Source organism: Apodemus sylvaticus, chromosome 3, assembly GCF_947179515.1.
Source record: "Apodemus sylvaticus chromosome 3, mApoSyl1.1, whole genome shotgun sequence".
NCBI classification, from domain to species: domain Eukaryota; kingdom Metazoa; phylum Chordata; class Mammalia; order Rodentia; family Muridae; genus Apodemus; species Apodemus sylvaticus.
This window is the reverse complement of record NC_067474.1, coordinates 148,698,177-148,835,567: the sequence shown is the minus strand read 5'-3', so window position 1 is coordinate 148,835,567 and position 137,391 is coordinate 148,698,177. Positions and strand designations below refer to the sequence as shown.

The window sequence follows — 137,391 nt, the reverse complement described above, 5'->3', positions numbered from 1 at the left end:
TAACATTTTTCTGTAAATTAAACTTCTGTATAAGTCATAATACATTTTGTTGACTTTAAAAGAAAAGAATCTGGGTCTGTGCTGGAGAGGTGAGGTATCCCAGCTGTTAGAAGCATTGCTGCTCTTCCAGAGGACCTGAGTTCAATTCCCGGCACCCATATGGCAACTCTTGATTGTAACTGCAGTTCTAGTTTCAGACACAAAAACTTGCAGGCAAAACACCAATGCACATGAAATTTTTAAATATCTGGAGCCTTTTGTAGTGGTGTACTCCTTTAATCTCAGCATTCAGGAGGCAGAGGCAGGAGGATCTCTTAAATTCAAGACTAACCTGGTCTACAGCGAGTTCCTGCACAGTCAGGGCTACACAGAGAAGAAACCCTGTCTTGAAAAAACTAAGACGCTGGGCAGTGGTGGTACACGCCTGTAATCCCAGCACTCTGAGAGGCAGAGGCAGGCAGATTTCTGAGTTCGAGGCCAGCCTGGTCTACAGAGTGAGTTCCAGGACAGCCAGAGCTACACAGAGAAACCCTATCTTGAAAACAACAACAACAACAACAAAAAAAGACTTGAGCGGTGATGAACTGGTTTTACATGGACTGTACAGTGAGTTCTAATAAGGAAACGAGGTACTCAATGAAGACAATACTGGGAATAGCTTCATGAGCAGAACTCTCCATGTTCTTCATGTGTTAGCAGATGAAAACTAAACCTGTGTGACACAGGAGAAGCAGTATTTGGCATCTAGAATGCAGACTCCCACTGCAAACCAGTGACAACCACTGGAGTATTTGCCTCTGTTTAGCCTGACATTTGGAACATGTATGACTGACCCCTGCAACTCTTGAGCTTTTATTCTTCCCAATTGAAACCTGACAAAGAGTTTTGTAGAGCAAATCTTTGGCTATACAGCTAGTTGAAGTTTAGAGGCCAACCCAGGCTCTACATGAGACCCTATCTCAAAAATGGAGCACATGTCTGTAACAGCACTTAGGCAACAGCAGAGGGGCCAAACCTGAGCCGGGTCTCTACTGTACTTCCAGGGTTGGTTATATTTGTGGACTCAACAGTAGCTAATAGTTACCTGCACAAGGCCACACCAACAAGACCAGTCAGCACTAACTGGACTCAGTAAAGGAAATGAGGTGGTCAGATTACTCAACACTGACCTCATCTTGAAGGCTCTAATCTCAATCATCACTACCTGACCCTGTGCCAGCTCTTGGGCCAAGTGCATTGTTAAGACTCCTATGCTTGCTTTTATTCTTATTTTAGGCAGGGTCTTTAAAGCTTCCAGACCTATTTCTGAACACAGAAATGACTAGAATTTGAGTTTCTGCTTAGCATCATTTCTATAATGTCTTCATAAATTAAACAGTGAATCATTAGCATAAACTAGAAGAGCAAATTTCAACAAAGCAAAAACCAAAATGTCTTTTTGGTGCCATCCTGACAGGGACAGGTCTTTTCCAGTCTTTCCTAGTCCCAGCTGTTCTCAGATTTGTCCGCTAGGTGGCGCCTAGTCCCTGCTTGGTCACAGAGTGAGCTGTCAGACTACGGAGTTCTAAAACTCCTGTGCTTGCTCCCTTACCTTTCCTTTTATTGTTATTTTAGGCAGGGTCTCATAGAGCCCAGGCTGACCATGAGCTTGCTGCATGGCCAAGGATGACCTTGAACTCAGTTCCTGTGTGTGTGTGTGTGTGTGTGTGTGTGTGTTCCCCATCCCACCCCACCCCGCTCAGAAAAATCTCCTTCCTTTGCCTACATTCTCACCTTGTCTTTGCCCTGGAAGCGGAAGGTCCCCCTCCCCTGCTCAGAAGTTCTCCCTGGGTTTCCAGATGAACTGGCTATTGGACATCACCCAGCTCTACCGAGTTCTCTGCAGTTCATAGCTTCATGCTGAGGAAACTCACTTCTTGAGTTCACTGAGTGGATTTAGGTTGTCGGTCAGATCCAGAGCCCACCCCTCCCTCTAAGCCTTGGTTCCAACCCACCTTAGGCGGCAGGAAGTATCCTGTCTCTGCGTGTAATGCCATCTCTACCACATGCCACGGCTGTCACATGCTAGTCAGCATCCACCTCACCTCCCTCAGAGCCATGACTCCACTGAAGGAAAGACAGAGACGAGAGAGATTGCGGCAGGGACAGGGGGTCAGAGACAGAGATAGAGAAGGGGAGAGAGAGAGAGAGAGAGAGAGAGATGCATTGGAGAAATCAATAGAACACACCCGTGCTGTGCCATGAGGACTTTTCAGGAGGGAACATGGGCCTCCGTGGCCTCCCCACGGCTTTAGCGGACGTGACCTGGAGGACTTATGAAACCGTAGATGTTTGAGAAGAGCCTTGAAGATGACAGGGCAGGTGTTCTGGAACACACTGAAAGGAGCGTGAGGCACAGGGCAACTCAAGGACACTGAGACATGTTTTCATTGTATACAGGCTCTCTTACAGTCTTGTTTGCAAGATTCCTGGAGTAATTCGAGTTTGCATCTAGGAAGGAACAGAAGGCCACTCACACTTGGGCTGTAAGCCGGGATCCTTTTTGAATGTGTCTGGGTTTTCTCCTGCATGTATGTCTGTGCATCATGTGCACGCTTAAAAGAGCATTGGTTCTTCCGGAACTGGAGTCACAGGCAGTTGTGAGCTGCCCCGTCGGTCCTGGTCATCAAACCCAGTTCCTCGCAAGTGTTCTTAGTCACTGAGCCATCTCTGCAGCCCCATCTTTTCATATTTAGAGTTTTAAATATCTCTACATAAAAGGAATATCATGGGCCAAATGGTGGTAGCCAGGGCTATGAAAAGTAACCTTGTCTTCAAACAAACAAGCAAATGAACATCACGTATATGCAGGTGGCCTTCATAATAAATCATAATTGTTAATGGGATCCTTGGCTTCAGTGACAGCCTGGGGGACATCTTTCCTGTGGCCCCTTAATTTTCATTGCATGGCTATCCAGCCTCAAAATGACATGACCTGACACAATTCGGGAGGTTGGAGACTGGAAGTGATCTCTGTCAGTGCTAGTGGCCTGAGGTCTTTGATGTCTTCTCATAATAAAGGTGTTTAGGGTTAGGCTCGAGGCCTGACTGACACCGGGGACTCAGACGACCCCACTCACGCTGCAGCTGTCAGGAGGCCTCAGTTCCTCACAAGCAGGTCATCATTCCTTGATACCAGCTTCACTGTAGGCGGCCCCTGGGCCCTGTGGGCGGGCCCTGGGCCCTGTGGGCGGGCCCTGGGCCCTGTGGGCGGGGCCTGTGGGCGGGCCCTGGGGCCTGTGGGCGGAGAGAGGCCGCTGAGCGCCAGGGAGCCAGCTCTGCTCCACTGCTCTCTGCTCTGGAAGGGATGGGATGTCTGCAGACTCTTCAAGTTCCAGCCGCCCTGACTTCCCTGCGCTGATGGCTGTGGTTGGAAGTCACCAGGCCACATACCCCTGTGTCTTGATTACTTTTCCATTGCTGTGATAAAACATCATGACCAAGGCAACTTATAAAGAGAAGTGGCTATGTGGGCTTCCAGATTTGGAGAGTTTAGAGTCCGTGATGACAAAGCAAAGATAGGGGGAGGGGGAGGGAGGGAACGACGGAGAGAAAGTACGGGGTAGAGCAAGATACTGGGAAGAGCATAAGTCTTTTGAAACCTCAAAGCCCTCCTCCCGGTGACACATGCTCTACCAAGGTCACACCTCCTAATCCTTCCCAATCTGTTCTACAAGTTAAGCATCAAAAATGCAAACATTAGCGGGGTCAGTAGTGGCGCACGCCTTTAATCCCAGCACTTGGGAGGCAGAGGAAGGCGGATTTCTGAGTTTGAGGACAGCCAGGGCTACACAGAGAAACCCTGTCTCCGTCTCCGGAAGAAAAAAAAAAAAAGAAAGAAACAGAGAGAGAAAGTCGGGGGGGGGGGTCATATTCATTCAAACCACTACAACCTATACCTGTAAAGTGCTCATAGAGAGAGACCCTTTGCAAACCCTATCCTACAACTAGGCAAAGTCCACTGATCCACAGCCACTACTATCTATGACTCTGTGAAATCCACACTGTTCTGTGGACTCAGGACTCAAAACATTGGGCCTTCCCAGGGGACTTCTTCAGGGCATGAATCTCCATCCTGGATGTAGGCTTTGAACGTTCAACCGGTCCAGTTTTCTGGGCCAGTCCCTTTTGGGTAGAAAGTGGAGGAGCTCCGTGTCCGAGTGAGGAGCTTCGGATCTGCTTCCATCCGCTCTCGCTCGCTGGTGAGCGTGTGAAGCCCCGGTTCCTCTCTGGGCCTCTGTGTGTCCCTTAGGGATGGACGGGCTGTGCTGGTCCGTCTGATAATGCTCAGGCCTCACTCCTGTCAAGAGGAGATGTGACATTTTAGGAACCGCCTCCACTGTAGCAAACTGGCTCGTGTCGGTCTCCTGGAAGCCAGTCAGGACGCGGGGCCAGGTGCTGTGGGAAACAGGCTAGGTAAGATCTGGGCCGCAGGTCAAACAGGGACCCGCTGTCGAGACCTGTGACTGGCTCTTTCGCTGTGACAAAATGGGTGGCAGAAGGGACTCAAAGGGAGAGACATTGACATGGGCTTATTGAAAGGAAACAGTCTGTCAAGGTGGCGAGGACATGCCCAGCCAGAGGCGGCAAGGGGTCCTGGTGCAGCTGCTGTGTTGCTTTCCCTGGGACAAGGCAGGCCACCAAGGAGGTATTAAATAAAGTGTTGCAGCTAGATGAGGTAGCGCACGCCTTTAATCGCAGCACTCAGGAGGCAGAGGCAGGTGGGTCTCTGTGAGTTCAAGGCCAGCCTGGATTACAGAGTGAGTTCCAGAACAGCCAGGGCTACACAGAGAAACCCCTGTCTTGAAAAACAAAAGTAATATGCACACCAGAATGAAAAAAGAAAGTCTCACCCAGAGTCCAGCTTGGTGGGCCAACGGGCTGTTCAGACTTCCTGACAGGAGCACAGTGCAGGGGAACTCACAGGGGTGGATGACTCAGAAAGCCGCGTCACCCAAAAGTCCCACATCTCTTGAGGGATGGTCTCATGAGCATCATCACATCATGTTGTTCCGCTTTCAGTTTCCTTTCCTTCTCAAGAGAGGCAGAGGGGAGCTAATGAGTCCTCAGGTTGGGGGGCTGGTGACCTCTCTACCCTTCACTGGCTCTGATGAAGAGCAGCAGGCCACACACCTGGCAGTCTCTGACTGTGTCTGCTGATTTCGTTGCTATGACTACGGGGTAAGGGGTCTGCCAGTCACCACAGAAACCTTCGCTCCACCAGAGGAAGGTTTTGACATACCTGGATGAAAAGCTACTGAGGGCAGTGGCTTGTTTCTATCTTGGTGGACCGGGAAGCCTCACCAGACTAGAAACGTGGCTGTGGCCTTCAGAGTCTGCCCCTAGTGACCTGTGTGTATAATGCCCCAGAAGGTTTCACAACCTCCCACAAGCTGGAGACCTAGGGTTCAAACGCCTGAGTCCCTGGGGGATATTGCACATTCAAGTCGTCACAGTGACTAAACAGGATCGTTCATTTAGCTCAGTGTCTTCTGCTCACTGTGCACCAAGTGTGTGACAGATGACCAGGTCTTCTCATTCACACGTCAACCCTGGAGAGCGGTTGCTATAATTATCTGCCCTTACAAGATAAGGCTACTGAAGTCCCGGGGGGAAGGGACAACTCCAGCAAAAGCAAGCAGGAGGTGGGGGGTGGGGGAGGGGAGGCCCAGCTTTCATACCTCAAAGCCAGTCTGTGTTTCCTTGTTTCCCGTCACCTAACACTCCCTCTTGAGGCATTATTGGAAGCTGAAGGGCTTGGCAAGGATGGAGAGAGAGGCTAAAGGTATGGGTTTGGGAACCAACACCGCTAGTTCCCAGGTCAGAGTAAACCTTCTCTGGGCCTCAGTTTCCTTATCTGTAGAATGAAGTGATGCCTTGCATATAGCTGAAAACAAGGGACGGTTTCAGTGGGTCTCAGGATGGCCTTGCTGTCTATGACACCTAAGACGTGGGCTTCTTAAATGCCAATGAGAGAGGCGAGCTAGGAAGTGGCCAAGTGTCTCAGAGCCGTTGATCCACCCCAGTGGAGGCACCAGAATAGTTAAGGCAGGGAAAGAGGACAAAAACAAAACCAGGAATCTTTATCTAGAACTTTCCTTCCAGGGCCTTCCAGGGAAACAGAAACTTCTGGACTGTCATTGCTGAGTTCCAAACATTCCAGAGGGCTCAGCAGGAAATCTGTCATCATCTGGCCCCAGCCTTGGCATCAGCCAGACAGAAGGCTGGGGGGGGGGGGGGGAAGAGGGAAAAGCTCCGCCCACCCCACTGGTCCCGCCTTGCCCTGAATCGGCCCTCCCCACAGCTGCCCTGGAGCAGATGGCTGCCCAGCGTCCTTCTCTGGGCAACAGCTTCATCCCCGACTACAGAAAACTGTAGGACGCGCCAGCACACTGTGTTCCTGATGCAGAGCCTTACCCAGGGTCACAAACCTTCCTGAGTTCCTGGGTGGTCGGGAAGTGTGTACCCCACACCCCTCTGTGTGGAAGGCAAGGCTCAGTCCCAGGGTGTCATGCTCCGGGAGTGGCTGTATGTCCCCAGTCTGGACTCTAGGACTGTGACAGACATTACCCACCTTGGGCTCCCTCCAGGTTCTCCTGAGGGCTTAGCACTGACCACCATGGGTGTGCTCCTGGACAGTTCCCAGTGCCAGTCACTCATAGAAGGACACACACACACATACACACACACACACTTCTGCTCTGCTCTGCTCCACTCAGTCCCTAGGTCCCTCTGTCAGAGGCTCCTACAGGATTTCTAAGACCGATCCAATCTGTGAGGATCAGGTTGATGGGCTCAGGGAGAGGGCCGAGGGCACAGGGCGTTTGTCCAGCCTCATCCCCCCACTGAGGGCCGCTGCTCTTCACCTTTCTTTCGGGGAATTTACGTGCAGGTTAAGGTGGTGTTTATTACGTACGGGTGTTTTGCCTGCATGTCTGAATGTGAATCACAAGTACGGGTGTTTTGCCTGCATGTCTGAATGTGAATCACAAGCACACACAGTGCCCTCGAAGGTCAGAAGACAGTACCACCCCCCCTGGACCTGGAGTTACAGACAGTTGTGAGCTATCACTTGGGTGCTGAGACCCCCCATCCCAGGTCCTCAGCAAGAGCAGCCAGTGTGCATAACCAGTGAGCCATCTCTCCAGCCCTGAAGGGCTTTTTCTTAATTGTCTTATTTAAAAATATATGTGGAATGTGTGTGTGTGTGTGTCTGCGTGCGTGTGTGCCCACTCAAGTGTAGGTATCTGCATGTCTGCATGTGAGTCCACAGGCCAAAGAAGATGAGATCCCCTGTCTTGTCTTCGAGGGGATGTGCTGGATCCCCTGAAACAGCCGATGCGTTGGAAACTGAACTCTGCCCCTCTGGGACAGCATCACAGGTGCTTACCTACTGAGCCATCTCTCCAGCCCGGTTTGAGCTTTGATGCCTATGCCAGTGAACCAAGACACTTCCGCCTTCTCCCTGAGGAGCTCCCTTAAAACAACAAAAGGTGGTATCTGAAATTACAGGATTTTTGGTTGTTTTTAGGTAGGCTTTCCTGCAACCGAGGCTGGCCTTGAACTCTTGCTCCTGGTGCCTCCAGCTTCCAAGTATGAAATTATACTCAGCTTTTTTTGTTGTTGTTGTTTAAGTGTGACAAGATTTGAACCCAGAGCCTTGTGCATGCTAGGCAAACATTCTACCACTTAGCTCCACTCCTGGCCCAAGGTCTTGATGCTCAGGCTCAAGGCCTACCTGGTGTTGAGCTTAGAAGCACACACCGCCCAGTGTCTGGTGTCACAGCCTCTCTCCTGAGTGCTGGCAGCTGCGGTGAGCCTAGCTGTCTGAGGACAGAGTTGCATCTCCCAGCTGACCGCCAGCCTGTCTACACTGGCTTGTCTACTTGGCTTGGCTTCCCAGGGGCTGAGACTCCGGGCTGCACACCTCAGAACCCCGTAGATGCACTCCATGGCTTCCGGCTCATGTTTTCTCTGGGTTCTCCTCCTTGGAGACAGCAGCTGAGCTGGGCAGGCGCCACAGTGTGAAGGAGGCGGGGCGAAGGGAAATGAGTCAGTCAGACACTGGACACCTGAGAAGGGGGTGGGGGGGAGGCCGGCTGCCTGTCTCCATCTTTATTTACTTCTTCTCCTTCATTATTTGTTTCTTTGGTTTTTTTGTTGTTGCTGTTGTTGTTGTTATTTTTGTTTTAAACAGGTCTCTCTACATAGCTCGGGCTGTCCTGGAACTCACTCTGTAGACCAGGCTGGCCTCTCCTCAAACTCACGGAAATCCTCCTGCCTCTGCCTCCTGAGTGCTGTGTATGTGGCCCAGCGGGCCCCAGATTCTCGATCCAGGCCTTCCAGACTCAAGCTGGCTCGCTCCCCATGAGTTCTGCATGTCCTGTGTTCCCTCTTCCTTCCATCCCCACGAAGGCTGCAGTGGCTTTAGGGGCCAGAGGCCAACAAAGACCCTACCTCACCCCACACAAAGGCACACAGGGTCCCTTATCCTCCTGAGGATCCTCCCCATCACCTGAGGGGGGTGCTGCTGGAAGGAGGGGGAGAGAGGTAAGAACCCCCTCCAGAAGCTTCCATCAGGTTCTCCCTTACTTCTGGAATTTCCAGAACTAACCAGAAGTGCTTAAATCCGTTTTGGTCAGGAAATGCTTTAGTGGAACAGGTCATTCAGACAATACCTCCTGAGGCGAGGTGCTCAGAGGCCTGGGGGGAGGGGTGCAGAGGGCAAAAGGCCCTCAGCCTCTGCGTCTGCAAGGAAGAGGTCAGCGGAAAGAAGGGCTTTGCTTGAGGTCTTCCATCCACAGAGAGGCGGAGCTGGGCGCCAAGGTTTGCTGGGTCTGCTGACTTTTGGATATCTTTATTACCTTCTCCCCACGGAAGGTGAGGGGGCATGCTTACCGCACAAGCCATTTCTCATCCTGTCAGCTGAGGGGTGGGCCTCTCACCCTTGTTTCAGTAAGAAACTTGCCTGACATCAGACAGATGGAGAATGCTGGTATCTCAACTTCGCTTGGTATTCCAGGATCCCAGCATGCTTAGGGGCCAAGCTGGAGGCCCACACGGTGAGTCAGAGGTCAGATGAGACAGCCCTGGGCCAAGTAGAGACCATGAGCAATAACCAGGGAAGGACAGGGGCCCACTGAGGGCCTGAGACCAGGCCAGCTGACAGGCCAGGCCAGCCTGCAACCTGAGCCCGTCACCACCCCACCGCCCAGCCTCGCAGGTTCCAGGTCTCCTTCCCAGCTCCCTTCCAGGATTCTGAGGTAGAGATGCAGGTTTATCAGACAAGGAGTGCTCACAGCTTAACATGCCACAGACACTTCACAATGTCTTGTTTTGGAGACAGGGAAACTGAGGCCAGTTGTGCATAAAGGATTCTGTTCTTACTGCCCTCTCTGTTCTACTCACGACCTCAGTCCATGGCCCAGGGTGAGGCTCAGTGCCCAGCTGGCCCTCAATAAACACCTTCAGAATGGCGGGGTGACGGGAGAGGAGCCATGTTCCTGAGTATATAACACACAGGGTAAAACAGGCGAAGAAACAGGACCAATGGCTCCGCTCTCACACGGTTCAGTCGCTCATAGGCGAACAAACAGGACTCCATCTCAACGCCTACCCATGCGTGCACTTGCAAAGAACAAACCTACTGGGCAGCGCAGATGCAGAATGAGAAGCCATCAGGGTCCTTGTGCAGCCCAGAGGGAACCCACAGCACTAGACGTAATGCCCACTGTGCTGCCGAGCCCGGAGAGGCGGAGACAGGAGAGTCGGCTCAGCTATGCAGTGATTAGAGGTTTGCCTGGGATACATGAATACATGAGATCATAACTCAAAAAGAGGAAGAAATAGGAGAAAATGAGGGAGGGGGCTGGAGAGACGGCTCAGTGATTACGAGTGCTGGCTGCTCTTCCGAAGGTCCTGAGTTCAATTCCCAGCAACCACATGGTGGCTCACAACCATCTGTAATGGGTTCTGGTGTCCTCTTCGAGTGTTGCCAAAAGAGAAGTGAGAGACAGAGAGAGACAGACAGAGAGACAGAGAGAGAGAGAGACTGACAAAGACAGAGAGAGGGAGAGAGAGAGACTGACAGAGACAGAGAGGGAGAGAACGAAAGAGAAGAAAAGAAAGGAGGGAAATAAATTAGAATGTAGGACATGAGAGAGTAGTCCAGTGGGTAGCGCTTCCGATGCAAGAAGCCTTGGACTCCCTCCTAGCACTACACAAAAGCAGCTGTGGTGTCTCATTGTACAACCCCAGTATGTGGTTAGGAGGAGGATCCTTTTCCATGACACAGCAAGTTCAAAGCCAGCTTAGGCTACATGAGACTGATCCTTACTTAAGTAGCAAGAAGAAAACTAGACTATTAAAAAAAAAAAAAGACACCAGAATGCCAGGCATCGCGGCACACACTTTTGATTAGAGCTCTTGGGGGACAGAGTCAGGTGGATGTCTGTGGATGCCAGCACAGCTTGGTCTCCACAGTGAGTTCCAGGACTGTGAGCCTGTCTCAAACTTCCACGGGACCCCGCCTGAAAGGAGCTGGCCACGCCTGGATGTTAAGAATGACCAGGGTGAGTTCATGTACTTATAGAGGTACATGGACCTGTACGTGCCAAGGAGGTGCCAAGAACCTCGAGTGCATCCAGAGGGATGTAGCTGAGGCCGAGAGGCCACACACGGGTTTAATGGCCTTACTTACGATATCTGTAGGGCCACTCTGTCAGACAAGTCTAACGATCCTATTCTCAGACTGACTAAAGCCAACGCTGTTGCCTCAAAGAGCTTCTGGACAGAGGAAATTGGGTAATATTTGACATAAATAACGAGAAACAGAAACATTCCCAGGTCTCTCTGGGCTGGAAAGTCCACGTTTGTTTTCCTTCCTCCCTGCTGAGAGGTATCTGAGCTCCTGGTAGCTTCAGCCCTGTTTTCTGGGCCCTCCACTCCACAACAGTGAATGCGGTGACCTAGGTGGTGCTGGGAAATACCAAGGTCAGGGGCCACTGCTTGCCCACAAAGGCCGTGTGAACTGAGAGAGGTATGGGGCGTGGAGGTGGGAGCCGGAACTAGAACTCCTCCAGCCCTTCCCAACCCCCATCTGCACAGCCGAGAAGTCTTGCACCCACGCACGCGCACAGCACAACACCATCCTTTGTCCCTGGCTTCTCATTGTTCTGCGGCCCTTACGTCATCCTTTCTCCAAAACTAGCTCACGTTGGTGGCATGTGGCCATTATGCAAGTTTTAAGCAACAGAACCCACCGGATCCCTTGGCTCCTTCGCTGCGATCCTTGGGATGCTCTGATCCCCAACTCCTGCCCCACCCCTAAGCAGAATTGCTGGAACCACATTTGGCTTTGGGTTTTGCAGAGGATTTCTTTGCTTCCTCTGACTTTTCTCTTGGCGCGGGACCAGTTCCGGTCGCTCTTGAACCCACCCTAAAGCATTGTTCATCGTTCATTGAGATGTAATTCTCCTTCCTCCCCGTGGCCCCGCCTTCTTCCTCCGGATAGCTCATTTTGGATGCTTTGCCTTCGAATTTTGGATGCTTTGCCTTCGAAGTGATAGGCATCCAATTAGCTCTTCAGGCAAATCTCTTGCCCTCTCTGAGCTTTGGTTTCCCCGTGTGTATATTTGAGCTGCTGAGAGCCACTCAACCGGGTGAAGAAAGAAGTGTGTCTGTCAGCTTCCGTCCGGGAGCCCGAGCTAAGATGGCGTGAGTTCTGCTTGGCCTTAGTGCTCGTGGCTGGTAAGAAGCCCAGAGGCAGAGGCAGAGGTCAGCCAGGAGAGGGAGGAGGCTGGCGTCCAGGCCTCACCTAGGCATCAGGCTTGCTGAGTGACCCGGAGTAAGTCTCCATGCCTTCCCAAGACTCAGTTTCTCCATTTGCCAACTGAGAATTGCTCTAGAGGAGCACGCCCCAAGCTGAGAGGCCTGGGAGGAGACACTACATTAAGTGGAACCTTTTTGTCAAAAGTTCACACTGATTGAGCTCTCAGATTTCTGAGTCAGGACTGGCATGAACCTTTAATCCCTGTACTCAGGAGGCAGAGGTAGGAGGGTCTCGACCTCAGTCTGCCAGTCTGAGTTAAAGTCCTAGACAGGGAGGATGTGGTTGCTCTGTTGATGGAGTGATTGCCTGGCATGCTTGACGCCCTGAGTTCAGTCCAGCATGGCATCACTGGGCATGACAGTGCATGCTGTGATCCCGGTATCCAGGGAGTGGGGACAGGAGCATGAAGTCCTACGTGTCACAAGCCCCTGGCTGCCACCTGTATAGCGTGGCTAGCTCGAGAAATGGCCTACCCTTCCCAGGAACAAGGACAGCGAAGTATTGTGCAGGGGTGGGGGCAGGGTGGGGGGACATCCTCAAGGGCTCCCCCAATCCTGAGCTTGGGAACATCCCAACAGTCAATTCTGCTCCTCCTGGGGAAGGAACTGCATGTGTTCTGCCAAAGATTTCTGGCTTGAAGAACGTTACCGTTGTAGGAAGGGATCCGCCCCGATCCCGTGTTGCTGTCTTGCGCTGGGAAGAAAAGGCAGAGAACGCCACTGTTCAGGGAAGTGAGGTAAATGGGTTGCCGGAAGGATGGAGGCAGGAGGCAACAGGAGCCCAGACAGGGCGTGGGGATGTCACTGTCCCCACTGGCATAGATGAAGATGGTCTATCTCTGTCAAATAGGGACCAATTCACCTCCATGCCAGCCTTACAGGGTCTTTCTGAGGCTCAAACAGATCAAGGCAGAGAAAGAAAGCTGGAGGCTTGGCATGGTGGTACATGCCTGTGAACCCAGCGCTTGGGAGGCAGGGGCAGGGGCAGGGCCAGAGGCAGGTGAATGTGAGTTCTAGGCCACCTAGGGCTTAATAGTAAGACTGTCTCAATATAAAATACAAAATGTCTGGGGAGATGGTCCAGTTGGTAAAGTGCCACCTGAGCCCGAAGGGTCTCGGTTCCATCTTAGGAACACATGGAAGAAAGCCCAGCACGGTGGCTGCCGTGTGTTCATAGTTGCCCATGGACGCCATCGGGCATAGGAACTATAGTTACAGACAGTTGTGAGCCTCCTGACATGGGCACTGGGAACTGAACCCAGGTCCTCTGACAGAGCAGTAATTTCCCTTCGCTGCTACTCCATCTCTCCAGCCCTGACAAGGTTTTTAAACATGTATCTACTCAGCTGTGCGTGACCACGTATGTGTGTGCATGCATGTGTGCATAGATCTATGTACACAGGCACACATGTGGAGGTTTTAGGACAATGCTCAGGAGTGGTCTCTCTCCTTCCACCGTGTGGGTTCCACAGACAGAACACAGGTTGTTAAGTTTGGTGGCAAGCGTCCTCACCTGTTGTCCCTTCTCAGCAGCCCTTGGGACAGTTGATTATCACGTGTTTCAGGCTGGCCCTGAACTCATTACATAGCAAAGGATAACCTTGAACTTCTAGTCTTCCAGCGTTCCTCTCCTGAGCTCTGAATTATAGGTATGTGCCCCAGACCCTATTAACTCACGCTCCCCTCTTTCAGTCGCCGCTATAATAGACTCTGATGTGACCACCCTCATTTTAGAGATAAAGAAACTGACACTTCTAGAAAGAGGTGAGGCCAGACCTCAAATTTAGACAACCTGGTTTGTGGTTGGTTTATTTTTCAGATTTGGGGGGAGGGGTCTCACTATGTAGTTCAGGCTGGCCTTATCCTCCTGTGACCCCTGCTGCCTCGGCCTCCCGAGTGCTACGACTATAGATGTTTGCCTTCAATGGCTGTCTCTGCTCCTCCGGTTGCTCCTGGGGTCCTGCGGGCCGGCTGAGCAGCTGACTGACATCCTCTGGTGGAGATGCTGGGGGTTCTTGTGGTTATGGGCAAACCATGACCAGACCCGGTGTGAGCTACGGCCTCCTCTCTCACATCTCTGAAAACTATTGCTGGTTGTCACCTTGGAACTCAGGTGGAAAAATTAGCCTACATACCAAACAGGGCCTCTTCAGTGGCCCGGACAAAACATGGTGGCTGCCTTCCAAGAACAAACTTCCCAGGAATTGGAAATAGTTGTAATTTCCCAAGATTGAAGTCATTTTGTTCATACTCTGTTGTTCAAGTAGTCAGTGACCCCATGTTCCAGGGAAGGGCATACACAACCCTCTGTCTAGTAAGTCCAAGGAAGATGGGGCGTTTGTTTTGGAACCATCTCTGTCTTCAGTTTCTCTGAATCCTTTTAGGAGGGGGCCCCTTTTCCTAGACAACTTCTTCTTCCTTCTAGATTCCCCCCACCCCCAGACAGGGTTTCTCTGTATAGCCCTGGCTGTCCTGGAACTCACTCTGTAGACCAGGCTGGCCTCCAACTCAGAAATCCGCCTGCCTCTGCCTCCCAAATGCTGGGGTTACAGGCGTGCGCCACCACCGCCCCGCCGTCCTCCTTCTGTATACTCAGACATTTTGTATTTCGTATTGAGACAGGGTCTCACTGTGAAGCCCTAGGTGGCCTAGAACTCACAGACATTCACCTGCCCCTGCCCCTGCCTCTGCCTCCCAAGCGCTGGGTTCACAGGCATGTACCACCATGCCAGGCCTCCAGCTTTCTTTCTCTGCCTTGGTCTGTTCAAACCTTAGAAAGACCCTGTAAGGCTGGCATGGCGGTGAATTGGTCCCTCTTTGACAGAGATAGAAACTGAGGCCCAGTGACAATATTAGTTTACCCTCTGTCCAAGGTCTCAGTGCCTGTCACAAAGCAACAAAGGCACCAGGATCTAGAGGCCCATAGCCCACTCCCTATGTGGGTTCTAGAAGCACTGTGTGGGGGCACTGGCCTGGGCTGCCTTTTGCCCCACAGGGCATTCTGGAAGGAGGGGTGTTTTTCTACTTGGTGACAGACAGCATCCAGAGTCAGTCATCTTCAGGAATGCCCGACATTCCTTCATCAGTGATTCATCCTTCAGTTGGGCAAGTGCTCTGAGAGCGTCCTTTCCTTTCCTCAGGGAATTTTACTAAGGCCTTTGAAGGTCAAGGAAGGGCTGAGCATGGGGGCTGCACTTGTGATTCCAGCATTCCGGAGGCTGAACTGAATCACAAGTTCAAGGCCAGCCTGGGACACATCAGGGACGCACCTGGGACACACTTGACCTTGTCTCACAAACAAACTAAAGAACTGAGATGGCTCCCAGTGTGAGGCCGGGCAAGGAAGCATGCTGACCTGGGCTCCACGCAGAGACCCTATGGTGGAAAGAGACTCTTGAATTCCCGTGTGCTTGTGTGTGCACACATGTGAGTTTGTTCATGCGTGTGTGCATGCTTGTGTGTGTATGTATGTGTGTGTATGTATGTTGTATGTATGTGTGTATGTATGTGTGTATATGTGTGTATATGTGTATGTATGTGTGTATGTATGTATGTGTGTGTGATTGTGTGTGTATGTGTGTATGTATGTGTGTGTGTGTGCGCGTGCATGTGCGCGCAAACACACGTGCGCAAGCAAAAGAGAGAGAGAGAGTGGGGGCAGCTGGAAGGGGTTAATTTACTTTCTTCCAAAGATGGAGGAACTACAGTAGTCCAGGAGATGTAACAATGCCCAGGGACATACTGCCATCCCGAGCCCAGGATGAGTGAGCGGAGTATCAGACCACCAAGTTCCTGTGAGTCTCACAGCCACAAGAAACCTCCCTCTTGCAGCCGCTCTACTCCACAGCCCTCCCTGACTGGGAGGTTAGATTGTTTGAGCCGCCCGCCCACTGCCCTGCCCACTCCTTCCTTCTATCATTTATTCCTTGCGGGACTGTGAGTTTGGAACACAGAGCCAAGCACTCCACCACTGAGCCACCCAGCCCTCCACTTCCTTTTCTTCTGGTTTGAGGAGATGGTCTGTCATCAAGGGAACCACGTGGCCCTCACTCTGCCTGCTGTCAGGTCCCGGAGCCATGTTTATAGGTTATCCAAGGCCTAACAGAGCTCCTCTCTAGTCCATGGGCCATCCTGAATCCTTCCCGTCCGGTCCTTCCTTGTCTTAGTAAGCCAAATAGGTCTCTCCTATTAAAGGACTCTAAAGTAAGGCTGGTGACACACATCTGTAAGCTCAGCCCTCAGGAGGTGGAGGCGGGAGCATCAGGCATTCAAGGCCAACTTCAGCTACATAGTGAGTTCAAGGTCAGCCTGGCTTACCTGAAGACCCTGCCTCAAAAAACAAGACTAAGGGCTGTAATGTACGTCTTTAATCTCAGCACTCAAGAGGCACGGATCGCCAGGCAGTGGTGGTGCCCACCTTTAATCCCAGCACTTGGGAGGCAGAGGCAGGTGGATTTCTGAGTTCGAGGCTAGCCTGGTCTACAGAGTGAGTTCCAGGACAGCCAGGGCTACACAGAGAAACCCTGTCTCAAAACAAACAAACAAATAAACAAACAAAAAACCAAGCAAAAAAACAAAAAAGAGGTAGAGACTGGCAGAGGCTAGCCCACTCTACATAGTGAGACCCTGTCTCCAACAAAGCAGAACAGGGATCCTAAATGAAATACTTTTGCCAAATGTAGGGGCTCACAGCTGTAGTCCCAGCACTTGGGAGACAGAGGCAGGCAAATCTCTGAGTTCGAAGTCAGCCTGGTCTACAGAGCAAGTTTCAGGACGGCCAACGATACACAGAGAACCCTATCTTAAAACACCAGAAAAAGAAACACCCACTCTCCCGTGGCCAGTGAAGACTGAAATGGCTTGGAGTGACAGGGCTTGTACCTTGGCAGTTCTCAGCTCCTGTCCTGCCAGTGAGCCTGTTACCCCCCCCCCCCCCCCCCCCCCCCGCCAGTTACAGCGGACAGGTGGGTTCTGAGGCAGGAAAAGAATGTGGTGCTCCAGGTGGTAGTGGCGCACGCCTGTGATCCCAGCACTCTGGGAGGCAGAGGCAGGCAGATTTCTGAGTTCGAGGCTGACCTGGTCTACAGAGTGAGCTCCAGGACAGCCAGGGCTATACAGAGAAACCCTGTCTCGAAAAAAAACAAACCCAAGAAAACAAACAAAAACAAAAAGAAAAAGAAAAAAGAAAGAAAAGAAAAGAATGTGGTGTGGGAACTGATCGGATCTAGAATCAGATCTGAGTTTGAATCCCTGATCTATCAACCTCATTGTGAGAGTCTAGCTCTCAACTAAGCCAGACTTCAGGGAGACTGTCGAATAGCTCACTGGGAGGATTTTCCACGTAAGGGCTCCCCCTTGACTCAGTTCCTTTGTGCAATGAACTACCTGAGTAGCCACAGCCTGAGGGATAAGGCTAACACTTGCCTTCTATGGATGTTTTGAGGGTCAAATGAGATACGGAGTTCTTGGCGCAGTACCCAGACGTTTAGTAAGTCTTCAGTAAACAGAACCTAAGGTGTTATGCCACGTCGTGGCAGGCTCTGTCTGGAAGACCCTGGCAGTCTATCGGGAAACAACAAACCCTTGGCTTCTCTTCTCGACACCCACCTCTAGAACTCAGAAACCTTCCTGGCATGCCCCGGGGCTCTGTTGCTCCTACGAGGCCGCTTATACCAAGCTGTGCAGGAGGAACGTGGTTCTGGCTGGTTTTGGCTTCTCTCCCATCACGGCATTGAGTTTAGTGAGAGCCTGAGCTATCCCAGAGCCCACCCAGCTTCAGGTCTTCTCCAAATCTCCAAAGGTTCCCGGGATGAGCCCGGCCCCCACTCCTCTCCTCTTTCCGACTGGAGAAGTAGAAGCCATAGGGTGCAGCCTGTGCAGCAGTGCAGTCTCTGCAGGCTGGAGCCTTGTACAGCCGCTCAAGGCCCTCCAGCGTCCTCTCAGGCGAGCCTGGCCCTCCTGGCCTAAGGCCGCTGCAGGATCTGTGAGGGAGCCACGTGTGCTGGCCCGGAGCCACTGCGGCTCTTGGGCGACTCTCACAATGGCTCCATTCAGAGTGGAGCCAGCTCATCGGGCAGGGATTCGGGCTCAGACACCACGGATGGGGCTGGCAAGGATGAGGGGAGTGGTGGTGGCAGCCCTCAGCACAGCCTGATGTGGGGGTGGCCCCCCCCACAGCTGGGGCCACAGAGCTTGGGCTCCCTGGCGCCCAGCAAGGCTAAGTGTGGGAGCAGACAGAGGGAAGGATTACTCATGGGCTCGCCCATGCTCGCTCTGGCATCCGTAGGCCGCTAGCCAGGAATGACGTGGGCTTGGTTCTCAAGCAACCCAGCTGTCACAGCTGGAGCCTCTGCTGGTCTTCTCCTGGGGTCCTGAACAGGAACCTGCGGCTCCCTGCAACTGTCTCTGTCCCCTCTTCTCCTCACGCTACTCCGCAGTAGATGAAAGCCCTCACTGACTCTCCACTGACTTCACCTCAGAGTCCAGACCTCCCTCTCCTCCGTTGGCTTTCCAGCCTGAGCTTCAAACTGCCATTGGCCAGGTGAGAAGGAAAGCAACCTCATGATAGAGACAGACACTGTCCAGACCCAGTTTCCTCCCCATTCCTAGATCCTCGATTTGATGACTGTTTCTGGCAGTCACATGATCTGAATCAATCCAAGGCTGTTCCATTCCCCTGCTTGGGTATAAAACTCTGGAGAGGGTTTGGGAAGATGGTCCCATAGATAAAAAAGAGTTTCCTTCCAATCCCAGAGCCATGTGTGGCAGGTAGTACACATTTGTGATCCATGGGCTGGGAGAGGTGCACACTGGAGGGTTCCTGGTGTGCCGGCCAGATGATCCAGACCAATCAGAAACCTTATTTCAATAGACAAGTCAGCCTTGATGGGGATGGGCGTGAGGATGGGATGGGATGGGGATGGGATGGGGGATGGGATGGGGATGGGGGATGGGATGGGAGATGGGATGGGAGATGGGGATGGGAATGGGATGGGGGATGGGATGGGGATGGGATTGGGATGGGGGATGGGATGGGGGATGGAATGGAGATGGGATGGGGGATGGGATGGGAGGTGGGGATGGGATGGGGGATGGGGATGGGATGGGGATGGGAGGTGGGGATGGGGGTCACAATGGGGATAGAGGATGGGATAGGGTCACAGGCTTTTAAACCCAGCACTCCAGTCCCTGGCAGTGAGCTTGTTGTCATCACCAGTGGGTTGGAAGATGACTGAGTGGATTGCCAGAGAGAATGGGAGGAGTCAGGACGGTGGGAGGGGCCCAGAGTAGCCCAGGGCTGTATCTGTGTGGTTCTGGTTGTTTGGCACGGGGTCCCTGCTCAGGATATGCAGTGTGCCAGGCTGAGCTTCAGACTTACACAATCTCTTCACGGAGCCTCTCACATCTGGAGTCCAGGCATGGACCTTCCAGTGCCTCCTGGGCAGTCTGGGGAGCAACAGGTTTTGCTTTCTTTATATATGAGGCTTTGAGGTAGAAAGCTTAAAAAGAAAATTCTTGCCTGTTTGCCAGGCATGGTGTCAAAACTCTTGTAATCTCAGGCTTGAGATACTGAGACAGGAGGATTGAGAGTTTGCAGCCAGCCTAGTCTACAAGAAGTTCTGTTGGGGTTTTGTGTAAGCTCCACCCCACACCTACCTGGCAATAGCCAGGTATGCCCCGCCCCAGAGATCTGGCCCACTATAAGAGGGGCTACTTGCTCCTCCTCTCCCTCTTTGCTCACCGCTCTCCCACATACTCTCACCTCTCTGCCCCTGGGGCTCTTCCCCCCCCCCCCTCCACGTGGTCATGGCCGGCCTCCTCTCTCTCTCTCTCTCCTCTCTCTCTCTCTCTCTTTCTCTCTCTCTCTCTACCTCTCTCTCTCTCTACCACTAACTCCCATCCCCTATTCTGAATAAACTCTATTCTATACCATGTCTGTGTGTGTGTGGTCCCTTAGGGGCAGAGGTGCCCAGGCAAGGGCCCGCCTGGACACCTTCCCCCACGCCGCCTAGCCACACTCACCTAACTCACCTATATATTCACCTAACAACCTATACTCCCCCTACTTCATCATCCTGCTGAATCCTTCATCATCCAAGTTCTAGGCCAGCCAGGGCCACTTGTCTGAAAAACAGAAGGATGTGCCTAGGGACTTTTCCCCACCCAGGTCATCCACCCCCAAAGATCGCCCTCTGATTCTATCCCCTCTTTAGGAGTTGGGGTGCACTGTGTACCCAGACTGGTACTGGTTGTCTATCCTCAGAAACAAACTCCCTATCCCCAGGGGAAGACTGGGGGCTGTAGGGTTCAGGGGGCTGAGCCAAGAGTCCGCTATCAGGAGGTGTGGCCTTGATGGAGTAGGCGTGGCCTTTGGGAGGAAGTGTGTCACTATGGGGGTGGGCTTTGAGACCTTCTGCTAGCTGTTAGGAAGACAGTAGTCTTCTGACTGACTGCATCAAGATGCAGAACTCTCAGCTGCTTCTCCAGCGCCGTGTCTGCCCACACCGCTGCCATGCTTCCCACCATGATAACAGACTGAACCTCTGAACTCGTAAGCCAGCCCCAAATAAATGTTGTCCTTTATAAGAGCTACCTTGATCATGGTGTCTGTTCACAGCAATGAAACCCCAACTAAGACAGCCTACTGACACTTGTGTCTCTAGCAGGTCCAGTGGTCATTATAGTCTTATGAGAAAGGAGGTTAGGAAGAGGCCTGAAGGCCTGGTGCAGAGGTTGGTTCCTCTGGGATTTGGGGTGGCCCAGAGGAAGGATAAGGGTGACTGGATATTCTCTGGAGTCTATCTGAGCCCCCAAGCTACAGGTTTACAAAAACACTACATCTGAGTCACAGCGTGCTGTCAGGAAGGACAGGGTCTCTGTGAGACCAAAGACGTCAGTTGCCAGCCATCTTGCCTGAGGGGATACCTGGAGGGAAGGCCCTGCCCCATCTGATGACAGTGGTCCTTTGAAAGCAGGAAAGACAGACAAGCTCCTAGGGAAGGGCAAGGCTTCTAGAAAATTAGCCCGACAAGTAGCCAGGCAACAGATGAAGCCACCAGCAGCCACTGCCCGTCACCACATCTCCCAGGCTGGCACAGAGCCTTCAGCCATGGGTGCCACCCCAGCAGGAGTCACAGCCGGATGATATGCGCCACCAGGTCAGGTCATAGACTCCAGGTTCAGTCTCCTCATTGGAAAAGCAGTGTTTACAAAGTGAGTTCCAGGACAGCCAGGGCTACACAGAGAGACCCTATCTCGAAAAATACCAAAAACCAAAAGCAAAAAAAAAAAAAAAAAAAAAAGCGAAGCAAAGCAGTGTTAGTTGGTCTTGTGTTGTTTCTATGGCAGGGTCTTGTATAGATTGAGTTGCCTTGAACTCTCTGTGTAGTGGGGATGGCTTTGAACTTAGATCCTTGTGTTTCTACCTCCTCAGGCATCCAACACACCAACCCTGGCTTAGAGCATTCTGCTTTAAAGGTTTATTTTGTGTGTGTATATATATATATATATACACACATATATATATGTGTATATATGTGTACATACACACACACATATATATATATATATGAGTATTTTTTCTGCATGTGTTTATGTGCACCATGTGCATGGCTGGTGTACATGGGGGTCAGAAGAGAGCACCAGATGCCTTGGACCTGGAGTTATGGACAGTTAACATGTGGTTCCTGGGAATTGGACTTGGGTCCTCTGGAAGAGCAGCCAGTACTCTTTTTTTTTCTTTTTTAAGATTTATTTATTTATTATATGAGTACACTGTTGCTGTCTTGAGACACACCAGAAGAGGGCATCAGATCCCATTACAGATGGTTGTGAGCCACCATGTAGTTGCTGGGAATTGAACTCAGGACCTCTGGGAGAGCAGCAGTCAGTGCTCTTAGCCTCTGAGCTGTCTCCGTATTCCATTTTAATCTTTACAAGGGCCGGAGAACTAGGTACAGTTTTTGGATTTGAAAAGCACAGAGGGAGGCTTAACACACAGTTAATTCGGATCCACGCAGTGAGTAGCTGAGATGGGAACATGCAAGTCTCTCCCAAGAATGCAACAGAGAGGCTATCACAGGCCACATCTCTCAGAGCAGGCAAGCGTGCATGGGAAATGTGGGCCCATGCGGCCTTAGGACAGGCTCTGGCATGCAGCAAGTACTTCACAGGTTCAGGGTGAAGGGCTCAACAGTTGAACACTTGCTGTTTTTTTCCAGAGGACCCAGATTCAATTCCCAGAAGCCACACAGGGTCTCAGAACCATCTGAGGACCATGGGATCCATAAGTGGCCAGGTCCCACTGACCTGGGGCCAGAATGGCCGGTCCCAGCCCCCCAAGCCCCACCCCCCACTGCTCTAAGGGCCACAATGGCCATTTCCAGCCCCTCAAGATGCAGGCAGCCAAGCTTCACCCTACAGAGAAAAATAAATAAACAAATAGCCCAAGATTAGGCCACAGAATCCCACCAATCCCAGGCCATCCTGGGAAGCCCTCTCTCCCACTCCCTGAAATCCTATATCCTATATCCTATATAAAGCCTGCCTCCTCCTCAGTCCTTCTCTCCAGAGCAGCTGTGGGCACCCTCCTATGTCTTTCCTAATAAACCTCTCGTGTGAGGTTTGTTGTATGGTGTGACTTGGTGGTATTCCTTGGCTCCTGATGGCCAGGATACCTTTGTCCTCAGAGCTGCAACACTTCCATTGGGGAAACCTTTCCCCTCGGAGCTGTAATATTTACAGTTCCAATGCCTTCTCCTGGCCTCTGAGGGCCTCACACATGCACATGGTATACAGAAAGACATACAACGAAAGCAGTCATATACATTTGGTAAATGTGTCCTTCTGATGAGTGTGGGGCTAGGGTTTTCGTGGGTGGCCACGTTGACTGGCATGACTGAGGCACGTATTGTCTGACTTACTGCTTCGACAAACCAGAAGACAAGTAATCGTGCATGAGTTAATAAAAAGAAGGAACTGGGGGCTGGAGAGATGGCTCAGCGGTTAAGAGCACTGACTGCTCTTCCGAAGGTTCTGAGTTCAAATCCCAGCAACCACATGGTGGCTCACAACCATCTGCAATATGAGATCTGATGTCCTCTTCTGGTGTGTCTGAAGACAGCTATAGTGTACTTACATATAATAATAAATAAATCTTTAAAAAAAAAGAAGGAACTGGAAAAAATGAAAGAAATTAAAAGAAAGGCTGGAGAGATGGCTCAGTGGCTAAGAGTGTTTACTATTCCCAAAGAAGATCTGAGTTTGGTTCCTAGCACTCATTTCAGAGAGCTCACAGTTGCCTCTAACTCTGGCCGTGGAGGTCCTGATACAGTTAACATATCCTGCAAGTATAAAAATAGTCCTTTATGTTCAAATCACAATGACCCAGGTTTAAAGTTTGAACCCATATGACCTTGGGTAGGGCATCTTTCCTTCCCTTAGATATTTCCTGAAACTCTCAAACAGAACTTTAAGCTGTTTACAGTTAAAGATAGCCTACCTTCCTGTATCCCTGTGGGTTGGTTTCTACCTCATCAATCTTAATCTTGTCAGATGCAGCCTCGGGAACCACCCAGTGACCTCACCAAGGTTTCTTAGCAACCAAAACCCTACAACATCCTACATATGGCCATTGAAAAACACCAGGGGCTGAGAGCCCCATGAGGTGTCTGGACCCACGCTTGCTATGTCTTATCCTTCCTCCAAAGGCACAGCCTCATAGTCTCCGGTGCGTCTCCCATCCCTCGGACAGCTTTTCTCCCAACCCTCAGGCTTCAAATATCTCATCAGACCTCGGGTTTGCTTCATATTAGCTAGTCCTGGGATTCCTTTCAGCACCAGAGCCATCAATCCCGGTTGGCCTTCACTCAAGGTGCCTAAAAATCTATGGAACTCCTCCGACTGCTGCGGGAAACAGTCTCAGGAGATGCCGGTTGTGGGGACCGATAGATACAGTGTCTCAAGTGAGGCCTAAGGAACCTTATGTCCCCCTCTCTGCCTCTCCCCAGGTTGCTTTGATCCAAGAGTAGTGGAATATTGGTGACTGCCATCAACATCTTGGAGACACATTGCCCTGGAGCTTGCAAAACAGAGACCAAGCAGGGTTTGGTAGCTCAAACCTGCAATCTCAGCACTTGGGAAGGCTGAGAGGCAGGAGGATGACTGAGAGTCTGCAGCCGTTAGAGCAAATTTCAGGACAGCCTATAGTACAGAGTCTGCACCAAAACTAAATGAAACTAAAAAGTAACAGTCTGGCCGTGGTGGCCAGAGGCAGGAGGATCTCTGTGAGTTCCAGGTCTGGTCTACAGAGTCAATTCCAGGACAGACAGGACTACGCAGAGAAACCCTGTCTTGAAAAAATTAAGAAAACCTAAATTACAAAGTTAAAAAAAAAAAAAAAAAAAAAAAAAAAAAAAAAAGAGAGAGAGAGCCTCCACCAGCCACTCATGAGTGCGTGAGCTCGGTCATGTGATCTACTCCGGACCAATGACAGCACCTGAAGCCTCCAAAGTAGGGCGGGAGTGTGCCTTTCGGGGCGGTAGGGGGCTGGAGGGGGTTTGTTGGGAAGCCCCAAGGCGGGGGCTGTGGATGGAGCCTTGAGAGCTAGTGACCCTTGTGGGCTAGGGCGAGGGTGGGAGGAACCCCGAGTTACACAAACAGCTTCAGCACCAGGAGCTGCCCTGCACTCTGTGCTCTGGATCCCCGGAGGAAGTGGTTTATTTGGACTGAGGGTGGAGGTGTGTTTGCCAGAGATCCCTGGAGGCCTGAAGCCTGAAACCCGAGACCGACTTGGGAAGGCAGGGGGAGTACGGGAACAGGGTCAGAGGGGACAGCATGAGCAAAGCCTGTGGGCTTCAGACGCCAAGGCGGCGGGGAGTATAGAAGCCCACACCAGCCTCAGAGCCAGAGTTGAAGCTGGCGGCGTAGCCCAGCTAGGAGCGTGCTTGCCTAGAGGGCACAAGGCCCTGGGTTCAATCTCCGGCTCCTCCTAAGACAGGGGTGTGTGCAGGAGGATCTGAAGTTCAATGCCATCTTCAGCTTCAGGCGAATTTAAAGCTAGCCTGAGATATCCCCTCTGGGAGCCTGTCTTAAAACAAGACTCAAGAGAACACCAGCTTAGAGTGTTGAGGGGTGTAACCCAAAGGTCGAGGAACTGCACAGCTGCGCAAAAATTCCTGAGCTCTGTCCGTGGCGTCACCTCCATGCGAGAGGGGGCAGGGGTAACAACAGGGAACATTGCTGAGTCGTGCGACAGCTTTATCTACTTGGGAAAACTGTTATTCCCCCCAGAGACAGGAAGGTTAGGTGATTTTCTCAGAGTTACACAGTGGGTGGAGCTGAGCTTCAAATCCAGGCGTCCCCAGGGGACTCAGGTCCCCACCCTGGCGGTAGGAAGGAGAGAATACCTAGGTGCTCATACCAGGCGGGGACACATCTGGCAGACAAAGAAAGAAAGCCTCGGTTTGTCTCTGAGAGCTGAGCTGAGGTAAGAGGTATGTAGAGAGATCTGAGACGCTGGAGATGTGGCTCAGAGACGCCCATTGTTTCAGATACCAGACCAGCAGGAGGGGGCTGCAGAAGGTCCGTCTGCGCATGTCAGCTGTGACCGCTGTGGCAGCTTGGCCGTGCGAACAGATTTTACTTTCCCATGGACTTGCCCCTCAAGAAAAACAAAATCCTTTCTCAATAGCCACCGAGAGATGGCTCGGTGGGCAAAGTGCTTGCATCACATGCACAAGGACCTGAGTTCGAATCCCCTGGTGGTGGGCATCTGTAACCACACCGGAGACAGGTGAATCCCCAAAGCTCATTGGCTGGCTAACTTAGCCAATCAGTGAGCTCTAGGTGTGGTGAGCCCCTTTCAGCAGGTAAACCCACTCACTGCCAGCCTGGATGACCTGAGTTCCACCCCCTCAAACTCATGTGGCCGAAGGAAGAACACGCTCCTGTAGGCTGTCCTTTGGTCTCCACAGGGGTCTCCACATGCGTGCAGACACTGAAGTGGAAACTTAAGGGATTTTTGGAAAGTCAGCTGGATGATGTTTTGCTGGGGTCAACATGTGAAGGAATGTTTTGTTAAAGTGGACACAGCTGTGAAGGGCTAAGGCAGACGCATGAAGGAATATTTCGCTGAAGCAGACACAGGAGAGAGGACGTTCTGCTAAAGCAAGCATGGGAAAGGACACGTGATGAAGGATTCTTTGCTAAGGACACAAATGTATTGGTCCGCCTTACACTGTGTAGTTGAGCTGCATTTGTCGGGACTCCAGAGAGAGAAACACACCAAAAACCTTCTGGTGAGCCAGGCAGTAGTGGCGCATGCCTTTAATCCCAGCACTTGGGAGGCAGAGGCAGGTGGATTTCTGAGTTTGAGGCCAGCCTGGTCTACAGAGTGAGTTCCAGGACAGCCAGGGCTACACAGAGAAACCCTGTCTTGAAAAAAGAACAACAACAACAACAACAAAATTAAAACATTATATGTCACCATCATCCCACATTCTTTTATCTTCTCTCTCTCTCTCTCTCTTTTTTTTTTTTAAGATTTATTTATTATATGTAAGTACACTGTAGCTGTCTTCAGACGCACCAGAAGAGGGCATCTGATCTCATTACAGATGGTTGTGAGCCACCATGTGGTTGCTGGGATTCGAACTCAGGACCTTCAGAAGAGCAGTCGGTGCTCTTAACCGCTGAGCCATCGCTCCAGCCCCCCCCTCTCTCTCTTTTTTTAAAGGTTTATTTTATGTATATACTACACTGACCCTGTCTTCAGACACAGCAGAAGAGGGCATCGGATCCCATTACAGGTGGTTGTGAGCCTCCATGTGGGTGCTGGGATTTGAACTCAGGACCTCTGCAAGATCAGTCAATGCTCTAAACTCCAATCTCTTTTCTTTTTTGAGACAGGGTTTCTCTGTGCAACGCTGGCTGACCTGGAATTCTTTCTTTAGACCAGTCTGGCCTCGAACTCAGAGATCTGCCTGCCTCTGCCTCTGCCTCCCGAGAGTTGGGATTGAAGGTGTGAGCCACCACCACCAGGGTTGTGTCCTGGTGCACGGGTAAGAGGTCATTCATAGGAGCAAGGCGGCCTTATCAGCTGCACAACAGAAGAAAATGTCTCCCTTCCCTGGCAACCATGAACTGCTTGGAGATCCTGGGGAGGGGCGTGGCCTCCATTTGCTCCCAATATGGCGCGGGTAATCGGTTGCTTGCGAAATGGAGAGTGCAGCAGTTGTGTCAAGGCCAGAGACTGTTCCACAACACCGCCTTCCTCTCGCCCCTCTCCAGTGATCTTCCCCAGCCTTGCTTTTTGTTTGTTTTGAGGTGAATGTCATATGTCCTAGGCCAAGCATGGAAGACCTTGAATCTCCTAATCCTCCTTCCTCCCTCTCCAGGCCTTGAACTTGCACAGGAAGCTCCTGCTTCTATCTCAAATTTGCTGGGAGAGTAATTGCACTGCCACACCTGGTTTGTGTGGGGATGGAAGGAACCAGGGTTTCATGTGTGCTAGGCAAAAAAAAAAAAAAAAAAAAAAAAATCCCAACTGAGCTACATCCCCAGACCGTAATTTTAATGTCTCCTGTGTGTGTGTGTGTGTAAGAAAGAGAGAAAGAGAGGGGGGGCGGAGAGAGAGATCCTTCTTTTGGGACTCAGATATAAGATTTAGGAAATTTACCAATCAGTACTTTTATTTTTATTTTTAGAGTTAGGGTTATAGAGACAAAAAAACTCAAAATTCAAATAAGACAGAAATCCCCACATTTTAAAGGTCAGATCCTGACCCAGTGACTTGGAACAGTTTATATAAACATTCAGAGCTTAACTCCCTGTTACCCACAGTGCCTGGCCCTAAATGGCCCAGAAGGACAAGTCCTTTAAATTTCACTGTGTAACAGCACAGCCAGCCTGTCCCCTCAGATAGGGACCAGACACATGGCCTGTGAGATAAGACCAGTGCAACCCACGCCCCACTGCTGAAAGACTTCCACCCCTCAGCCTGGAGATGGGAACTCCGGCCCAGGGAGCTGAGCTGTAGCCATTTGCCACGCAGTGCAAGGCAGCCTCAAGCACACAGCAATCCTCCTGCCTCAGCCTCCCAAGTGCTGAGATCACAGGTGTGAACCACCACACCAGCTCTTTACTCTGATTTAGCATCCGTCCTCCCCACAACTTGTTGGTTGGGGTTGTGGTTTCTTTGTTGGTTTGTGTGTGACACAGACTGGTCATGTATCCCAGGCTGGCCTTGAACTTGTGGCTTCTTGAGGGCTGGGATCGCGGATGGATGCCACCATGTCCTGCAACTTTCTTTTAGTTTACATCAGTAACTGGTCATTTAGAAGAATTACACCAGTTATTTTACAGACCATTCCTTCAGTGGGGTGTGTCTCATTCTTCTCTGGGTCACCCTGGGATCTGACCTCCCTCTAGGCTGAATTGTTATAAAAGCAACCCCGTGTGACTCAGTCATTTCCAGAAGTGCCAGGTGTTTGTGTGCCTGATGTTTGGTTTCGTCACTTGCTATGAGGTCCAGCAGGGTTTTCCATTCCATAAAGGTACAATTTCCCCCTTCCTAAGTAGGGAAGGAACAGTCTGCCGGGACACTTCCAGGTCACAAATATTCCCTTATACATGATGGTTCCTACAGGGTGGCTTCTCATCCGCAAGCTCCTCTCCCCTTTGATTCTGTCGTCCTCACCCCCTGCGGGTCCTGAGATGACTTCTCTCAGCCTGGACTTTATGTCCTTTGCTGAGGGAAGCCATCACCGTTAGCAGCATACAGGGTTCTGTGGACACCCTTTTCTCCATTGCAGGGGTGGACCCTGCAGCCAGATGGGCATAGGCTGGCTCAGCGGAAGAAAGGGATCCTTCCAGAACCACGCCCCTCAAACACAGAGGCCAGAAGCAGATGGGAACGGCAGATAACCCCGGGGCTCACTTGTCAGGACCCTGGCGGTGTCTGGGAGGGATCACCTGAGACAAGGGGTTGTCCTTCTGCCATGGGCTCTTCCTGGTGTGCTGCGGATCAGGGTAGGGCAGAGGAGGCAGCGGTACAGGGCGTTCTGCGGGAAGACGGGTTGCAGGCAGGCCCCAAATAAGGGCAAGCAGTAGGAAGCTTGGCTCCAGGAGCAGACGCCTGCCTCTCACGCAGGAAGCAAACCGAAAGGCCCAGCCCAACTCCCAAGTGTCACAAAGGCTGCCAGCAAGGGAGGGAGCCTGGGGTTGTCAAGAGATTAGGATGCCGCTGGGAGGACACGGGGTGTGCGGGTGCTTCTGGTTCCTGCATTGTGGGGCTCTGCAGGCCGCTGGGCTCCCAGCGCACCTCAGAACTGGAGAGCACCTTTAATCATTAGGAAGCGAAGGGCTCTCTGGTCATCTGGGAAAGGACACCTTTGCCATAGAGTTACAAATGGCTTCATGCCCCCTTTGCTTGCAATGTGAGGAACTGATTGTTCAGGCTTCTGAAAGACCAAATAAATGAGCTGTGAATCGCCAAAGAACCCCCGGGCCACCAAAGAATGGAAAGAAAGGCCCTCAGTCAAACCAGACTCTGAGGAGGAAGGGCTGGCCGGCCTGCTCCGCTCTGGTGTTGCTTAGGAGCAAGTGAGGAGTTGGTCGCCCTGTGGTGCTCTGGGCAACGCTGGCTGTCCCTGCCTGCACCTTTCAGAATGGTCGCTTCATCTGAGCCAGGGCCACCAGCCTTGCGGTGAGAACCATTTCTCTGTGTCAAAAGTCAGGTCTGTTTTCTGAGCTCAAAGGACTCCTGGAAAAGCAGACATCCGGGAGAGACTCCTCTCCCGGTCATCCTGTGGCTGCCGGCCTGATAGTTGATGGTGATTGTGAGTGGGTGGGCAGGGCTCGGAAAATGCGCCTTCTGAAGTCTGAGCAGACTTGAGTTCGAATCCCACCCTCTCCACTTATTAGCTTTTTAACTCTGCTAAGTGATAGGGCCCCCCCACCCTGCATGAGCCTCCACTTCCCCCTATAATGGGATCACTGTGACTTTTAGACAGTCTTGTGTGATTTTTTTTTACTAGACAGATGAACACACATCTACCTACCAACCACAGACCAAAGAAACAATTCACACCCAAGTCCGGCTTGGTTTACCAGCAGATTCAATTAGGTACACTTATAAGGTGTACGGCAGCTTGTGAGCAACTCGTGAGCATCTACTCACGGAAGACAGGGTTTCTTACTGTCCCCAGTTAGCTGTCTACACATCCTCAGGGAGGGGCAGGGGCCTGTGAACTTCTTGCCCCAGTAAACTTTAGCTCCCAGGGATGGACAGCTCTTCCAGAGCTCCGCCCCCTCTCTCAGTCAGTCAGCTGCCCGTAAATCCTGGGCTCTGGGCTTGAAGAGCCTCTCCCCTAGCAAGTCCCACCCCCAACCACTCTCAGTCACCAACACCTATCTGGCCGGCAGCCACAGGGTGACCAGGAGAGGAGGCTCTCCCGGATGTCTGCTTTTCCAGGAGTCCTTTGAGCTCAGAATACAGCTGTGTGAGTGTGTTGCCCGCAGCTCCCTAGCAACAGCTAACCTTCTATATGTCTTCAGGGAGGGGCAGAACTTCGAGACACTCCCACTCTGGAAGTTTAACTGGCTCAGCCTTTAGAAGCATCCTGTGAGTAAGTCCCAGCTGCTGGGATCTCGAGGCCCTCGAGGGTCTCATCAGACCTCCAGGACAGAGTTCCACAGCCGATAGCACACTTCAATGCGTGCAAAAGGCACATATTAAGGGCTCTGTAATCCTCTAGTACAGGGTCTGATAATGGTGATAGTGATGATGGTGGTAGTGATGGTTGTGATGATGGTGGTGGTGATGGTATGGGGTGGTAGCGATGATGTGAACCTTGAGTAGGAGGTTGTAGCAGTGTGAGCTTGAGTAGAGACAGGGACCAACCAGTCAGCAGTAGGTGGCACAGGATGTTATCACCAGATAGACTGGGTCCTGGCACCACCTCTCCATTTCTAGCAACTTTCAATAGAATTTAAAAAGCTTTTATTACTGTGTGTGTGTGTGTGTTGCACATGCCCAGACACAGCACATGTATGAACATCAAAAAGTCAACTTTTGTTTTGAGACAGATTCTTCCTAGATAGCCCAAGCTAGCTACCTTGAACTCCTTGCAATTGCGAATCTCCAGCTTTTCTTTTTCTTAAAATATATTTCCATCATTTCTTTAAAGGATTTCATACAATGTGGGTTCTTTTCCTTTTTAAAAAAATTTCTTGTGTGCATTGGTGTTTTGCATGCATATATGTCTGTGTGGAGACGTCAGATCCCCTGGAACTGGAACACAGACACTTGTGAGGTGCACGTGTGCAGAGACTTGAACCCAGGTCCTCTAGAAGAACAACTAATGCTCTTAACCTCTGAGCCACCTCTCCATCTTGGAGTTTCCATCTTCTTCCATGTTTAGATTACAGGCTTACTGGCCAGGCCTGGTGGTGCACACCTTTAATCCCAAAGCTCTGGAGGCAGAGGCAGGTGGATTTCTGTGAGTTCCAGGCCAACCTGGGGTACAAAGTGAGTTCAGGACAGCCAGGACTACACAGAGAAACCTTCTCTCAAAGCAAAAACAAAACGATTACAGACTTATACCATCACACCCAGCTCAAACTTTTATAGCAGACTTACCATCAAGATGATTCATTAATCTATCAATCCCGGATGGATTAACCCGTTCCTCTGGCCAAGTCCTCTGGACTAATCATTTCTCTCACCAGGGATATGGCTCAGGTAGGGAGCTTGGTGATGTGACGAGCCTGGAATCTACGTGGCAGAAGGACAGCACTGATTCAAAAGTGGCCCTCTGGGGGCTGGAGAGAGGGCTCAGTGGTTAGGATCAGTGGCTGTTCTGACAGAGCAACAGGGTTCAATTCCCAGCACCCACACAGAGGCTCACAACTGTCTGTAACTGCAGTCCCAGGGGCTCTGACGCCTTCCTCTGGCCTCTGAGGGCACTGTTCACTCTCAGTGCTCAGACATGTACACTGGCAATACACCCCTACACAGAAGCTTTTTTTTTTTTTTTTTTTTTGGTTTTTCGAGACAGAGTTTCTCTGTGTAGCCCTGGCTCTCCTGGAACTCACTCTGTAGACCAGGCTGGCCTCGAACTCAGAAATCCACCTGCCTCTACCTCCCAAGTGCTGGGATTAAAGGCGTGTGCCACCACTGCCCGGCTATACATAAACTTTTTAAAAAGAAAATAAAAGATCTCTTTTGAGGCAGAGTCACCCTGGAACTCACTCTGTAAACCAGGCTGGCCTCTACTCACACAGATCCCCCTGCCTCTGCTTCTTCAAAGCCAGGCATGTACTGTTTCCTCCAGCTAAACGAGTGTTTCTAAGTTCCTCCCCTTTATTCTTCATAACTTCCTCATTTAGCTTGTGTCTCACACAGGAAGGCCACCACGCCTGTGGCTCTCACCTTCCACTGTGGATTCCGGTTGTCCGGGACTCAAGTCATCAAAAGCACCTTTGCTTGCTGAGCTGCCTGGCTGGGACTCTCTGTCACAGCTCCCACTGCTGAGGCTTGGACATTTTGATTTGGGTATTTGTCTGCTGAAGTCTTTTCAGGAGCCAAGATGCTGTCTGGTGTTTGGCACATAGTAGACTCTCAGTAAAAATCGGTGGCCTGAGTGAATACAGAGATCCGGTTAGACTGCACAGGACTCACTGCGTTTGCTCATGTGTCTGCAGAAGGCCTTCCTGACGTCAGAGAGAACCTTGATCTCCGGACAACGTAAAGCTGACCTTCTTTGGGTGGTAGCCATCCGGGATTCGGCTGCCATGTGGAGGAGGGTTAAGGGCTGGGGAGGAAGTTCTTCCTCTCTCCAGAGCTGCAGAGAGGACTAATGGCCTCCCTAGGAACCCAATCCAATTAAGGGCCTGGCTTCAAGTCAACTTGGGTTCCCTTTCTGGCTGGAGCAGCTTCCAAGTGACAAAAAACTGAAACCTGTAACTTCCCCAAGACAAGCCAGTCTCCTGGCTGGCAGAGCTGGGGGGTGGGGGAGAGTAGGGTTTCTGTTCCCAGGGGAACCACAGAATTTGGGGGAAAATGGGAGGAGAACAGAGCGGGGTGGCTACAAGCCATGAGAAGAAGCCGAAAGCGGGTCAGGGGTCAGGGTTCTGGCCTTTTTCTGTTCCCTTCTACCCGGTGACAGGGAAGAGAACAAAATGTGGTGAGGAGGAAGAGACTGCCTCAGGCCACAAGAGCCTCACTGCAGAACTGGAAAGACAAGCAGCGGCCAGGCCAGACTCAGTTGCTTTCTCAGAAGGTTGTTTTTTATTTGGTTTTCGTTGTTGCTTTGTTTTGCTTTTCTTTAAAGATTTATTTTATTTTAAGTTGGGTATGGAGGTGCATTCCTTTAATGTCAGCACTCCTGGAAGAGGCAGAGGCAGGCAGATCCCAGTGAGTCCAAAGCCAGCTCCGCGTAGCTTCAGCTACACAAAGAAAGAAGCCCTGTCTCAAAACAACAAAGAAAGGAAGAAATAAAATTTACTTTAAAAATCATGTGTTGATATGTGTCTTTGTGAGTGTATGAGAAGCAGGCTTGGGACCCCTGGAAGAATGATGTGTGTTTTTAAATATGGAACCCCAGTCCCCTCAACTGGTGTGTGTGTGTGTGTGTGTGTGTGTGTGTGTGTGTGTGTGTATAGTGTGTGTGTGTGTGTGTGTGTATAGTGTGTGTGTGTGTGAGAGTGTGTGTGCCTGTGTGTATGTGTGAGTGTGTGTGTTGTTGCTTGTTTTGGTTTGGGCAAGAGTAGGCATGGTACCCAGCGCCTAGCTCATGCCAATCAAATGCACTACTACTGAGCTGTAGCCCCAGTCCCTCCCTCTTCCCCCCCCCTCCTTCCCTTCCTTTATTCTTCCTTCTTTTCTCCCTTTCTCCCCCCCACTTCCTCCCCATACAGGGAGGGCCCCAGGTTGCCAGGCAACCCTGGAATTCTACATGTACAGAGGATGACCTGCAAGTTCTTGATCCTTCTGCGTCTACCTGCCTGGTGTCAAGATTACAAGTGTGTGTGAGCATGCTTCACTTTATCCAGTGCTGGGACTCGAACCCAGGGCTTGGGGCCTGCGAGAGACAAGCCCTCGGCCAAGGGAGCTGTGTTCTTACTTTTCTTCTTCCTCCTTCTTCTTTTCTCCTCCTCCTTTCCCCTCTTCTTCTTCCTCTTTTCTTCCTCTTCTTCCTCCTCTCAATTCTTCTTCCCCCTTCCCCTTCCTGTTCTCCCTCCTCCCCCATCCTCCTCTTCCTTTCTTTGTTCTTTTTTTTTGGTTTTTTTTTGGGGGGGGGGGTTGGATTCTTTTTTTTTTTTTTTTTTTTTGAGACAGGGTTTCTCTGTGTAGCCCTGGCTGTCCTGGAACTCACTCTGTAGACCGGGCTGGCCTCGAACTCAGAAATCCGCCAGCCTCTGCCTCCCAGAGTGCTGGGATTACAGGCGTGAGCCACCACAGCCCGGCTGTTCTTTTTTTTTTTTTTTTTTTTTTTTTTTTTTTTTGAGACAGGCTTTCTTTCACTGTCTCAGAACTCTCTCTGTAGACCAGGTTGGCCTCAAATTCAGAGATCCACCCGTCCATGCCTCCCAAGCACCCTTTCTTCATTTAAAAAATATTTTAAAATATATTTTAACATCAATCTTATTGTGTGTGTGCATGAGTGTTTTATCCGCATGGATGTATGTGGCCACATGCCTGCCTGGTGCCTATGGAGGTGGAGAGGGCGCGGGATTTCTTGGAACTGGAGCTCTATGCAGCTGTGAGCCACTGTGTGGGTGCTGTGCAGTGAATGAACGCAGGCCTTCTGCAAAAGCAGCAGATGCTCTTTCTGAGGCAGCGCTCCCGCCCGCCCCTTGTTAGCTTGTTGTTTTGAGGCAGGGACTTGCTATATGGTTCTGTCTGACTCAGAACTTCCTTTGCTTTTTATTTTGTCTGTTTGTTTATTGGAATAGGGCCTCACTATGGAGTCCTGGCTGTCCCGGAACTTGCTAGGTAAACCAGGTGGGCCTGGAACTCATGGAGATCTGCCTGTCCACAGTGCTGGGATTAAAGGAGGGCGCCATTTTGCTTCCACCCTGGGCACATTCTCCTGGGGATGGGCAAGCTAATGTGAAAACGGTTTGCTTAAGTTAGTAATGCTGGGGCGGGATTTGAAGGAAGGATCTTTTAACACAAAACCATGAAGGTACAAGGGGGTTGGTTGTATAGAAAAAGCACAGGACATTTTGGGGGTGTCTACATTGGCCACAACTGTACAGCTTAATTTTTATTTTTGTTTTTATTTTTATTTTTATTTTTTTAAATTTAGCTAAGCAGGACAACACACACCTTCAATCCCAGCATTAGTGAGGCAGAGGCAGATAGATCTCTGTGAGTTCCACGCCAGGCAGTGGTACACAGTGAGACCCTGTATAAAATGTTTAAAAAAATATTTCCTGCTATTTAGATAATGTGTACCAGTGAATGTGTGGGGTGCAGACATCTGTGGGGAGACCAGCGGAGAACAATTGGCAGCTTCCTCCATGCTTCCTGTCTTGTTGCCTGGAGACAGGGATTCCCAGGGGACCTGAAAGCACCTGTTCCTACTAGGCAGCCACAAGTGGGGATTTGCATGCCTCCAGCCCTAAAACTGCGGTTATGCACATATAGTCGCACTGTTGTTTTCTGGGTTTTTTTGTTTGTTTGTTTTTTTGTTTTTTGTTTCTGAGACAGGGTTTCTCTGTGTAGTCCAGGTTGGCCTGGTCTTAGAGTTCTTTCTGTCAGCCTCTGTCTCCAGAGTGCTGGAATTAAAGGTACATGCCACTGCTGCCTGGCTGTTTGTTTGTTTTAAAGAACTATTTATTTTGTGTATGTGAGTACACTGTCCCTGTCTTCAGAAATCCCAGAAGAGGGCATCAGATCCCATTACAGAAGGTTGTGAGCCACTATGTGGTTGCTGGGAATTGAACTCAGGACCTCTGGGAGAGCAGTCAGTGCTCCTAACTGCTGAGCCATCTCTCTAGCCCTGGCTGTTTGTTTTTGAGACAGGGTTTCTCTGTGTAGCCCTGGCTGTCCTGGAACTCACTCTGTAGACCAGGCTGGCCTCACACTCAGAAATCCACCTGCGTCTGTCTCCCGAGTCCTGGGATCAAGGTGTGTGCCATCTTGCTTGGCCTGGCTCACTTTCCCCTCAGGTGCTGGTGATTCCAACCCCTTTTTTTTTTTTTTTTTTGGACAGTTGGTTAGGTAACTCAGGCTGCCCAGGAATGCATGTTCGTCTGTCTGTCTGTCTGCCTGCCTACTACAGATCCCTGAGAGGACAAGCAGACACCACCATACCTGGTTTAAACCATCATCCTCCGTGTTTTGCTGAGACAGGCTCTTATGTATCCTGATTCTCTTGCCCTGACTCCCCAAACGCTGGGATTATGGACGTGAGCCTCCGTGACCAATTTCTGGCGTGCTGGGGATCCAACAGGGACTCACACACTCAACTCCAACACTCTACCAACTGAGTGCCACCCCAAGCCCTCCCTTGTCTTTTATTAATTTTAATTTTTCGCATTTTAAAACTCTAACTAACTAACTTATTCACTTTACATCCTGCTCGCTGCCTCCCTCCCCCCTCTCCTCCTTTACAGGTATGGGCTGTCTATCTTTGTGTAGGTATGCGCACATCCATGCAGGTGCCCTTGGAGGACAGAAACATTGATTGGATCCCGTGGAGCTGGAGTTAAGGTGGTTGTGAGTCACCTGATGTAAATGCTAGGAACCACACTCTCAAAGGACCTTTGGGAAAACAGTTCTAGCTCTTAGCCACTGAGCCACATCTCCAGCCTCATATGTCATCATTTGGTTTGTTTGTGTGAATGCTAATGAGAACTCTATGAGGTCAAAGTCAGAGAAGACAATGAGAGAGAAACACGGGTTTGATGCTAGGCTCTCCACTTGCTCTGTGACCCTAGGCAAGCTGCTTAACTTCTCTGTCTTAGGGTTTCTATTCCTGCACAAAACATCATGACCAAGAAGAAAATTGGGGAGGAAGGGGTTTATTCAGCTTACACTTTCCACAGTGTTGTTCGCCACCAAAGGAAGTCAGGGCTGGAACTCACGCAGGCCAGGAAGCAGGAGCTGATGCAGAGGCCATGGAGGAATGTTACTTACTGCCTTGCTCCCCCTGACTTGCATAGCCTGCTTTCTTATAGACCCCAAGACTACCAGGCCAGGGATGGCACCACCCACAAGGGGTCCTCCCACCTTGATCATTAATTGAGAAAATGCCTCACAGCTGGATCTCATGGAGGTATTTCTTCACCTGAAGCTCCTTCCTCTGTGATAACTCCAGCCTGTGTCAAGTTGACACACAGAACCAGCCAAAACACTGTCTGGGCCTTGGTGTTCTCTACTGTATACATCGTGCCTTCACGGCCTTTTCTCTAGTGAAGAGCCAGCCAAGGGACAGCCTGGTGGCCCGGAAGAGAAGCTTCTGAGCTTTTGATTTGAGCTGTGAAAAGGTGACCGGAAATGTGTCCCCACCACTCAGGCTTGTTAAGAGACTCGCTCCCTCCTCAGAGATCAGAAAGCTCAGTCATTCTATAAATACTGCATTTAGGTTAAACTTCAGCCAAACTTATGGCTTGGCCACAACCGGCAGGAAATTACCGGATCTAATTCCCATTGTACCGACACACTTGAATTCAAAGCCAAACTGAAAATTTCCATAGCAGAGTTGATCCACAGAGAACTTGACTGGCATCACCCAGGGTTAGCTGAGTAGTTATTATGTGATAGGAGCCTGGAGAGACACAGCCAAGCAAAACTCAGGAGATGGAGGTATATTTCATAATTCACCCCTCCACCCTCCACTTGATCTGTACACCAGGCTGGCCCAAAACTCAGAGATTTGCCATAGCAGTGGTAATCACTGTTTTATTGCTGTGAAGAGATAGCAGGACCAAGGCAACTCTTATAAAAGAACACCTTTAATTGGGTGGCAGGAGGTGTCTCAGCAGCCAAGAGCATGGCTGCTCTCACAGGAGGACTTGAGTTCAGGTCTTAGCGTTCATGTCAGGGCTGGAGAGGTGGCTCCGTGGTTAAGGGCACTGGCTGCTCTTCCAAAGCATCCTGGTCCAACTTCCAGCACTTCGTGGTAGCTCAGAACTGTAACCCCAGTCTCTGGGGCTCCAACACTCTCTCTTGGTCTTCCTTGGTATAAGGCTGGCATATGGTTCACAGATATTCACGCAGGCAAACATTGATAGACATGAGCATAAATAATTCTTTTAAAAATAAATAAAGCAAATCTTTTTTTTAAAAGATGAATAATCCTGGCCATTGTGTGAAAGTGGGTTGAAGGGAGGAAAGAGAGGAAAACTCAACCCTAGTGCGCATACACGTAACTACACGTACACCCTAGTATACACGTAACTAAAAAGAAAATAAACATCAAAAAGGAATATTTTGTATGAAGAGACTTTTGTGTGAATAATATCAGTGGATGGCATTTATCTATGATTCCGTGTTCTGTGAACTATCTTCATTAACCCTCTCAGTGGCTGTGAGTTGGTACATTCCAAGTCACATGGGCGAGGCACTTTGTCCCTGCTCTCTGTGCTGTGCAAGGATGCTCCTTGAGGTAGAGGGCAGAGATCTTCACACAGGAAGTCACAGATGTTTGGGAGTTTGCCTTGTGCCCCACTCACTCCTGGTACAGTCGTGCAGAGGAGCACTGGCTCCGAGACATCTTCATCCATCTTCAAAGCTTGTGACGTGGGGGTTTGCTGTTCCCTCAGCCTGTTTCCATACCTGCAAAATGAGGACTAGGAAAAGTGTGATTCCCTTCCCCCCACCCCCCAGAAAAGGCCCCATGAGGAAACAGGATTGACCGTGAAGTTCCCGGCTTGGTGTGTGCAGAGAGGCATGGAGCTGGGCGAGGCGCACAGTGTGCTGACACCCGGAGCTGACAGAGCTCCCATCACGTGCTGGATGGCCCTGTAAGCACTTCACCCGATTAGTCCATGGTTGAACCTGTTAAATGGGTTCCATTTAGACCTGCTCTACGGAGAAGCACAGACAGGGTCGGTTGGCCACCCTGAGCTGGTGACAGTCAGGACTGGATGGAACCAGGCAATGGGCCTTCTGGGAGCTGACTGGAACCCACTCCCACCACTCCCCACTTTGTGCATTGGAATCCTGACCCCTTGTGACATGGTGTTCATTTCTTTACTTAGAGCCACATACCTCATGTAACGGCAGGCAGGCAGGCACTCTTAACTCCTAAGCCATCTCGCCAGCGCCCCACACCTCCCTTTCCACTTTGCGGGTTCTGGGACTCAAACTCATGTTGTCCAGCCTTTACAGCTGAGCCACTCACAGCCCCTCCCCTTGCTTGTCAGATACAGGGTCTCACTGAATGTACAGCCTGGGCTGGCCCAGAACCTACTGCTTCTTTCCTGCCTCAGCTGCAAAGTGCTAGGATTCAGGCTTGAGGAGACCCAAGCCTTGCAGTGGTTGGCTCATGCTCGCTGTGCCCAGGTACATGACCCTGCAGTATGGCTGACACGATGGAGCTGTTTCCTGTAGGCTTGGTGTGGCCATGGCTGTCGTGGAGCAGAGCAGCTGTGCTGACCCACAGAAACCTTGGCCTGCTGTCATAGCAACGAAACAAACAAACCCATATATCAGATAGCTAAGCCTAAGGTATCAGGGCTGTTCACATTCCCTCTTGGGGATGGGGAGGGTCACCAGACCCTCTCCCGAGATTCCAGTCACCACTCCCTCTTGCCCGAGATGACTGAAGCTCATGGAGGCCACTGACTAGGGTGGGACTCCTCAGTGACAGCAGCTGCTGGTGAGTCACTCATCCTCCTGTGAGTGTCCCAGGCCACTGAGGAACTCACCAAGGTGGACTTGACAGACTCTCTCTTTGTTCTGTGTCTGCCCTCTCTATTTGATGTGTGACTAGGTGTTTAAGTCTCCTCAGGAAAGTCACCCGACCACAGGGCTCAGGCATTCTCCACCCTCTCTCTCACCAGGACTATTCATTCAGGCACGGAGTCATCACCCAAACCCTGAGAGGAGCATGTGATGCCAGGAGGTGACACAGGTACACAAATTGGTTTCCTTTCTGCCGATGCAACAAATAACAAGACGGAAAACAAGTTGGGGTGGAAAGGATTTCTTTAGCTCAAACCTTCGGGACCCAGTTCTTCACTGAGGGGAGTGAGGGAGGGACCTCAGGCAGGAGCTCGATGCTGAAGCCATGAAGGAAAGATGCTTACTGGCTCACTCACTGACACTAGACACTCACTCACAGGCTTAGCTGGCTTTCTTATACAGCCCAGGACCACCTGCGGAGTGATGATGCAGTCCGCAGTAGCGTGGTTCTCCTGCGTCAGTGGATAGTCCAAGAAGGCCCTTATAGACAACGCATAGAGGAGGTGCTCAATTCAATCGAGACTGTATTCTCAGATGATTATAGGCGGTGTCAGGTTAAAGCCACCACACACACACACACACACACACACACACACACACACACACACACACGAGGAAGGAAGGAAGCAGAGGCTGGATGAGAGCTGGCAGTGCCCAGCTTGCATCTTCTAAGGAGTTACTATTTTGAGCAAAGATCTGAAGGGCGTGACTGGGAATTCTGGTAGACAAAGGGTTCAGAGGGTGGTGAGAGCAAGTGCAAAGGCCCTGGGGCAGCCGTGTGCTTGATAGTCCAAGGACTAGCAGGGAGGCTGGGGTGGGGCACGCAAGGGAGAGCAGGTGGGGATGAGGTCAGAAGGGTGTGGATGGAGGAGAACACACTACCACCCATCTACAAGATTTCTCTGTGTTGTAAAAACAAACAGAAGCAAGGGGCATAAAAGTCTTGCCTTCTAAAGATGGAAGTAAGGTGCTGTGGGACCTCCCTGAATACACACTTTCTCTCCTCTTCCTCTTCCTCCTCTTCCTCCCACATCCGTCTATGCTCCCCTGCTCATGAGCATCAGAATGGAAGCTGAGACCCCCTAGGCCTGGCAGTGACCAGGTTCCTAGGCCCAGGCTCCAGGTCTGAGCCAGTGCCTGAGGGTGTCGATGGGCAGGGGCAGTCCTGGGGACCCCACTACCTCTGGACTTGGAAAATGTCACAGGCTTCCCTCCATTTAAGCAAAGAGACTCCTTCTGTGTTGCACTTTCCCTGTGTGGGTCACCTCTGTGCTGGGGGCTGGGGCTGGCATGGGCCTGGCACAGACACATGCGAGTGAGTAATTTGGGAACCCAAACTGACTTGGGTCCCAGTGGACTCATGTATGTCTTTGGGCCAGTGCAGAGTCTTTTTAGGCTCTGCTGGGTCATTTTAAGTGTGTTTTTGAATTTACCATTTGGGATCACGGTGGAAAGGGTAGACTCTGAGGGGACTTTAATCCGTTCACAGTTCTGTGAAAAATTAACATGGGGCCCGGTTCAGAGTCCAGCTGTCCCTTCTATTTGTTTCTGGTTCAAGTTTTGTTCTACAGGACAGCTTGCTAGCTTTTCTTACTTTACAACAAACTAGCTGGTCACTGAGTGGAACTCAGGCCTGGCCTTGCCTGTAGCAGTGGACAGGACGCCAGAGGCTTCGTGAGGTACCAGCCCTCCCTCATTATACAGGCAGTAACCAACACCACCCTCTAGTCTAGATACTGAAAGGAAGCCTTAGGTTTCTGTTTACTTTGAGGCAGGGTCTAATGTAGCCCAGGCTAGCTTCAAACTCATTATCTAGCTGAGGATGACCCTAAACTCCTAATCTTCCTCCTGCCTTTTTGGAGTGCAGGGCTGACAGGCGTGGGGCACCAAGCTCAGTTCTGCAGTGCTGAGAGCTGAATCCAGGGCTTTGAGCCTGCTAGAGAGACAGTCTGCCAACTGACCTAAACCCCTAGTCTACTAAATCCTTACTGTGCTGGTCGGTGGTAGCACATGCTTTCCAATTACAGCATTTGGGAGGCAGAGGCAGGTGAATCTTAGAGTTCGAGTCCAGCCTGGTCTACCAACCAAGTTCCAGTATAGCCAGGGGGTACATAGAGAAACCCTGTCTTAAAAAAAAATTATGATGATTATTGGTTGTAATGGTGGACACCTTTGACCCCAGTACTTGGGAGGTAGAGACAGAGACAGGCAGATCTGAGTTAGCCCATCCAGTCAACCTAGTGGGAACTTATCTTAACAAAACCAAAACCCAAACCCTGGTGTGTGTGTGTGTGTGTGTGTATATGTGTGTGTGTATGTGTGTGTGATGGCATTCTGTGGAAGTCAGAGGACAGCTTTCAGGAGTTGGTTTTCTTCTACCTTTAGATGGGTCCCCCAATATCACATCCAGGTTGGAAGTCTGCTGAATCATCTTGACTGCCATCATCAACATCATCATCATCATTATTATTATTTTATATTATTATTATTATTATTATTTTGGAATAGTCTTGCAATATATCCAGACTGTCCTCAAAATCTTAGCCCTCCTGCCTGAGCCTCCTGAGAGCCACGTACCTGGTACCTGTCACCAAGTCAGGCCGAGGTTTAGGGTGTTTAAGGCCACTGCCAAACTGTGAACTTAAAACAGCCTTACTCCAGAGCATTGCTGGATCTAATTGCTGGGCACAGCATCCTTCTCACAGAATCTAGCAACTTGGAGATCGGGTTGAGTGAGGATAAAGTTGCAGGTTGCATCGCAATTTTACACATCATTCCAATTTGTTGATGCACTCTGACCCACACTAGACTAACAGGGGATGCAAGATAACGGCGACCCAACCCCCAACCACCAATTTGGCCTTTCTAATCAACTCGCTCATCACGGTAACCTGGGAGGTACCACAGAATGAGCAGATTAAGGAACGCTAGAAGGCAAGTTTTCCAGCGGTGACTTTCACTCCGGGGGTTCCGCGGTAGACCACGTGTCTCAGGCCCCTGCCCTCAGGGTGTACTCTGGCCCCAGCGCGCTGCGGGCCGCACTCAGGTGACTCCAATACTCATTAAAGTTCCCCAGAAGAACGGAAGGCAGGATCGGTCCAGGTGGGGCAAAACAGCACCGATAACGTTTTAAGTGTCTGGCGCTGCCTCAAGTACTGGGGGTGTACTGGAGCGGGATGCTGTCCCACCGTTTTGGCCTTATTCAGAGCCTGGGACACAGGACGACTTTATAAGAACTTTTGAGTATCTTGTCTTCAAATAGAGAAGGATCGCGAAAGGAGATCCGCGGTGAGAAGAGAAAAAGTTCTTCTTAAGGACATGAAAAACTTTCGCAAAAGTTTTCCAGGAAAAGGCGGCCACGCCTAACAGACGGAGCCGAGGAGGCCTCCGCCCCTGGAACGGGAGGGGACGATGAGTCCCTGCGGCTGCAGCGGGGGAGAGGGCGCGAGGCGAGCCGCCGCATGAGGTCACCTGGCACCCAACCAGCAGCAGCTGCGCCGCGGAGGGAGGCGGTGTCAGGCTCCGGCTCCGGGGACCTCTCCCTCCCGCCCCCTGAGGGGCGTGGCTCTGGGGGAACCGACCCGCCAATCCGCGCTGCCCAGCCTAGGCCGCGCCCCGCAGCCTCCTCCCGGCTCCCTGCGGTCGGTCCGCGGAAGCTTAATTGCTTCCCCGCCTTCCTCGCCTGAGGCCACGCCCTCCAGCTCCGGCCCGTCCATCCTTTTCCCGCAGGATCCTAAGGCGCCGGGCCGGTGCTCCGCCCACGCCACGCCTACCGGGCTCCGCCCAGCGGTTTGAAGCGCCTGGGACCACAACCCCCTCGGAGTCGCGCGCGAGGCGTGAGGCGGTGCTGAGGATCTGGGGCCACGGGCAGCTAGACGCCGCGACTGTCCAGCGAGCGAGCGAGCAGCGGGAACCCGCAGCCACCGCAACCCCGGAGCCACAGCCGCATCCGCCGTCCGCGGAGCTCAGCCCAACCGGCCATGGCGCTTTCGATGCCCCTGAACGGGTTGAAGGAGGAGGACAAAGAGCCCCTCATCGAGCTCTTCGTCAAGGTGAGCGCTCACCGTCCCGAGCGACGCGGGCTGGTGTCCCCGCACCCCGAAGCGCCCCCACGCGGCATCTCCGCGGCCCGAGGCGGCGCCGTTCCTCCTGCGCCCATTCCCATTGTCTGGGCTCCGCGCCTTCCCGCCTCGCAGCGGGACCTTGGCGGACCCTACGGGCGCGGCGACAGAAAGGCGACTCCGCAGGGCGGGACGCGCCTCAACCGCGCCGCGTGGGTACTGTCACCCTGCTCGCCCTGTCCCACCCCACCCCGCCGTGAGCCACAGCCTCGGGCCGCCAGGCTGATAGCTCACTCAACTTAGTAGAACGCTAGCGCCTGGCCAGTGTGAAACTGAAACTTTAATTTCGATACAATGTTAAATAAAATAAAGGAGCGGAGGGACTCGGGAGCCTGAAACCCCAGCAATTGGGAAAAGTGGTCTGGGGAAGATCGGGCGTTCAAAGCCAGCCTTGGCTACTTAGTAAACCCTGGGCAAGCCTAGGATAAGAAGGGACCCTCAACCCAGCCCTCTTCCCCCATGGGGGAGGGGAGACTTTTTTAATGCGGGCGTGGTGACTAGGCTATGACCCAGCTGTAGAGGCTTAAGGAGTGCCTTCAGTTCGAGGCCAGCCTGGGTTACAAATGTGAGCCTCCTGACACACGCCCAAAAACAGGCAACTAACTGCTAAGAAGAAGAAGAAAAAAAAAAAGGAAAAGAAAAGAAAAAGCGAAGAGAAGGGTGGACGCCCCAAGGCTTCCGGAAAAGACGGAGATTCCCGACTTGGGCTTTCCTGTCCGGTGGTTTACCACCATCTGGCTTTCTTGTTTCTCCGGCGCGCCTGTTTTCACATGATGCAACCTTTTGGCCGCTCTCTTGGTGTTGCCACCTCGGCAAGCGCGTTTGGTTTGAAAGAAAACCCGAATTCTCCACTCCCTCGGGTTTTTTCTCTTGCCCTCAGTTTGTAAATCCTGGAGCTGCCTTCTTCGCCTAGGAACTCTCTCTGAATGCTCTCCCTGCCTCTCCCTTTTGGGGCGTAGTGGAGGAGAGAAGTTAACAAACATCTGGGTCCCCTGCTTTACTGAGCCTCCGTCGTCCTGACGTTCTGTTAGCCACTAAATAGCCAGTGAACTGGCTATTATGAACTGGCAACACTAGAAATTCAACAGGCATCCAGTACTAAGTCTGTTCTTTCTTAGTTTTGATTTGAAAGGGCGGAAATTAGGAAATTATCGAAGGATGTGTTCCAGAGGTGGAAGGCAGGAATCTGCAGGGTGATAACAGTGTTTGCCTCAGTGTTTTCTTTTAGTTGCTGGTTTTAAAACTTTTTTTTTTTTTAAAGAGCATAGGTTCTCAACTGGGGGTCGAGACCCCGTTGAAAGGTCTAACGACCTTTTTACAGCGGTCACCTAAGACCTTGGAAAACACCGATAATTTCATTACAATTCATAGCAGTATCAAAGTTACAGTTATGAAGTAACACCAAAAATTTTACAGTTGGGGGTCAGCCCAACATGAAGAACTGTATTAAACAGTTGCAGCGTTAGGAAGAAAAAGGCTTAGGGCTCTCAAAATGACAAAATGTGTGTGACTGGAGGTGGCAGACAATACTTTTGAGGCACGTAGGAAGGAACCTGAAGAAATGGGGAGAGGGTCGTAGAAAACAGCATAGAGAAGGGAACGTGCTAGGCCAGAGATGGAGACGAGACATAATGGTTACCTCTTGTCTGCCCTCTTTTTCTGAGACAGGGTCTTACTCTGTATCCTTATGCTGTCTTGGAACTCATAATGTAGTCCAGGCGGCCTCACGCTGGGATTATAGGTGTGAAATATCATGTTTTGATAAACGAAACAAAGCAAAACAAAGCCAAACTACACCTCTGAAAGTATATATGCTAATCTGAAGAACAGTGCTTAATGGTAAAACCTTACAAGCGTTATACAGCTCGGAATTATAAACTGAAGATGGCCTTTAACCCCAGCATTTGGAAGGCAGAGTCGGGCAGACCTCTGAGCTGGAGGCCAGCCTTGTCTACACTGAGTCACAGGCTAGCCAGGGCTGCATAGGAAACCCAGTCTCAAAATCAACAGCAAACAACAATTTGGAATCACACAGATACTACACTTTATAGCTTCTGCTGCTCAGTGTAGTTTGGGAGGTCTTGGCCAATAAAATATGGCAAGAAAAATGTTTAAAAACTAGGGAAGGGATTGGAGATGGAGCTCAGTGGTAGTACACTTGCCTAGCATGGGCAAGGCCCTGTGTGTTTCAGCAACACACACACACACACACACACACACACACACACACACACGACATGACAGATGCCTAATTCCCTGCTCACTGTTGATTTAATATTTCCATAAGGAGATGGGTGGGGCGTGTTTTCCTAAAGCTGAGTCACTTACATACCCCTTCCTAGTGGTCCATATTTGTAGTGAGAACCACTGAATTTACAGGCCTTGGAGGGCGGAGATCAGCCATTGGCTGGGCTATCCTGGGCAAATTTGTTTCCTCTCAAGCTTTTTTTTTTTTTGTCTGTGAAGTGATCTTTACTTTTCTGTGCTTTAGTATAGGCCAATTTTACACTGATACAGATCCAGTTGGTTGGTTGAAAGGAGAAAGAAAAGGAAAAGGTGGTAAAGGCTGTTAATTTCTTTTCAAACTCTGCATGTGGGAAATGCACATGAGGTAAACACTCTTATAAGTAGAGTTATTTTTGAAAGCAGTGAGGGGCGGAAACTGGTTGTCTGGGGTGGCGTGCCAAACAGTGCTAGTTATTCACCAAGTATCCTGAGTTTGTAGCTGAACCCCCCAGCCCTCCCCCTACCCCCCCAGCCACCCCACCCCCCCTCGGTTTTTTTTTTTTTTTTTTTTTTGGACATCGGATCTCAGTCTGGTGTGAATTCGCTCTGGAGTTCGCACCAGCCTCAAAAACATGGCAGCCCTGCCTCAGCCACCTAAGTGGTCCATTTATAGGTGTGAGTCATTCCACTGTGTGGCTGAAAACTTCCTGTGTTTAAAAAAAAAAAAAGGGCTCATTGTGTGTCTGTGTATGGGACAGCACACCTTTGGGGGTCATCGAGGAACTTAGGAGAGCTGGCTGATTCTCTCCTACCGCACGGGTTTTGGAGTGTGAACTCAGGGGCCAGGCTTGCAAGGTTTGTGACTGAGCTGCCTGCCTGGTCTGTGTCTCGATGTTAGTGCTGGGGAGAAGATTGCTTCTTTTCCCTTCCAGGGCACTGAAAAAAATATATGTTTAAAAGCTCTTTTAATCTTCATGTATGTATGTATGTACACATCTGCGTGTGGGTATATGCACACGTGTGTAGGTGCCGCTGTGTTCAGAAGAGGATGTCGGGAGTTGCCGTGTTGTGTGCTGCCCAACATGGATGCTGGGAATTGAACTCTGGTCCTCCACAGGTCCTGCTGCATAGCAGCTGCCAGCAGTGAGCACTCAAGCCCTGGCCATCTCTGGAGCATTGCTGCTGTCGCTGTTAGTGTGTATCTGTCTGTCTGTCCTTTGAATTGGGAACAATCCCTCCCCCCTTTTTGTCTTTGTTTTTTTTTTTTTTTTCCTTGTTTATGGACAGGTTTTCCCTTTGTATATAAGCTAGATACAATTGCACTCCCTACATAGCCCAGGCTGTCCTCTACCTTAGGCCCCTGAGTGCTGACTTTACAGGCATGTTCTCTTCAACAACTGATTTCTTAGGAGGCCCCGATGTTCTGAGTCATGAACCTTGATCCTTTGTCCTACTTTCTGTAGCCCACAGATGCCACAGATGCCAATCCCTTGTGATAAATAGCTTCTTTGGGGGGGAGTAAGAATTTTTTTTTTTTAATTTTATATATGTGAGTACACTGTAGCTGTCTTCAGACACACCAGAAGAGACCATCAGATCCAGTGGTTGTGAGCCACCATGTGGGTGCTGGGATTTGAACTCAGAACCTCTGGAAGCGCAGTTGGTGCTCTTACCCGCTGAGCCATCTCTCCAGCCCTACTCTACTCGACTCTTTTTCCTTCATAGTTTAGTACTTCTGATCTTTTCTCGTGTATCTGCCACATTTTCTACCAGTGTATCTTCTTGGTGATATCTGTAGTTCCAAGATTCTGTTTGTGTAAAGGTAAATAAATATTAACTCAGGAACCACAAATGAAAGGAGCAGAGAGGTGATTACTGACCCGTGTACCTGGTCCCTCTTTTTATTTATATCGTCATTTGAGACAGGGCCTTACTCTGTAGCCCAGGCTACCCTTAAATTTGCGGCAGTCTTGTCAGTCTCTGGAGTGCAGGGATTACACACAGATGGAGAGTAATCAGGAGTTTGGAGTTTTGTTTGCATGAGCCCGGTTTGTATCCACGCCACTGTCTCTCCACTCTGACAAGCTGCATCTGTGTGATGTGATGGATTTCTTATCCAAGTCGGAGGTAATCTCTCTGCAGGACTTAGTTTTATGGGCCATAATTTAAACTTTATGCACTACCATTTTGAATTGGGTTATCACTGTCTGCAGTAGTCCCAAGCTTACGGGATTGGGAGGGTTTTGATAGGGACTTTAAACTGCAGAGTGAATTCAAGGCCAGTCTGGACCGTGTGGTGATAGCCTGTCTCAGAGAGAACTGGGCTGTAACTGGGTAGTAGAGGTCTTAGCCTGTTAGGCCCTAAGATTGATCCCCAGTACTGCAAAACAAATGGCAAGAGGGGATACTCGCTTATGGAGTCAAATGTGGTTCCTGGTAAGTTAGGAGCTAGACATGAAGATTAAAGTAGGCTGGAACTTGACCCTGAGAAAGTCAGCATGGCAACCAGGTGGTTAGAGGGAGCTGAGAAGGGATGTGAGTTCAGACATCACTGTGAAGTCCCCCCGGAGCTGCTGGGCCTCTGAAGAGAGGGGCCAGATAGTCCGGTCCTGACGAGCTGAGGCTGAGCCTTGGAAGCTCTGGCCTGGCTTTAGTGGGTGTCTGTATTTCACAGGCTTTGTCCCTGGGGACTTCTCCCTTCTCGAGGCCGGCCTGCTCTTCCTTGGCAGGTTTTGGGAGGTGTGAGTAGATCCTGCTGGCAGTCTGAAGTGGGAGTTTTTTAGTTTCAAGGGCAGACTTCAGTGCTTTCAAAAATTTTTCTATAGAAAAGTGATGCAGAGATTGAACAATTGAACTTGAAATTCAATGTAAAAAGAAGCGTTCCCTTGTCTAACTGCTCTGCTTATTTGGGGTGTCCAGAGGGGAACTCTAGGACTTGGAAATAGAGTAAAATGTGAGGTTAATGGAAACTGCCCTTGTTCCTTTTATCCCAGGGCTGTTTCTGGAGACCTAAAACAGAGGCTACTTTTGTCAGATACCAAGGTGGTGATTTGCTTAAATATAAAATTGTGACAGGAACTCAGAATGAGGAAGATACAGGAACCGGACAGACTGAGCACAGGGGACGCCTGTGCACTAGTGACAGGAAAGGGACTTCAGGTTGTTTTGGAAGGATGCCTAAGGGGTGTCTAGAAGCCAGGAGGGGGGTGGTGAGCGAAACTCCCTCCACCCCCCTGCTTCCCCGGCACCGGAGGCTCCGCTTCTCCTTTCCGGTGTTTTCCAGAGTAGGGAATGGGTCTCTGGGAAGTGAGTTAGGCAGGATGGGAAGTGTGATTAAGGCGGGGTGAGTTAAGATTTGTATCAAGTAGAGCAGAAAACTAAGACAGGTTTGCTGGGTTAGAGGCTGGGACACAGAGTGGGAATAAGTTTCTGATGGAAAATGACATTTGGGTTATGATTACAGACCATCGGAGTATGGCTTAGCTGAAATCTAAATTTAGTTCAGAGCATGTGTTTGTGAGTTTCTTAGGAGCTTTTAGTTCTGTTGTTTTTTTATGAGACTTGGCTCCTAGGACCTCCTCAGTGGTCAGTACCAAGTACTAGTGTGAAGAGTAGCAAGTAGCTTTTTGGTTCTTTTGTTTTTTAGGGTTTTTTTTTTTTTTTTTTTGAGACAGGTTTTCTCTGGAACTCACTCTTGTAAACCAGGCTGACCTCGAACTCAGAAATTTGCCTGCCTCTGCCTCCCAGAGTGCTGGGATTACAGGCGTGCACCACCACTGCCCGGTTTGTTTTTTAGTTTTGATGGTACTAGGAATGGAACTCAAGACTTTATGTGTGCTAGGCAAGCACGCTATCACTAAGTAATGCCACAGCCCTTTAAACATTTAAATTAGAAACAAAGACTCCTGATATAGCCTTAGCTGACCTGGAACTCTCAATGTAGACTAGATTGGCCTTTAACCCAGAGATTCACCTCCCTCTGAGTGCTGAGATTAAAGGCAGATGTGTTCTGACTCCTGGTTCCTTTTGAAATATATTCATTTATTTTATGCGTGTGGGTGTTTTGCCTGTAGTGTACTACATGTATGTGTGTCCTGTGCCAAGGAGGCCAGTAGAGGCTGTCAGGTCCCCTGAATCCGGCATCACATGGCTGTGAGCTGCCATGTGCATGCTGGGAGTTGAACCCTGGTCCTCTAGAAGAGCAGCCAGTGCTCCTAACCACTGGGCCATCTCTGCAGCCCCAGGTCTGGAACTTTTGACCTTCCTGTTTGAGCCTCCAGAGTAGCTAGGACACTAGGCACAGCAATTAGCATTATTTAATTTTTCCTCTTCTCATTTAAAATATAAAATCATAAACTCATGAAAGATACCACCTAATGTAGATAAATAAGACAATGTTTAGAATAAGAACATTTAAATTTGAGTACTGTTTGAACAAGTAACAATATTGGAACTAGGACCAGGTATAAATCCCAGAGCGCACCACATGCTTTTACCTCGTGGGGTTTTGTTTCTTTTTTCTTGGAATATAAAATACAGCTCTCAGCAAGAAGCCCCAACAGTCTTCCCTTTTTTTTTTTTTTTTGTGGTGGTGGTGGTGAAATGGTTCGTGTGCATGTGTACATTTAAGAAGAACGTTTAATTCTCATTGCAGTAGAATTACAAAACTGTCAATCACCTGGTGAAACACAAACACTGAGTCTTACCAGCAGGCAGTCCGCCTCTTTACTTGTATGTGTGGGAGAAGAATAAATCAAAGCAAACCTGGATAAACAGCAGAGATGACAGCTGCAGTTAGGTGGAGCCCAGGTCGGGACCTGGGAGGACTCACCAGTGCTCTCCGAGGTTTTCTGGTCGAACAACCAAAGCAGTTGCTTTATTTTTATTTTTGAAGGTGGAGACCAGGTGGTAGATTACGCAGGTACGTAGTCATTAAAAACTGAAGGAGAATGAATTAGGTGTTCGTGCCCTTTAGGAATACTGGGGGAGTGAAGTGGCTGCTATGAGATCTACATACACTAAGAGAAAAAAGGAAAAGGTAGTTAAGTTACACCCTAGAAATTAAATGTTGAACTCGAGCGGAACAAATGCGCAAGACTGTTTGAAAGTTTTGCAAACACGCAAGCATATGAAGGGTGCACTCTCTTGTATGCTTGCCCAAAGGACAGCATGTTTTAGTGCATACCGCAGCCTAAAGTCTAGTAACGGTCTCCACGGGTGATCCTGGTACTTGACAGTCAGTAGGGTCTTTAATTGCAAATAAGCCCTAGTCCTTTTCAAAGACTTTTATGAATGAGTCCTTGAGATTTTGTGTGTGTGTGTGTAATGTTTTAGTCTTCCTGTGATATATAACGTGAGTTGTGTAAGGAAAACTTACTTAGGATTATAAAAGAAACTTAGATGTCACCTGTAGTTATCTTTTCATAAACAGTTGCTCTATTTGGCCCTTGCTAGATGAAAGCAAAAAAAATTGTTTTTATTGTTTTAAAGATTTACTTATTTATTTTATGCATATGAGTACACTGTATCTGTTTTCAAACACACCAGAAGAGGGCATCAGATCACATTGTAGATGGTTGTGTGCTTCATGTGGTTGTTCTCAACAACTCAGATGGTTTTTCCCACATGTGGGTGCTGGGAATTGAACTCTAGACCTCTGGAAGAGCAGTCAGTGCTCTTAACCACTGAGCCATCACTCCAGCCCTTGGTTTTTGAGATAGGGTTTCTATGTATAGCCTTGGCTGTCCTGGAACATTTTCTGTAGACCAAGCTGGCCTCCAGCTCACAGAGATCTAGTTGCTTCTGCCTACCCTGGGATGAAAGGAATACACCTCCATCCTTGCCCTCAGAAAGCCCACCAGCACCTACAGTCCCCTGCTTTACCAGCTGAGCTATCAAAGGTCACTGATAACATCTGGCATTGTTCAAATAGGTATTGATTAAGCGGTTTTCAGGTAGGAGTTCCCTCGGTGCTCTTTAGGAGAAATCTGTTCTAAAAATTGAAGCGCTTTTCAGAGTTAACTTCCCCACTGTATGTGTGGATTAGGGAGGTGGTGAGATACAGTCTTTGCCTAGGGTCTGTTGGGTGTGCACAGGGATAGACAGAAGCAAATAGCAGTGAGAGAGGATTAAGCACAGGCCTTTTCTTTTTTCCTTAAGTGTAGTTGGACAATGGTGGATGAGCCACGGTGGATGCAGTAGTCAGCTGCTTAGCACCGTCATTTGACTGTAATACACAGTGACCTATGACCTATGTTCCGTTAGTCCGGTGGAAGCCGGGAGTAGTAGTTCATGCCTGTGAATACCTGTGATCCTGCACTCCGGAAGCTGTAGCAGGAGGGTTATTATACAGTATGAGAATCGCAAACACACACACACACACACACACACACAAAACACACACGAGCTGGCTATGTTGATATAAATCTATAATCCTAGCACTCAGCAAGCTGAAACACAAAGATCTCTAGTTCTAGACCATAGATTCCATACTCAAAACTAAACAGAATAAAATATATTCCTAAACAGGGGTGGTGGAAGGCAGATCAGAGGTTCCAGGTCCTGGCTGGCTTAGGTATACGATCTAGGCCAGCCTAGGCTATTTGAGATCTTGTCTTAAAAAACGCAGACAACCCCTAACAAACAAAAAGCAAAACCCACTGAAATAAGAGCTTAGAAATGATTTTCTGTGTGCCGCCTAAATGAGATAATTGATGTAAAGATGAACCGAATGCTTTAGGGCTGAAGGTTATTACCGAGAGGCTTTGTTAGCAGCTGTTTAAAGAAACTCATTGGAGATTATATTCTGTAAGTTAGGTTTAATCTAAAGTAAACCTGATACTTGTCTGAAATTTGCTGGTTGTTGAACTAATTATAACAATTCCCACTGGGTGGTGACATACGGCTAGCACCTAGGAGGCAGAGGCAGGTGAGTTCAAGGCCAGCCTGGTCTACAGACGGAGTTTGAGGATGGTCAGGACTACAATACCCACCCCTTCCTCCTTTTTGCTCTTTTTGTATAGCCCTGGCTGGCCTTGTATCTGAGGCAATCTTATAGCCTCAGTCTTGTTTTATTTTTTTGTTTTTGTTTTTTCGAGACAGGATTTCTCTGTATAGCCCTGGCTGTCCTGGAATTCACTCTGTAGATCAGGCTGGCCTCGAACTCAGAAATCCTCAGAAATCCGCCTGCCTCTGCCTCCCGAGTGCTGGGATTACAGGCGTGAGCCACCACTGCCCGGCTAGCCTCAGCTTTGTTAAGTGCTAGTATTACAGGTATAAGACTCCATGGTTGACTTTTATGGTTTTCTTATAATTTTATACTTTGATATATGTATGCATGTATGTGGTGTCAGAGATCATCTTGTAAAGCGTTGGTTTCTTCTTCACACAGTAGACCCTGGGGTTGAACCCAGGTCACCAGGCTTGAAGTGGCAAGTGACTTATATCTGCTGAACATCTCACTGGCCCTAATATCTGTCTTTTCTTTTTCTTCTTTTTGAGAAGGGGTTTCAGTTAGCCCAGGCTAGCATCAAACTCCCTAAATAGCCCAGGCTTGCCTCGAGTTCCTGATCTTGGAACTCCAACATGGGTCATCTGGAAGAGCAGGAAGTGCTCTTGCCCTGCTGCTGTGTCTCTCCAGACCGTCTCAGGCCTCTTGATGAGGCCTCCCGCTCTTGCAGAGGACCAGGGCCGGTTCCCAGCCCAGACTCGGCGGCTCACACCCATCTGTAACTCCAGTTCCAGAGGATCCAATCCTACCTTCTGGCTTTCAGGCATTTTCCTGTCTCTTCACAATGAAGAACTTACATCTTTTAAATGCCACACAAGTATCAAAGAGATGTGTGTCTTCAAATCCCAAATTTCTCTACCTTATCCAGACTTCTTTCTGACGAGATCCTGCACCTCTGTCATATTAAATAGAATTGAGTCTCAACACTGCTCCTTGTCCGGCTCCATAAAATGCTCCTCTGAAGCCAGTGACTAATTAGAAGGCCACTGTCGTTTCTCAGACACACTTTGTCCTTTGACATCTTCCTACTGCCTCCTCCCCAAACCTACCGAGTTCATTTCTTCTGTCGTGTCTTCTCTACTGGGAGCTGCCGTCATCCTTCTCAGTGCAGTGGCCTCCAGCACTTACTTCCCCATTCCTTCTTCACCCTGCCCGTTTTCTGTGGAGGACCAGGCTACTCATCTTAAATAGAATTCTAAACTGGACACAGGGCTTCTCCTTTTGAGAAATGCCATTTTCACTAAGGATAAAATTCTTACAAAGACCTCTGTGGAGGCTAGGGCTAGCTCGGGTGATGGTAGAGTCTCAGGCCCAGCGTGCAGGGAGCTCTGGGGTCTCCAGCATTGCTAAGAAGAAAGAAAGGAGGAGGCCTGGTGGCTCACACGATCCTCTGATCGTCTAGGATCAGAAGGTTGAGGCTCTCAGCTACATAGCAAAATCGAAGCCAGTGCTAGGGCTGGGCAGAGAGGAGGAGGGGAGGAAAAGAAAGAAGGGAGGAAGGGAGGAGGAAGCAGGCATACACCTGGTCATTCCGAGTGTCCCTTTCCCTGCTGTCTTTCTCTGTGAAGCTCTTAATCACAGGTAGATAGATAGTTGTCTCCTCAGCTAAGTCTGCCTGCTGTAATGACAAGGAATGTATACAGCTCCTGCACTAGGCCTGGATCCTTGTGAAACAAAGGAAAGGAAACAAAAGAAAACAAAAAAAAAAACCCAACAAAACCCACCAACAGCTGGTAAATCTGCAAGCTGAGACTGGGGGGTACAGGAACTGCAGACGTCTTTGTTGGAATGGCAACAAAGATCTATGAAAACACAGAAGTATGGGGCACGGTTAAACCCAGTCTCCCTGGAAGGTAAAGTACCTTGCAGCCACAGTGGGAGATGAACATTGCTTTAAGCAGTGTGTTTTGGAGATCCAAGTAAGATGTGCTTCTCCTCTTCCTTGCTGGCTCGCCCAGTGCAGAAACCGTCTTGGGACGCTCTGCTAAGTGAAGAACTAACTCCAAAGCCACAGGAAAGGAAACAAAAGAAAAGAAAACAAAACAAAACAAAAATCAACAAAAACCCACCAATAGCTGGTCATCTGCAAGCTGAGACTGGGGGTACGGGAAAGACTCCAGTACCTTGAAAGTCATTCAAGCCTACAACCGTCGTAGTGGAGACGCAGTGAATGCACACATGTGTCTCCTGCCTCCTGGGCCCTTACCTTAGCTTGTTTCCTATTCCACATGGGCGCTGCTGCCTGCCCGAAGCCACCTTTCCTGTCACATTCTCACTTGTTAAACTTTTCATGCTTCCCTAAGTCTGTTTCCATGACTTGATTAGGTCTTCGGGATGACTTTTCTGTTTCCTATCAGTGAAGAACAGTTTTTTTCGATCCAGCGTCTCTGTCATAATCCAGGAAGCTCAGTGTAGGTAGAACGCCCTGTAGTTCATCTTTGTATCCACTACAGTATTCCGTAGATTGCTCGCTTCCTACCTGCCAGCAGTTCAGTAAATCTTATTGAATGAGTAAATGCACTTAAGTACAATTGGTAGGTAGGCAGGCCCTAATTCTATTGCTGCTGATTAGAATTCGCTAAAATACCCTGTAAAATATGCAATCGTTTGGTAAAGGAGTGATTGACAGTTGTTTTTGATGACTAGTTGACAGAATAAAGCAGAAGCTGGCTAATGTTGCTGGTGCGTCGTTAAAACCCAGATGATTTACTGGTGAGCTCTTGCCTGATCAGCTGTCAGCTGTGTTTCTCGGAAGCCTTCTACTCACTCTGGTGTGACAGTCCTCAGCTGAGAGAGAGCTCAGCTTATACAGATTCCCGCTCAACTCTAGCTTTTCGGATGGCATGGTGCTGCTTCCAGTGTGCTGATTTTTAGTTATCTTCAAATTAGGAATTTTCTTTTGGAAGCTGGAGAGATGGCTTGGCAGTTAGGAGTACTTGCTGCTCTTGCAGAGGACCTAGTTTGGTTCCTGTAGCTGCCTGTAATTCTTAATTCCAGAGAATATGATGTCCCCACTGGCCTCAGGGCACTGGGCATGAATACATGAGTACACATATACAGGCAAAACAAACACATAAAATAAAAATAAATAGATTGCTTGAGTGTGGCAGGTGGATCTCTGTGAGCTTCAGGCCAGCCAGAACTGCATACTGAGGCCTGTCTCCCGCCAAATCCCTGGAATAAAACCAACCAACCAACCAACTAAAATGAAATAAAATGAGGCCAAAACAAATAAGCCCCAAAACCTTTTATTTTAAAGAATTTTTAATTTCCTCTTTTCAGGCTCCTGATAAGATCTGTGTGTCCCACAACCCCTTCTCCAACTAGGGAGTGATCTTTGAGACAGGGTGTGCAGCCAAAGCTAACCTTGAACTCATGTAGTCCTGGATGCCTCAAATGCTTGGCAAACTGTTCCTACCTTCTGGGATCACAGTCAGGGGCCACCACTGCTGGTTCTGGGTGAAGCTTTGTGTGTATGATTTAAAAAATTTTGGGCAGGAGAGATAGCTCAGTGGTTAAGAGCACTGACTGCTCTTCCAGAGGTCCTGAGTTCAATTCCCAGCAACTACATGGTGGCTCACAACCATCTGTAATGGGATCTGATGCCCTCTTATGGTGTGTCTGAGGACAGCTACAGTGTACTTACATGTAATGATAAATATGTCTTCAAAATTTTTTTTTTTCATTCGATGTAGGGTCTTCTGCAATCCGGTTAGGCTCACATGGCAAACTGTAGGAATCTTTTCTCTAATGCTGGAACCAAGAGTCATCTTTCCCAAAATAAAATGAAGACTGAGCTTTCAGGATTTAACTTGATTTTTTTTCTCCTTATGCTGCTTACGCCTTCTGCCATTTTATAGAATTTGTACCATTTTTTAATTTTTTGTTTTTCTGGCAGCTATCGCTTTAAATATAGTGTTCTAAGAAGGTTGTGGTGCCGGGCAATCTGTCATTGCCAGATCCTGCCACTTTGTCTCATTTAAAATGATGTCTTAAACAAACTTGGCTCAGCAATAAAGCACAGTATATTTTGTGTCCTTTTTCCATGGCATTTTTTCATGAATAAAGAGAGGTTCGAATTTGTGCCAGTTTAAGCAATTTTCATTAAACTAGCCCTTCCTTGGTGCTGGTTGGATACAGCAGCTGCTCCAGGCAGGGGAAGAAGGCAGATGCACTGTGGAGCCCGGGCAGGAGGAGGAGAGTGTAGGGGGGGCATTCTCCCTGGAAGCTCTTTCCTGGGGAACCATTGTAGTTCCTGGGCTGGGAGGCTTTTCCACTTGCAGAGGCTTGTCCTGAGTGTGTTTAGCGTAGATGCTCGGTCTAGCGGGCTTATTTTTGTGTTGCATTCCCAAATGCAGGGCAGAAGGAACGCAGAGAAGTGTTCATACTTAAGTGAGCTGGTACGGGTGTTTGCGCAGTGCTGTGCGTAACTGCATCGTGGATTAACTGCTTGGATTATTGTTGATAAAATGCTGCTGCAGAACTGTCCTGGGTTCCTCCACCCCCACCCCCTTTCCACTCACTTTATTCCCGAGGCAGCTAGTGGGAAAAGAAAGAAACAATAAAAAAGCCACTTGACTGGGAAAATGCAAGCGCTTGTTACATTCATAAGAATGCTCCTATGAGAAGCCAGATAAATAGGTTGAAGTGGGGAAGCCAATCTGTAGAGTGTTTGCCTAGCAACCGTGAGGCTCTGGGTTCGATCTCCAGTACTATAAACTAAACAGGCAAATCCATAGAGAACAAGTGAAATGAGCAGTCAGGGAAAGTAGTGCCGTAGCTCATAGTTGTTTTGCTCTAGTGTATCTCAAAGAGGTTCTTAAGACATACTCAAATGAAAGAAAGCCTTTCCCTCCCTCCCTCCCTCCCTCCCTCCCTCCCTCCCTCCGTCCTTCCCTTATTTGTGAGACCCTTTCCCAGTGTAGTCTTGCTAGCCTTTGAAGTTGCAGTCTTCCTGCCTCAGCCTCTAAATGCTAAGGTTTATTTGAGATCTGAGATCCCCAAGTTAGAGCCTGAGGGTGATTGTTGTAGCTTACAGTATCACCTGTGCTTTCTAGTTTGGCACTAGACTATGCCTCCGGTTCGAAGGTGCAGGTAATTGGGATTAAGAACACCATTAAGTTTAGCGTTTTGCTGTTGGTCAGAGTGTACTAGATACAAGTGAACACTGGAGAGCTGGGGCGATGTCTCAGTGGGACAAGTGCTTGCCATGCGAGGGTGAGGACCTGAGTTTGGACCCCAGAACCCTTGTGGAGCCAGACATAGCAGTGTGCGCTTATGATAATCTCAGTGCCACTGGTACACAGAAGCCTGCAGGCCAGCTAGTCTGACATGGATACTGGTAAATAAGAGACCCTGTCTAAATATAGTGGACGGTGTGGACTGACACTCAAGGTTGTCCCCGACCCCTACATGCATGCCGTGGCACATGTACCCACCTACCCACATTTTAGTTTTAAAAATTGGTTGCTGGAGCTCTGCAGCTGTGTTTAAATCGTGGCGCCCCCCCCCCCTCCCTTCACTTGGTGTCTCCATTGAGGTAATAGCACCTGACTCTTGGGCCTGGTAAAATTAAAAGTATTACTGAGGAGAGCACTTAGAGCAAACACAGTGGCCCCTGATCACGCGCTCTTACGCTGCCTTTGGGAGGCAGAGTTAGACTATTGGTCTGTGTCAGGTATGTGTGTAATATGTGTGGTTTCAACCTCTAGGATATTACTAAGGTTATTGCAAATAGGCTTTGCAAGTAGGTGGAGAACTTTCCATTCTAAATCAGAAGTGAGGGCTACTATGACAAAAGTCCCGCAGAGAGGGGACTCCTTTCTGAGCTAAGGGCGAGCACCATCTTAGTTCCTCTGGCCAGCGCTCAGGACTAAAACTAAAGCATTAGGGACAGTGCCTTTCTCTTCTTCCTCTTTTAAAGTGAAATCTCAGAAGTGGTCAAGAGTCGGTCTGTGGGGTTAAGTGGAGTGGTTCTGTAGAGATACTTTGAATGATTTTTGTCTTCCTGTGCTGCCAGATTTTGTTCTTTTTATTTTTATGATATGCCATTAAGTTGATTGGTTATATATTAACTGGTATTGAATAGTGCTTTCTTAAGGGAAAATTTAGATATGTTTAAATATTTTAAAGTCTCCATCCCAAGAGACTTTGAGTTCATTTAATTTTTAACAGAAGAAATAGAAGTAGTGTAAATTTACATAATTTTCCCCCCTTTTCTTTCTGAGAGATTGGAAACCCATGCTATCACTGAAATTGGACTCCTCCTGCCTCTGCTTTCTGAGTGCTGGGTTGCATGCTTGTGTTACATGCCTTGTTTGCAAACCGCATGCTTAGATTTTTTTTTGTCTTCTCTAACTGGTCTGGAATTCATTCTGTAGACTTTATTGGCCTAGACCTTGGGCATCTTGCTTCTGCCTCCCGAGGCCTGGGATTAAAGGCGCGTGCTATCAGACTGGCTAGTCTCCCTGTGTATTTCTTTCTAGATTCTAAGTGTCTCGCTTCCTTCTTGTCTCCCAGTGGGTTGGTAATAAAGCTTTAATACTTGAGTGTGGCTGTGATTAGCAGGTGACTCAAGGATCATAAAGTGACTCTATCTGTCTTCTTATTATAACGTTATAAACTTTTTGAAAGTACTTAATTTACTCCCATGCAGGACACAGTAAACCGATAAAAGCCAAGATATTAAAGCCAGGATAATAGACAGTTCCGGGTGCTGATTATGGGCCAGGCACAGTACGCCAGCCATTTTATAAGTGTTAGCTAAGTCAATCCTCACATAAACTCTGAATTAGACATGTCAGTTCTGTGTCATATGTGAGTAAGTAGCAGGGCGGGATCTACACCAAGGTCTTTGGGAATTAATGTCTTGATTCTTTCCTTTTCTTCTCCCCACCTCTTTCTCTCTACTGAGGGGTTAACTCCTGAACCCCAGGCCTCATACACGGCACATGGTGCTCTGCTAGGGGCTGACACACATGCACAATACACTGCTTGATAGGTTGTACAAGGGAGTTACAGGGTTCCATTGCTTCCCCTCTTTGTGTTTTGGAGGCCCGGCTAATTAGTCTCTTGTAAAATACTTTAAAGAGCCCCTTTGGCAGTGTGAGGAGGAGGCTCACTTGTGACATCGTGTATTTTGATTGCAGAATTGTTTTCAAGTTAGCAATGTCAAAGTGGGCAGAGTTTAATAAGCCACATCCTAATTTGTCAATGTTTTTCTCCAGCCTTCTCTCTTTCCTTTCTTTTGTAAACCTCCCCCTTCAGAGGAGCCCACCCTTTGCATTGTTGATAGAAGAAAAGCAAGGAAGTTTCTTTTTGTGGAGAGAGGAAACAGCCTCAGTCAGGACTTCATCCATATTAGGTATAAACTAAATATAGCAGTGTGATCCAGGGCTGAAGTCACACTCACACAGCTTCCTAAGCAGGGCTAATGAGATCAGCCGGAACTTTTCAGTCTGCCTTCCTCCTGGCTTTTTGGTTCACTGGAAAGGCTGCTCCGTGGATTAGTCCTGTGGTCTGTGTATATCTCCGCCTCTTACAATACATCAGGACATTACAGGGACTCTTAAAGTAAACTTTAAAATAAACAAGTGAAATATTTTGACTTTGTCACTGTGTTGCTACCCCCTTTCAAGCTGTCTTTGTAAAGGTCAAGCCATTGTCAAAGGTGTCCATCTGGACTGGCCTCTTCTGAGCAGCGTGTTCTATGTAATTCTTGGTCAGTATTTTCACTGGTTAGATCCCAGTGTGGTTAAGTGGTAATAAGATGTGTTCTCATTGGCTGCCTATAGAGGAGGCACGGGAACAGGAAGATGGGAGAAGCCCCATGTTGTGGCCAGAGCACATATTGTTCCCAGATAAGAGCCCTTGAAGCTCCCCAAAGCAGTTTTTGCTCACAGTAACTGTGTTCAGCACTTGTGGTCCTTCTTAGAGCCCTTTGCAAGCGTGCCAAGACACCCAACCACATGAGAATGTGCATGCCTCTGAGGGAAGCCTTGTTTCTGCTTCTGGCCTATCGTTCTAAAAAGCTTTTTTGAGACAAGCTCTTATCCTAGCCCAGGCTGGCTGGAACTCACTGTAGAGTCCAGGCTGGCCTCAAACTTAACGGCAGCCTCAGTCTGCCAAATGCTAGGATTTATGAGAAGCCACTCTGGCCATCTAAGGCTTAACTTTCAAAGGTGAAACGGTATTTATTTAGCAAGTCTCACTCTGTAGTTCTGGCTGACTTGAAGCTCACCGTGTAGATCACCAGGCTGACTTGAAGTTTGCAGAGATTTCCTCCCTTGGCTACCCAAGGAGTCACAAGCATGTGCCACAGTGCCTGGCTGCTCTTGGCGTCTTAGGAGAAATAGCTTGGAGCAGAACTGGCACTCAACGGATTTCAAGGGTCTTAGGGAGTCAGTGTATGAAGCTGCATAGCCTCCGGGGATCGGTTGTGATAGCCTCTGCGCCCTTCTCTGACCTCCTTGCACCTTGGCAGAACAAGGCCCTCTGCTCTCTGTTCCAGCTTGTACCCTTTGCCATTCATCCAGATCCCATCCCATGCTGCCTCCTTGTTCCTGTGAATTCCAAGAGTTCAGGACCACGGTGTGTTGGTTAATCTTCACTGGATCTTAAATCGAGGGGCCAAGAAGTTGTGTGATAGATAGTCTGTCTTCACTGTCATTGTGGTTGGATTTGTAATCATCCAGGAGACCCACTTGGGGGTGTCCACGGCATTTCTAGAGAGGTGTAACTGAAGACTGAAAATCTGCCCCTAATATAGGAGGTTCCTTCCCCAAAGGGGAAAAGGATTGCTGGGTATGCCGCCATTCATTTGCCTGCGTCCCAGTGGTGGCTGCAGAGTAGCCAGGGCCCTCCTGCCTCAGTGCTTGCCCTCCTGTGGCAGACTGTAGCCTTTCCTTAGGCTGCTTTGGTCAGTATTTTGTCATAAGAATGAGAAAGGAGGGAATCTGTTTCATCTTTTATAGCTTCCCCCTACCAAGGTAGCGCAAGTGGAGATATGTGAGACCTGATTCAGTAACTCAGGAAATACTTGTTAGGATTCTGGGGCAAACTTTTATGTATAATACAGGTATAAAATCATGCAAAGAATCTTCTGTCTGTTGCTGGTGTGGTATTCCATATTACATCATAGCCAACACCACAGATAAAAGTCTGTTTGGTCTCTAAGCTTACATCATGCAATTTGGGTTTGACCAGGAGCTTATTCTATAGCCATTGGCTTGAACTTAATAACAGGTTAGTGAGGAGTGTTAGAGTCATATACCTGGCAGGCCAGGCTGACTCCTGCGTGTTCAGTGACAGGTTTCTGCTGCTGGCTGTAAAGTGGGTGCTGTCTGGTCCAGTCTAGGTTTATTTTACATGCAAGGCTTTATGGTAGACCCAACACTGCCTGGGCAGGTGTGTGTGTGTGTGTTTGTGTGTGTGCGCGCGCGCGAGGTTCCAGTAATTGGAAGGTGGAGACAGGAGGCTCAGTAGTTCATTGTATCCTCGTCTATACAGTGAAGTCAAGGCCAGCCATATAGGAGACCCTTTCTCAAAAATGGAGTGGCGTGGAGAAAGTTGGCATCTGAGATTTCAGGGTCTGACTAGACAGTTAACTTCCCACAGTTAGATGTAGTTGGTTGGAAGACAAATGTAGATGGGTCGTCAGACTGCTCTGTGGTGATGGGGTCAGTCTGGGAAAATGAACAACATCAGGGCTGACTTTATCTGTTCAGATGAAGTGAAGTGTTTTCTGTCTGAAGGAGAAAGGCTTTTGCTGGTCATGTGTAAACTAAGAAAGACATGGAGGTATTGTTTGGGTTTACTTTATCATATTTTGGGGACTTGTCTTTAAAATGGTAACTAAAAATTTTAGTAAGAATCATCCTATCTTACTCAGATTTAAAATTTTTTTTAGGTGTGCTAGGGTGACAAATAGGAATAATTAATATCAAAATTTAATAGCTAGAGTAAAATAATTTGGTTTTTAATTTTAAGGAAACATAATTTGGTCCGCTCTGAGCTTTGCATTAACTCAAATGTAAATGTTCATAATCTTAGCCTGTTTCCTGAGTCCTAGCCCAAAGTCGGATTCCCGCCTTCAGCTTGCTGCTTTGTCCTGGCCCTTTGTCAAATTCCCACCCCCAAAAGCTCTCTACACCTAAAGCATTTAAAAATGTTTTAATTATAAAATTTACTAATATCATATCTCATTAACATATTTATCAATATATCTTATTGACATAGTTGTTAACATTTATTTTAACATAAATGTTTTATGATGGAATCTTTACGCATGTGCATATTATATTTTGAGGGGCTGGAGAAGTGGTTCAGTGTTTCAAAGCACCAGTTGCTCTTCCGGAGGACCTGGGCTCAGTTCCCAGCACTAAGGAGGTGACTCATAACCGTCCGTAACTCCAGTTCTGACGCCCTCCTCTGGTCTCTGCAGTCGAAACCCTGACTCATGTTGAATTTCAATATTAGAAATGTATGATCACGTTCTCTCAGCCATTGCTCCCTTCTGTTCCCTCCCACGCTCTTCCCTCCTGTCCCTCCGTCTAATACACAGCTGTCCTGTAGGCAGAGGGTTTCCTCAGGGTTGCTTCCCAAAGCCTGGGGGTGGGGGAGTGGAGCCCCTTACCAGTGGCAATGCTGGGGTCTTTTCCCCTCTTTTTGAGACAGGGTTTCTCTGTGTATCCTTGGTTATCCTGGAACCAACTCTGTACACCAGGCTTTGAACTCTGGGTTTTCTGCCTGGGGCACCAGGTTTAAAGGTGTGGGCCACCGCTGCCCAGCTGCCCAGCCCAACCAGCTCTGCCCAGCTGCCCAGCCCAGCCAGCGGCTATATTACTCTGTGAGCTGGGGATTTGAGAGCACAGTCTGGCCTTGCGTTTACTCTGTGCCTAGGGCTAGCCTTGACCTTCTGGTCCTCTTGTCTCCATTCCCTGCAGCATGTTGGTGCTACTACAGCTGGTTTATGGGTGCTGAGGATCGAACTCGGGGCCTTGGTGCTGGGCAAACTGCTTTCCCAGCCCCCTTGCCTTCACTATTAGTCTACTGTTTAACTTAGCAGATAGAAGTCCCAAGATTGACTATTAAACACTGTTGTGCGATACGTTGTATAACTAAGCTGCATATTCACGTAATTCTGTTTTCCGAGTTTACCCTCATATAATCTAATTTACACTCTGTTTTGTTTTGTGGTTTGAGTCAGGGTCTTATGTAGCTGCCTGACATGGGTGTAAACTCGGGGCCTTTGCAAGAGCAGTAAGTACTCATAACCGCTGAGCCTCCCCTCCCCTCCCAACGTTAATATAGTATTTTGAGACAACTTGATGTTCTTCTGCCTCAGCCTCCTGATGCTGGGAGTTAGAGGGATGTGCTGTCCCCTGCTGTTCCTAACAGGTTTTTTTTTTTTTTCCTGGGCACGTGGTCACACCCATAATGCCAGCCTGGGCACTGGCAGCAGCTGTGCCGCTTCAGCCTCTGAGCACAGAGATTACAATTGTGTCCCTTTTACCGTTTTTCGAGATGGGTCTTTTGTAGCGTAGCTGACTTTGAGCTCAGCCCTACAGCTGAGCATGACCTTGAATTCCTGACGCTCCTGCCTCCCCTCCCCTCCCCTCCCCAGTGCTGGCTTACAGCTGTGTGCCACCGTGCCCACCTTACAAGGTCTTTTTTTTGGATTTGGTTTTTTCGAGACAGGGTTTCTCTGTGTAGCCCTGGCTGTCCTGGAACTCACACTGTAGACCAGGCTGGCCTCCAACCTAGAAATTCGCCTGCCTCTGCCTCCCAAGTGCTGGGATTGCAGGCATGCGCCACCACCACCCAGCTACCTTACAAGGTCTTTATTGGAGAATTTGGAAGAAAAAGAGAGGTTCCCAGGGGAAAAGGCCACTATAATTTCTTCTGGAGAAATACCAGACTTTGCCTCTGTCTCGGGCTTTGGACAGTGACCGTGAGTGAGCAGAGCCACAGAGTTCACGGCGCCTGCCAGGTCAGCTTTGATCTGGTACAACTTGAACCCTCTCTTCTATTCCGCACAACCTTCCAGGATGGAACGGGACTACTAGGCGTTCTCAGCTGGGGCAAATTCCCTCCAGAAGCTGTTGATTAGCTACTTTGCATTCAGTATTTTAAGATTCAAGTTTTATTATATTTTAGCATTTGTGCAGCATTTAGAAACATTTGATGTGTTTTCTTACTGTGAAAAAGAAAAGAATAAAATAAACCTTCCTGTTCCCACCCACCTCTCTCCCAAGTGCTGCTGAGGCTGGGGGTGGTTTTGTGGTATAGACTCTTCAGGGAAATAGACATCTGGGGCTGGTCACTACCTACCCTGCAGCAGGCTGGAGCTCTCGCCTACCTTGAGGCTTTTCTCCCCTCAGGTGACTCTTCTCAAACACTCCAAAGTCCCTTGAGCCCATTGTTACGTACCTTCACCTTCATTATCGTGACAGACATGGGGTTGTACTTTTCCAGTTCAGTCTGACCACACTTTGTTCTATTCCTTTCCTTCCTGGCTCCTAACCATCCTACCCATCCGTCCTATGCTCTATACCTGCAGACAGATTTCCGTGTGGTAGATTCTTATTACCTTAAATGGAAACCGGGCTTTGGCCTCAGTGTCCCTATCCGGTCCCATCATTCTGTTCTTCCATGGCGACCTATTGTTCTGTGTTCCGATCATGCCTTTCCTCTTACTCGGATGAGTCTATCAATCTGGAGCATAGAATACATATGCTCTCTGCTTCACAGTGTATTCTTCACTGATCATACCCCACGTTTAGAGATTTTCATCTATTCACTGGTTAAATAGATCTCTATAACATAGAGTACATGTTCTTCTCCATTTCACAGAGAAGAAAACTGAGAACCAGAGAGATTAAGTCTCTAGTGTCATACAGGCGGTGAAGTAGAAAAATCAGTATGCTGCAAAACAGGCATTCCTTGTGAGAGACATTGTGTTCAGTCTCAGCACTCTGGAGGCAAAGTCTGTGAGTTTGAGAACGGCCTGGTCTATAGAGGAGTTCCAGGATAGATAGCCAGGGCTACACAGAGAAACCCTGTCTTGAAAAACCAAAAAAGGTGCTGGAGAGATGGCTCAGAGGTTAAGAGCACACTGAGTTCAATTCCCAGCAACGACATGATGGCTCACAACCATCTATAATGGGATCTGGTGCCGCCTTCTGGCCAGCAGGCACACATGCAGGCAGAACAGTGTATACATAATACATAATTTTTAAAGAGAGATAGATAGATAGAGAGAGAGAGAGGGAGAGAGAGCTCTTGATAAACATTTGTCAAACAAATCAATGAATAGTTTCTTCTTTGAGCATACAATCTGCGCTTTAGTGCGGTTTCAGATGTCGTTTGTGGCTTACTTGTGTGCTCATGGAGCCTACTTAGCAACTTCATTTTCCTTGATCTGATGTCTGTGGGCATTGCCTCTGAAGCAGGTCCCGGTCTATTCTCTGAGGATTTGGCTGCCCTTAAGCACTTAGTGGTTTTATGTTGATATTATCTGTTTCTTCCTCAAACTGCAGGATTCGGGAGATCAGGCCTGTTCATTCTCCCTTGTTAGCCCTGCGCCTGCTGCAGCGGGTGGAGACTGCTGGGGAGGAGGGGCTGACTTCCAGGCACAGGGCCCTTGCTCTGTCAGGTGTTCTGCCCTCAGCCCTTGGGGGCAAATGCTACCAGCTGACTCTCAGCTTAGAGCAGTCTAGATGGCAGCCTTGGGAAAGCGCCAACTGTGGGTGGGCGGCACCCTGGGCTGCACCGCTCTACTCAAAGAGCCTTCCTTGTCTTGTTCCTTCCATTCTTGGTGGGACCGCTGGAGACTGAACCTTCTGAGCTAACCCACCCTTCCAGCCAGTCTAAACTAGAGGTAAATGACGTACATACACACACACACACACACACATACACGTGTGTGTGTGTGTGTATGTGTGTGTGTGTGTATGTATGTCAGTATGTATATGTTTAACCACTTGTAATCATGAATAACAGAAACTCTGCGTTCAGTGTGGCTTCAACAGGTAAGGAAAGACATTAATAGAAAAGTTCTCTGTGTGGCACAGCAGGTACCAGCTGCCTCCTTCTGACTCTGCTCTGACTTCTGGTATTGATTTCAACCTCAGGATACTATCAGATCTGCTATGCTACAACATCACATCCAAGGGGGTTCCCCTTCTATAATCTTTGGTGTGTGTGTGTGTGTGTGTGTGTGAGTGAGAGAGGGGGGGGGGGAATGAATACATATCTGAATCTAAGTTACCCAGGCTGGCTTTGAGGTCTCAGTGTAGCTGAGTGTAACCTTGAGTTTCTGACCCCCCAGCTCTGGGGTTAGCAGGCGTGTGACACTGTGCCCAGTGTGTGCTGTGCTGAGGACTAGGCACATGTCTCCAACTGACACCCACCCCAGCTCCTTAATTGAAATTTTTAATTAAAATATTTTGGGAAGAGGCAGTAAGCTTTTCTCTGGTAATGGCCTCCTTGTAGCAGATGAAACCCCACGGGAAGAATACGATCTTAGTTGTGGACCGCGCAGCCCAGGATGTCAGGGGTGAGTGAGGCGTTGCCTTGCTGGGGCTCCTTGGGATCAGACGATTGTGTGTGTGCGCGCGGCTGGGGCCTTTTCTTTAAAAATAGACTTGTTAGCCACATTTGGTAGCTAAACCATCATCTGGTCATTTACTAAGGAAATAGCTGCCTGAGACTTTGTCTCAGTGAAGGTGAGGCTCTTTTCCCAGCTCGTCATGCAACCATTGATATCTGTGCCGAGGAGGACAGGAGCCCACATCAGTTCACACACTGAGTTTGATTCCATGCGACTGTGGTAGTGCCTGGGGATAAGGTTCTTCAGATAGGGGAGCACAGAAGGCGCTCTATTTCAGTTGCCTTTTAAATTAAAGAGTAATATGTAAAAGCATTTTGTACAGTTTGAATTTCCGCAATTCCCAGTAATTTAGACTAAAGCAAGGCACCGTCGAGTGCACTGTTTTCATAAGAAGTGCCAGTAAGAGGACGTGCCAGTGGTGGGCTCGTTATGGGGGCAGGGTGGCCTATGGCATCATTCCCCTTCCCCTTAGAAAAGGGTCTGTCTGCTGCCATCTGGGATCAAAGGCATGTACGCCATGTCCAGCTGCTCTGACTTTCAGTGTCTGGTTGTCTTTATGAGACTGTAAACTGGCTTGGATTAGTTAATTCTGGATATACTCTAGTTTAAGATGAGATAGGATGTCTGTCTGTCTATCTATCTATCTATTGATCTATCTAAAGAGAGGAGTTCACTATGTAGCCTTGTCTAGCCTGAACTACATAGACCATGTTGGGACTCAGAGGTCCTCCTGCCTCTGCCTCCCGGGAGCTGGGATGAAGGTATGCACCATCTGGGCCAACAAGAAGCATTTTAACAGGGAGTTAGTAGAACACATTGTTATTACCAACTGGCTATTCCTTACTGGCTTTGAGAACTTAACCTTGGAGCAGGTGTCCTGAATCAGGCCTGGAGCTGGGATCTGGTAATTTGCATTTAAATCTATTTCATTGAAGACTTTGTTCCTAGGTATTTGAGACTTGGCTTGCACGTACATATCAAACGATCCCCTATCTCCAGAGCTTTTCCATAGTCATTCTGGATTCCTACTTCAGTCTCATGTATTTTGGATAGAAAGGTTTTGGTTTGCTGTGAAAGGTTCATGTCCATACTGCTAAATATTGTAAATTTTATCTATTAATTATTTGTCGCACACAAATTATACATTCTGAAAAGTGAGACAGGACAGGCATACAATGAGCAGCAGTCTCTCCACCCCTTACTTTGGAGCCTCCCGTTAGTTAACTGCTGATTTCCCGTAACAATCCTTTGTAGGAAAGGGTGACAGCCCACCAGAGCAGGGTCACTTGACTGTGGGAATGGTGGGGTTTCCTGAGACTGTCTAGGGGAGCACTCCTCGCTGGCTGACATATCCTCTGCTGAGTGAGTCGATCTGAGTAGGAACTGGATCAATTCCAAGAGTTTGCTTTGCAAGAGCAGAGTTCATCTTGAGGGGTAAATGCTCCGTGTGCCGGCCTGTGTGTGCATCTAGCCCTGATTGGTTGTACTGTGCCTTCAGAAGGGGTCAGCCAGCACCTCTCTCAGTGGCATAGGCTTCAGGAACAAGGAACGAGAAACTCCTGAAGTCTACAACCTTGCAGCTCTGGCTGTCCTGGAACAAGTCTGCAGTCTTGTCTTGGCTGTTTTATTTACAGAGACAGAACTTGGGAACAGCGTGATTCCTCTATGCCATATCATGACTTTATTTATCAAATTACAGTACTGTGACGTGGTACAGGCTGGCCACGGCTTGAGGTTTTTGGTATCCTAAGTAAAGATTATTTTGGCTTCATTCCAATTGCTGTACTCAGTGCTATGTACTCGTATGGAATGGTTTATTGATTTATTGTGTGTCTGTGGTCGTGTATGTGTGTGTCCGCGAGAGCGTGTGTTTGTAGGTCAGAAGACAACTTTTTGAAGTAGACTTTTCTCCATTTACCTTTACGTGGGCCTTGGGGATTGAACTTGGATCACCAAGCTTGTGCTACAGATGCCTTTTCCTGCTAAGCCATTTATTACACAGGCCTTCTATAGAGTATGCCTTAAATCAGTTCCACAGGCTCCTACGTGCACATTGTGTACATATAGACAAGCTAGCATAGACGCACAAGACAAATTTATAAAAATGAATTTATGGGCGGGAGGGATCAAACCAAAAACAAAGCACAGGGCTATACTGCCAGTCGGAAGGCTTTAATGTGAAAGGTTCCTGGAGTCTTTCCACCTGTTCTCTGAAAGGCAAGGAGCTCTGGAGACTGTAGTGACTGGGTGCTTGAGCTGAAGGGCTTGTTAGGCTTGTCTGTCTGTCTGGTCTTTTCCTTCCTTCCTTCCTTCCTTCCTTCCTTCCTTCCTTCCTTCCTTCCTTCCTTCCTTCCTCCCTCCCTCCCTCCCTCCCTCCCTCCCTCCCTTCTTTCTCTCCTTCTCTCCCTTCTCTCCCTTCTTTCCTCCTTCCCTCCTTCCCTCTCGCTCTCTCCACATGGTTTTTCTGTGTAGATCTGGCTGCCCTGGAACTCAGTATGTAGAGAGGCTGGCTTCGAACTCAGAGATCTGCCTGCCTCTGTCTCCTGAGTGCTGGAAAAAAAGGTGTACACCTCTACTGTGTGTGTGTGTGTGTGTGTGTCCCTCCCCGTGTGTCCGCCCACCTGCACGTGCGTGTTCCTTTTATTTGGGTTTTGGGTCCCCCCCCCCCCCACGGGGTTTCTCTGTGTAGCCCTGGCTGTCCTGGAACTCACTCTGTAGACCAGGCTGGCCTTGAACCCAGAAATCTGCCTGCCTCTGCCTCCCAAGTGCTGGGATTAATGGCGTGCGCCACCACCCGCCCAGCCCTTTTATTTTTAATCTTTTTGCAATGCTAGTGATACAGTCTAGAAATAATGATGTAGTCTAGGGGCCTTGGTTGGGCTCATTTTCTCTTCCAGTTAAAGAATTAAAAGGCAGGAAAATTCTAAAGTGGGACAGGCCGCATCAGAGCAACCTCAAGCACTGCAGACTCAGAAGTCAAGGGAAGGTGGGTGTGAGGAGACACGCCTGCGGCAGACACATGCAGGGAAGAGACCCTCCCTCTGCAAGCCTCTGCCACGCTGAAAAGCCATCTCTTCTGGTCGGGGGCATGGGGGTTAAAGCCCCAAAGAGCTTTCCTCCCCTACTTTGGGGTTGGTCAGTTTGAAGACAAGATGACTGATAGGTCCACAGCCGCTGTGTGACCTGTCCAGGTCGGGCCTTGAGGTTAGTGAGACAGTCCATTGGCAGTGGGCCTGCTTGTGGGAAAACAAGGCTTTTGTTTGTCTCAGAGGAGGCTGAGGAAGAAGCCAGCCATCTTGGAGATTCACTACCTTTTACCTAGCCATGGCCTCCTCCCCGTCTGTCTACCCACCAGGGAGGCTAGTCTGCCTAACTCCGTGTCTCTCACTAGGTTTGAACCTAGGATGACATGCATGCAAGGCAAGTGCTTTACCACACAACTAACGCCTCAGCACAGTGCATGATTTATATAGGAAGTATTTTTAAACTCAAGAAACAGTCACTAAACTCCGAGCATGTGTGGGTACTGCGGGTACCCTGACCTAGCCAGTCCTGAATGTGTATCATGAGTCACTTTGTGACTGACTTGTAAATAAATCTAAATGAAAGCAAGTCATTTGAGTGCTCTTCTTCCTTCCCTCCTTCCTTTCTTCCCTCCCTCCCTCCTTTTCTCATTAGTTATGGTTTTTACTTGGGGGGTTTGTTCCATAGAAGCGGTTCTCAATTTGTGACCTTTTGGGGTAATGTATATAATATCTGATATACTGTATATTGGTTATTTACATCTTGAGTCCTAACAGTAGCAAAATTACAGTTAGTGCAAGAGAAACAAAAGAATTTTATGGTTCGGGGCACCACAACATGGAAGTGTATTAAAGGTTGCAGCATTAGGAAGGTTCGAGAAAGAAACTACTTCAAGAAGTGCTGGCCTCAAATTTAATGTGTCATGCTAGTATGAAACTCCTTCCTCTTGCCTCTGCTACTTGCATTCTGGGATGGCAGGTGTGGACTTCGACACCCACAAGGCATTTAACTTAGATCAATAAACTCTAAATGGAATATTAAAACATATAAGTCATTCTTGTGATACATTGCTCAGTATGCGCTCCAGAAAGTTCGTGGAGGTAAAGAAAGAATTCAGTGGTAAGTAGGCGATTCTTGCCCTCGGGTCCCAGCTTCTTACTCTCTTCCGCTGTCACTGTCACCCATCACCCCTAGTCCTGGGAAACAGATAAAGTTATTAAAGCCCCTTTTAGTTATTTTAAAATCTGACTAAAGGCTGATTAAACGAGATTTTCTAAGTGAGCAGTTCCTTAACCTTGACTTAGTAAAACATTAAAATAGTCATGGTGTCTGCTCTTGACCCTATTCTGCAACACGGGAGCTAATCCTGAGGTTTCTCATTAAATGCCGGCTTCTGCAATTGCAGAATTACAACAGGCCCCGAGGAGGAGGGGCTCGTGACTGAGAGCCACTTCCTGAGGCACGGTAGACAGAAAATACCCTTCTGGGCAAGACCGAGGCCTAAGACCTGCCCCACCTCTGAATATGGCTAATTATTTTCCCTTGGCCAACCCTGAACTGGTGATCCTCCTGCCTCATTCTACTGAGTATTAGGAACACGGGCATATCCTATCAAAAACCTGCTGATATTCCTTTTTTTTTTGGAAGGTTTTGGTGTTTGTTGTTGTTGTTGTTTTGAGACAGGATCTTTGTATATATAATCTTGGAATTTATTGTGTAGACCAGGCTGGTCTTGAACTCAGAGATCCTCCTGCCTTTACCTCCTGCTGGGATTAGAGGTCTGCACCTCTATGCCTGGCTTTATGGATTCAGTTTTAAGTCTGCATTTTCTCCTTAGTTTATAGGTTCTTTCCTGTCTGCTTTCTTTCCATTTGACTTTTGAGGCTGTGTTGGTCAGCTTCCTGCTACTATAACAAAATACCCAAGGCAGCTAACTTCTGAAAAGTTTCGTTCGGCTTACGGTGTTGAGGCTCACGGCTTTGGTTTGGGATCTGCATGGCAGCGGCTGGTAGTGTGTGGCAGAACCAATTGCTTATTTGGCTAAGAAGCAAAAGGGAAGAGGAGTTATTGGATCCCATAATCTTGTCAGTGGCGTGCCCACTGTGACATAAAGTTCCTACTAGGCCCCATCTTGTAAGTGTCGGTAGTGCCTTCCATTTGGGCCATGGGACCCATGGGCGAGATACTAATACCAAAGTGGCAGCAGAGCCACCGCTGAGCCTCCTTTTTGGTTACTGTAACTTTGGGTTTTAAAGGAGCTGGCGGGTCTTTGTCTTCTGTTTATACTGCCTTGCTGAGGCTTGCTAGGTTTTCATTTGTTTCAAGGTTCTGATACTTGTTTGTCAAAGCTTTTTTTAATCTCAGCTCCTAGGTGTTTTGTCAGGTAATTTTCTTATCTTTCATCTTGCTTTGGTTGCCCTGTAAAGATTCCGTTTGCTGGAGTTCTTTGTACTGCATGGCATTTCATTCTAACCGCCCGGCCCGTTCCACTCTTCTGTTTAATCCTGGCAGGGAGTACGGGCGAGGCCGTGGGAGTGGGCGAGGCCGTGGGAGCAGGGGCAGAGGTACAGCCCTGTAGGCAGAGAAGGAAGGGGGAAGTCCCGGAGCCCACAGGGCCCAGCGACAACCACAGTGGGGGACTTAGTGCTGTGACCCGACAGAGGCAAACGCCACCTGACCTTCCACTCAGCTTACCACCAGTGCGTAGCCCTTTCCTCTGGATCTCTGTCTAGAATCAAGTTGGGGTTCCTGCTCCCATCTCTGGGTTCTCTGAAATTGGAGTCTTGGGATGTGAGACCAGACTCTTTTTTTTTTTTTTGCATGTTTTCCTTGGATTATTTTATTTTACTATTTATTTATTATATTCTCTCTCTCTCTCTCTCTTTCTCTCTCTCTCTCTCTCTCTCTCTCTCTCTCTCTCTCTCTCTCTCTCTTTCTCTCTCTCTCTCTCTCTCTCTCTGGTAAGCACTTGTCACAGCACATGAGGAGGTCAGGTTTGTGGAGTAGGTTTCCTCCACCACTGTATGGGTTTCCTCCACCATCTTGCTGGTGCATTCTTTAGTTCTTAAAATAAAAGCGTACAATTCTTAACTTTTAAAATATTTTTTTTAGGTGTTTGCGTGTTTGCCTGCATATGTGCTCATGGAGGCTGGAAGGGGAGGGGGCTCATTCAGATCCCCTGAGGCTGGAGATACCGGCAGTTGTGAGCTTCTATGTGCATTCTGGGAACTGAACCAGGGTCCTCTGGAAGAGCAGTCGATCCTCTTATCCACAGTGTGTCTCTCCAGCCCATTCCTTGGATTATTTTAAGTCATAATAAAGCTGAAGAAGTGGACTTGCTTTAGAACGTAAATTTTTACACAGCTTTCAGAATTAGGGCTTAGTGATTCAGTCTGGCCATAAATTCTGAGTATGTTTTGTTATTAATAAAAAATAGATTTTGTTGTTGTTGTTTTTAAAATTAAAGTTCATTTATGACTGTCCTGTGCTCTCTGATTACAGTGGTGTCTGGGTCCCTCTGCCTTTGGGTGTCCTTTGTTTATTTTGTTAAAGCTTTCTTGACTCCCATTATTTTAGTTATTTCAGAAAGCTTTGGTGTCAGGTGTGGAACCCAGGGCCTTGTGAGCCCTGGAATCCTGAGTTGAGCTATCAGTGACTTTTACTGCTGTGGTGTTTTACTGATGTACTTCTGAGAGATCCAGATGTGTCTCGCCAATTATTATAGTTTTAGGAAGTGGCAGGCATTGTCTTTGGATGGAAAGAAAAGAAACAAAGTACTTTTTTTTTTTTTAAAACATGTTATGGTTTTAGATGCTTTTCCCACCCAAATGCTGCACAGGGAACAGTAATGCAAATTACCTTCTGCTCACAGACACTCATATGGCTATGTTTGCTCTGTGGGGAAACAAACAGGGGACTTCCATATTTCTTGTTTCCCTTTTTGCTTTGGTAAGACCAGCCTCCCAAAAGATGCGTTGTTCGGGTGAACCGGGCTGAGAAAGCAGTGCTCTTGGCTGACACATTGAATGGCCTCTGGCGTGAGGGACTGGAAGGCTGGAGTGCTGAGAATAAAGATGAGCTGAAGCCTTTCTCCTGAGACTTCATCCTGAGGTGGGGCGGCTCAGGTTGACCTCCAGCTCGCTCTGTAGGAGAAGATGACCTTGAACTTATGATCCTCCTGCCTCTGCCTCTCAAGGGCTGGGACTGCAGGCATGTGGCCCCATACCCTTCTCCCCATGTCCCTTTGAATCTTGGGGCATGTCTGATGAAATTAAAGATTTGTCTGGCTTGAACCTCAGAGGGCTCCTCGCTCACCATTGTGCTCAGGGCAGTTAACGGCTTCATTCAAGTAGGATTTAAAAAAGGATTATACAAGCGTCTGATTGTTTTCTTGCTCCCTGAAATAACATGACTGTAGGCTCTTTATAATGTATTTTTTTAGTTGGTTGGTTGGTTAGCTGGTTTTTTTCCAGACAAGGCTTCTCTGTATAGCCCTGGCTATCCTGGAACTCACTGTAGATCAGGCTGACTTCGAACTCAGAGATTCATCTGCTTCTGCCTCCAAGTGCTGCCCAGCTCTCCCATCTTTGATTATGATGATCGGTAATCATTTAACTCTTTGAAGACAGACATCTGTAAATTTCCTTGTTTTATGTTGCCTTATAAAAAATACTGTTTCCAGGCAGTGGTGGTATATACCTAATCTCAGCACTTGGGCAAAACAAGGAGGCCAGCTTGGTCTATAGAGCAAGTCCCAGGGCAACCAGGGCTACACAGATAAACCCTGCATTAAAAAAAAAAAAAGTCGGGCTGGAGAGATGGCTCAGGGGTTCAGAGAACCAACTGCTCTTCTGAAGGCTTTGAGTTCAAATCCCAGCAACCACATGGCGACTCACAAGCATCCGTAATGAGATCTGACGCCCTCTTCTGGAGTGTCTGAAGACAGCTACAGTGTACTCACATATAATAAATAAAGGTTTCAAAAAAAAAAAGTCGATGAAGAAAGAATACTGTCAGACCCAGGGCTGACCTGGCCTGTGTCAGATGGAAGTGTCCTTGGGCGTGGTGTGCTTTTCAACCTAGCGGCCTGTATTAGTTAATTTTCTACTTCTGTGATAAAAACCATGACCAAGGCAACTCATAGAAGGAAGGGTAAATAAGCCCCTAGGGGCTCTAGAGGAATCAGAGTTGTCACCGTCACAGTGGGCACCAGGCTTGAGAGCTCACATCTCAAACAGTAAATAAACCATGGCTTATAGGCCACACTCCCAATCATGTCCCAACAGTGCCACAAGCCGGGTCCAGGTGTTCAAATGCCAGAGACCGTGGGGGACATCTTCATCAGACCAGCACGTCTCTTAGCCACATGTGGCTTTAAAGAGATGTAAAATGAGATTCCCACCACACCGGTACAATCCTCATTTTCAGCAGTCCTTAGCCAGCTGCTGCTGCTGGCTGCCACGGTGGAGAGTTGTGATCGCAGGCACAGGAGAGGCCAACATCATAACCACAACGTGTGTGTATATGTGTGTGTGTGTGTATGTGAGCGCACGCGCACAGGGACACACACACACACACACACACACACACACACACACACACACAGCCATTCCTCATATTCTGACTGGAATTCCTTGGCAGCTCTGCTCCGTGTGCCATCACTCTGACCTTGTCTAATGTTTGCTCTGTCTCCAGGCCGGCAGCGATGGCGAAAGCATCGGGAACTGCCCCTTTTCCCAGAGACTCTTCATGATCCTTTGGCTCAAGGGAGTCGTGTTCAGTGTCACGACCGTTGACCTGAAAAGGTAAGGCCCGGCTGAGCCGAGGAGTCGCTCCCCGCATGCAGTTCACCCTCAGCTTGGCCCTTCCTGCCCTCTGCTTTGACGGCACATGAAGGAAACAGAAGTTACTCGAGTTCTTTGTTTAAGATTTAACTTGTATAAACATTAGGCTCGATTTACAGTGTCACCACCGAGGCCTAGTTTTTCTATTGGTGCCTTCGCCACCCTCGGCTACTTGTGGTTGAGTCTCCCTTGGAACCAGTTAACCTTAAATCTCTGGGCAGCCCCTCAGGCCAAGGTTTAGAGTGGAAGCAGTGAAACCCTTGAGTTTCTCAGCATAAACACAAGCCACCAAGAGCTTTGCCTTCTGGCCGACACATTCCTAGTCTCCCGCTCATTGTGAACGGCAGCATCTGCATCTCTGTGGGGGCTTCCGAGAGCGTGGCGTGGGCAGCACACACCCAGATGGGGTCCAGTTGCAGTCTGAGGTGGGGAGGGTGAGAGAGGACAGCTGACTAGTGTGCTCTGTTTCATTTAGCCTACTTTCCAGGGAATAGTATATTTTCTGTGATATTACAGCACTTCTGGTATAAAATAAGAGCAGTCTTGCTAGTTGAAGGTGTGTGTCTAGGTTTCTCTCCAGAGGCCAGTTTAAGGGAGGCTAAGAAGAGTTCTGACAAGCTGAAAGCCTCCCCCTGCCCCTTGCCCCCTGCCCCCACGAACTTCTGGTTTTTGTTTTTGTTTTTCCAATATCTCTGAAGAACATGTATGTTCCCGGAGTCCCCAGAGACAGATCTCAGTAGCTTTCCAGTCAGCCAGTGTTCAGCTCCAGGTTCAGAAGGAGCCTGTTTCTGGGGCTGTAGAGTTGGACCCAGGTTTAATTCCTAGCATCTTCATGGCAGCGCACAACCATCTGTAACTCTAGTTCCAGGTGATCATACACCCTCTTCTGGCCTCTGGGAGGCACCAAACATGCAAAGGGTACACAAATATACATGTGGGCAACACATACACACACACAAATTAAAATTTTAAAAATTTGTACCAGCGGAAACTCAAGGATCTGGCTGTGGAACTGTCATGTTTGTAAATGTAATATAAAAATGTTCCCTTTTGCCGGGCAGTGGTAGCGCACGCCTGTAATCCCAGCACTCTGGGAGGCAGAGGCAGGTGGATTTCTGAGTTCGAGGCCAGCCAGGACTACACAGAGAAACCCTGTCTCGAAAAAAACCAAATAAAAAACAATTGTTCCCATTTTTGGTGGCGATTGTTGAACCCAGGGTCTCGTGTGCTGTTAACACAGCCGTCTCCGCAGCCCCATAGCACCCCTGACATCGATGTATAAATGCTGCAGCCTGTGTGCTAGTTACTTTTTAGGTGTTTGAAGTTGCTGACAGTGTCTAGGAAAGCTGTTGTCAGGCGGCTGGGTGACGGCTGGCACAACTGGTGGCTCTCTGTCCTGCGTTGTCATAGAGCCGTTCCCACTTAGGTCAGCCTCCCATGAGTCTCTTGGTGCTTTAGGTTTTACTTTTTCCCTTTTTTCCCCTTTCAAGACAGGGTTTCTCTGTGTAGCCCCAGCTCTCCTGCAATTCTCTCTGTAGCCTAAGCTGGACTCAGAGACCCGCCTCCTCCTGTCCTCGGAGTGCTGAGATTAAAGGTGTGCACTATCATCAAAGTGTGCTTGTTAGCTGGGGCGGTGGTGCATCTTTGGGAGGCAGAGGCAGAGGCAGGGGCATTGTGCACTCACGGCTGGCCTGAGCTGTAAAGTGCGATTCTGTTTCATAGGAGGCATATTTGTTGAAAATAACCATGCAGTCTTTCAGGAACCCCTTTGAGATAGTGTATGAATGTAGAAAATGAGCCTCTGATGTCGGTGAGAGTTAAGATGACTCCAGGCTCCTGGGAAGACATTAATCTGTTCATGGTGGACAGAGCTATTTTAAGAATGAAAGAAGTCATGCAGTAAGCCTTCTATTACTTCTATTTTCCTACATGTATTCAAATGGGAAGTTTCTGAGTATAACTCTTAAAAATAGACCGTACACCAGACACACACACACACACACACACACACACACACACACACACACACATATATACCCTTACTATGTCTAAACTACGTGGCATTTTCCTATTCAGTTTTGTCGTGGAACAAACCAACTGACTGCGATCTTTGCAGAGCTTCCTTTGACCAGCCGAGTACAGTGCCCGGTTGTGTAACAGACAGGAATACGGCACCTGGGGGAAGGGGAACAGAACGTGTGCACCAGGGCCTCTTCACATTTGCCTCCCTGTCGCGCACAGGCTCCATATACAAAACCGTGAAAGCTGGGAAATAGGTGTGTGGGGTCTTAGAGCCAGAAAATACCAAGGATGCACATTTTCTAGGGCGGTGTATCAAATCAATAGCAGAGAAGGCCTAAAGTTACGGCTGGGATTGTTTTGGTTTTCTCTAGAAACCTTACATTTTGTGTCCTAGAGTCAAGGTTTGCAGAATACCCATACCCAGGCAGCAATCCTCCTGTCTCTGCACTCCTCCCAGGTACGGCTATTACAGGTGTTTGATACCACACTCACCTGAAGCTTTCAGGGGATAAAACCAAGGTGCTTCAGGCCCATTGCTTCTGGGTGTGGTCTTTGCTCTTCATCCTTCCAGACCTTTCCCATGGACTTACAGAGTTTTGAACTTGTTTAAAAGAAAGTAACCCAAGAGAGCGAGCGTTGGCTCAGAAAACAACATATAATAAAGTTGTCACTAAAGAGTGAAGTACGCCATGGTATGAAGTTCCTTCCATAATATACACTCAGCTTTAAAGCTCTGCGACTCTTTTTAGAAATCTGTGGGGGAGAAAATACACGCTGAGCTTATTTTTCTGCATATCTTGGAAATTGCCCGCTTTCTGCAGTGAAAGTTCTGATCCCAGAGCATGCCAGTGCAGAGTGACGGCCCCCAGAGCGTCTGAGAAGCCCACTCTGCCCCCTGAAGCAGTGATTGTTGGCTTTCATCCTCAGAGCAGGCGGGCTTGGCTCTGGCACCGTGGCGTGCTTTCTGAGTCTCGGTCGGTGTTAATGACAGTGCTGGCCTATGTGCGCCCTCTGTGCGCCTTCCAACACGGCCATTGCCGGCCCCCCAGTGCAGCCTTAATGCTGTAGTGGGAGTTGTTCCCAAGCCTGTTTCTCTTCATGTGAAATTGTATTCAAGGCACTTTAGATAGAATGGCATCCAGGCCGCAGAAGGAATCTCGATTTCACAATTGCATTCTGGATGAAGCCTGTAGATAAACACATATTAGAACTGGGGGACACTGTCACATGTCATTGTGTGGGGAAGATGCAGGGCAGCTTGGGAGAAAGGAGTAATTAAGGCCCGACTCTGCTCAGAGAGCCCCGCATAAGTTATCCCCAAAACCTGGGCAGGCAGCCTCATCTTCCTGAGGTCAGTTATTTATTCAAGACAGGCCAAAGAGGAGGCTAACCTTCAGCACCAGCTGTGTGGGCGCGCTTTGTTCCAGTCGCCAGGGTACTTTCACCTATTTTCACACAGGTTTTAACCTCTTAATGAATAGAGTTTATTGGTTTACAGAGTTTGTGGCTGACAGGCACATAGCAGTAACCAGGGTCTTAATTTCAAGACTTGAACTACTGTGCTCATTCTGCCCAGGAGTTCCTGAGAGAGAGAGAGAGAGAGAGAGAGAGAGAGAGAGAGAGAGAGAGAGAGAGAGAGAGACAGACAGACAGACTGAGAGACTGAGACTGACTGACTCTTGGTATTCCTGGTGAGAAGGGGAAAGCAGGCAGTGTAAGAAGACTGACTTAGTAGGCGGGGCTTGCGATCTCAGAGTTTGGGAGGCAGAGGCAGGATCTCAGTTGAGTTCCAGGCCAGCCAGGGCTATATAGTGCGACTTTGTCTCAAAAGAAAAAAAAACAAAAGGAAATAAAGTGTAAGATTAGTGATCTGGACTGGAGAGATGGCTCAATGACTAGAGCATAGGCCGCTCCTCCAGAGGACCTGGGAGACCGCTCAGTGTAGAAAGCAGTGTAGAAAGGACTTGCTGGGCAAGCATGAGTCCCAAGGCCCAAATCCCCAGGACTCAAGTCAAATTACCCTACGCTCCCAGAACTGCACAGCAGCTGCCAGCTGCCTGTAACTCTAGTTCCAGGAGATCTGACACCCTCTCACAGACATATGTGCAGACAAAGCATCAGTGCACATAAAATAAAAATAAATTATTTAAAATAAAAGATTAGGGGACTAGAAAGATGGTTAAGAGCACTGGCTGCTCAAGAGGTCCTGAGTTCAATTCCCAACCACCACATGGCGGCTCAGAACCATCTGTAATGGGATCTGGTGCCCTCTTCTGGTGTGCAGGCATATATGCAGGGAGAACACTGTATATACACAATAAATAAACAAACCTTAAAAGTAAATTAGTGATCTATGGAGAGACAATCAGGACTTGCTAAGATGCTAGCCTCTATACAGTCAATGACCTCTGGTTTTGGGAAGTGTATAGAAACGATAACTTCAAGAATTATCTGTTGTTTACATGCATGTGAAGCCAGAGGGTAATGTTTGGTATCCTGCTCTATCACTCTTTTTTTTTTTTTTTTAATTTTTTAAAAAACGTATTTTTATGTATCTGAATATACTGTAGCTGTCTTCAGACGCACCAGAAGAGGGCATCAGATCCCATTACAGATGGTTGTGAGCCACCATGTGGTTGCTGGGAATTGAACTCAGGATCTCCAGAAGAAGAGTCAGTGCTCGGAACAGCTGAGCCATCTCTCCAGCCTGCTGTCCCTCTTCTTAGCCCCTTGAGAACAGGCTCTCTTATTTTATGTGTGTGGGTGTTTTGCCTGCATATATGCCTGTGCACCACTTGCATGTCTGGTGCCCACAGAGGCTGGAAGAGGGTGTCGGATGTTCTAGATCTGGAGTTAGAAATGGCTTGTGAGCTACTATGTGGGTGCTGGGAATTGAATCTGGGCCCTTAGGAGAAGGGCGGTTCTCTGAGCCATCACTCCATCTCTGAGAACAGGATTTCACCATTTTGGCCAGGCTGCCTGCCTGCTTTTCCCCTCAGTGCTGCAGTTACCGTCACGTGGCCGGCCACTCCAGGGTTTGGCCTGTCCTGAGGATCTGGACTTCTGTCTGCATACTTGCCCAGCAGCTACACTGAGCCATCTCAGCAGCCCCCAATGTTAGGTTTTTTTAATCATAAGAGACAGTCATGTCTGCCATACCAGCGAATCAGAAATTTCCTCTGTGCTTTCCCTTGAGAGAATAAATGGGGGGCATTTTTTGAAAGCCTGGGAAATGTACAGTTCTACTCTTTGTTAACCATGAAAAATATTCCTTGTGCCATCATAATGATTTTCTTCTCCAAATGTAGGCATATTATTTGTAATATAGTGGCAAGAATCAGACTCAGTCTAGTTGCTATAGTAACAAAATTGTTATAGAAGATCATTGTGATCGTTTAAACTTCAGTGTATTTTCCTAATAGTTTAAAACGAAGCAGCAGAGCCAGGCACGAAACTGATAGTGCCAGCCAAGCCCCTGAAAAGGAGTTAGAAACTCCATGAAAACTTGATTTTCAAATAGCCCCACAAGATGTTTTCAGTTTTGTTATGCCTCAAGCCCGGCGTGGTGGCGCCTGCCATCCTAGGATTATAATGAGCAAAGACTCTTGAGTGCCAGGCCAGCCTGGGGTAAACAAGAGACCCCGGCTGCAACATCAGCACCCCTTCCCCCCATCATGTCTGTCTGTCTTGTCCTGTGTTCTGAAGTCTTTGTAAGTTGAGAGATGAGTGGTTTATTCCGGGGACGTCTTCAGTGATAGATGCATGAATGACGCATGCGGAGTGTAAATGTAACGGAACAGGGGGCCTTCTAGAGAAATTGCTGCTTTCCTGAGGCTAGCCAGTCATTCGCGAAAGGCACCTTCGTCTTCCTTCATGAGGCGGACTTAAGCTGCTGCTCTGCAGTTCATCTCAAGACAGTTTTACAACAGATTCTGAGCGAGATGGCGTGTGTCTGCCCCTGTTTTCTTCCCTCTGCCCCTCTTGCCTAGAATTTTGCTACTGCATGTTTTTGTTGGGTTTTTCTCTCCAAGAGAATGTCAGAGAGTAAATCCTGAGGCTGAAGAGTGAATTAGAAAAATGATTTTTTAAAAAGATTTATTTATTATTATATGTAAGTACACTGTAGCTGTCTTCAGACACACAAAAAGAAGGTGTCAGATCACATTACAGATGGTTGTGAGCCACCATGTGGCTGCTGGGATTTGAACTCAGGACCTTTGGAAGAGCAGTCGTATATGTGAGCAGTCATTCATATGTGTGTGTGTGTGTATGTATGTGTGTGTGTGTGTGTGTGTGTGTATATATATATTCATATTCCAAAAGAAAGCATCGACCGCATCCCCTGAACTGCCTGCTGTGGGTACTGGGATCTGAACTCAGATTCTTAACCCTGAACCATCTCTCCAGCCCTATAATAAATATTTTTCTAAACTCCTTATCAATACAAATTCTGCTTATACATTGTGTTATTAAAACATGCTCTGAAGTCTTGAGTGACATTTTGTTTTTAAAAACATTGCTTCCCAGAAGTAGATGGGTTTTGTGTCTTTGAGTCCAGCCTAGTCTACAGAACTAGTTCTAGGACAGCCAGGGCTACACAGAGAAACCTTGATTTGAAATAATAACAAAACAAACAAATAAGCAAAACTATTGCTTCACAGATTGATCTTGAAGTAGACAAAAATGAACTGATTGTTCCATGTACCAAAAATCAGTGAAATTCTGCAACCATTACCTGGGCAGCAGGAGGAGCCTGCTGGTGCTGTCCAGTTAACTCCATCAGTCAAGCCAGAAGCTGCAGTGTATGGAGTAAGGAGCAACTAACTGGAGTAAGATATCCTGAAATAACTAGAGGTCCCTGCTGGGCTCCTTTGTGAGGCTGCTGCTTTTGTTTTTTGTTTCGTTTTGTTTTGATTTGATTGTTTATATGTCAAGTATTCTCTCTCTCTCTCTCTCTGTGTGTGTGTGTTTATACATGTATGTAAAAATACAGTAGCTTTGAAAGTTGGTACCTTTGAAACAGAACCCCAGAGACATGCTCGGTCCGTTCCTCTCCATTTCAATCAGACAACTGAGCCACGAGAGCCAGCTCCCACATGGGATAGCCGCGCTCTGCCCCTTTGTGCCAGGCACCTGGAGCTCAGCCACCAGCCTCACACCTCCCAGTTGTTGCCAGGGGGTGAATTACGTTTTAATTGAAATGAAGCCACTTACCTGCTTACACTATTCGCTCCATTGGGGCTCTGGTTTCCTTGTTTTCTGACTTGTTCTTTTTCTTGTTTTTGTCTTTCTCTCTCCTTTTTGTTGTTGTTGTTGTTGTTGTTTTTTCTTTTCATCTAGAAGCAGAATGGGAAAGAACAGAAGAGGGTACTGAGTTAGGAGACTGCTGGAGTCCACCAGGGCTGCGGTCACAGGCAAGGCCTCGGCTCTGGGGTGACTGTCCGCACAGCTCGGGCAGTGGTTCAAGGCAGGAACCCAGGGCCTCGGCTTTGTCATTAGGGAAACTGGAAGGAGCCTGAGTGTGTTGAGGGCCTTTTAGGAACCAAACTGATGTCCTAGAATGTTCAGCCATTGCCTAGTGACTCAGTTCCATTCCCCGAAGCTGCAGTCACTTTCTGGAAAGCATCTGTAAAAGGAGCTTTTGTGGGTCACATGGAACACTGTGAGGGGGACAAGTGCCAGGGGACAAGTAGAAGTCACAGATGGCCCTGTGTGGCGGCTCTGTGTGGGCTCTGGCGTATAGCTCATGGAAAAGCCACCTCTGCCTAGCACTCCTGTTTGGTTCCTGTTGTTTACCCACTGAGAGGTGATAATGTTGTTCCCGAATGAATCTCTCATTAGGAGTGAAGGGCCCTCACTGCAACAGCTAACCCTGGAAAGAAAGCAGCTTTATGACCTTTGTGGTTTTCAAATCAGTACAGCTTTCAACAGAAAGAAGAAAGGCTAATTACTAGTCATTAACATTAATGGAAATTGATAATCCTAAGTATGCCTGGCTTCACGTTTCATTGTTGAATAAATCCTAAATTAGTCAGATTTTATTACAAATCATTTGATTCTGAATAGCCAGTTCTGAACCCCCAACTCTATTAAAGTTAAAACTGATGCGAGCTGCCTTCTTCTATGCTATGTTACCCAACACTGGAGCCCTAAGGACTTCATAGGGATCCCTTTGCTTAGTGCGTTTTGATTTCTGCATGTGTGCTGGTAAGATCCAGTCCCAAAGAAGCTGCTGGTCGCTTGGCTGGAGCGGGCGGCTGTGGAGCTGTGCAGTGGAAGCCGGAAGTCCTGTCTTCGGGCTTCCCCTCTTCCTTCCTCTGAGAAACTCGGGTCTTCTGGAAACACGGTCTTCTGGGGAGCTTAGAAGCTGCTGGGCTTAGCTGTAGAAGCTATTGACTTTGGTCCCTTCCATGGGCTGTTTTTAAAGCACTGAGCCTTCTCTTCCCTTTTATCCAACTCTGACCTGTTCGTAAAATAATATTTATAAAAAGATAGGCTTTATGTTTTCACCTTTCATTTAGGCATATAATTTACTGTGTGTTATAAATGTGTTGATAAAGTTATTCTTTATGATTTTTTTTGAGTAATGAAATTGTTTTCTAGATTGTCAAAATTTTGCATGCAGTCAGATTAGTTTCTTACTCATTAGTATTACTCAATGTGCACTTGTGGGTGTGCGTGTGTTTGTGAGTGTGTGGTTGTGTGTGCTCACTGGTGTGTGTGGTTCCTGAGATTCAGGGAGATGCTTTGACCCCGAGCTTCAGCCATGGCTCCTCTTTGGCCTGTTTGCATTTTATGAGATGCTAGTTTATTATTTTCTGCTTTTTGTTTGATTAATCTTTTTAACTTGAAACTGAAGATTTGAAAATGTGTAAACCTTGAACTGTTGAGAGTTTCTGGAGCCTGTACAAAGAGTTGAGAAGGAAGGAGATTATAAGTGGAAGCAGTATGAGTCTGAGGCCTTCAGTGGGTGTCTTACAGACCAAAGGCCACCCAGGTCATAGTGATGGAAGATCTGTAGGCTTCTGGGTGATGAACCAAGAGGACATTCCACCCCTTCCCAAATGAGGTGAAGAAGTAGAATTCTAAGTTACTTTGAAAAGCAGCTGTAAACGTCTTACACTGTGACTACTCAACAAAGGTGGGTCTGGCCCGGCCATTCTGTGCTGAGAACTTCTCCGGCGACTGAAGAATACTCAGAGAAAGATGAAGACCAAGCCAGCCTCTGAGCAGTCCTCTTCTGCAGCTAAGATTCCTGTAGATGTTGGTGTCATAATTTTGAGTGTGGAGAAGCTAGACACTAGTGACCGTGTAGAGGGGGGGGGTTCTGAGTGGGGAAGTTTGACCTAATCAGTAATTAAGTCTTAGTTTTGTTTGTTTTGAAACTGGGCCTCTTTATATAGACTAGGCTTGTCTTGAACTCAACCTGTCTGTGCCTCCCAGTGCTGGGATTAAAGACGTCAGCACACAGCTAATTTTTATATTGTTGATTAGAGTGTAGCCAAAGAAAGGGGTACTTTATTTTCTAACCTAAATTAAAAGATGGAGCCTGAGAGGGGGTATGAATGAGAGAGAGGGGATGGGGAGGGAAGGAGGGACTCATTGTAGTGTGTAGGATCTATTCTTTTGGAAATCCTTTTTAATGTCAAATTCTCTCCTTTGTGATATACTTAAAGATATTTTAAATTCAAATTCTTTGCATTTGTGGTCAGGAAGGAAGGAAGAGGGCAGGCAGGCTAGCTAATTTAAAATAAGATAAATAGCTGTGTGGGCTGTGATGGGTGTGGGTAGGAAGCTCTTTGAAGGTATATTGTTAGGTGCTTTTTTTTTTTAAGGTTAGTGTTTACTTTTTTAATTATTAAAAATTTCAAACATGTCAGAATGGAAATAGCCAGCTACTGTAGGTCGCCCATACCTATAACCTCCATACAGGGAGGCCGAGGCAAGAGCATTAGAAAGCCCAATGCCAGCTTGGATCTGGGTTCAAGTGACTTTGAACACAGTGAATTTGGGTCCAGCCTGGGCTATATGAGACCTTGTCTTTTTTTTTTTTTTTTTTTAAAGGGTACAGAAAACACTTTTGCATATCTCTTGCTCAGTCATAGAATTTATCATTTTCATGTCTGAAATATTTTAAAGTAGCTAAGGATTCTGCTTCAGCCTCCTGAGTGCTGAGGCTGTGGATGTCAGGTCCCACGTGGGCCTGTGAGGGCAGTTTATTTATTTATTTATTTTATGGTTACTTTTTAATGATTTATTTTTGTTTTATGTGCATTGGTGTTTTGTCTGCATGTATGTCTCTGTGATGGGATGGGGTCCCATGGAGCTGGAGTTACAGTCGTGAGCCAGCACGTGTGGGCTGGGGATTGAACTCAGGACCTTTGGAAGAACAGTCAGTGCTCTTGACCGCTGAGACTTTCTCCAGCCTCTCCTCCCTCTTGCATAATTCTTTGGGCCTATATCTACTTAATCTATGTTTTGAGACAAGATCTCCATACCCTTGACTGGCTTTGAGGTAACTATGTAGACCAGGCTAGCCTCAAACCAGGATCTGCTGAGAATAAAGAGGTATGTTAACCATTCCTGGCTGTACTTAATCTTTGGATGACTCAATTTGGACATATTTTCTCCATTTTGTATTATTTCTTACCTTGTTCATGCCATCCTTTGTGTTTTGGGAGACTCGACAGTCTTCCAGGCGTCCTTCTCCTCGCTAGTCCGCCTGCAGTGGAGACAGGGAAGGGATTCCTTGAAGTTGAGAACTGCAGGATCTTGTTCTTCTCCTCTGTTTAATACCCACCCCTAAATAAAGTAAAACCAAAGGAGATTGAAAAGAACGCAGGCCTGCTTCATCAGTGCTGGTCCGAGGTAGGCAGCCCTGCTTCATCAGTGCTGGTCTGAGGTAGGAAGCCCTGCTTCATCAGTGCTGGTCTGAGGTAGGAAGCCCTGCTTCATCAGTGCTGGTCTGAGGTAGGAAGCCCTGCTTCATCAGTGCTGGTCTGAGGTAGGCAGCGTTGGGGTCGAAGCTGCAGACCAAGCTCTAAGTCTTTCCCTCCACGGTTAAGCCGCCAGGCTGAATTTGGAATTCAGATGAAGGACTTTGTTTTTTATCTTTAAAAATTTATTTACCCCCTTAATCTTAAGCATGTGCATGCATGCCTGTGTGTGTGTGTGTGTGTGTGTATGAGTGTGTGTGTATGGTGTGTGTGTGTGTATATGGTGTGTGTATGTGTGTGTGTCTGTGTCTGTGTCTCGAGTGCGCTCGAGAGCTGACACAGCACAGATGGAGGCTGGAATGGGGAGTCAGACCCTCTGTCTTCTTACAGATAGACTGCAGGGAGTTGCCCCGTGGGGTGTTGGGAGCTAAACTTGGGTGCTCTAAACCCATACACATTTTTTAGCTGCTGAGTCTTCTTTCGAAGCCCAAGGATGAAGGGTTCGTCTTTTGGTTGATAAGTTACTCTTAATTTTCTTACAACACACAGTTTTTGCTGCGCGTGGCTGCTGCTAATTGGAGTCCCGTGCAGCTCCCGTGCGTCTGAGCGGGCACCGGCCCTGCTCACTCTTACAGACTTTAGGGGGCAGAGCCACTGAACTCGCAGCTGCCTCTTTAGAGTGAACAGAGCTCTCATCTCCACCACTGTTTTGCCTAACAGGAAGCCTGCAGATCTGCAGAACTTGGCTCCCGGGACCCACCCACCGTTCATAACCTTCAACAGCGAAGTCAAAACGGATGTAAATAAGATTGAGGAATTTCTTGAAGAAGTCTTATGCCCGCCCAAGTGAGTATCCGAGGGATGGGCGTACCCCCACGCATGGGTGGGCGTACCGCCACACGTGATGCTTGGCTTGCTTGTCTCAGACACTTCCTGGGGGTCCCTGGAGTCTCACGGCATCCATGGGAATAACCAGGACGCGCTTGTAAGGTGGATGCTTATTCAGTGTCAGGATGGGCTTCCAGCCTGGCCAGCTAGGAAAGGCTGCGATCCGGCCAGCCTGGCAGTTGGTGAGCAAGACAGGTTTCCAGTTGGGAAGTCTGGGTGGGCCGAGGTGCAGCCAGCGCTGCGATGTGCTCTTGGTCAGTTACCTGGGATTCCTTAAGTCATTCCAAACATTCAAGTCCCACATGCACTGTAGTGGTAATTAAAACCGCAAATAGAAGGCTTGTATTCGGCTTTCATTTTTAAAGCATTATTAGTATTCTCTTAGGTTTTTCCATCTGAATTAAAATGTATTTCTTTTATTAAAGAAGTATTTATTTAGCTGGGCGGTGGTGGCGCACGCCTGTAATCCCAGCACTCTGGGAGGCAGAGGCAGGCAGATTTCTGAGTTCGAGGCCAGCCTGGTCTACAGAGTGAGTTCCAGGACAGCCAGGGCAGCACAGAGAAACCCTGTCTAAAATAAACAACAACAACAAAAACCAACCAAAAACAAAAAAAGAAGTATTTATTTGTGTGTTTTATGTGTTTGAGTGTTTTGTCTACATGTATGCCTGCACACCAGATGGCATCCGATTCCATCATAGGCAGTGTGAGCCACTATGTGGTTGCTGGGAATTGAACTCGGCACCCCTGGAAGAGCAGCCAGTGCTCTTGACTGAGCTATCTCTTAACTCCAAAAATGTGTTGTTGTTTTCCTGACCCATCTTTTTTTGCTTTTACTGTCCATGTGCAGATGAGTTTCCCAGTGACGGGATGCTGGGTCAGATGGTTCCAAAGAGTTGCTCAGTACACCTTCATCTCCTTCCTTCACCCACGCACCCCTCCGTCACCCACGCACCCCTCCGTCACCCACGCACCCCTGCGCCACCCAACGCACCCCACCGTCACCCACGCACCCCACCGTCACCCACGCACCCCTGCGTCACCCAACGCACCCCTGCGTCGCCCACGCACCCCTCCGTCACCCAAGGCACCCCTGCGTCACCCACGCACCCCTGCGTCACCCACACATCCATCCATCTTGTGTGCATCTATTAGACAGCAGTGCAGCATGGATCAGGAAATCAGGAACTGAGGCTTAGCCCCTGCTCTCAAAGCACAGCAGTAGCTGGGCAGCTGTGGTGCACTCCTTAAATCCAGCACTCAGGAGGCAGAGGCAAAGCGGATCTCTCCAAGTTTGAGACCAGCCTGGTCTGCATAGTGTATATCCCAGGCCAGCCAGGGGGACTGTGACTCATAAAACAAAATAAAACACAGTCAGATACAAGTGGAGGAAATGTTTGTTTAGAAGGCGACAACACTGAAACTGTGTTTTACTTATGGCTTCTGAAGCCATCTGGTGAATTGCAGCAGGTGGATGGAGGAATGACCCGATTTTAGGGCAAGAAACTGTGTTGACCAAGTGGTGTTTGTTTTGAGGAGCTGAGAAAGGGAGAGTGCTAGAGGCCCCCCTGCTGTCTGTAACCTGCCCGTTACATAATGGGCTGTGTGTAATGTGAAGAGAACTGTCCCTGAGTTAGCAATTTTGTGCTAAGCTAGCCCCGCCCCCCTTCTGCCTCTCTTCACAAGGGTCTCAAGTTTCTCTGGTTACTGCTTCCCCGCAGTCCTGGTGGCCTTTCCTTTCCTGAAAATTAACTATCTGCAGAGAGCAGCACATAAGACTACGTAAGACTCTCCAGATTCCCTCTCCAGGCCCGCGCATCCCATTTGGATACAGTAAATCACAAGGGCTCTCCGCCCAGCAGACAGGGCTTTATACACCCAACCAAGAAGATGCGCCCGACACTGGAACTGTTGCACCACAGAAGCCACTAGAAACTGGCCATGTGCCTTTGCAACTGTGTTGTATTTCTTTTTTATAATCAGTGTGTGGATATAGTGGTGTGTCCACTTTGGCCAAAGAGACATTTTCTTGTGTTCTCTTCTTCTCTTCAGGAGTGTCTAGGAAAAACCAAGCATGCTGGCTTCTCTGTGCCGGTGTGCTGGGTTGGACCTCGAGCTAAACATTGTCACTCTTCCCTTCCTCCTTCTTGTTTGTTTGTTTGTTTTTGAGTCAGGGATCTCTCTGTTGCCTTGACTGGTTATGCTGTACTTGAACTCAGAAATCCACCTGCCTCTGCAACTAAAGGAGTGTGCCTTCACACCATGTAATTATTTATATTTATATTATATTATTATTATAGTCCCTTCATTAATTTAAGGGAAATAGACCCGGCAGCATCTTTCTGACTAAGTTGAAATAAGTAGTTTAGTGTGAAATTTTACCTCACAGTCCATTTTCCAGAGTCTTCTAGCTGATTAGTATTCTGTGACAGGGCTCAGGGTCTGAATGTCTCTATCCCAGGCTCTGAGGTGAAGCAAGCCCTGCTAAAGGCAGGAGGGGCGGCCAAGCCTTTCCCCAAAGACTGTCCACCCTCTGGAAGAGACACACTGAATGCGTGTGGTTGAAATGTCAAGATGTGTAGAGTACGCACACCTCTTCCAAGCTGGTGTGTCCTGCCAACACAGAGGAGGGTTCAGTATGGTGTCTGAGGTCCTATTTATCTTTCTCCCAGCACTGTGTCCTAAATATACTCCGGCCTGTTCAGCACTGAGGGAGTGGGGAAGCCTGGCGCTGGTTGGACGTGAATGGCCCACCTCCTGGTTTAATCCTCAGCCGGCTGTGGATGAGCAAGGCTGGCGCAGCCCCGCTCTTCTCTGTCTGGTCCCTCACACTGCTGCACAGGGTCAGGCCAGTGCCCGCATACCAAGCAGCCAGCTGTGAGAGCTGTGTGCTCTGGTCCTGAGACTAGAGCAAGTGAGGAAGCCTGGCTTTCTGTCTCTGCAGCTCTTTTAAAGTGTCCTCTGATAGCCTCCATGCACTAGCGGTTGCCGTGTTGGACGTGAAGATGGGGTACATCCATCCCTTGACAAGCCACCGTTTCCGTAGTCCTTAAATGGAGGTGGAGTGGCTGCCCTCGGATGGCCAAGAATATTAATATGGGAACAAAAGCACCATGCAGAGCTTTGTTCCTAAGGGGGAAATGTTTAAAAAGTGCCATAGAAGACAGATGGTGGCATTTCTTAGATCAGTCACTGTTCAAAGATGTCTGTAGTCTTCACAGTGGTTTGCTGGTGACAGGACTTGAGCTGATGTCATCTGGAAGGATCTGTAATGCAGTTTTACATTTTCGATTTAGGTACTTAAAGCTTTCACCAAAACACCCAGAGTCGAACACTGCTGGAATGGACATCTTTGCCAAATTCTCTGCTTACATCAAGAACTCAAGACCAGAGGCTAATGAAGGTAATAAATAAATAAATAAATAAATAAATAAATAAATAAATAAATAAAATAAAATAAAATAAAATAATTAATTGGATTGTCCCAATGGAAATCAAAAGAAAACAAAACCCCAAGCAACCGTTTGAGCTATTCTGAAGACGTGTAAGGGAAGTGTGCGGTCTGAAAGCGATGAGACCGAGACCGAGAGCAAGCGGTTCCAGCGCACCTTCAGATCCATGGACAGAGTGGCTGTGGTGGGTGCCGAAACAGAGGGATTTAGCTTTGACGAATTGATCACCAAGTCTCTTGCTTATTAATGGGGTGCTGGCAGCCTCAAATTAGCTCCCGTCTTTTGTTGTGCCTATGTGCTAATTACTCTTAGTGAAGGATTTTTGGAGTGGCCGTCAGAGGGTGATTAGACTCTGCAGCTTTCAGATTTCTTTAGATCATTATCTAGAGTTTTTGTTTAAGGTCATTATGGCGAGGGTACTTTAGTAGTGCAGATACTATTTGTTTGTTTGTTTGTTTTAATCAAAAGATACTGAGTATGAGGCCTGCCTGGACTACACAAACTCTGTCAAAAAAAACAAGTATATACTGTAAACCCCAAAAGTTAGAGCAGTGACAAAAAGAGACAAAGATCAGCACCCTAAAAATATTTGGAGTCGTCTGTGGCTGGGGGCAGGGTGTTTGCTTGAGCTGGTTCCAAAGGCTCTGGCAGCCCGCGGGCTAGCCCACGGGAGGGTGGACTTCGCAGCTGTTAACAGAACGGAGACCTAAGAGTGAAGCCCGCCCTGACTGCATGTCATTTCAGTCTCCAGCTCTGGCTCCTTCCCAATGCCTGGTTTAAGGTTATAGTGTCCCAGAATTCCCTGAGGGATTTCCATGTCCTTGCTCTCCGTTTCTGGAATGTTTTTCTTCAGTGAAGGGGGAAGGAACTGTTTTAGTGCCCAGGCCTGGCATACGTCTATTTTTATAATGTGTTCTGTGGCTGCCTTGGTTTAGAAGCAATTTTCTTGAGTAATTGGCCTTTTTCCTGACTAATGTTCTGTCCAAGCAATTTATACCCTAAGCAAATGTTAGGTTGGAGCCCCTGCTTCTCAGAGTGTTTGGACTGCCCGACCGCCCGCCTGCCTGCCTGCCCGCCTGCCTGCCTGCCCAGGCCACTGTGTTCACAAAGCTGGCTTTTATACCCAGGCCTGCTAGCTGACCAGCCTTTGTGCTCTCTCGATCATAATGTTTTTATTTCTGTGTGCAGTGTTTGAGGGCTGGAGACTTGGTCATGTTCCTTTTATTACGTGGTAGGGAGAAGAGGAGAGTAAAATGAGTTTTCCTTTGCCTTGGGGGTGAAGGCCGGGGGAGGAAAAGTGACTCACTTAAGTATAACTTTGTATTCTATTTTTTTATCTGCCAAGTTGTTACTGCCTTAAGTGGCCACCTACGCCCACTGTCTTTACAATGCTGCACCAGTAAGAAGGGGCGCAGCGGGCACATGACGTGGATGGCTTTGTATTCAGTACCTGTTGGGAAATAAGAATTCTAGTTGCCAAGGTACTTTTTCCCACAAGGGCCTATCACTGCCTGAGACTTTAGAAAACAGTTTTAAATCAATTGTGAGCTCAATGCTTGTCCCCGTGTGTGTGTGTGTGTGTGTGTGTGTGTGTGTGTGTGTGTGTGTGTGTATGTGTGTATGTGTGTGTGTGTGTGCTACAGTTCTCTTCCCGTCTATTGAGCAATTGCATACTTTGAGTAAGCCTCAGCAGCGGGGCTGCGCCTCCCAACACTCATAACCACAGTTTATACAAGTCTGCTGCCCCAGCCTAGTAAATGTGTATAAAATCTGATGTATTTGAATATTTTAATATATTTTGAATATTTTAGATGTCTAGATGTACATTAGCCACAGGAATGTGGGTTAGGGCCATGCTTAGGTTAAAGTACAACCTAAACCAATAGGATTTAGTGAATAAACTAAAGGGAAGTGTGTGTGTGTGTGTGTGTGTGTGTGTGTGTGTGTGAGAGAGAGAGAGAGAGAGAGAAGGTAGATGGATCAATCAGTGTATCCTTTGGTAACAGGTACAAGTTGACCGGGAGTAGGTCTTTAATCCCACCACCACTGGGGCAAAGACCAGCTAGGGTGACGGTTTGAGACCTTATCTCAAAATTAAAATATCCACTCTGGGTAGAAGAACCCAGAGTTTCTCACATACTAGCTGAGAGCTCTTAACACTAAGCTATACTCTAGCTCACTTGTGTATTATTGTAATAACAAGAACGTTTATGTCACATGTAACACTTCTGCCTCGAATCTGCCTATTTAAATCATGTAATAGAGCAAATTACGCTTAGTGTAAAAGCTAAGGTTTGCAGGGATAATTTTCAACGATACTCTTTGTTCTTTGAGACTATCCCGCACGCACACAGTGTGCGTTGATCCTGTTGGCGCCCCTCCCCCACTAACCACCAGATTCACCTCCGTCTCCCCATCTTTCAGACTCTCCCTGTCTCCCCGCACTTCCAGCTTCATGTTTTGTTCTTTCATGGCCGGCCCGCTGTTTACAGTTTGCTGTTCATGTCCTGGGTGTGGTGCTATCCACTGGAGGACGCGCGACCTACCAAGAGCCACACCGTCAAAGAAAACTGACTCGCTCTCCCCCAGAAGCCGGCAGCTGTTCCCAGCCCAGGGTGGGGGTTCCTGAGTCTCCCCATTCCCTGCAGGAATGCTGACTGGTTTGGCTTTGTGCAGGTGACCCCACCTACTGTGAGTCCATGAGTAGAGGGTCCAGTTGTATTCAGACGACATTTCTCTGATCCTGCCTGATTTACAATTGGGGATTAAATTCATTATAATTTCAGTATGTAATTCAATAACAGATCCAAGCTGACTGGGAGTCATTTTATATAAAACTGTGGTGCAGTGCATGTGCACATTATTGTGCATTATAAATGCTTCCTGCCACTGTGACCCCAGCACCCTGAGGGCCGAGCAGGAGGGGGTGACTGCACGTTGCAGACTAGGCTGGCTACGGAGCAGTCTCCAGGGCAGCCTACGTCCCCTCAAGTCACTCCATGTCAAAACTAGTCTGCCTCAGGCTGTATAGACGCTTCTTATTTAATAGGAATTTTACTGGCCATTTCCCGGTTGCTGGACCTTGTAGACGGTCCAGGTGCTGCCCTGAGCTGGATTTCAGAGAGGTGCAGGGGGTGTGCACCATTCCTTGTCCTTTGAGACTGAGACAGCATCTTACCGTTGGCCCTCAGCTCTCCTCAACGCAGATTACAGCCTTGTGCCACCATCTCTAGCTACTTTATGGATTTTTTGTCAAAATTTCTAAGTTTGTACCAGTTTGTATTTCTACTAAACACATTTTCATAGGCCAAAAATATTATTTTTTATTTTAATATAATTAATTTTAAGCTGTTTATACTATACTGCCTTTTTTGTTTGTGTTTTGAATAGGCTTCTTAGAGATAGAGTACCAAACAGTCCTTTTAACTTCCTGACAAATGACTTTCTGGTGACCTGCTGCTGCCCCCCAGTGGTTAGTCTTGGTGTTTCCTTATCCTTACAATAAACACCTTTGCCTGTGCTAAACTATACAACTTTGTTCCTTTCACTGGCTACTGCTATTTTAGAACCTCCTAGTACCTGTGTCTCATTTTCATTGGTAATAACTTACGATGATACATAAATTATTATTAATAATGATTAATATAGGGGCTGGGAGATGGCTCAGCAGTTAAGAGTGTTGGTTGTTCTTTCAGAGGACATAGGTTCAATCCCTAACACTCACATTGCAGCTCACAACTCCATAACTCCAGTCTCAGGATCCAGTACACACATGGCGTACAGACACACGTGTAGGCAGAGCACACATACACATGGAACAAAAAAGATTTAAAAACATTTTGAAATAATGGTTAACATAAATTATAACTGATTTTCCTCTTGATTTTCCCTGGTTTTTATTCAGTCTTAGGATTCTTAAGATCCCAGCACTTGGGAGGCAGAAGCAGGTGGATCTCTGAGTTCCAGGCCAGTCTGGTCTACAGAGGAAGTTCTGCAGAGAGCTGCGGCTGCCCCCGCTCCCTCCTAAGCCTTGCTGGCCTTGTCTTTCCAGCTGCACACAACTGGCTTAGTCCAAATTTGAGTCATGACAGTCGTAGCATCTCGGTCCACTTGGGGGCCCTGCTGCTGCCAGGTCATCCTGTACCTGACTTTCCAGTCTGAGCTCTTGCATTGAGCGCTTGTGTTAGCAGACAGGCTGTCTGCACGGGCATTGGCGCCTCTGGACCCATTTCTTGAGGGTGGGATTGTGTTTTCTGTCTTGGAAGCATTTCTGCCGGCTGTGAGTTAGTGACTTGCCTTTCCCGTTACATCACTGCAGCTTACACGTCGATGGGTGGAGCCACCGCTTGTTTGTGAGGGGCACAGATCCTGCAGGTGGTTCTGTTGGTTGGCAGGATAGAACGCTGCCCTCTGGTTCTGCCCTTGCAGGACCGAGCATCCAGGCGAGCTCCTGTTCTCGGGAGCCAAAGGTGGGAGTGAGATTGGCGCCATGACTGGGCACACCCTGCTCGGGGCCGGCTTCCCTCTGATGGCGCTCTCGTGTGTTTCAGCGCTGGAGAGGGGACTCTTGAAAACGCTGCAGAAGCTGGACGAGTATCTGAACTCTCCCCTGCCTGACGAAATCGACGAGAACAGCATGGAGGACATCAAATTTTCTACACGTAGGTTTCTGGATGGCGACGAGATGACATTGGCAGACTGCAACCTGCTGCCAAAGCTCCACATTGTCAAGGTAGGCCCACCGGGAGGACGGTGCTGCCGGGAGTGGTGCTCCCTCACCAGAGTTGTTCTCTACCCCAGCCAGAGTTGGCACAGTAAATGCATCCTAGAGCTAAGAAGAAAATCATGTTTAAAAGTCAGCTGTATCAGGTACCTTAATCCTAGTGCTCTGGGATCGGGTAGAAGCAGGGCGAGCAGGATCCCCCTGCAAGGCCAGACTGAGCTGCGTGGAACTCTGTCCCAGGGGGAAAAATTTGAAACTAGAGCAAGAATTTTTTTTCTTCTCCTGCGGCTGAATTAAAACCCAAGGGATGTTGGGTGGTGGTGGCGCACACCTTTAATCCCCCAGCACTTGGGAGGAGGCAGAGGCAAGCAAATTTCTGAGTTCCAGGCCAGCCTGGTCTACAAAGTGATTTCAGGACAGCCAAGGCTACACAGAGAAACCATGTCTCAAAAAACAAAAACAAACAAACAAAACAAAAACAAGGGATGTAATAGATAATTGTAAACTGGATTGGCACTGTCTAACTCTGTGTGGTGACCATGACCTAGTGTTTCTATTGTTAATTCAATGAGACAATCAATGTTAATTCTGTGAGACACCAAACTAAATGCAGTGCTAATGAGCATCTGTTGAGGAAAGTTCTAAGACGAGAAAAGATGGTTTTAGAAGCTGGTGTGTAGTTCCAGCGTTTGGAAGGTGGAGGCAGATGAGGCTCTATTGAAAAACAGCCTAAACTAAAAAAAGGAAAAAAAGGATGTGTTTAGACCCAGTGATTATACTCAGTCATCTCCCTGTTCCCGAGGCTGGGTCTCAGAGCCACTGTTGTGTTTCCCAGCACCTGAAGCAGTGTGCAGTCCTAGTCTACACTCAAGATGTAGCTCTCTCTCTCTCTCTCTCTCTCTCTCTCTCTCTCTCTCTCTCTCTCTCTCTCTCTCTGTGTGTGTGTGTCTCTCTCTCTGTATGTCTCTCTCTGTCTCTCTCTGTCTCTCTCTGTCTCTCTCTGTCTCTCTCTGTCTCTCTCTCTCTCTCTCTCTCTCTCTCTCTCTCTCTCTCTCTGTGAGTGTGAGTGTGTTCACCTTGGTAACATGGGAGACCAGAAGTCGGTGTCTTTCTGCCCTTGGAGTTACAGGCAATTGTAAGCTGCCCAACATGGGTACTGAGAAACAAACTCTAGTCCTCTGGAAGAACTCCTGCTCATAGAACATGTTAATAAAGTTTTCCAGAATTAATAATCTGTCCAGTCAGACAGGCCTTGTGTGGGGACTTCGAAGACAGAAGTAACTCTTGATCTATATTGCATTCCAGGTGGTGGCCAAAAAATACCGCAACTTTGATATTCCTAAAGGCATGACGGGCATCTGGAGATACCTGACCAACGCCTACAGCAGGGACGAGTTCACCAACACCTGTCCCAGCGACAAGGAGGTGGAAATCGCATACAGCGATGTCGCCAAGAGACTTACCAAGTAGACAGCACTTTGAGAGAGATTCCTTCAGATTCCCCCAAGAATACGCTTTCCTAACAGACTGCTCCGCCTCCTCTAAAGTAGAAGTGTATTTTGCATGAACACGCAGTTACTCAAGACTAGGATCAAGGGTAGACAAAGCAAGCCTGTCCAGTACACACTCCCGAGCAGTATTATTCTAAACTCCTCTGTCCCGCCCACATGCCCCGCCCCGCCCATCTGCTGCCCTCCAGGTTGGAGGCACTTTCCACAAGCGCGTCACCCAAGAGGCAGTTTGCTGTTCCTCTGGAGCCCTGACCATCAGGTCCATTCTGTGTAGATGGCAGAACTTGAGGGTCAGTGTTTGGCCGTTAGAATAGTGGCCGCGACATCAGTGGCCACGCCGCTGTGTGCGTGATGCAGGAATATTTATAGGGGTTGTGATATTGAGTAGGAGTCTGGAAGGGTTACTACTCTTTCAGACATGCTGTTTCAGTGTAGTCTCTTGGAGTGTCCAAGGAGCCTGCCTCTGTAGAGACGCTGGTTTCTTGGGAGACACTTAATTTTGCCTAAAATGTGTCATTTGAATAAATTGTAACATCCCATACTACATACATAGCAAGTGACAGACTGAGGGTTTTGAAGGCATTTTCAAAATGCCAAGAGAAGATTGGGCAGAGTCTGTATCTACCTTACCTGCTGTGAGGGCACCACCCCAGGCTGCTCATCCGTCTATAGCAGTATTGCTGCCTTGGTTGTAACAGACTTTTCTCTTTTTGTGGTGCTTGGGATGGAACTCAGGGCTTTGTGTAGACGTGACAAGGCTCTGCCCCCAGCTGCACCAAGCCCCGCTTCCCTCTGTGTACAAAGCTCCTTTCTTGGGTGACCAATATTTTCCTGTCTTTGAGCAATGAAGCCTTTACTCTGGAGAGGGGGTGAGGACTGGGTCTTCCAGGCCCCGCGCTCCTGCCCCACCTCCGTTTGCATCAGACTAAGGGAAAGGTCCTTCACTTCTCTTGGGATAAATTGTGGTTGTCTTAGTGAGTGTGTATTTCCAGAGTTTTGCCTAATGTCAGTCACCGCATAGCAGGAGAGCCCTCTGTGGCTTTCTTGCACGTGTTTTGAGACAGGGCATAACTCTGAAGCCCTGGTTGACCTGGAACTGGATAGGTGACCAAGCTGGCCGCAGACTGCTGGGCGCCCTCCTGCAGCCTCCTGGATGCTTGCTGTGACTGGCCTGCACCACCATATCTGGCTTGTTTCCTCATTTTTATAAACAAAAGTATAAGCTAAAAGTTGTCTAACAAAGGAGAATGAACTTGGTAAAAACAGAGGCCCACCCCTCCCACCCAAACAAAACGGCCTTCCTCAGAGTACTCCAGAGCCTGCTCTGACTTTGTGTACCTTGCTACTTTTTTTGGTGATATTAGAGCCGTCTCACTCCCCTGTGTGCTGCTCTTCGGTGGCCGTGCTCTCTCTCCCCTCTGCTGTGCTAACACTAATAAACGGCAGCCTTACGGAAGCATTCTGACTCAGCAGCTCCCTTTTAAAACTGACCAATAATTGACTTAGCCCCGGGGGTCAGGGGTCAGGGGTCAGGGAAAGCTTGACAGAGGTTTCTGTGGCTCAGGGATGCCATAGCCCCAGGTTTCACCCTTATGACTAATCAGGGTGTAAGCACCCTCCACTGTGCAAACTGGGTGGTGGTCTGTCTGGTTCTAGGAGACTCTCCTTTGAGAAATGGCCCTGCAGTGTCTCTGTGGGTGGAAGTGTCCCAACTTTGCTTAGTGATGACGTGGCCCTGGGTGACGCTGAGTCTTGACTATTCTAGAGAAGAGGTATCAGCTCATTCTGTGAGTGGGCCAGGTGAGGACTCCTGGATAAGGGCTGTGCTCCTCACAGCAGAGGGTGTGCAGCAGGGCTTCAGTGGGGGTGAAGCGCCCACGCTTGGGCGCTTATTCCCTGTGGCTTCCTAAATTGTCTCTTGGTTGCTCTTGCTGTCTCTGGATATCCAAGGAAAGTCTGTCTAGGTTTTGGCAAAGGCAGAACTGTTTTCCTTTCTGGAGAGACACAGTTTTATATCAAGAAAGTCAAACAGATTTGAGATTGACAGATGGACAGAAGCTTTAAAAAGGAAGAGCCCGCAGCAGGCGCTCTGCACTCTGTGTGCCTAGATCGTGGCTTACGATCCTGAGATGTGAACTGTGAAGTCCACGCGGCTGATGCAGTGATGGGCTGGGGCCCACCAGCGCCTCCTCCCTCTGCCCTCACTTAGCTTCCTTTAGAAGCCTCCATCTTGGAGCAGGGGTTCTGAGTGAACTCTGCCTATTTTCCAGTGGATACAAAGAAACTATTAAACAGTGGGAAGTCTGACTGTTTGAAGTACCATCACTTCCTTTTTGATATAGATACAGACTTTGAATACAATGCAATTTCCTCAGTAACATTGGCTTTCACAGCAGTTTATACCGTTAAGAGGTTCTGACTGGTTTACACACTAGGTGGATCAGCTCTAGAATTTAGGCATTTATACTTTCTCTGAGTTAGACTCTAGAACCTCCTTTGAGTTGCATGTAGATAGCATTTATTTCTGCATATTTAAAAAACCCATTTAGGAAATATTTACAAAGAAAAAAATGAGAAGTAGAAATTATTTTTTCATGACGATTTTGGTCCACGCCTCATCGAGTTGTAACGGATTCTCCAGTTTCTTGAGCTGGCAATCTCAACGTTTAGTTCAGAGAAAGAGAGAGAGAGCAAGAGAGCGTTTGTTAGTGGAACTCACAGACTTCTAAAAAAGATCATTGTTACAATTATCAAAGTGGGGGAAACTAAAATTACTTTATTAAGGAAGAAATATTCAGTCCCAAGCCATGATGCTGAACAGCTTTGGAGTATTTTATAGAATTCCTTGGGTAGGAATGAAAGCTCATTACAAAATGCTTGCATTTTCTTCTCTCTGGAACATCAACACCAGTATATTGCTGGCAGCTATTGTATTAAAAAAATAAATATATTTTCACTATCAAAGGATTCTTTTTTATTTTTTCTCCTTCATGGACATAACTTGGTATAAAGCTGTTCTGAGACCACTTTTCCGATTCAATTCAGTACATTTACGAGGAAGGAAGCTGGAGTGTTTACTGACTCATAGCCGGTGCAGAGAATAATTTAGAAGAAGCCAATAGTCATATCAAAAGAACAGATTTTAAAAGTCATTTTTGTGTGTGTACGCACATGTGTGCTCACGCACGCGGGTGTCTGCAGAGGGCAGACGCAGGCATTAGATCCTCTGGAGGCAGAGTGCCAGGCCGCCTGGCGAGGTCCTGGGCAGGAACACTGTACAACTTAACTACAGAGCTCGCTCTCCAGCCCCGGTCCAATAATTTGTTTTAACCAGATAAAAACCTCCACCGGCTGAGTGGTGGGGCACACACCTTTAATCCCAGCACTCTGGGAGGCAGAGGCAGGGGGATTTCTGAGTTCGAGGCCAGTCTGGTCTACAGAGTGAGGTTCAGGACAGCCAGGGCTACACAGAGAAACCCTGACTCAAATACAACAAATCCAAAAAACCAAAAAACAAAACAAAAAACCTCCGCTGCCACCGGAAACATCCAGAAAATGTGAGATGAGACCATGCCGTGGAAACCTTGTGACCTCATGTCAGGAAATGTCCTGTCACAGCTGACATGGTTTACTCGTCATGTCTGCTGTGTAGTCATCCCTACAGCACGGGGAGGCAGGAAGGCGTGGGAATGGGCGGGCATGAGAAGAGGGTGGTGTTTGCACACGTGTATGCAATCTAGAATAATGTGCAAATCCTTAACAATTTCAGCTGGATTTGTATACACAGCATTAGAGAGCAAAAGTCAGAGCCTGCAGAGGTGGCTCAGCAGGTAAGAGCACGGGTTCAGAGGAGCACTCCCAGCCCGCACGGAAGTGGTTCATAACCCTGACTCCAGTCCTGTGGGATCTGTCGCCCTCTTTCTGCCTCCTTGGGCACCAAGCATGCGTGTGACACACAGATACACATACAGACAAAACAGCCAGATACATAAACAGATTTTAGAAGTCAGCATATGCCATATATTCGAACTAAGCAAACGAGAAGTTAAACTGCTAACATCGCTACCCTCAGGAGGAAACCTGGGTGATGGGGGGAAATCAAGTGGGAAGATGGTATCTCAGTACCTGTTGGGAGAGAATGTTCTAAGAGAGAAAAACCAGTCCTAAATTGTTAGCTATGTAAAGTCAAATCTGACAAAGCATATATGCTTTTTCTGTGGAGGGAACAAGCAAGGATTGAAAAGCTGAATAGAAATCTGCCGGGTGTCGCCAGGCAGTGATGGCATACTCCTGTAATCCCAGCACTCTGGGAGGCAGAAGCAGGCAGATTTCTGAGTTCAAGGCCAGCCTGGTCTACAGAGTGAGTTCCAGGACAGCCAGGGCTACACAGAGAAACCCTGTCTTGAAAAAACCAAATCCAAAAAAAAAAAAAAAAAAAAAAAAAAAATCTGCCGGGTATGGATAGATGTACTGTGTTCATAAAAGCAGAATTTCAATCTGCTTCAAATATATATCTTTATGCCAGTTTTCCAGCACTTAGGCAAAATATCAGACATGAGCTTGCTTACAAGATTGTTAGATTGTCAAAGGCACAATCATGGAAATTCATATATAACGCTAACCTGGAGAAGGGGGGATGGGGAAGTGGGGTGGAGACAGGTGGATCCCAGAGGCTCGTCCCAAAAGCTACCTCTTGCCTCCCTTGATGCATTGATGCATATATTTAGAGCCCAAATGGATGTGATCAGAGAAGAACCTACTATGACACCTTACAGATGATGCTAAAGTTTGTAAGAGAAGTGTACACAGAACATCAGAATAGCATTAGAGCTCTCCATAGAAATCTGCCCCACAAACCAGGAAACAGGACGTCCGTTGTCTCAAGACCTGAAGGTAAAGAACTGCTAGCCGAGGTCACTACATCCAGCAAAGTCCTCTGAGAACAAAGAGGACATCCCAAGACAAGCACTCCCTTAGAACACTTCATGGGGGTGGGGGGGGGGGAAGGGGAAACACTTGATGACCACTGAGCCAGCACTGCAGAAGCTCTAGACCCGGAGTGGGGAAGAAGACAGGAAACTCAAAAATACACCTCAGCAACTGCTTGAGCAAAGAGCTAGGAAAGGACCCTGCAGTATCCAACACAGTAAGCTAGAAACTTTGAGTTCAAAGAGGAGAAAGAAAGCAATAATTGAAACAACCAGAATAAAAACAGGATTACAGCAGGTAGCAAGTCTCTGCCAATACCTCTAAGTGCAAAGAGTCTCAATTCTTTAAAAGATACAAACTAACTCCGACTGGAGGTCAGATCCAGTCATCCATTTTCAGGTGTGGGTTTGGTTTTGTTTGTTTGTTTGTTTGTTTATTGTTTGTTTTCTTTGTCACTTTGACACAATGTAGAATCACCTGGGAAGGGAGCTGAGGGATTGTCTAGCTAAGGTGACCTGTGGTGATGTCTAGGGAGGCTTTCTTCCATTAATTGAGTCATAGGGATCTTTTATCTTTGGTTAGGTTTATACTTAGGTTTCTGAAGCTATTGTTGAAATTTTTTTTTTCTGATTTCATTCTCAGAATAGATGCAACTCATTCCCCACCATAAATCCAGGAATGTTCTTCATAAAACTGTATCAGGATATGTATGTGTGTGTATACATTATTTTTTATATAATATATAATTCATATATAAGTTATATATAAAAACTTACATATGTGTATGGACATTATATATATATGTATATGTATGTATGTGTATATATATATATATATATATATATAAAATCAGGATACACACACACATACACAGAATACCATGAACATCCAAAATCATCATAAACAGAACAGTGTTGTTATATGTAGCACAATACCTGATCTCAAATTTTGCTGCAGAGTTACAGTAACAAAAACAGCATGGCACTGGCACAACCTCAGAAACAAAGAGCAGTGGAATAGAATAGAAATCAACTCACACAGCTGCTACTATCGAGTATTTGGCAAAGGTGTCAAAAAACATACATTGGAGAAAAGTGTGTGTGGTGCTGGGCAAATTAGATAAATACATGTAGAAGAACAAAACGAGATGCCTAGCTCTCACTCGGTGCTAAAGTTGTTCAAAATGCCTCAAAGCCACAATGTAAGGCTCAAAATGAGCTAGGGGGAAAACACGTGTAAAACTCAGGCACAGATAATATCCTAGTTTCATATCCCTTGCTGCGGCAAAAGACCCTGCCTATGAGTGCTTAAGAGCGGGGAGGAGGGGCTTATTTGGCTTCCAATTCCGTGTTACAGTTCATCAAGTGGATGCAGCCATGCTGCCAGTATTCTACTCAGCCATTTTCCTTCATGCTTACATGGTTCAGGGCAGGGCCTAAGGAATGGTGCCTCCCACAGCAGGCTGGGTCAGTCTCCCACAGATATGTCCACGAGCTAACCTGATCTAGCCTTCTCACGGAGGTTTTCCTCCCAAGTGATTCTAGGTTTTAGCAACATTGCTAAACATTTGACATCTAAAACTAACCACCACAGATGAAGAATTTCTGAAAAAGTAACTTAGGACATAACAGCAAGAATAGACTGTGGGGCTGTGTGGTATTAAAAAGCTGCTGCACAGCCAAAGCAATCGCCAGAGAGGAGAGGTGCCTAGAGAATGGAAGAAAATCATGACCAACGACACAACTGAGTGGGGATTAATATCTAGAGTCTAAAAAACTAGAATCTAGACTCTTGCATTGAAAAAATGAACCATTCAGGGCTGGGAGTTTAGCTTAGTGGTAGAGCCCTTCTTGTCTTGCGTGTACAAGGGCCTGGGTTTAATCCTCAGTGAGAGGTTGGGGAAGGGTCAAGACAGAAATAGATCAGAAACAAGGACTCCGAGGGGGAAATGGGGGTTCAATAAAGAGTGCTAGGGAAGAGTGGGGTGCCCTATTAGCACACAATTGTATGTCATTAAAAGGAGGTCTATGGCTATCAATCACAAACTCAAATAGTGTTTAGGAGCTGGAAAGATTAAGCGCACTGACTGCTCTTCCAGAGGTCTTGAGTTCAACACCTATCAATTAACTACATGGTGGCTCACAACCATCTGTAATGAGATCTGATGCCCTCTTCTGGTGTGTCAGAAGACAGCTACAGTGTACTCACATATATAAATAAATCTTTAAGAAAAAAAAATCCATGAATAAGTGGGCAAATAAACTGAATATAGTCCTCTATTTATTTATTTGTTTGTTTGTTTTCCTTTTTAATTTTTTTAGTTTTATTTATTTATTATATCTAAGTACACTGTAGCTGTCTTCAGACACACTAGAAGAGGGAGTCAGATTTCATTATAGATGGTTGTGAGCCACCATGTAGTTTCTGGGATTTGAACTCAGGACCTTTGGAAAAGCAGTCAGTGCTCTTAACCGCTGAGCCATTTCTCCAGCCCCATTTTTTCCTTTTTTTTTCTTCTTCCTTTTTTTGGGGGGGCGGATTCGAGACAGGGTTTCTCTGTGTAGCCCTGACTGTCCTGGCACTCACTCTGTAGACTAGGCTGGCCTCGAACTCAGAAATCCACCTGCCTCTGCCTTCCAATGCTGGCCTTAAAGGTGTGTGCCACCACTGCCCGGCAGGAATACAGTCCTAAAAGAAACATAGATGTGCCATCAATATTTGAAAAACTGTTAACCTTAGCTAACAGGGAGGTACAAATTGAAACTATATTGAGAATCCACTTTATCTCAGCCAGAATGGCTATTACAAGAAAACAAATGCCTCAGAGGGATGGAGAAAGCACTGAGCTGTTAAGGCCACTCACTCTCGGGGGTGGGGTGGGGGTGGGGTGGGGAGTAGGGGGTGGGGAGTGGGGGGTGGGGGTGGGGAAGGGTAGGCAGGATATGAGTTTGCTTCAGGGCATCACACTGGGAGGCTCAGGCCCCCTGCAGCTCTAGCCCTTGCCTCTGGACTCTGAGGCCTCTGCATTTGTGTACACACACACAAACTACACACACACAAACACACCACATACTTTTTAAAAAAAAAGGACAGAGCTCCTGGGCAGTGGTGACGCACGCCTTTAATCCCAGCACTTTGGGAGGCAGAGGCAGGTAGATTTCTGAGTTCGAGGCCAGCCTGGTCTACAGAGTGAGTTCCAGGACAGCCAGGGCTACACAGAGAAACCCTGTCTCAAAAAAACAAATCCAAAAACAAACAAACAAACAAACAAAAAACCAAAACAAACAAACAAAAAACCAAAACAAAAAAAACAACAACAAAGGGACAGAGCGACGGTATGAGCCGGAAGGCTGGTCCTTACCCAGGGTGGTGGGCATACAAGCTGGCACAACCGCTATGGAAATCAAAACAGAGGGTCCTCAGAAAACTTAAACTAGAGCTGGTACATTACCCAGCTATACCACTCCGAGTACCTAAAAGCCTCCTAGTCAGCGCATCAGAGATGCACCCACATCGTTTTCTATTGTGCTATTGCTAATAGCTAAGCTATAGAGCCAGCCCAGGGGTCCAACAAGAGAGGAAGGCGTAAAGAAAATGTGGTTTAGACTCAAGGGAAGTATTTTCAGCCATCCAGAATGAAGTTGTTCTCTGCCTTGGGGCAATCTCTGAAGTGTTTCTATTGCTATGTAAATGTCCACTGAAAAGAGGAGACAGACTAGACTAAGAGAGTTGTGTCCTCTACAGAGAAAAGGATAAAACCGTGAGGGATCACACTCTGAGTTAACTCAGTCTCAGGAAGAGAGACATCACCTGTCTTCTCTCCTTTGTGAGTCCTAGATTTTTGTTTAGATGCAGCCACATAGGCACAGATGACATGGAAAGAGAAATGAAACTCTGGAGGGGGGGGGGTGGAGAACAAAAGGGACTAGGGGGAGGGAGAGGGCCGTGGAGGGAGGGTGATTGCGTTTGGGGTGTATGCTCAAAGTAACACACACACACACACACACACACACACACACACACATGCACACACACACACACAGAGGCACACACACATTATTCTACTGAGGCCAGGTTGAATAAAGTCCAAGTCGAAGGGGGCGGTGATGGGCGGGCAAGGAAGGGCTCTGGAGAGCTGGGAGGGTAGGTGGGAGGAGGAAGGAAGTTAGATATGAAGCAGGAGGGGGCTGTTGGGGGACAGAGGGTAGCGGGGCTACTGTATTCACGGCATCTTACAGCTGTGCTGTCTGCGGTATAATGGAGACAGCTCCCATGGCCATCGGACCAGGGGATAAACTGACACGGAGGTCTGTACGGTGTAATACTGAGCCACAGAAAGGCCTGAGGGAGTGACAGATGGCGCAGTGCGGATGAACTGCTCCACAGGACAAGCTGGACTCCATAGGTCACATACTGTGGGGTTCCCCGTATTCCACGTGTCCTCAGTACTGGGCACGGAGGACCAGGAGTTTGCTGACCAGTCAGCTTAGCAAAAACACTGAGCTGTAGGTTGATCTGTGGAAACAATCTGACCTCCACATGTGCACATGCTTACAAGAACATGCTTACAAGAACACATACATGTACTGGGTTGGGGGAGGGGAGAGACAGAGACAGAGAGAGACAGAGAGAGAGCACTATCCAATTTAAAGTAAAGAAAGGCTAAGGTACAAACCAACTGGAAACCAGGAAAGCAAGGCAAGGCCTGCATGAAAGATCATGGGCGTGTGTGTGTGTGTGTGTGTGTGTGTGTGTGTAATGAAGTCCTAGAAAGCAGGAACTACTCTTGATGAATAATGCCTGAGACCGTTCTTTCTTTCTTTCTTTCTTTCTTTCTTTCTTTCTTTCTTTCTTTCTTTCTTTCTTTCTTTCTTTCTTTCTCATTACAGATGGTTGTGAGCGACTATGTGGTTGCTGGGATTTGAACTTGAGACCTTCGGAAGAGCAGTCACTGCTCTTAACCACTGAGCCATCTCTCCAGTCCCACCTGAGATCTTTCTAGAAACTAATTAAAGGAATCAATCCATGAAACTTCTCTAAAATCAATGCAGAATTTAAACAAACTCAACACATGTAAACGTGTCATGGTGAAACTGCTCCCCCCATACCTCCCCCGCTTAAAACAACCTGAAGTTGGCTAGAGAGCGGAGCAGAGCCAGTGAGGGCACCACAGGGCAACCCGAGTGGCTTTGCGGCTGGGGGACAGGGCATCTTTAAAGGGCTGGGGGAAGTCTGTCAGTATAAAGTTCGGTACTCAGTACTCAGGGAAGGTGCCCTCCACTTGGAGGGCAAACAGGCAGAATGGGGCTCCCGTTCGTGGTGAGGTGGACACGGGGCTTGTGATGGGGCCCCCATGGTACACTGATTGCCTGGCAACCTAAAGTCCTGCGTCCAATCCTGGCAGGGTGTGATTCTGTAATCTCAGCTCTAAGGAGGTGAACACAGGAGGGTATGAAGGTCGGGGTCGTCTTTGACTAGATAGTGAGTTCAAAGCCAGCCTGGGATATAATACCTGGCCTCAAAATCTTTTTGTTTTGAACAAAAGAGGTGGGGGAGAGAAAGAGAGGACAGATTTAAACAGCAACCAAATAGACCTAACTGATTTGTGCAAAATTCTACATTCAATAGCTTCAGGGAAGGTGTAAGGACCCACGGGGCAGAGTCTAGCAAAACAGAGCATACACTCTGGTCTGTAATTCGGGTCTTAGGAAAGTCCCTTCTCAGGCACCGCCGGCAGGCTTCCCAGACACGCACTGCCATTTTAACACTCCCATTTAACAAATGTGTGAATATTACGTCAGGAACTATTCCGAAGGCCTTACCATATTAGAGCCCCTTTATGGTCCTTCTATAGAACATTCCCATCTCTGGATAAGGAAACTGAAACACAGGGTGTAAGGCATTTGTTTGGTACACAGCTAGGAAACCTGGTGGACTGTAGTGGTCTGAGGTCTGTAATCTTTAAAAGTGTTGCCTCCTTTTCTCATTAAGATTGACAGCCAAGCCGGGCGATGGTGGCGCACGCCTTTAATCCCAGCACTTGGGAGGCAGAGGCAGGCAGATTTCTGAGTTCGAGGTCAGCCTGGTCTACAGAGTGAGTTCCAGGACAGCCAGGGCTACACAGAGGAACACTGTCTTGGAACCCCCCCCCCCCAAAAATAAAAAATAAAAAAAAAAAAGATTGATAGCCTGAAAGCCAAACTAATTAGATTATCAGGTAAACTGAGGCCAAGTTAGGGCACACCCGACACTGGGTTTATTCTCTGGGGGCACGTCTCTGGCAACAAGCACAAGTTAAGAAGCCCAACACAAGTTGTGCACACCCAAGACCTGCTGCTTTAATGCTTTGTGGTAAGAGGCCAGGTGGGCCCTGGTCCTAAAGCCCTGGCTGTCACCAGACCGGCCAAGGCTTTCTCCAAACAGCCGGCAGAGGGCGCGCGTGACCCTCTTTCAGGCGCCACTTCTGCAAACCGCGCAGGGCCAGCTGCAGGACGCCGGCAGTTTGGGGAGTTGTCAGTTCAGATCCGCAGCGTCGCCAGCTTCCTTCCTCTTTATCAGATCTGTCAGGGCCGCGGCGTGTCGTGAAGGCACCTCCGGCCTCCTTCCCTCCTTCCTGTGGCGAACGGACGCAGCCATCTAGCGAGCGAGCGACACTTCGCACCCCGACACTTCGCACCCCGGGACCAGGCGGGGCAGGGGGAGGGGCGACACCTGCTGCAAGATCGGTTCACGCGTGGGCCCTTTGCGCCTCTGCACCCTCTTCTCACCTGCGCCCGGCACACTGCCAGGTTTGGGTGGCAGTTGGGTCGAAGCGGAGCGAGGGTGCTGCTGCCATCTCTCCAGGGGTCCGTGGATCCTGGTGACTCCAAGCATAGATGGGTGTGGCCTGAGCCACACTGAGCAGTGGGTGCCACCTAAAAGAAAGAGATGACAGTGCACGAAATATCTCTAAAGATCAGTGACATTACCTCATAAAAAAGTATCTTAGGCTCTAATAGAACATGTCACCAGGTCTGCACTCAGAAGGGACTTTGGAGAGGAGGAAGGAGTGGGGGAGGGGTGGAGTATCTTGAAGCACCTAGGACAAGAGTCCTAAGCAAAAGTCCCTTTGCTTTCTGACTCTCTCCCTAAACAAGAGTAAAATATTTGTAAATAAGACTGGCCCCCAAACTCGCAGACATCCTCCTGCCTCTGTCTTCCTAGTGCTGAAATTAAAGGCATGTGTCACCGCGCCAGGCTAGAGCAAGTTGTTTTCATTCAACCAGCTATAGCACTAAGGTAGCTCCCCTCCTCTCGTCTTTCTTCCTTTCTCCCCCTTCCTCTCTTTCTTTCCCTCTTTTCCTTCCTCCTTTCCTCCTTTAGCTCTGGGTTAGATGCTGTCAGCTCCATGGTAGCAGGGACTGACCAGGTTGACTTTTGACCCAGCAGTGGGTCAGCCCAGACCTCACCAAGGGGGTGCTCAGCAACCTCTCCAGGGGGTGCTAAGAGAGTTCCAGTGACACCCGCTGGGTGCTCTGGCCCAGCGGGGTGTGGAAAAGGCTGGTCCTGTTTGGTCTGACAGGAATGTTGGGGCTGGGGAAAGCAGGAGGCTTGGAGACACCCCAAATTCCAGCACTTGTGGTCAGGGAACAGTAGGATCAAGAATTGGGAAGTCAGGAGCCTGGAGAGATGGCTCAGTGGTTAAGAGCACTGTCTGCTCTTCCAGAGGTCCTGAATTCAATTTCCAGCAACCACATGGTGGCTCACAACCATCTGTAATGGGATCTGACGCCCTCTTCTGGTGTGTCTGAAGACAGCTACACTGTACTCATACATAAATAAATCTTTAAAAAAAAAAAAAAAAGAATCCGGAGGTCAGATTCTCTTAGGGAGAAACACTTTCAAAGCCTCCAAACATTTTCTCCCCAGGCCGGGGGGACAGCACAGTGGATAAAGCCCCTGCTTCGACAACAAGAGGGTCTGGGTAGACATGGCAGCCCTGCAGAGGGGGAGACTGAGGTCTCTGGGTAAGCTGGCTAGATGAGGCTAGCCCCCATTATTAAAGCCAAGGGTATAATTGACAGAGCCTACCTTCATGAGCAAGGTCAGAGGGTAATGGAGGCAGACCTGTCAACCTTGGGGCTTCACAGACACGCAGATGTAAACACACACGGTCCCTGCCCTCACACCACATCTGTATGCTAACAGAAAAATGTTTTGCCTCCTCTTTAATAGTTAAAAAAACAAAGACCAAAAAACCAAAAAAATTGCTCCCAGTTTCTACAGATCCTTCTGGAGTCCAAGGCTCCTCGCAGGAATCTTGAGGTTGCCTGTTTTGCATTTTTGATCAGAAAATGGGAATAAATATAAATGCATCTAGCCCAGGATTAGTTTCATCCTAATGAAAGTCGTTTTTCGAAGGGGAAATCCAACAGGGCTCTGCCATCACATTTGAACTTGACATTACACCTGTTTTTCCTTATCTGTTGTCAAGTAGAAATAAATCATCACGGCACGAAGCTGGATTGTCTCCAGCGTCTGTGTGATGAGGAGGGCCAAGGCCGTGCGACTGAGAACGGAGGCTTGAGTTCCTGGCCTAAAGTGGGATGCAGGGGGTTTGCGTGGATGGGGGATGGGGGTGGGGATGGGGCGGGGCAGGGGCGGGGGAGGCGGGGCGATGCAGTAGCTACGGGGCCACACCCGTATCTTTATCCCCTCCTGTTGGATTTTCCAGGTCTCTCCAGCTCCGGGGTAGCACAGTGACACTCCCAGCCCACAGGCGATCCTTAACTAACACCCAGTGTCCATCTCAGGTTAAAACACATCTGTATGGGGCAGCCCCATGAGTTATCAGCTTGAGTGTCGCGGCTGATGTGTTCAAACGGAAATGCGACTAAACAGAGACGTTGGGTTTTTCTGCCTCCCACCAACATCAAGAATGGCAAGAGAGGGAGAGCCCATTTAAACAGAGCTAGGCAGGCGGTGCAAACCAGCTCGAGGCGGATTCCTGAACCTACGGCCACAGACACACTCACAGACCTTTACCCAACCAGCCTCAACCGACTCCTGAAGGAGCTTTTCAGAGAGAAAATGACAAGGATGAAGGGGAGTACGGCTGTTCTGCTTTATTTTATTTTATTTATTATTTTATTTTTTTATTTTTATGGCTTAGGTGATGACGAAAGTCTTTCTGCTCACTGAGAATGTTTAGAAAGCCTCCGGAAGCAGGAGGCTTGGCAGCAGCCCCACCCCCACGCTCACCCACCCCAGCCCCGGAGTTGCGACCTGCCCTCAGGGACGGCCTACTGTAGTGTGTCTCCAGCCCTGTTGACGAGGGGGTTCTTTTCCTGTGAGGGTGGCAGGGCCTTATTCTCTGTCACTAATGGACTATGTCGCAGGTATCTCCGCGTCATCTGGAACTCTAGATTTCCGTCAGGTCCCCTCGCTGCTTGCCTATCCCGCGATGAGCGGGGCTCAGTTGTTTCCAGTTCTCTTGGTGACACATTTAGTCACAGCGGAGGGTGACGGCGTTGAGCACGCATCTGGGGCTGTATTCAGCGTACGGAGTGCGGGGGAAATATTCAGAAATGGGAAATGAAAGTGTGAGCGCGTGGGGGGGAGGGGAAGGAGGGACAAGAGGGAGGAGGGCGAGGGGGGAAGTGTTCCACCAGGGTAGCCTTAGGAAACAGATTAAGAAATGTGAACAACCTTTAATCCCAGCACGCAGAGTCAGGCAGATCTCTGAGGCCAGCCTGGTCTTGCAGATCAAGTTCCGGGACACCCAGGACCACGCAGAGAAACGCTGTCTCACAACACAAACCCCCAACAAACAAACAAACAAACAAACAAAAATAAAAAAGAAAGAAAGACAAAGAGAAAAATGTGAACAAGAAGGAGCTGTTTTAAGGCTTTTGATAGGTATCATGGGGTGGGTGGGGCTTGCTCCACTCCTCGGCGGAAGCCACGCCCTCTTGCGGCTGGGCAATGTCCGCCGCCTGGCCATCTGTATTTACTTTCCATTGTTTCTTGACTAGTATCTTATCCTCTGGTATCGGAATCGTTTTGACTAACTTACCTGTGTTCTTTCCAAGTTAATGACTTGAGAGAGTTTTATTTATTCTTATAGTAGTGTGTGTGTGTGTGTGTGTGAACATGTGGCAGTCAGAGGACAACTTTTGGGAGTCCTGTTTTTTTTCCCTATAGATTCTAGTGACCAAACTGGAGTCTCCAGGCTTGTGTGACAAGTGACCTGATGCCATCAGCTCTGATTCTAGTGTTCTCTTTGTGACATGTGCTTTTCTTTAGTTTTGCTTGTTTTAATTCTCTCTCTCTCCTCACCCCCCGCCCCCATGTGTGTGTGTGTGTGTGTGTGTGTATGCACACATGCATGTGTGTTGCTGTGGATCAAACATGAGGCCTCACATATGCTAGATAGGCCCTGTCTTTTGAAGCTGCATCCCCCAGCCTCTGTGGGGCGTTTTTATTTTTGCAGTACACTTCTGTGGTTTCTTCCACAGATTTGAAGCTCTAGAACCTTCTACCTGTTTGGGGCAATAGGACAAGTGTTCAGGTAAGGAAACATGAGGAAACTGAGGGATTTGCCCTGCAGGTGGACTGGACTGGTACTTAACGACACCGCCAGGGACAGCCCAGTCTGTGGCGTTGCGGTAGAGAGAGGCTACTGAGGACTGTGGGCAAGGTGATGTAATCATGGAGGGACCTCCGGTCTGCCAGTCCCCGGGCTATGACGGCTGACAGCTGCTTTGCTGGACTCCCAGTAGAAGCCACATGGCGCTGATTCTGGGGAACTGAGGCACTGACTCCAGGCCAGTTAATCATCCTCTCAACTGTAGCGCAGCTTGTGGGATTCCAGGGCGATGCTCTGCATGGTTCCTGCCCCAAGGGCACCAGGAAGAATCCCCAGGTCCAGAGTCCTCTGTTCTCTCTTTACAGCTGGGCACTGGTGGCTCTGAAGACTCACTGTGTCCCACCATCTTCCTCCCCTCTGCCTGGTGTGGCTGCACACTAGGCCAGGCTGGACCATGGGGCTAGAGCTTCTCTGTCTTCCTGTTCAGTGAGTCAGGGGAGTCTTCACAGGGAGTCTCTGTGAAGGATGTTCTCACAACAGCCTTGATAGTGAGTAAAAATCTGACTCCTTTGAGGATTGTGGTTAACTTTCTAGATAGACACCCTGTAGAAATTGTGTTATAGCTTGGCCACATTTGCATAGTTTGGAAGATAATATGATACTTCTTTTTTTAAAAATATAATTTATTTTTATTTTATATGCATTGATGCTTTGCCTGCATGGCTGTCTATGTGAGGGTGTCAGATCCCCTGGAACTGGAGTTACAGACAGCTGTGAGCTGCCATGTGGTTTCTGGGAACTGAACCTGAGTCCTCTGGAAGAGCAGCCGGTGCTCTTAGTCACAGAACCATCTCTCCAGCCCCTAAAGTGATGCTTCTTAAATGATATGCGTAACAATTTTAAGTGACCCAGAATCCCTGTCTCCTAAGTTAGAATTCTTTTTCCATCTTGTGTGCATGCATGATCTTCTCACCCCCACCCCTCTGTGTATGTGTGCCTGTGTATGTGTGTGTGTGTGTGTGTGTGTAGACATGCTCTCAAGCAGTTTCCCTCTTTCCTGTCTGCAGCCTGACAATATATATCCGCATTTTACACAACAAGTAGGAAATAATAGTTTTAGAACATTTTTAAAAACAGAACCACACTAATAAAATAAAATAAAAAGAGCCACACACTTTAGTGAAATAAACAATCTTCAAACATTTAAAAATCATTGAGTTCTACTCTTGCTTGAAAGACAGTTGGTATAGTCACAAGTGCAAGGGAGAAGTTTTGCAAACTAAGAGGGGCTGGGGCTGGAGAGATGGCTCGGCAGTTCACAGTGTCTCACTACCATCTGTAACTCCAGCCCTGGGAGACCCCATGCCCTCTCTGCCTTCTGAGGGCGCCATATACACATGACAGACAGATATGCAAGCATGTAAAACAGCCATACATGTTGATGTGAAGTCTGGTTCTTCCTCTCAGCCCCATGTTCCCAGAAATAAGACTTAGACTCAAAATATATTTACGAATACCTCGGCTATATAGCCAGGATTTTCTCTGACTAGATCATAACTTAAAATATCCCCTGTGTGCTAGCCTAAGTTCTGCCACGCTGCTGGTTACCTGAGCTCAGGTAAGATTCACCTGTCTCCTCACATATTCCAGGGACAATCTTTCTGCCCTGGCTCTATTCTAGAATCCTTTCTCTCTCTTGGATGTCCCACCTCTATTTCCTGCCTAAGCCATAGGTCACAGGCTTTTTAATTGACAGGTGATACATCCATACAATATGCAAGATATTCTCTTTACACAGACATACGGGGGGCGGGGGGGGGAGAAGTGTGCCCCTTGGGAGTCCCCCCACCCTCACTCACCTGACTGCCACAAATGCTCCCCATGCAAAGGAGCTAATACCTCCCTCTTGGTCAGGGTAGGGTCTCTCTGCATAGCCCTGGGTGTCCTGGAACTCACTCTGTAGACCAGGCTGGCCTCGAACTCAGAGATACACCTCCCTCTGCCTCCTCAAGTGCTGGGATTAAAGGCGAGAGTCACCACCGCTTGGCCCATATCACTCATTTATAAAGCACAAATGAATTTTGACTGATTTTGTGTGTATATGAGCATGCTCACATGTGTGTTTGAGGGAATCACCTGCACCTGTGTACACATGCGTGGTGAAGGCCAGAGGACCACATCACATGCTTTCATCAGCCATTGTCCATGTTTTTGTGTTTGTTTGCTTTTGGTTGTTGCCTACCCCACCCCATTCCCACCCCTTTTGAGGCACGGTCTCACTATAGAGCTCTGTCTGGACTGGAACTCTTGAACCCACAGATATCCAGCTGCCTCTGCCTGCAGAGTGCCAGGGTGAACGGCATGCACCAGCACGCCCCGCCTGTTGTCTGAGACAAGGTCTCTCACTGATTCAGCCAGACAGGCTGATCCAAATACTCCGGGCTTCCTCCTCACTGTTCCCCCAGCACGTGGTGGTTGTGCACCGCCATGTTGCCTTCTCTGTCCGTGCTGGGAATCCAAGCCCAAATCCTGCATTTGTGAGGCAAGCACCGTATTCACTCAGCCATCTCCATGGCGCTGGATTTTGGCGGTTTTTGATCTTTGCAGCATCAAGATCATAAAACACGACCTCTCCGGCAGCATCCACATCTCTTGCCCCACTTTATGTCTGTGCCATTGCACTTCCGAGCTTGCTGGAGCAGAAAACTGCCCGCTTGCATCCGGGTCTCTCCACAGCGCACCTCAGGAGTCTTCATGGTGTCTCAGCCGGCCTCCCCTGAGTGAGCTATGGAGACCAAGGCACAAGTTTCACTGCCTCACTTTGGAAGTGAGGAGCCATTGAGTCAGCCTCATCCAGGATGCGAAGGGCTTCATCAGGAGGTGGCATCACCAGCAGCCTTGCAGAAGTTGGCACCACTGTTTACTACTGTAGACAATGCCCCTCTCTAGTCTTTCCCATCGGGTTACTGGAATGGAAATTCTTTGCTGCGGCAGTTGACGCTGACACAGACACCTTTGTGTATATGACTTCCTCTTTTTGGATTTTTCTAAGCAGTCCATCCTTGCCAAAGGACTCCCCGGGTCAACAGGTTTTGTCATATTTATAGTTATTGTTTCCAAGAGAAGAAAGGCAATGGCGGCGTTGTTGCTCTGGCGTCATCTGTATCAGGCACTGATGTTGCCGGTCTAGCCAATGTGCAGAGAATGTAAATCAAGCCTCAGTCCTGAAGAGGAAGGGAGTGAGGGTGAGAGGGACGGCTCAGCCGGTAACAGCATGTGCTGCTCTGGCAGAACTGAGTGCGGTTCCCAGCGCCCACAGTGCTGCCGCACAACGGCCTCTGCTCCAGCCCCAGGGGATCTAGCGACCTCTTCCAGCCTCTGAAGGATTCTGCTCTCATTTGCACATACATACACGGATACACATACAGATAACACATGCACACATACACACACAGATACACATAGGCACACATAGATATACACACACATGTACACCACAGATACACACAGATGCACAGATACACAGATATACATAGGCACACATAGAGACACACATGCACAGATACACACTGATACACAGATTCACACACAGAGATATACATGAACACAGATACACAGATACACAGATATACACATATACATAGAGATGCATTCGGAGACACACACACAGCTACACACAGACACCACACACATACATACACACACACACACACACACATACACAATTAAAAATCAAATTTATTTTTTATTTTTTATTTTATTTATTTATTTATTTTGGTTTTCTTTCTTTTTCTTTTCTTTTTTCTTTTTTTTTCTTTTTTTTTTTTTTTTGAGACAGGGTTTCTCTGTGTAGCCCTGGCTGTCCTGGAACTCACTCTGTAGACCAGGCTGGCCTCAAACTCAGAAATCTGCCTGCCTCTGCCTCCCAAGTGCTGGGATTAAAGGGATGCACTGTCACTACCTGGCTTCAAATAAATCTTTAAAAAATGAAATGATGGAGACAAATGACACGTCAACAACCACACAGGGTGTTGTTCCTTGATGGTTGAAGGGGTGTCTCTGTCACGAGGAACTGGACCCTATTCTTCAGAGTTCTTGAATGACTGGTCCTCTGCACATTTTCTCCTAGAGGTAGAGGGAACAAGAGGGCCCCGGGTTCCATTTTAGCTCTGCAATGCACCGGCAGAGTGAACACGGGCAAGGCGCCCTGCTAGCGTGCCTCAGTATCCCCACTGGTGAAATGGGGAGCAGACTACAGTAGTGGAGACAGTGGATGAGGTGACTCTGCCATCACATCTGCCCACGGTGGGCACCGGCGAGGGTGGTCCCTTCTCATTTTCCCATTTCCTTTTCTGGGTTTACAAGCCTTTGACATGAGATGACTGAAAGATTTCTGACACTTTGTCTCCAGGGAGGAAAGAACAAACCCCACCACAGCGTTTCCCCCCCTCTTTAATTATAAAAGCAATGCATATTTACTGTAGAAAAAAAATCTGGAAGCTGTGGGAAAGGACTAAGGAGGAAATAAAAATTACCCGCAATTTCACGCCCCAGATCTGCCACTGTTCATGTGTGGGCGTGTCTCCTCCAGGGTGTTGGGGCCAGGTCTTATTTTGAGAAGTCTAAGATGTGGTTCCAGGGCAGTGTGACAACTCTGAGACTGACACTACTAGGGATTGGGGGAGGGGAGGGCAGCCTCAACTTCAAGTCACCAGCCAGGGGTGGGGGGGGGCAGAACCGTCCTCCACCCTCCCCAGCCCTACCAGCCACTGCTCCCAGCTCAGAGACCCACGGCCCTCAGCCCTTAAGTCAAGTTCCCAGGAGCCAAAGACCTCCCTCCTCGCCCCGCACTTACATTTTCTGCCTCCTTTCCCTTCCTCCGTGCTGAGGAGACCTTTCCCAATTCTCAAAGGTATCCCCAGTCCCAGAGTTGGAAGGTGCAGATTTGGGGAGTGGCCTTTTCCTCCTAGTGACCTTGGGCAGCTTTTGGGAACATCAGTTTTCCATCTGGAATAGGGGTTCTCGCATGTTCAGTAAACATTCACATCCATGCAGGTCTGAGGAGAGATAGGGAGAGATGACACTCTGTGTGTGTGTGTGTGTGTGTGTGTATGTGCGCACGCATGCACTCTGTGTATGTGTTGTATGTATATTGGTGCATATGCGTGTGCACATAGGTGCGTGTGTACTTTGTGAGTGTGTATGTGTTGTGTGTTTATGGGTGCATATACGTGTGCACATAGGTGCGTGTGTACTTTGTGGGTATGTATGTGTGTATGTGTTGTGTGTATATGCGTATGCGTGTGCACATAGGTGTGTGTACTTTGTGGGTGTGTATATGTGTATGTGTTGTATGTATATGGGTGTGTATGCATGTGCACATAGGTGCATGTGTATTTTGTGAGTGTGTATGTGTGTATGTGTTGTGTGTATATGGGTGCGTATGCGTGTGCACATAGGTGCGTGTGTACTTTGTGTGTATGTGTGCATGTGTTGTGTGTTTATGGGTGCGTATGTGTGTGCACATAGGTACGTGTGTACTTTGTGAGTGTGTATGTGTGTACGTGTTGTGTGTATATGGGTGCGTATGTGTGTGCACATAGGTGCGTGTGTACTTTGTGAGTGTGTATGTGTGTATGTGTTGTGTGTATGTGGGTGCATATGTGTGTGCACATAGGTGCGTGTGTACTTTGTGAGTGTGTATGTGTGTATGTGCTGTGTGTTTATGGGTGCGTATGTATGCACATAGGTGTGTGTGTACATTGTGAGCGTGTATGTGTGTATGTGTTGTGTGTATATGGGTGCGTATGTGTGTGCACATAGGTGCGTGTGTACGTTGTGAGTGTGTATGTATGTATGTGCTGTGTGTTTATGGGTGCGTATGCGTGTGCACATAGGTGCGTGTGTACATTGTGAGTGTGTATGTGTGTACGTGTTGTGTGTTTATGGGTGCGTATGCGTGTGCACATAGGTGCGTGTGTACGTTGTGAGTGTGTATGTGGAAGCCAGAGGTTGGCGCGGGGATCTTCCACAATTGCTCTCCGCCTTACATTTCTGCTTTGTTTTTATTTTTTCACGCCTCTTTGTTTCGTGTTTGTGGACATGGGTGGGTACCCACGTGCTACAGCTCAGGCATGAAGCTGTCAGAAGGCCATGGGTTCCCTCCTTCTACTAAGGTCCCAGGACTGACTTGGGTCGTCAGGATTGTCCCCGGCACTGGCACTCACATTGGTTTTCTGAGACAGTTTCTCACTGAGTCACTGATGCGCTGCACCTGGCTGGCTGCAGAGCTCTGGGGATCCCCAGGGCGGACGCCACAGACACCGCCAAGCCTGTGTTCTGGGTGTCAGGCTCCAGGCCTTGTGCTTGCGCAGCAGACTCTTCTGAGACGTCTGTCCAGACACACCATGGACATTTGCGCAGCTGTAGGAGAATGAAAAGGTGAATGAAAGAGAGGGAACTGAGCATTGCAGGGGATGCGCGGGACCAGAATCGTATACTTCCAAACAAAAGAAGTCACACTCAAAAGACAAGTGCCACCTGATTCTCTCACGTGTGCAGCCTAGACTTAAAATTACACATATGTGTGTGTGCACATATATGTGTGTGTGTTTACATGGAACTAGAAAGGGGACCACAGGAGGAGGAGATGGCACAGCGCCTACAGGATGGAGAAAAGAGGAAAAGAGTCTGGGGGAAGGAAGGGAGCCAGCCAGGGGGTATAGCCATGGGGAGGGCTGTGGGGGAGGGGACAGGCGGAGAACAAACACTCGTACAACAAACATACGCGTGAAGACGGTCTAACCCATTACTCTGTACGTTAACCTAAACTTTAAAACACCCAGTTGTGTTCCTGGGTCGACTCCGAGCCTTCCAACAAGCAGTGACTCCATCTCTTGCCCCACCCCACCCCCATTCCCACACAGGGGATGTCACATGTCACATGTAGATGGGCCTGTTTCCTGGCCCGGAGCACTGGGGAGTCTGTACTCACCAACTTGTGCTGGTGGGACTGAGCAGAGCTGGGCCCAGGGCCCAGGGTGTGTGGGGCTAACCTCCTGTGTGGCGGGCGGAAAACCCGCGATGTGCAGTATCCGGGTCACTCATGTATCACGGGCTGAGTGGGGACCAGGAAACAAGGGTGGGTAGAAAAGGCAGGTGTCTGCGAACCCTGCTCAAAGCCATCACTGAGGGTGGAGAGGGCAGCGTGGGGACAGTGCCAGGCTGTTGGGATGGGCCTGCTCCCTTCCCTTGCACGGTCACCCTCCTGTGGTGACTGTGGTTCCAGGCTGGACGGGAGGTCCTTGTCCCATGAGACCAGGCAGAAGGAGACTCAAGAGCCAGCACAGTCCTCTTAGGTTAACGTTCTACCTGGGGCTCAGCACGCACCGTGTGTGTGTGTGTGTGTGTGTGTGTGTGTGTGAGTGTGCATGTGTGTGTGCGTGGGTGTACTTGTGTGTGGGTGTGTGTGTGCGGGTGTGTGTGTGTGGGGTGTGTGGGGTGTGTGTGTGGGGAGAGCAAGGAACTACATGCTAACTGGAGTGAAGCCAGGGAAAGGAATTGGGGCTTGGCTGTGCTTTTCTTGTCATATTTCAGGGCTTTATTATTATTATTATTATTATTATTATTATTATTATTTTGTTTTATAGATAGGGTCTTTCTGCATAGCTCTGGTTCTCCAGAAAGGGTGAAGACCAGACTGGCTTCAAACTCACAGAGATACACTTACCTCTGCCCCCTAAAGTGCTGAGATTAAAGGTATGTGTGCCCGTGCCCATGTGTGTGCATGTGTGTATGTGTGGGTGCATGTGTGTATATGTGTATATGTGTGCATGTGCATGTGAGTGTATGTGTACATATGTGTATCTGTGTATGTGTGTACTCATACATGTGTGTGTATGTGCATATGTGTGCATGTGCATGTATGTGTACATGTATGTATCTGTGTATGTGTGTATACTCATGCATGTGTGTGTATGTACATGTGTATGTATATGTGTGTGCATGTGTATGTATGTTCCTGTGCATGTGTGTGTACATGTGCATCTGTGTGTTTGTGAATCTGTGTATGTGTGTGCACGTGTAGATATGCATTATGTGTATGCATGTGTATGTGCACATATGTGTGTGTGTGCTGGTATGCCACTCTGGCGAGGCAGGGCTTAATTTTCTTTTAACAGGACAGAATGGAATAGAATTCAAAACATGTGGCACAGGCATTGGTAGGGCTGGATGGGGTGACTGTCCTGGCTGACTGAAGGTCACAGGCTGGGTAACTTACAGAGAAGAGAGGTTCTTCAGTTTATGGTTCTGGGGGCTGTGATGTCCAATGGTCAGACACTACAGCATGGTTGAGGACCTTGTAGCTGTGTCAACAAGGTGCCTGGGACAGCAGCTGGCTTTCCTAGCGTAACTCTGGAGAGAACCCATTATCAGGAGACGGTTCCCTAGGTCTGAGCTGGTGAGCCAACTCACCTTTGCATCCCACTGAAAAATCTGTTTATGCACTGTTTGGGGGTGGCATCAAGTGGCCAGCATGGAGGGCACCTTCAACTGACAGCTGCAACCTATGGCATCAGATGTGAATGGAGTTTCCCACTGTCCTTCTGACATTGGAGTCTGACGGAATCTTCTGGAATCTCAGCCTCGAGGACTCCTTCCTTATTTGTGACTTTGCCAGAGCCAGACACCTTAGCTTAACATTGCTGTGAGGCATGATGTCACCCCAAGGCCCCTTAGCACAGGGGGTGTGGCAAGAGTGGGGACTCAGCCAACGGGGACTGTTACTGATATTTTCTTTGTGGTGGTTAGAATGAGAATGGCCGCCAGAGGCTCATGTTTGAATAGTTGGTTCTCAGTTGGTGGAACTGTTCGGGAAGGATGAGGAGGTGTGGCCTTACTGGAGGAGGTGTGTCACTGGGGCGGGGTTTGAGGTTTCGAATGCCTCGCACTACTCCCAGGGTGTTCGCGCCTCCCACTTGCTGATCGAGATGGGAGATCTCAGCTGCTCCTGTGGTCAGGCCTTTGCTCGGCATCACGGACTCTCACCCTCTGGACCTGCAAGCCCAAACAATTGCTCTCGTTTATAAGCTGCCTTGCTCATAGAGTTTTATCACAGCAATAGAAAAATATCTGATACAGTCCTTGTCCTGAGTCCTTCAGTCGTGGGTCATAAACTCGGGAGGAAGAAACCCTAGAGAGCAAAGAATCCATCTGTGTCCTGTGGCGTCCTGTGGTCCATCCCTTCCACCTCACCCCTGCTGGTCCGTGTCCTGCCCCTGATCTCCTTTACTCTGCACCCCCACCCCCCACTTCTCACAACCACTTATGCGATCTACTTTGGCAAGTAGAGAAAGTGCACTGGGAATGGCTTGTAGCTTTTAAACTTTGAAGTCCACCTCCAGTGACACTCTTCCCCCAGCAAGGCCACACCTCCTACATTTACTAAACAATGTCACTAACTGGGGTCTGAGTTATTTGGACAGCTGAGCCTTGGGGGACATAATTCAGACCACTGCGACGGTGGAGGTTCCCCGAATGCATTTGCTGCGGCCACAGCAGACTGGTCGACCAGCTGCATGCTAGCACAAGGCTGGATGCACTCTGCCTTCCAGCCAGCTGCCGGCTGAGAGCAGCGGAGTTCTTTCGGGCTTCCCTTGCACAGAGGCGACTGTATCATTGACCTCGACTCTGCATGGGAACACTAAGTGATGCTTCCCCCAATGTGGGCTAGCCAGGCCTTAGCTGCCCCAGCTTAGGTTTGCTGTCCTTTGACATGACATGCTCTAGAGGCCCACCTCGAGCCAGTCCCAGCAAGCACTGGGGACCCTGTTCCTCGATGTGCCCGGGACAGCATTCCAGGCAGGAGCAGGAAGCCTGGAGGTTCCAGACTGTCTGTGCCCCTTGCTTGTTGGCTGCCTGTGAGACAGTTCCTTCTTTCAGTTTTTTTTCACTCTTAAATGGGGGTGGGGTGGCAGTGGTTTGCCCCAAGGCTCTTGGAGGCTTCGCTGGGCATGCATGTGGATGCCAGTCTGCAAAGTTGTGGGCCTAGGAACCATCTCCAGCACTCTGGATAGTTCTTCCAGCTTCTCCGCTGCTCTCCTGTCTTTTGGAATGGAAAATGTCTGCTGCGGGACCTTGGCAGCCTGAGTGGAGCTGGTATGTCTGCTGCCCATCTCAGGGAAGTTGCCGTTCACACAGGAGGGCAGAGCGATGCCCTTGCCCAAGCCCAGAGACTCAGGTTCATTAAGAACTTTCCAGATCAACCTGGCATCCACAATCTCCTTCTTGATCCAAACAAAACAGAAGCACTTTGTTGTTCCTTTTGGTTTTTTGAGACAGGGTTTCTTTGTTTAGCCCTGGCTGTCCTGGAACTCACTCTGTAGACCAGGCTGGCCTCAAACTCAGAAATCTGCCTGACTCTGCCTCCCAAGTGCTGGGATTACAGGCGTGCGCCACTACCACCTGGCCAGAAGCACTCTTGTCTCTGGATGAACAAAGGGACCTAACACAGGGTATTAGTTACACAGGCTACAGGGGAGGTTAGACCAAGACGAGGAGACACTGAGTGGACCTGGAGATGAAACTCTGGGAGAATGGCTTCCATCCCGAGGATGGAAGGACAAACAGAATCGATGGGGTTCGCAGAGCTCAGAGTCTTGGCCGCTGGGACCACCAGGGGCTTGTTGGGTGGGAGCTGGGCTACAGAGGAGATGCGGCTGCTACCGGGGACATGCTGGGGCAGGAGAGAAGCGGGACACACCAGCTTCTCTCTTCACGACCTCCCTTAGCGCTGGCTTTGGCAGCACCCTCTGGAAAGCAGCCGAAAGCAAGGCTGGGGAAGGCAGTGTTGAGCTCAGTCCCCATGGCACAGAAGGAGCACAGCCAAGGCTGGAATCTAGCTCTGCCATTGCGATTTCCACTTAAACTTTGGACACTGGGAAGCTCATTCTCCCAACTCCGCAGGCAGCAGCCGGAGTGCCTCAGTACAGGTCAGGGCGGCAGAGCCTGGGAATTTGGCTATAGTGATGGGCAAGCGTGGACCTCTATTCAGCCCCAAGCCATCCGGGCTTGTCTTTGAAGCAGAAGGCTGTCCCCAGCCAGAGATGCTTGGTCTCCTACACTCTGCTAACCTTTACCTACCACAGGAGATGCAGTGCTCCCAGGAGATCTGCACCCCTCACGGTGACAGTACAACCTCCTCCCCCCAGCCCCCGGGTCGTTTCACAGCACCAGGCTTCCTCTCTACCGAGCACCATGCTGTTTAGTGTGAACATCCCTGTCTACAGCACTTGATGTGTTGGGTAAGGACAGCGCTTAGGGAATTTGACATTTTCTCCCTACACTTGCACCAATGGAGGCACCCACAGTATGTGGGGCTGCGGAGCACTGCATAAACATCATCTTCCGAAATTCTCTGATAACCCAGAGCAGATGTTATCATCCACACTGCCCAGACAGTGCAGAGGCGGCATGGCTAGCGAGGAGGGGTCTCAGGCAGGAGCCTGTCCGGGAAGCCTCAGCTGTGTGCTCTCACTCCCGCCCAGCTGGGCAGCAGGGTAAGGTCCCATGAGCCTTCTCAGCTGTGGGAGCCTGGTTCCTATGTCCCAGGGTCTACGTCAGCCCCTTGCAGACAGGAGTCATTCCCATAGCCACTTCTCCATTCTGAATGAGCAAGACGCCAGGCCAGGGTGGCAGGTCTGACCGCAGGACAGATGTTCCCACATGTGGAAGTGAGCACAAGCCTGCCACACTGTTCTCAGGGTGTCTCCTACCTCGGTTGTGGGTGACACTGCCCGTTACTGTCTGGCTGTTCCTTCTGCATCCGTGTCACATGATCTTTAGGTTCTTTCTACCCTGGTGAGACACTTTTCATTTCTCTGGTTCTTTGAAGGGACACCTGGGGTTATAATGACTACTGCTAATAGCTGCCTCTCTAAAACATGTGATCAACAATTCTGCATGGAGCGTTTCCCAACATCTCTACCATAGCCATGTAGGGTAGAGAGTACTATTATTCCAATTTTGGAAGTAGGAAAATCAAAGTAACTGATTTGCTTTAAGTCACACAGTACTATATACCTGGAACCTCATCTCTTAGTTTTAGCTCCTGGACCAGTGTTCTTCCAGCTCTTGAGAGAGCCAAGAAGCCTTAAAGGGATTTTTGATTCTATTTTAGTAGGTCTATGACTTCATTCAAAAGTAGACACATTTCTATTTTATACACCCTCAGTATGTAAAACTGCTGCCAATAAAATTGTAATAGTTTATCACTTAGAACTTTTTATTCTGTCCTTTAGAGTTCTCTTAGGTCTATCCACATCGTGTGTGTATGTGTGTGTATGTGTGTGTGTGTGTGTATGTGTGTGTGTATGTGTGTGTATGTGTGTGTGTATGTGTGTGTGTGTATGTGTGTGTGTGTGCACCTGTCTGTGTCTTTGTGTCTGTGTCTATGTGTGTGCATGCATGCCTGTGTGTTTACACCGTGGGAATTGGCAGACATCACAATTCATGGCTTCTGATCTCCGGCTTACCTGTTCCTTCATCACAGAGTGTATGTAACTCCTATCACGTCAAGAGAGAGCTGTGCTCACAGCAGACAGAGGGGCTCCATAGCCCATCTCTACCTAGGAAGCTTCCGTTTGTGCCACCTCTTGTTTTATTCTTCATGTGCTTGTTTTTGTTTTGTTTTGTTTTGAATTTTTTTTTTTATGACACAGTCTCATGTAGCCCAGGCTGGCCTCGAGCGCGTGATTCTCTGGTCTCTTCCTCCCAAGTGTTGGGATTGCAGGCGTGAGTCACCAGGCTAAACTTGGAAACCGTGTTCTTTTCTCAGTGTTCTCAGATGGCGAAGAGCTGCTGGCACGAGTCGTGCCATTGTGTGGCCGGTGTCTGCGGTGTCTGCGACTCCCCATTGAGGAATGCTGTTGAGCCCGCATGCCTCGCCGCCTCCTCCACCCTGGGCCCACAACGGTTGGGTTTTAGGACTTAAAGAACACTCCCCCATTGTCTCTAAGGATGCTCCCAAGCCACAGAGTCCCCTGCAAATGCAACGTCCAGCATCGGCAGGCAGGCAACGAGAGAGCCTTGCCAGCAGCTGTGGTGGGGACACACCCAACTCCAGAAATATTCAAACAGGAGAAACCCGGCCACTCGGAGATGTCCAAGCACAGCGTCTCCCCGACTGGGACCACTGAGCTTGTCAAACAAGGATCGGAGCCTCTGAAAATCAGCACATTTTGAAGACTTGAGCCTTACCATGAAGCCGGGTCCTGGTCCACCTGGCCATCAGCTTCCCTGTTCTCTCCACCACTCCACCAACTGAGATGGACCAGTCCGTGCTGCTGCCTTGGTTTGTGGCAAGAAGATGGGGGTGATTCATGCTCTCCCCCACCTTGGGCAGCTGTCTTCTGGGACTGCACAGGGGGGCCTTGACACCATTTGTAATGTTTGCTCCAGGCCAGAGGTGCCTTCACCAGCTGGGAGCTCTTACAACTGGCTTTGAATTCCAAATTCTGTTCTCAAAGCCAAGTGTGTCTCAGACAGAGCAAGAGCCAGGCAATGCTTGATGCACTGAACGAAAGGCCAGGAACAAGGCCCCTTCCATGTGCAAAGATGGCCTGGGAGGGTCGCTTCCTCTCTTAGTGACTGCTAGTTCTGGAAGCCACTGAGATTACATGGCCTTGAACAACAGGACTCACTGTGAGAATCTTTAGTTGTCTTTAGTATTTCAGACAGAGTCTGTTCATGTTACTCAGGTAGGCCTTGAACTCACAATCCTCTCGTCTCTACCTTCCTAGTGCTGCAGTTATAGGTATGTGCCACCATGCCAGCTATGCCCGTTTATAGACGACCCCTTCAGGGAGCTCAGAATCATGTCTTCTGTAGCTTGGTTCCTACTAGCCTATCTTGATTCCACCTGCTGTGACACAGGCTAGGTTCCCAGGTTGAGTAGTACCCTGGTTTCTTTCTTTTTGGGGGGAGGGGTTGTTTTTTTACAGACAGGGTTTCTCTGTATAGTTCTGGCTGTCCTGGAACTCACTCTGTAGACCAGGCTGGCCTTGAACTCAGAGATCCGCCTGCCTCTGTCTCCCAAGTGTTGGGATTAAAGGCATGTGCCACCACTGCCTGGCTACCCTAGTTTCATTTATATGGCTGTAATAAAATACCCTGACAAAAAGCAGCTTAGGGTTTATTTCAGTTTACAGATCCAGATTGCAGTCCGTCATTGTGGGGAAGTCAAGTCAGGAATGTTAAGCAGCTGGGCACATCTCATCTAGTCAAGAGCCAGGAGTAATGAATGCATTTGTGTTCACTTGCTTGCTGCCGCTCTGTCTCATTTCTTCACTCTTAACAGGTCAGGACCCCCTGGAGTAGGGAATGGTGCTGCCCACAGTGGGTTGGGTAGGTCAGGACCCCCTGCAGTAAGGAATGGTGCTGCCCACAGTGGGCTGGGTAGGTCAGGACCCCCTGCAGTAAGGAATGGTGCCACCCACAGTGGGCTGGGTCTTTCTACATCAATCAACTTAACTAAGACGATTCCTGACAAACACACCCACAACCCCCCAAGATAAGACAAGACAATGTCGATAATCCCTCGTTGAAGCTTTTCTCAGATGACTCTAGGTTGTGTCAAGTTGACAATTAAAGTTAACAATAACAGACTGGGAGATAGCTCATGCAGGGTTTGGGTAGGGTGGAGTGGAGGCGGGGAATCCACTCCAGCGAGGGCAGAGGAAGGGAGGGAGGAATGATGGAGGGAAGCATACCCTGAGCCAGACTGAGCTGAAGGGGTGGGGAGATGGAGAACGGGGTGAGGACAGAGATCTGGTCCCCTTCCTCTCCCAATTCTGGGACAGGTCCTCAAACCAGAGCTAGATGGCATGAATTCATGACTCAGCTGGTCATGTTCTGCCCTTCTCCTGACTACCAGTAGTCACTGTCTTCTCTGAACCTCAGTTTTCCTAACTGGAAAACCAAGGCAATAGCACACAGGAGTGTTTAGCTCTAGGGCTCAGGGCAGTGCATTCTGCTCACAGGACATTGAATCCTCAGTCCAGGATCAGGACCTAGAGCACTGTCTGCCAATGAATTTATGCAAGCATCAGCAGCACTGGGGAACTTACCAGAAACACAAATTCCCAAGCTGTACTGGCTGAGTCAGGAGCTCCCCAGAGCTGGCTCATGCTTTAGTCCACACTCTTGGAGATTCTAAGGAAGCCTGTTATCAGGGAGTGGAGGGTTAGTTAGCACATGGTTCTGTTGATAGTTCTATGACACAGGGACAGTCAGCATGTGGAGAGAATGTGTCTGTCGTCCTTACTGGATCCTAACCTCTGACTTGAAGATAATTTGATTTTATCTTTGTGAGGTGTGTGTGTGTGTGTGTGTGTGTGTGTGTGTGTGCGTGTGTGTGCTGTCTGTTTCTGTGACAACATGAGGATGTGAACATGTGTATGTGTATATTGGTGTCCTCAGAGGCCAGAGGCACCAGATCTGAAGTAACAGGAAGTTGTGAGCCATCCAACATAGGGGATGGAAACCAAATGCAGAATTAAGTATTTTTAATCACAGAACCATTTCTCTAGACCTTTATTTTTATTATCTATCTATCTATCTATCATCTATCTATCTATCTATCTATCTATCTATCTATCTATCTATCTATCTATCTAACCATCTAGTGGCAGAACAGGGTCTTATGTAGCTCAAAATCACCTTTATCTATGTAGACCAGGCTGGCTTCAAACTCCTGATTCTCCTGCCTCTCCCTCTCAAGGGCTAGCACTCCAGGCGTGTCCCACCACACCTACTTTATGCACCACTGGAGAGCAAACCCAGGTCTTTGGGCAGGCTGGACAGACACTGCACCCATGAAGCTGCATCTCCAGCCCCTAATTAGCCTGTGTATTAATTGGTGGCTGGGACTGTGGCTTAGTGGTAGAGCCCGTGGTCCTGGGTTTGATGTGTATTAGTTAGTAGCACGTATTTATTAATTAAAAGTCCATTCAACCATTACCACTAATTGTGTAATGTTTTCATTGCTACCCCATGGAAATTTGAACCTTCAAAATCACATCCCATTCCCCGGCTGTTAGCCACCGCTGGTTTTTCTGTCTTTGCACTTGCCTGTTCTGGGTCATGGCTGTACTGTGGAATGGCACTGTGTGTGTGTGGTCTTATCATGGGCTTAGAGTAACACTTTTCAGGTTCATCTGTATTATAACATGCATTGGTACATGTTGGGCTGATGACATATGCAAGTCACAGTCTCATTCATTCATTCATTCATTCATTCATTATTAGTTATTCCAAAAAGTAAAACACTTAGATACAAAAGCTTGCCCATGGATGTTTACAGCAGCTTTAGTAATAATTGACAAAATCCAGGAAGAAAGCGAAATGTTCTGCAGTGGGTGAGTGGATAGAGAAGTTGGCACATTCAGACAATGGACGACTCTTCAGCACTGAGATAAAATGAACTACCAAGCCATGAGAACTAGAGACCACTTATCCAGCAGTTCCCTCGCAGTGGGCATAATGGATTTTTCTTATAAACAAAGAAGCAAGCAGCAGGGGTGGGTAGTGTGACGGCTCAACAGGTGAAGGCACCTGCTGCCAAGCTGCCAAACTCAATGACTTGAGTTTGATCCCCAGGACCAGCATGGCGGGGCAAGAGAACCAGTTCCTGCAAGTTGTCCTCTAACCTAAACACACACACACACACACACACACACACACATACACACACACACACACACACACACACAGACACACACACAGACAAACATTAGATACACAGAGACAGACACAGAAAGAAATCTTAAATCCATAACTAAGTCTAGAAAGGCTAAATAATATGAGGTGTCAGAAGTATGTGACATTCTAGAAAAGGAAAACTATCACCACAATGAATGGGATCAGGTATCAGAGGTCAGGGGTCGGGGGGTCAGGGGCTGAGTGTCTGCCTCACAGAGATTTGACATGTCATTGGGATCTGCGCCAACCGAGCACAAGCTCCAAGGACAGACACAGACTTCATATGGAACTGCTCTGTCCTTGTGGGTTCTTCAGCAGGGACAGTCACATGGCTCTGGTGGTCATGCCTCTAAATGATATGGTGTATTTGTGTTGGAGGAGGAGCTGTGTGTGTGTGTGTGTGTATGTGTGTGTGTGTGTGAGAGAGAGAGACAGAGAGACAGAGAGAGACAGAGAGACAGAGATCTATATATATTCCCTTCAGTTTTCGTATGACCCTAAAACTGCTCTTTAAAAATTGTTAAATTCCCGTTTTTATTTTAAACAATTGGTTAAGAATTACTTTAAGCAATCTGCATATGTGCTAACTTTGTTCCTCCCTGTCAGTGCTGCCCTGGCTGTTCTGGACTTTTTGTTTGTTTGTTCTTTTTTTTTTTTTGCAACACTATGTAAACATTAGAGTCAGTTTACAACATCTACAATAATATTTTTGCATCTTGACTGGGATTGCATCGAATCTACAGTTAGAAAAAACTGATATCAGCCGGGGCGGTGGTGGCACATGCCTGTAATCCCAGCACTTGGGAGGCAGAGGCAGGTGGATTTCTGAGTTCGAGGCCAGCCAGGTCTACAGAGTGAGTTCCAGGACAGCCAGGGCTACACAGATAAACCCTGTCTCGAAAAAACCAAAACAAACAAACAAACAAAAAACAAAAAAAAAGAAAAAACTGGTATTATTTGAAAATTTTAGCTATTTTAATTTAATGTGTGTTTGCATGCATGAATGTCTGTGCACCATATGTGTGCAGTGTTCATGCAGGCCAGAAGAGGGCATCAGATGCCCTGGAGCTGAAGTTGCAAGTAGTTGTGAGCCACCTGACTTGAGTGGTGTAAGTCAAAGGTTGGTTCTCTGGAGTACGCTAACCATTGAGCCATCTCTCAAGCTCCATCTTCATTAAAAAAAAAGAAAAAGAAAAAGAAAAGAAAGAAAACCAAGCAAAGAAAACCGAAGACATCTGCTGTGTCTGAGGGTCAGCTCAGTGCATGTCTGGTGTGTGCTTGACTGGTGTGCATGGAGTCCTGGGTTTGGTTTCCAGCACTGCAAATGACAGCATTGATGCTGACTCTGTCACTTGGACAACGCCTGCTCTAGCTCAGCATAGTCTCACCTTGACCAAAGGCATCAGCCATGACCCTGTTTCCAAGCCAGGACACATTCTAAGGGTCCTGTCACGCAAATTTGGAGAGACACAATGCAGTGGCACAAGACAGCACTGGATGCACACCTAGGTGGAAGGTTCATCCAGCGCCTCAATTACTCAGACACATACGTGCATACATACACACACATACACACATGCACACATATGTGTATACATGCACACATGCACACATATGTGTATATATACATATATGTACACATGCACACAAATGGGCAAACATGCCTCCATGTACACAGGCACACATACATATGTGCATGCACACTCACAAACACCTCCCCATACATGCACACATACATACACAACCAGGAAAACAAGTTGTTTTCTAAAGTGAAAGGGCTATAAACAGCCATTCTGCTCTGTCTGTCATCTATTTATGTCTGTCTGTCTGTCTGTCTGTCTATCTATCTATCTGTCTATCTATCCACCACCTACCTACTTACTTACCTATCTATCATCTGTTTATTTATATATCTCTATCCATTTCTTTATCTTTTCTCTCCTTTTCTTTTGTGAGACAGGGTCTCGCGTAGCCCAGGCTGGTCTCGAACTCACTACAGCTGAAAACCTTGTTCTCCTGCTTCTCCTGCTTCTGCCACCAAGGTGCTAAAGGCACCTTGCCTTGCTTGTGAGGGGGAGTAGGGGGTAGGGGTTGGGGAGGTGAGGGGTAGAGGATGAGGAGGTAGGGGGGTAGAGGATGGGGAGGTGGGGGTTAGAGGATGGGGAGGTGGGGGGTAGAGGATGGGGAGTGTGTGGGGTAGAGGATGGGGAGGTGGGGGGTAGAAGATGGGGAGGTGGGGGAGTAGAAGATGGGGAGGTGGGGGAGTAGAAGATGGGGAGGTGGGGGGTAGAGGATGGGGAGGTGGGGGATAGAGGATGGGGAGGTGGGGGGTAGAGGATGGGGAGGTGGGGGGTAGAGGATGGGGAGGTGGGGGGTAGAGGATGGGGAGGTGGGGGGTAGAGGATGGGGAGGTGGGGGGTAGAGGATGGGGATGTGGGGGTAGAGGATGGGGAGGTGGGGGTAGAGGATGGGGAGGTGGGGGGTAGAGGATGGGGAGGTGGGGGGTAGAGGATGGGGAGGTGGGGGGTAGAAGAAGGGGAGGTGGGGGGTAAGGGCTGGGGAGGTGGGGGTAGGGCTGGGGAGGTGGGGGGTAGGGGCTGGGGAGGTGGGGGTAGAGGATGGGGAGGTGGGGGGTAGGGGCTGGGGAGTGGGGGAGGAACTAAGGCCTGAGGCATGCTGGGAAGAGAAGTGCTCCCCTGTCCGCAGCCTTGAGTTCTTCCTGCTTCTGCTTTTAAGAAAGGACACTTTTTTCTCATTTCTACTTCCCTTTCTCCTCTGATGATGGTTTTTATAGTAAAATTATGTCACAGAAGAATGAAAATGGTCTTGTTTCCCCTTGGGGCTGGCATTAACCCTCTCGAGGGACTCCCTTTTGACTTTGAGGACTTGATCTCTGGGAAACAGGAACTCACTTTGTGGCCAGGCTGGCTACAGACGCACAGAGATCTACCTGTCTCTGCCTGTGAGTGCTGAGCGGTGAGCCACTACAGCTGACTCTCCAGACACACCAGAGAGGGCACTGGATCCCTTATGGATGGTTGCGAGCTACCGTGTGGTTGCCGGGATTTGAACTCAGGACCTCTGGAAGAGCAGTCAGTGCTCTTAGTGGCTGAGCCATCTCTCCAGCCCCTGCACCTGACTCTTTCTCTAGTTTTAAAACTACATTGATAAACACTGCATTGTGTGAATGGCTAGAAAGATGTTTCTTTCTAAGAGTACTAATATATTTAATAAAAGACAAAGGTTTAAATGTGAGGAAAAACTCCAAATATTCATAGTGGTCACTTTCAAAGAGAGGGCAACCATCACTTAAGCTTTCTTATGCTCCTTTTAGGAATTTGTATTGCCCCGTGTTTGTTCTTTTTTCTCTTCCATGATTAAGAATTATTTAATGTCACTTTGGAAAGCACCATTTAGCATGTGTGGGTCAAACCCGGAATTTTAGAATTTGGGAGGTGGAGGCAGGGGGAGCAGGAGTTCAGTGCTAGCCTGGGCTACATGAGATCCTAACTTAAAAAAAAAAAAAGGATTTCAAATGTAATACATTAACACGGGAACCTGGGCCTTTCTTCTCACAGCCTCCACATCCCCAGCTGGTACGGCTGGATCAGACTGGGGTACACAGAATCCTTACTGGATCAGACTGGGGTACACGGAATCCTTGGCTAGATCAGACTGGGGTACACAGAATCCTTGGCTGGATCAGACCGGGGTACACGGAATCCTTGGCTGGATCAGACTGGGGTACACGGAATCCTTGGCTGGATCAGACTGGGGTTCACAGAATCCTTGGCTGGATCAGACTGAGGTACACGGAATCTTTACTGGATCAGACTGGGGTACACAGAATCCTTACTGGACCAGACTGGGGTTCACAGAATCCTTAGCTGGATCAGACTGGGGTACACGGAATCCTTGGCTGGATCAGACTGGGGTACACGGAATCCTTGGCTGGATCAGACTGGGGTACACGGAATCCTTAGCTGGATCAGACTGGGGTACACAGAATCCTTGGCTGGATCAGACTGGGGTACACGGAATCCTTGGCTGGATCAGACTGGGGTACACAGAATCCTTAGTGGATCAGACTGGGGTATACAGAATCCTTACTGGATCAGACTGGGGTACACAGAATCCTTGGCTGGATCAGACTGGGGTACACAGAATCCTTGGCTGGATCAGACTGGGGTACATAGAATCCTTGGCTGGATCAGACTGGGGTACACGGAATCCTTGGCTGGGTCAGACTGGGGTTCACAGAATCCTTGGCTGGATCAGACTGAGGTACACGGAATCCTTACTGGATCAGACTGGGGTACACAGAATCCTTGGCTGGATCAGACTGGGGTACACAGAATCCTTAGCTGGATCAGACTGGGGTACACAGAATCCTTAGCTGGATCAGACTGGGGTTCACAGAATCCTTGGCTGGATCAGACTGGGGTACACAGAATCCTTAGCTGGATCAGACTTGGGTACACAGAATCCTTACTGGATCAGACTGGGGTACACAGAATCCTTGGCTTTGGTTGGAGGCCTATGATGAAGAAACTGGGCTGGGGCCGGGGAAATCCCCGAAGCGCTAACTGAGCAGTAACAATGTCTCCTCCTAAAACCCTGTTCCAGTGGCTCCACTGACCTCCACCCACCCTGGCCAGGCATGGTGGGGAATGCTTTTGATCCAAGTACTCTGGAGGCAGAGGCGAGTGGATCTCTGTGAGTTCGAGGCCAGCTTGGTCAACATAGCAAGTTCCACATCAACTAGGACCACACAATGGGAGCATGTCCAAACTCGAAGATGGTCAGGGCATGGAGTCCTGCCTGTGACTCTAGGTGTCTGTGATGTTGTCTAGCTCTTCCTGCATCACAACTCACAGTTTCTTCCTGTGCTCAGACCAACGGGGAGACCTGCTAGCCAGTCTCTCTCGGTGGCTCCCACATCTTGGCTTCCCAGCTCCCCTTCACCGCCCTCCTCTTCGGGCTCAATCGGAAGCCGACCCTCAAGCCCTTTATCCACAAGACGCCAGTGGAGAAGGCCAGTCTGTACTCTTCTCTGCATCGTGTGAGGATGGAGAGACACTGCCTCATCCAAGCGCTTGTGCTGTCCTGTTTGTCTTGAGACTTTGCTTTGCTGTGATTTGCTCATCTGCTGGAAGGACTTGGGGAGTGACAGAATGAGTCAAGGCCAACGTCTTGAAGATACTGTCCCCCTGTCCCCAGGGGTAGAGCAGGGTTATGTGGCCAATGGCAGGTTACAGTTAGTTAGAGCACTGAGGAGTCTTAGATTCCAGCGCCACAGCAAGGCAGGGGCACCGACAGCATCAGGCCCGCCCACCCCTTTACAGTCCTGGCTGGCTGGGCCAGGCACTCTGTGGTGGATATAAATATATAAAACAAACAGCCCACTCTTAGTTGCAAACTAAAAATAGGAAGCTTGGAATCCGACTTCCCAGACCCTCCTGGCCTGGACCACACAGGTGTAGCAGCGGATATTGGGGGGACACAGGTCCTCACCCCACACTCTGCAAGGGCCCCATGGGGAGGAGTGGGGGGGAGGTCTGGGTTTCTGCCAGTGAGGGTTCTTACACTCCGCCTCCTTTGACAGCTCATTTCATTTATGACCCTGAGCTGAACGGAGGCACTGAAGTGCTCTGGGCTGGGGTGTGGTGTGCAGGGGAGAACTGTTTCTTCCTGAGGCCAGGCTGGGGGTCTGGCTGTTTGTGGGAGTGCAGTCTGAGACAGGGAGGGGTGCTGGGTCTGTATCAGGTCCTGTCCTCATGTCCCATGTCCTCATGACCCACAGCATCGGCTCCTCTTCCCTCCCATCCCTTCCATCAACTTCTCTTCCCTTGCCCCCCTACCCCCACCCCACCCCCACAGTAAGTGCCCTTTCTCAGGACAAGAGTCAAAGCTATGGCAGGCTTTGTCACAGGGCGGGGGCCTTTCTGGGAGCTGCCTCTCAGTCTGAGACACTGAAAACCTCAAGGCTTCCAGTCTGGCGGCAGACTGACCTCCTGGAGGGGTGGGGGTGGGGGAGGCGAGCAGTGAGGGACCCTTTGATTGTGGAAAGTTCGAGAGTCTGCCTGGGGCTTCTGAAGCTTCCTCCTTAGAACTCAGTTCTTCTTCCCAAGTCCCTGTCTTCTGGTGGGGCCTGGAGCTCAGGGTCTGTGTGTGACAGTGCTAACATCTGGTACATGTGACCAGGAGGGTGGCTCTGCAGGGCAGAGACAGGAAGCTGCTACTGTCACCGCCACTGCTGGGTGAGGAAACTCCAGGCAGGGTAGGAGAGGCTCTCCTGAGGCTGGGGAGTTCTTCCTACTAGCAGCCCACATTCCTCTCCAAAGCAGGGGGTTTAAGGTGGGGAGATTTGGTGGGGTAAGGGGACTGACCTTTCTCTCTGCTGCCTGGAAGCCAGGCCTATCGCCACCTACAGGCCCCAGCGGTAACTGCATGGCTTCATCCAGCTGGGGCCCTGCCTCCAGCTAATTAGGGACATCTCTTGGTCTGTTTCCTTTTGACAAGTGGGATGCAGGTGACCGGAGTTAAATATAGTCAGGGGTTTTGCTCTTCAGTTGTAGGGGCCACCTACAGGTCTACCCTCAGATAAACCAACTAGAAGCACGTGGACTGTGAAGCCTATTTCCTGTTCTAACCCAGGAAGAGGTGCTGCTGGGTGACCCACCCTGGGTGTACCTGGGGACACATTAGCTGTGCTTAGAATCCTATGGCGCTGCCAGGTAGGGAAGGGTCCAGGGTCTAGGCTGGGAAAACAGGAGCTTCTTGTTGGGGGTTGATCTTAGGCTGATGCTATAAGAGGGCAAGATCTTGGAACTTAGAAGTGGGCACCATAGAGCTACATCTATCTTAGGAAGATCTGTACGACCCATCTGGTCAGGGGCACGGGCTTGGGGTAGGGTTCTGGGTAGAGGGGTATTATCAAGCTAGGTCCCCACACCATTATCCACAGTTCCAATTTTTCAGGCT

At 48.6% G+C, this 137,391-nt stretch overlaps 1 protein-coding gene across 1 annotated transcript; it reads left to right on the top strand.

The window, feature by feature from the left end:
- The first annotated feature begins 43,481 nt into the window (after positions 1 to 43,481).
- Positions 43,482 to 101,117, top strand: Clic4 (chloride intracellular channel 4). Its single transcript, XM_052177722.1, has 6 exons — positions 43,482 to 43,839; positions 76,473 to 76,582; positions 88,300 to 88,425; positions 91,764 to 91,870; positions 96,470 to 96,651; positions 97,948 to 101,117. Exons 1-6 carry the CDS (start codon positions 43,768 to 43,770, stop codon positions 98,110 to 98,112), a joined length of 762 nt encoding a protein of 253 aa, XP_052033682.1. The 5' UTR covers positions 43,482 to 43,767; the 3' UTR covers positions 98,113 to 101,117.
- Positions 101,118 to 137,391: the final 36,274 nt, after the last annotated feature.

Coding starts and splice junctions, on each gene's coding strand:
- Clic4 (XM_052177722.1), top strand. CDS start 43,768: ATGGCGCTTTCGATGCCCCTGAACGGGTTGAAGGAGGAGGACAAAGAG. Junction 76,583..88,299: donor ACGACCGTTGACCTGAAAAG/GTAAGGCCCGGC, acceptor TTTGCCTAACAG/GAAGCCTGCAGATCTGCAGA. Junction 96,652..97,947: donor CAAAGCTCCACATTGTCAAG/GTAGGCCCACCG, acceptor ATTGCATTCCAG/GTGGTGGCCAAAAAATACCG.